Source organism: Melozone crissalis, unplaced genomic scaffold (genome assembly GCF_028551555.1).
Source record: "Melozone crissalis strain CALT ecotype California unplaced genomic scaffold, PUWL_Pcris_2 ptg000064l_1, whole genome shotgun sequence".
Classification (NCBI taxonomy): domain Eukaryota; kingdom Metazoa; phylum Chordata; class Aves; order Passeriformes; family Passerellidae; genus Melozone; species Melozone crissalis.
The window spans coordinates 444,996-582,923 of NW_026535842.1; the positions used below are offsets into that span (position 1 = coordinate 444,996).

Below are 137,928 nucleotides of genomic sequence, written 5' to 3' on the forward strand. Positions count from 1 at the left end.
CCCGGGGCGGCGGGGCCGGGCCCTGCCGCTGGCGGAGGCGCGGGGGCGGCGCTCCCGACGGCAGCCGGGACTTCCTGTGACGGCCCATTTCCTGGTCGGATGGGGCCGGCGGGGGGCGGCGGCGGCGGGGTCGGTCCCTGTCCGTGTCCCTGACGCGCTCGGTGGTCGCCGGTGACGCCGCCAGGCAGCGATGCGGGCCCCGGGCCCTGCCGGCAGGCGGCCCCCGCCGTGACCCGCCGGGGCTGCGCAGGCCGGCCCCGCGGGGCGCATGGAGGCTCCCGCCGCCCTCTGCGAGGTACCGGGCAGGGTCGCTGCGGGCCGGGCTCGCGGCGGGGCCCGCGGGGGTGACGCCGCAGGCCCGTTATCCGCGCTGCTTTTGCAGGTGTGATCCCCGGGGGACAGCGCGGCTCGGCCCCGCCAGGCCGGCCCCCCTCGGCCGCGGCAGGAGCCGCAGGGCTCGGCACCGACACCGGCATCGCCCCGCGGCCCCGCCGCCGCCTCCTGAGACATGAAGAAGTTCTTCGACTCTCGCCGCGAGCAGGGCGGCTCCGGGCCCGGGGCGGGCAGCAGCGGCGGCGGCGGCGGCAGCAGCGGCCCCGGCAGCGGCTACATCGGCCGGGTCTTCAGCATCGGCCGGCACCAGGTCACCGTGGACGAGGTGCTGGCGGAAGGTGAGGTTCCGGTGCCGTTCCGAGCGCTCCGTGGATGCGGCTTTCCCCTCCCCAGGCTGGGAGGCCTTGGGCTGTCCCGGGCAGCCAGCCCGCTCCTTGACCCCCAGATTGCTGAATGTTTCATTGTCCTTGGCAGAATTGCGGTCCTGTGGTGTCTGCAGGCTGATGTGTCTGGTGTTCCCATCTGTAAATCCAGTGTGGGTTTGCTAGATTTGGCGCTTTTTTTAATGCTTTAGGAATTGGGGGATTTTCAGAAGTTAATTGTTTCTCACTTCTCCTAAAGTGGGAATTAATAAAACCAAAAGAAACACCCAAACCAAAATTGTCATATATTTTGGTGCAGAACAAGGTGCTGGAAATAAAGAAAGCAGCGTCCTCTGCTCTTAAACTTTCTTCAGCTGTTACCTCCTTTGCCACCTCGAGCAGAGAGGATTAAAACACTGGAGTAAATTCCTTGTTATGCACATAGGTAGGCTGAGCAGGACTGGCTGTGACCTGGGATGAGGGATTTCTCTGTGTGTGGGATGTCTGCAACGCGAAGCGGTGATCCCAATTGCCTTTTTTTCTTTTTTTTTTTTCCCCCAAATAAAACAGAGACCTAAAAATGAATCCTGGGGGTTACAGAACTCATGACGTGTGCAGGCCTTGCAGTGCAGTAAGCTGCTGGTGGCATTTGTTTAATTGTAACCAGCTCTGCTGCTCCAACTATCATTTTACATTTCATTTGTTGGGGCTGCAAGGAGCCTCCTGAACGGCTCTGCCTGGTAACCTTAGCCTCGACCTTCAGGGAGGTGTTGGCCTCTTTAGACCTGCTCCTGGTGCCTCCTGCGCAGCATCCTGGGCAGATTTAGTCCAAGCAGTGTTTTGTTTTGATGGCGAGGGAGAGCAGAGCTGCTGGGAGAGAGCTGAGTGGGAGGACCTGTGTTGGCTTTTACAGAAAGAGCCCTAAAATGGAAAAGGGACTCTGTGTACGCTGCCTGTGTTCAGATTTGTAAGAATTCACCGCGGTGTGCAGGAAAATAGGTCTGTGGCTGTTCTTCAGACTTGGTTTCTGGTGTGTTCTGCTGAGAGGAGCACTGAAGCCAGGCTTTTACCTAGCAACTATAGTGATTTTTTCTCCTTTGAAATTTGCACTATAGGTTTGCCTGGGCTGGTATTTCCAAGGCCCTTTTGGCCCTGGGAGCTGAGGACCCACATGAACTCAACTTGGGAAGCTGTCAGTCTCCCTTTAATGCAGGATGGCCTCATCCTGGTAGCAGGGAAAGGCAGAGGCTTTTTTTGCTGATGAGTAATGTGCTGGCAGGTTCTGCCCCGGGAAGAGGAGCCGTGTGTGTGTCACTGGGCTCTGCTGCTGCTGCAGAGGTGGAGGTGGGAGCGCAGATTGCCTGGGGGGGAAGAGCCTCCCTTCCCTGCCTGCCTGTCCTGGGGGAGCTGCTGCTTCTGGGGGCTCTTCCCTGCACCTCCTGGTTCCTGCCTGTGGGATGCAGCTCTGGGTTCATGCGTGCAGGCTGAGCGCTGTGAGACTGTGAGGCAGAGGGAGCTCTGGTGGAAGGTGCTGCCCAGGTACCTCCCTCCCGGTGAGACGGTGTGAAATCCTTCTGTGTGCAGAGCAGAGCCTCCAAGGGGCACCAGCAGGGCGGTGTGTGCTGGTCTGCAGGTTGTCTTGCTGGTTTTTGTGCTGGGGAGCAGCGTGGCTCAGGAGCGCTGCAGCTCTGGGTGTGCTGGTGAACAGCCTTTTCTCCCTGACTCAGCTGGAGACCTGGGGAGCTCGTGGGCAGCCCAGTCCCTGCACTCCTGACGCCTGGAGAACCTCTCTGTAGCTGCAGTGGTGCTTCAGCAGTGCTGAAGAGGCAACTCCTGGCTATTTGTGCTGAAAGGAAAAGTCCGCTGGGAAGCGCTCTGGAGGAGGAGTATCCTGTCTGGGGAGGAAGGACCTCTCATCCCAGTTGCTTTAGGAGGGAGTGGGGAGGGCTGAGTTTGGGTGCAGCCTGTGAAACATGAAAAATACGAGATGTAAAAGAGAGAAGCGATGAAGTGATGAATGGTGTTGGAGCAGAAGTTTTGGAATGGAAGCGCTGGGGTTTGGCTGTGCCTGGTCACCCTGAATTCTGCTGAGCAACCCTGCTGCTGATGGGGAGCGTGCCCTGGCTGCAGCACTGCCTGTGCCAGGTGCCAAATGGCTCCACGTGCCTCTGGGCTCTTGTGTAGATCCCCAAAATACCTGCTGCTGGTGAACCTGCGTGGTTTAACTCCCCTGAAAAAGAGTTCTGCCCGGATACTTGCCTGCCTGGCAGGGAGGAACATCCCCTCCTTTTGGAAGGAAGGAGGTGGAAATAATGCAGAAGGAATTTGAGGGGTTGGTTGTGGTGTTGGGATATGGTGAATCAGTGGGGTTTTACAAACAGGGTGTTGCAGTAGTTGGTTCCTGGTTGGGTCCTTGTAGCTCTCCTGCTCTAATCCATATAAAAGCACAAATAAGCTCTTGGACAATTGCCCCCAAAGTTTGCACAGGGATTATCTGTGGTGGGAGGGCAGTGCTGCTGGCCCTGGGGCTCTCCAGGGCCAGGTTTAGTTACACAGTGCCCCAGAATTGGCTCAGGGGTGTTGTGGCTGGTTTTGGGGTGAATGGTGTCTCACAGAGCTGAAATGAATGCCCAGGAGCTCTTGCAGTGTGGGGCTGAGTCAGGCTGCTGTCTTGCTGTTTTCTTTCTGAAAATAAACCAAAACAGCGTTGGACCAAATCAGATACTGCTGTTTGTTTCTGCCTGTGTGTAGGGGAAAAACCAAAACAACAGAACCCCATCCCAGAGCCCCATGCTGGAGCTCTGGGGAGGTTGGTGTCCCTCTGATGGGGATCCAAGCAGCAGGAACACTGAGAAGGATGTTGCCATAAATGAGGAGTTTGGGAGAGCTGTGTGTGTGGCAAAGTCCCACAAGGCACGGGTGAGCTAAACCAGGTCGGGGATTGCCCCAGTGTCCCATTTTTGGGGGCCTCTGTGTTTTGTGTGACTCTGTGCTCAGTGTTGTGAGAGTGCTGAGCTGAGCCGAGGTGTGTAAACATCCATGGGGCACGTGTTTGAGCAGGGTTTTGTTTGTCTTGCTCTGCTTCTAGCAAAAAGTACAGGCTGAGTTTCTGCAGCTCTGTGAAAAGTTGCTTTTAAAACTGTACTTTTTTGAAGGTCTTTTCCCCTTCAAGTAAGTTGAAGTCCAAGTAAGGGATTTGGGTTTAATAATTGTTGGATATCTCACTGGAGTTTTTCAGGCACGTGCCTGTGTGCTGTAACTAATGTTGATTTGAAAGCATTTAATGGTTGGTATTACAAACCAGTCCAAAGTCACAGAATCATCCTACATTTGCCAGCTGTATTTTCCCTCTGTTTTGAAAAGAGGGACATTGTGGGATCCATCCTGACTTTCCTTAGAGCTGCAGGGCAGTGCATGTGGGAAGCAGCTGGGAGAGCCCTGCGTGCCCAGCCCGTGCCCTGAGGTGCCCAGGGCAGAGGCTTTCTGCTGACCCCTGCCCTCCCTTGGCACCTCCTCCCCTGCAGCACCATAACCTGAAGCCACTGGAAACACACGTGAGCTTCTTCTGAAATGATCTCACTTTAAAGCAAACCCCGTCTGAGGAACGCTTTGCAGATTTATGTGATCCTCAACCCAGTTCCAGTGTGGTTGGGTTCAGGACATTGCTTTGAAGTGTATTTTGTGAGTTACTGCTTTCCAGCTTCAGCCAAGGGCCAGCTGCTAATCAGCTGACCAGGGACATTTGGATTAGGAATTAAACTGTTTCTCCTCTCGGAATGGGACACGTGATTCTTATTTTTTAATTTTTTCCCTGTTTCTTGTGGGGCAGAACATGTACTCTGCACTCTGCTCTGCCAGGTAGGATGTTTGATTCCAGCAGTCTGTTTTTCTGAGAGTAGAACCAGGGGAACTTGTGAAGGATCCCAGGGGAGTTCTTTGCTAAATGCTGAGGTATCCCAAGTGTTTTGGTGCTTTTAGCAGCTCAGCTTTTGCTGGGACAGTGTGTGCTGTGTCCTGAGATGTAATCAGGGAGGAAAAGCAGGTGTTAGTGCATTTAAGTGTGTAAGAAGTTGTGTGGGCCAGAGACTGACCTGGCCCATGAGCTTTGTGCAGGCTGTCACAGAAGGGGTCTGGTTCCTTATGGAGCAGCTGTGGCAGCTAAAAGCTGCTTTAAAGGCAGCGTTGGCCCAGCCAGTCACCATCCCAAGGCAGTGCTAGCCCAGCCAGTCACCATCCCAGGAAGGAACTTCCCTGTGAAACCAGCAGAGTTCCTGTTTCAGCACTCCTGCCATGAAGCTGTCAGTGTAATAAAGCCGAGTTTTGGGATTCTGCCTGGGGGTAATGCATGGTTTAACTCCAGCTGGGGTCTTGCAGAAGTGTTCTAGTAGTTTTAAAGGCTGCTAACCTCTGGTTGCACATGCATAGTGTTTTTATTGTGGCACGGGCCCTCTCCCCTTTGTGCAGGAGCTTGTCAGCAGCTCGAGGAGAGCAGGTGGGAAGTTACAAATGTGCTGAAGACAAGCTGGAATCCACTCTGGATTTAGCACCTCTTGCCTTCCAGGCTGACCCACTGCATTAATCATGGCTAATGAGGGGTCAGCACTGGCTGGGTGCTGCACCCTTGGGCAGGGGCTGGCAGCTGCTTCCCTTGAAGGTGACTTTATTCAGGGTAGGTGTTCTGGGCAGGCTGAGGCTGTGCCCGTGGGGAAGGCAGCGTGCCAGCTGCAGGGCTGGTGCTGCTGCTCTGGAAAGTCACAACCAATTTGCCTGCTCTTGTGCTAAGTGTTTACTTGTGTTCTACATGTGGAAGGAGACAGGGAGTCTCTGAGGAGAACATGCCATGAGCAGAATTGGTTTATGGAGGAGTTATCTTTGATAACAAGAGGTAACTGAGTAAGTTTCCCAGGAAGGGGTGCTGCCTTCCTTGGATGGGGACAGCACAGGATGTCCTTGTGGTGGTGTCATGCTGGAAACAAACCTCCTTGGATCAGATACTGGCTGCTGTGCTTCTTGAGAGCAGGAACAATACTGACAGTGATTTACAAGCACAAGGAGAAGATTTGGAAAGGCTTAAGTGAGGCACTGCAAGGTAATTCTCATTTGTGGCTTTTTGTCATTATGGAAACTTTCTCCTTTTGTAGGAGGTCCAGGAATTGCCACTAAATGAAATGAAGGTTATTGTCAGCTGCCCTGAGTGTGATGCAGCAGAGTGAAACAGAGGGGAGCTGCTGCAGCTCCGCTAATGCCAGCAGCCCTCACTCCCCAGAGTATCTGAGCCCTGGCACAGCCTGTGGATGTGCCCTTCCACCCTTTTAGGGCTGCTGGGAGCTCAGATAGGAGGTGAAGCAATGCAGAGCACGTGTGGCCAAGTCAGGAACTGATCTCTGCCCTTCCAGACTGGGTGCTCTAATTGCAGTCTGTGTTTCCTCTCGAGCGCTGCCTCGCTGTGATTTCAGTGAAGCTCTTGGCACTTGTGTGCTTTGGGTGTAAATTCACACTTGCTCTGTGGCAGAAGCCCTGCTGACACCAGGACCCTGGGCCATGTGTTGCAGGATTGCATTAAAGACATTTTTGGAACAAGATGCTCATAGCATCTGCTTTGCTTCATGATTTTGCAGAAAGAAATTACGTACCAGTGACGGGTGATCTCATAGATTAAAAATAAAAAAAGCCATCAGCAGCTGAGTTCCCTGAGCTGGGATTTGCGTGTGCATCCCCTCACAGCTGAGCTGGAAGCTGCCTGTGCTGTGATGAGGGCAGGTAGAGCTGATCTCCATTCACTGTCAGGCACACAGCAGTTTCCCTTCCCAAAGGCCTGTGGTAGGGGCCCCAAAATGTGCCAGTGTGAGCTTAGAGCAACCTGACAAGCTGTTCTCGAGGGTGTGAGAGCAAAATGCAGGATCTGAGGCTGCCTAATTGCACAGCTGTTGTTCAGCTATCATCTTAGCTTGTGTCTCCTTCTGCAAGCAAAGTGATGCTTGCAGGGCTGATGTGTGCTTGTGCTGCACAAATGGCAGCAGTGGAATAAACCCAGGCTTGTCTCAAAGATGTGCAGAGTGCTCCGTGAGGACATGATGTGCCTGGTTCCTGTGCTGTCACTGAGCATCAGGCTCTCTCCAAGGCACCAGGTTTGGTGTGCTATACATGTTTTTGTGATTTCCCCATCCCAGGTTCTATAGGGGTGCTATTCAAATGTTCATGAGGGTGATATGGACTTCCAAAGTGGTTTGAAATTCTTAAAAGGAACACAGGAAATCAGTGCTGATGCGAGAAGCACGGAAATGGAAACCTTTTGCCTTCTGTGCCTTCTCTGCATGACCTCCCTGCTAATTCAGTGTTAGCTGAGTTACCTGTTGTGACCCTCTGAAGGATTAATGGCTTCTGACCTGGGCCATAAAGACCTCTCTGGCACTGAGCTGCTGCTTGTGAGAGGGAGCTGGATCGATGGGAAATGCTCCCTGATGGCCACAGGAAGGTTCTTTGTGGCTGCTGCTGGCCCTGGGCTCTGCTCTAATGGCTCTTCATGACCTTTGGCTAGGGGTGTGTAACCCCAGGGGTATGCAGATGGCTGTGGCATGAACAATACCCTGGGATTGTGAAAGAAAACCCTCTCTGGGGTTGGAAGGGTCTGTGACAGCCCCTGTGTGTGTGCAGGGACTCAGGTGCTGAGATCCTGCTGGTTCCTGTGGCTGTGTTTGTAAGGAAATGAAGAAATGCATCACAGGGCCCTGATGTGTGGGGTGGCAAGTGCTGGAGGAGGGACAGTGTGGGAGAGAGGGCAGGACGGGCAGGTCACACTGTCCTGTCATCCCTGGGGACATTTCTGGCAAGAGCAAACCTGCTGAACGTCAGAGCCTTTCTTTCAGCCTCTACCTGTTGCTTCTGAGTCAGCAGATGTACTTGGATATGTGCACATGAGTTACCCTGCTGTTTCTGGGCTGCATTTCCAGCTGCAGTTTGAAGTGCTGAGGTGTTGTGCAGAACACAAAGGCTCTGGGTGTGAGGTGTGCCACAACCTGTGCCTCTGTGCCACAGCCTGTGCCCGTCCCCTCTCTGCAGAGCAGACACACAGATGGTGCCAGGGAAGGTTTGTCAAATTATTTCACAAATGAGAAGCTGAAGCCCACGAAGATGAAGCCATTTGATAAGGGCCGTGTAGCAGAGCAGGGACAGTCTTGTATTAAATGCAAATATGACTCCTTGCCTGGTGTTTTAATCACAGGGTCATTAATATTCATGTCACCATAGCACCCAGGAACTTTTATCATGGGCCAGGGCCCTGTGTCACATAATGCAAACACAGAACAAAGCCTGGCCCTGCTCCTTGGGGATCCCTGGCCGTTCCCTGGTGCCAGAGCACGCTGGTGTGCTGCTGCCTCTCTGCCTGTTCTGAGGCTGTGAGGAACAGGCAGTGATGGTTGGTACAGCTCACCGTGCTGTGAGAGCTGACACACAGCATCTTCTGGAGATCTGCTGTTCTTCAGGGGCCACAGAAACACACAGACTCAGCCTTGCTCACCCAGCTCTCAGCAGCACATGCGACAGGAGTAAATGTACTGGATTTTTAAAAAATTAAAATGATGCTAGTTCTGGAGGGGGACAGGTGGTTGTTTTCTACCTTTTGCTTTTGTTTTAAACTTAACGTAAGAAGACCTTTGAAAGTTTTTCTGCAACTGATGCATTTAGTGGTATATTTATTATTTAAGTTGGGATATAAGTAAGTAAAGCAATTACTTAAGTTCATTTGAGCTGATGAATTCAATCCCCAGTGGTTGCAGGGTAACAGTCACAAGACTGCAGGTTCTGGACCCCTAAACTTTTCCTGTTCCTAGACATCTGACAAATGAGCAGACAAATAGTTCATGCCTCTCCCTCTTCACCTGTGCATGTCTGGAGAGCTCAAAGCCCTGTTTCATGTAGAGCTGATATTTTTTCCTGTTAAATGCTGAATGGAACATGTGGAGTTCTGCTTCTGCTGCCGTGCTCAGGAGCATGTCTGGGTGCTGCCCTAGGAACCAGAATTCCCGAATGCTGGAACCAGAATTCCCGAATGCTGGAACCAGAATTCCCGAATGCTGGAACCAGAATTCCTGCATGCCTGACTTGTCTGTTGCTGTGAGCTGTCCCAGGGTCCTTGCATAATTGCTTCCCCAATGGAGTGTGCTGTTTCCATGACATTTCTCCACGGCCTGCTCTGCCTTGCAGCCAGCCCAGCTCGTCCCAGCCTGGCCTTCATCCTGCCTTCTCCCTCCTCTTCACCTCCAGCTCCAGCCTGCTCCCTGCTCGACTGGTTCTGCTTTTTTCTGATGTGGTTCACGGCTCCCTGGCCTTTCCAGGGAAGCTCTTGAGCTGCCTGCAGTTGCTGCAGCTTCTTGCTGGCTTTGCATTTCCAGCCGTGTTCACTCAGCCCGTCATGCTCCACAGCATGTTGATGCCAGTGCTAATTTCACTTGGAGATGAACAAGGGCTCAGATGCTATTAGCAGCTGCTGGGAATAATAGCAGCTGAAATGTGCTTTTTAAAGGGCTGACTGATAACTAAACAAATGATTCTTTTAAATTTTTTTTAAGCCCCGAGTTATTCATGACCCATTAATTTTTATTTTTTTTTCGGGCTTACGGTGGAAGTTCAGGGACTAAAATTGTTACAATAGAGAGGGACTGAGCCTGCCTTGCCAAGTGATCTGTTTGGAGGCAGCGTGTCTTGCTGCACAGCAATAAAACACCGTTCTGTCAGCGTTGGTTCTGCCAGTCTGCCCGTTGGGGAGAAACGGAGTGGATGCACAGGGCTGTGCAGCAGAGCACATGCCCAGCAAATCCCCCCACGTGAACACCTCAGCGTGCTTCCTGCTGAGGCAGCCAGAGCCCCCAGTGAGCTGCTGCTGGTTATGAAATTGCTGTCACAAATACTGCAAATGCTGCGAGGCTCTGATGCCCCTGGCTTGGGGTGCCTGGGCTGCCCTCAGCCCCTGCTGCCCTTGGACTGCAGCTTCTGACCAGAGAGGGCCTTTAATGCACAGCCCGGATCTGGCCCAGTGATTATTTTAGGCTTCTGAAATGCTGCTGCATGGCAGAGATTCATTTCCTTCCCCTCCTTTCTCTGCTGTGTTGTGATTTACAGCTTCCTGTTTGTCCTTCTCCATGGGCCTGCCTGGGAGCTGCAGGATTGATTGTGTGGGGAGTGAGGTCTGTCATGAGTTGGGGTCCTGAAACATGCAAAGAAATGAAGCTGCATGGCTTTAAAGCAGCCCCAGAGAAGTGACAAGAGGCAGTTATGCTTTCCCATGCTGTCCATGCAGTGAAAATGCCTCTGACTGTATAATTATTTTGTGTCTGTGTGTTGTTGTGAGCATCACAGCTGTTAGACTGAGTGTTCACTCCCAAAACTGCCACAGTCCCTAGACAACCAGTCTTGCTCTGCTCAAATCAGGAGAGGCAGAGGCTGTGCTGGTGCTGTGGGGGGTTCCTGGCTGCATCATTTTGCACAGTTCAGGCACTCCTGGCTGGGGCTGCCACACCAACATTGGCCATGGTGACGTCCTGCCTATTTACCAGGAGAGGGTGGAGCTTGTAAATCTAAATCTGTCCTGTCATGGCCTAGATATTGCAGCAGTGACATTAAGCAAGGGCCCTGTAATTATGTTGGTAATATTGGATAATCACATTAGGATTCTCAGCTGTGGTAAAGCTGTGTGGGGCTGAGTGTGGCCCTGCTTTCCCCTGGCTGAGAGTCTGGCCCATGAACTCTGTGTGAGCTGAGGCCTTTGTTTTACCTGGAGAGGAGTCCTTTGCTGAGATGTGCTGGGTGTTCTGTTCAGGTTTTCCTGGTGGTATTTAAAGCCCAAAGCCCTAGCAGTGCTGGGGCTGGAAGGGCTGGAGTGAGCAGGGTTTGTGATCAGCAGGGCTTTGCCTGGGCTGTTCTGCTCTCGTGGCATCAGACCTTTGCCCTGGTGATGGGCTCTGGAGGTGTCTTTGAAGCTGGTTCTTTGGTTTTTTTCCCTTTTTCTCCCCGCCTCCCACCGAGTCCCGGTTGCATTTTGTGTGGGCAGGTGCTGGGCTCTCCGTGCCTGGGGAGCTCACGCAGCCCGAGGCTGGCTCAGGGGTTTCTGCTGGCCAGCCTGAGCCTGCTCTGCTTGCTGTTCTGTGCAGGTAAAAGCCTTCCCAGCTCCAGTGTGAGCTGTGTGGGGAGTTTCTGGCTGCCTGCAATGGTGATTATTGCAAGGACAGTGCCCAGCTCTGGGAGCTGTGGGGCTGACAGGTATTTCTCTGCATGCACTATGAAGCAGTGAGTTGTTCCTGCCCTGTCAGAGCTGCTGCTGTTGTGGATATGGGCTGGGTGAGCACAGAATCCCCCTCAGTTTCCCAGTTTCTCAGTTTCCTCTGCTCTGGCAGCAGGATGAAGGCTGGGAAGCCCCAGCATTTGCTGGGAGATAACAAGCTGAGCACATTGCTCTGCAGGCAGGGAAGGGGAGCTGGGGATTTACCCAGCAAAGCTTGAATATTCTTCAAGAGTTTGTCCTAGGCCAGGAGGATTCTGCCCTTGGCTGGCTTGACACACAACCTGTATCTGTCCCTTGTGTTTCTTCCACTAAAGTATCACTAGAAACACTCAGAAAATAGTTGTATGTCCTGTATGTTCACTTTAGCTCTGAGCTCTCCTGACTTTTTACGGTTGTAACTGTTGCAGTCTTCTTTAGAGTATGCTCACTATTAAATTCCTGATCTTGTTGCAAAAATGCCTTTTTAGCTAATTTTCCATCTGGGGAGATGCAGGATTCAGCTGATTCTCCTGGTACTGTGCACGTTTCAGGTTTCCTGTCATGAAATACTAGATGTCCTCTCTGCTTTATCTGGGTGCCATCTACTTTCCCTGCACTTCTGGGGCTCTGATTGCCTCCTACAGCCAATTAAAATGGTCAGAACGGGGCTGAAATTTGAGTTACTGTGACCATTGCTCCTTTCAGCTGGAGTTAGTGGTGTGCCCTTTCTTTTTTGCCCTCAAGATAAAACTTAAATGTTCAGACTATTTAATTGCGGTTGATGTTTCGAGATCTGATGTGATAAGTTTCCCAGAGCAGTTCTATCTGCACTCCAGGGTGAAACCTTTTAAAGTGCTGTTTAGGGGCATGGAAGCAGCCCAGAGGAGCAGATGGAGCCCCAGCTGAAAGCTCAGTGAGCCACCCAGGTTTTTGTTTGCTCTTGGTGTGTTTAACTCCCTGCTCAGGTGAGTGTGGTGGGGTCAGGCACTGAGAGCTCCTTGAAATTCTGCCCTGGGAGATGCTGGGATAGGCCTGAAGCAGCCCCTTCACCTCGGCACTGTTGTGCTTAAATAATTCAAGGAACTTAATACAACAAAAAACAACTAAGTAAAGCTTGTTATTTCCTTTGAGGTAGAAAGTCTGGGCTGAGAGAGGCCCTGTTTAATTTAGTGTTATTATCTGCTCTTCTCAGCTGGGCAGGACACGAGGGTTTGCTTTGTTCTCATTCAGAAACTGGACCCTGGTTTGTAACACACATGTACACAAACACATGCACTGTTTACAGACATTTGGGTGTAGTAAGAGATCCACATTCAGGCCCTCCTGGAGCAGAGCCTGCTGCTGTTATTTGTGTGTGTGGTGTGTCCTGAGTGTCCCCTCTGTCCCCACTGCCACCTCCAGACACTTGTGCAGGTCCCCTGACCCCTGTGGCTGACACACCCTGTCGGTGCTCTGTGCTTCAGCCTGCTTCAGCCTGGTGACCCCAGGTGCAGAAAATCTGGATTTTTAGCCTGGGTTATGGTTTTATCTTTATTTTATCTTTATTTTATCTTTATTTTATCTGTGTACTCCTGAGAGGTGATGCAAGCCTGTGCCTTGGGACAGACCGTGTGTTTTGTGTGCCTGCAGCTTGAGGGTGAATAATCCTCACTTACATGGCTCTAAAATGGCATGGAAATACCCCACTGTAGGCAGAGGATTATGGAGTTGGGTGGGAGAGTGAGTCACAGGCACTAATTAAATCCCAAACCCCGAGTGTCGTGTCTCTCCAGCATGTAGTACTAAAACAACAAAATGCAAACACAAAGGAGGACGTTAGTACAAGCACACTGCTGTGAGTCCCTCCAGCCTTGTGGTGCTGCATCATTGGGAAAGAGTGCAGAGCATCGTTCCAGGGGGAAAGATGGGTTACAGCTGCACTGGCATGTAGGGGAGGAACTTGGGGTTGGAATCCAGGGGAGATTTTCATGGTATTTGGTATTTTCATGATCTTGGATGTTACAGCCCTAATGCAAAGTCTGCCTCATTACTGTGCCTTCTGAATTACGCCTCAAATGACTTTCTAAACAAAATGAGGCGGTTGTATTTGTCTGTAAAGATGTTAGTGCTGACACACTGTGACTTTGAAGGTGTTGCAGATGCTTCACAAAGCAGAAAAAGCAATGTGCAGTGATCCTGTTCATTCCAGCCCCTCGTTATGTATCACACAGAACACTTCCCAGTGCTGCCTCTGGTTTGTGGGCACATCTAGTAATAACAGGGAATAATGCTGGAACAGAAAGCTTAATTTGGAGTGAAATATCCTGTCCTGGAAACAAAGAGCTCAGAAGTGGCACAAAAACGGGGGAGAATGGGATTTGAAATGGTGTGTTTGCAGCAGGTATGTGCAGCAATACCCTCCTGCTGGGCAATGGAAGGGTGGAATAAAGGCAGCAGAAATAATACATTGGTGCAGATTAATAGCCACAAAAATAGCACTGTAATCCTAATGCAAATCACGGGGAGCTATTATTGAAATAAAAAGCCCATATTAAAATCCAGCAGCAAATATTTACTTGTTGGAGGGTCGGAGCAGAGCGTGGCGCGAGGCAGGAGCAGTGGGGCTGTTTCCCTTGGCTCTGCTCCCTGGCACTGCTGGCTTGGTGGGACTGTGGTGATGTTTTAAGGGCTGCTGGGGTCCCAGTGCCACTTCCAGCAGTCACAGGAAGGTTTTTGGGGTCTCTGCAGCCCCGGCTGCTCAGGGGATCCCAGGGCACCTGGGCCTCTAGAAAGGTGCCCAAAACCATTGGTGCTTTAGGATCAAGAATCACATCACAGAATGGTTTGGGTTGAGAGGAGTGACTATTGTATGTACACAACTCGGGGAAAACTTTTTTCTTTTCTTTTTTTGAATGACTGTGTGTTGCTCCAGTTAGAGCAGCCAGAGGTGCAGGATGGCTTCCCAGCACAGCAGCAGAGAGAATGGTTCTGGTGCTGCCAGGTGGTGCTGTCCAGTGATGGGTGACGTGCAGTGTCTGTGTGACAGCTGCTGGGGGCTGTGGCTGGGGCAAAACCACATTACTGAGTGTTTTAGTGAAGCTTTGGGAATGGTGAGCTGGAAACACCCCGTGCAGGGGAGTCACTGTGGCTTTCCTGCAGCTGGATCACAGCGTCCTGACTGGGGGAAAACAAACCCTGAGCGAGCCTGCCCTTGTGCTTGGGAAGGTAAGAGCTGAGGAAGTTCTTGTGGCTGGTGAGATAAGGCAAAATATGACATAATTCTGGATGGATAAGGATCAGTGAGTATTGGAATTGTGCAAATGGAGTGGCTTTGTGCCTGGTTCAGCAGAGCACTTAAAATTAAGTGCCTGCTGATACAGCTGCAGCTTAAAATGCCCGGCTGGCTGTCCCTGGAGGCTGAGTGTTCCTGGGGCAGCTCTGGGGAGATCTGAGCAGTGCAGGGGCTGCACTGGTGCCCTGCAGCAGCAGTGCTGTGCTGTGTGCATGCAGAGCACTGAGGGGGATCAGCTGCAGCAGCAGTGCTGGGCTGTGTGCATGCAGAGCATTGAGGGGGATCAGGCAGGGGCTGCACTGGTGCCCTGCAGCAGCAGTGCTGTGCCTGGCTGGCATTGCTGGCATGGCTGCAGGACCATTCCATCTCCAGCCCACCACGAATCCCTGGAGCTCAGCACAGCTCTCTCCTCACCTGCAGCTCAGCACAGCTCTCCCCTCACCTGGAGCTCAGCACAGCTCTCCCCTCACCTGGAGCTCAGCACAGCTCTCCCCTCACCTGGAGCTCAGCACAGCTCTCCCCTCACCTGGAGCTCAGCACAGCTCTCCCCTCACCTGGAGCTCAGCACAGCTCTCTCCTCACCTGCAGCTCAGCACAGCTCTCTCCTCACCTGGAGCTCAGCACAGCTCTCTCCTCACCTGGAGCTCAGCACAGCTCTCTCCTCACCTGGAGCTCAGCACAGCTCTCCCCTCACCTGGAGCTCAGCACAGCTCTCCCCTCACCTGCAGCTCAGCACAGCTCTCTCCTCACCTGGAGCTCAGCACAGCTCTCCCCTCACCTGGAGCTCAGCACAGCTCTCCCCTCACCTGGAGCTCAGCACAGCTCTCCCCTCACCTGGAGCTCAGCACAGCTCTCCCCTCACCTGCAGCTCAGCACAGCTCTCTCCTCACCTGGAGCTCAGCACAGCTCTCCCCTCACCTGGAGCTCAGCACAGCTCTCCCCTCACCTGGAGCTCAGCACAGCTCTCCCCTCACCTGCAGCTCAGCACAGCTCTCCCCTCACCTGCAGCTCAGCACAGCTCTCCCCTCACCTGGAGCTCAGCACAGCTCTCCCCTCACCTGGAGCTCAGCACAGCTCTCCCCTCACCTGGAGCTCAGCACAGCTCTCCCCTCACCTGGAGCTCAGCACAGCTCTCTCCTCACCTGCAGCTCAGCACAGCTCTCCCCTCACCTGGAGCTCAGCACAGCTCTCTCCTCACCTGCAGCTCAGCACAGCTCTCTCCTCACCTGGAGCTCAGCACAGCTCTCCCCTCACCTGGAGCTCAGCACAGCTCTCTCCTCACCTGGAGCTCAGCACAGCTCTCCCCTCACCTGGAGCTCAGCACAGCTCTCTCCTCACCTGGAGCTCAGCACAGCTCTCCCCTCACCTGGAGCTCAGCACAGCTCTCCCCTCACCTGGAGCTCAGCACAGCTCTCTCCTCACCTGCAGCTCAGCACAGCTCTCTCCTCACCTGCAGCTCAGCACAGCTCTCTCCTCACCTGCAGCTCAGCACAGCTCTCTCCTCACCTGCAGCTCAGCACAGCTCTCCCCTCACCTGGAGCTCAGCACAGCTCTCTCCTCACCTGCAGCTCAGCACAGCTCTCCCCTCACCTGGAACTCAGCACAGCTCTCCCCTCACCTGCAGCTCAGCACAGCTCTCCCCTCACCTGGAGCTCAGCACAGCTCTCCCCTCACCTGGAACTCAGCACAGCTCTCCCCTCACCTGGAGCTCAGCACAGCTCTCCCCTCACCTGGAGCTCAGCACAGCTCTCCCCTCACCTGGAGCTCAGCACAGCTCTCCCCTCACCTGGAGCTCAGCACAGCTCTCCCCTCACCTGGAACTCAGCACAGCTCTCCCCTCACCTGGAGCTCAGCACAGCTCTCTCCTCACCTGGAGCTCAGCACAGCTCTCCCCTCACCTGCAGCTGCTCTCCCCTGGTTCAGCAGTGCCTGCCTGGCTGTGAGGAGCTGTGCGTCCTGCTGAAATTACAGAAGGGCTGAAAACACAACTGGCAGCTGGCCAGTGCCCTGACTCAAACCTGCACGGAAAATTGCTCTGGCATCTGTATTGACTGGAGATAATTGGAACTTCCCAGTATTTTTTCAGCTTATCCTGAAACCCTTTAGCAAGAACAGCAGTCAGGCAGCAGTGTGTGGCTTGATAACTGTGTTCCCATGCAGTTCAGGCAGGCCTAAAGCACCAAAGAGACACCAAAAAAACTTCCCCAGAGAGAGCCCTGTAGCTGGTGGTGGCTCTGAGCTGATGGTGACCCAGTGCTGCCTGTGTGCTGCCTGCTCAACAGTATTCACATGTCTTCAGGGTGAACACAGAAATGACTTCCCACATTTTAGAATGGGTATTTCAGTTTTTGCTGGCTGCTGGGGGAAGAGAGTTGAATTTCCCTCAGAACCTTAGAGCAGAGGCACATGTGCAGGGGAGAGCTGTCCTCTGAGGTGACTCAGGCTCAGCTCTTGCTCCTGGATTTATTGAAGCCTGCGCCAGTCCCGTGCCTTTGCTTTCCCCACGTGCCCTGGCAAAGAGGCTTTGCCAGCAGAGAGATGGGCACGTTCCTGGTGCCTGGAGCACTCTAAGCTGTGCCTGAGTGTGGCACAGGCTCCCGAGCTGACCTTGGCTCTCACATCCCAGGATCATCATCTCTGTGTGCCCGCTGCTGTCTTGCTGCTCCCTGAGAAGAGGAGTAAATGGTCCTGTAATGTGCATCTGGCAGGGCTCCATCATAATTGCCTGTAAATTTGTCTTTGATCCGTTTCCTTTCAACTTAACCAGGACTAAGCCAAGTTGCGGGCTGGACTGGGATAATGAGGGAGACATTGGTTGTGGTCTGGAGCTCTGGAGGCTGAGGAGGTGCTGGTGGTGGTGTGGAGGAAGGGTTAGGCAGCTGTCAGCAGTTAAAAGATAAGGCAAATGTATTTTTGATGTGTTTTTGCTGCTCAGCTCGTGTTTCTTTCTGCTGAGCACAGCACTGTAAACGGAGATGCCCTGTCCTGCTGGCCAGGGCTGGGAAAAGGGAGCTGAGCCCTGGGGTGGAGCTGCTCACTTTGGGGGCAGGGAAACCCAAAAGTGTTGTTATTACCAAAACCAAAACTGGGACTGTAATAAACTTTGAAAAAACAATTATTGGGGTTTTTGTGGTATTTTTGGGGGGTTTTTTTATTTTCTTTTTTTTTTCCCTCTAGTATTTTTTTGAGATCCATGGAAATACTGTACAGAAATTTTAAAAAAAGGATCCCAAACCTGATCTCTCCAATGATTCTGAAAAATACAGGCTGTTAGCAAAGTAGGGTTTGGGGAAATTGTGTTGGTTGTGGTCCCTTATTTCTTGCTGGCTCCATTGTGGGGTATAAGAGGGGGAAGAAAAGTCAGTGCAGTGCTGTGTTGCTCTTTTCCACAGGCACCCTTTGGGCTGAAGATTCACAGCGGGATGTGCAGCTTTGCTCTCCAGAAACGAGACAAACGTGGCTGGGGAGAACAATGAGGCTGCTGCTGTGGGTTCAGAAGCCCTTAAAAATGAGTTGTAATTTGAGATGCTCAACTTGCAGCAGCTTCGGGGAGAGTCAGGGTTATTTTTGGGTCTGAATCGAGCGCTGTGCACAGAGGCCCCTCCGGAGCTGGAGGGGGCTGGAGCAGCTGTGGCTGCTGCATCCCAGGGCCATGGCACACTTCTCTCACTTGGAGTGCCCATTCTGCAGCCTGGCTGCAGTTTCCAGACATTTAATTGAAGGCTTGATGATGCTTATATTTCTTGTGGGGGGGGAAAGGGAGGAGAAGGCATTTTTGTTTTGTTTCTTCTTTCTGTCCCATCTTCGTGGGGCTGCCGCTGGAAGTCAGTGGGGTTTCCTGGGAAAGCCTGCCCTGGTGCTGTGGCTGTGCTGTGTAAAACTGGGCTTGGGCTGCCAGGAGAGGTTCCTGCTGAGCCCCGTGCTGGCAGTGAGGTACCTGTGTGTGTAACCCCTGTGTCGAGGTGTAATGTCATAAAAACCATTGAAAACGACCAGGGAGAATTGTACATTACACACAGCAGTGTTGTCTGGTTATTTGCTCTTTTTCATTCTTTCCTTGTCAGTAAATCTCACCCAAGTGTGGCATTATGGGATGGGGGCAGCCCATGCAAGCGCTGAATAACCATGAGCACAAACCCATCCATGGAACTGTGTGAAAGGCCTTCATCTGAAACAAGTCCATTTATCCTGGGAATCCTGACTTCACTAATAGCAATGACCACAGAATGAATTGTGGGTTTTTCCCTTGTTCTTCTGTCCTGATTTAAAAGCATTAACATCAAACTGCATGTGGGAGATGTTTCTTTTGCTTCTTGCACAAATCAGCTTTGTAATGTAACTTAGATGCTTCAGAGTTGCAGAGCCTTTTAAGTTCAGGCCTTTGGTGGTTCAGTGGGTGATCTGTAGCTCTGATTTCTGTCCAAGGCAGCGTTGCTGTCCTTCAGCTTTCTTCTTCATAATGGGAATTAATGGAGCAATGAGGGACTGTCTGGCAGGACCAGGAACTGGTGTAATTGCTTGTTTTTATGGAGATGCTGGGTGTTAACTTCGTGGCCATTAATTGAAGATTGCCCCCTTGGATCCCTGTGAGTTCCTGGAGAAAAGAGCTGGGAGAGGGGCAGGGAAGGAGCATTTCCACAGTGGGAGCTGCTCAGTGTCCCCCTGTCCCCTGGCAGGGACAGGGCTGGGAACAAAGGGGTTTTTGGTTAACGAGCAGGTGATTTTGTGTCCCCCACAGGTGGCTTTGCAATCGTGTTCCTGGTGAGGACGAGCAATGGGGTGAAGTGTGCCCTGAAGAGGATGTATGTCAATAATGAGTACGACCTGCAGGTCTGCAAGAGGGAGATCCAGATCATGGTGAGTGCCTGCTCTGGGCTGGGCAGCTTCTGCTCATGACCCTGCCTTTTCCTAGCAAAAACGGCTTTTATGCGGGAAATCCTGGCCTCTGGAGTGTGTGAAAATCTGGTACTGAACTATTTCTAAAGTTCCTGTTCAGGGGACAAGATAAGCCTGAAAAAGCCAGGGAATTGCAGAAAAGGAGGGGAGAGCTGCATGGCTTAATGGGAAAAGGAAGGGCAGAAGATGTGAGCATGGCTGGGGATGTTGGAATCCAGTCTCACAATCTTCAGTTGGGATCTCAAGACTTCAGCCTTTTAAACCTGATGAGAAAAGGCTGATGATTCTGATATCCCTGAACTGCAATCAGTGCATGAATGGCAGACCTCCATCCTGAGATAAATCTGTATCACAGCATCTTCTAATCCTGGGTTGGGATGAAGGTTATCTCTGCATCACTGAGGTTGGTAGATTAAAACTGTATTTGTGGGGTAGCTGCTGCCAGGGCTGTTGAAATGTAAAGTATTTGTAATAAGCTCTGGGATATTTCTCCAGATTATTGGGCCCAAGGATTTATATGATGGGATAGCTATTTTTAATAGCTGTTTCAAACTTAGCTTCCCTAAACAAAGACAAAATGGAGATGATCCAAATAGATTTGCCTAATCTTGTTTGCAGCGTGGTAGACGTGGAAGTGCCACTTTTGAAGTTGTATTCAAAGATACTGATGGGCATTTAGAGCAGCTGCCAGGTGGGGAGGGAAATATAAAATCCTCATTTTGTGAGTTTACCACTCGAGGTGCAGGTTTGGGGTGGATGTCAGAAACTCCTACCTGTAGCAATTCTGTGTGTGATTCCTGCAGTAGCTTTAAATGAGGTTAATACCTTTTAAGTGAGCTGCTGTAGTTTGGGATAGTGCAGGGAAGCTCTGGGCTGTGTGGGGAAATGTGAGATTAGATCTCACATCAAAGCTTGTTTACTGGGGTTTCATTGCTGCTGCTTTCTCTTGTCTTTGGTGCCTTTGGAATGGTGGCTGGTGGAAAGTGAGGATGAGGAGGGTCCATGGTGTGGATGGGGCTGGTCCATGGTGTGGATTTAGCTGGTCCTGATTGTGGCTGGTCCATAGTGGGATTTTGGTTGGTCCATGCTGTGATCTTGGCTGGTCCATGGTGTGGATGGGGCTGGTCCATGGTGTGGATGGGGCTGGTCCTGAATGTGGCTGGTCCATGGTGGGATTTTGGCTGTTCCACGTGTGATTTTGGCTGGTCCATGTGTGGATGGGGCTGGTCCTGAATGTGGCTGTTCCTTGTGTAAATTTGGCTGTTCCATGTGTGATTTTGGCTGGTCCCTGTGTACATTTGGCTGTTCCACGTGTGGATTTGTCTGTCTTGCAGCGGGATCTGTCTGGCCACAAGAACATCGTGGGCTACATCGACTCCAGCATCAACTCAGTCAGCAGTGGGGACGTGTGGGAGGTGCTGATCCTCATGGACTTCTGCCGGGGTGAGTGGGGCTGGGCACGGGGTGGGGTTTGTCCTTCTGTGCCTGCAGGGACCTTGCACATCTTCCTTTGGAGCAAGAGCTGTCCCTGAGCTGTTCTGAGCTGAGCAAACCAGGTCTAGGACTGACAGTGGGATTGGTGCCATCTTTGCTGCTGCCCAGGGTGGTCCTGTACCCCTCTGCTGTGAAGGAGAACCCTTAAATGCATCTTGCTGTTGTCTTTAGGATGCTCCACACAAGAGGTGGCTCCTCTTAAGCAGCCAGGAGTGTAATTTTTCTTCACTTTAATCTCATTGCAAGCTTTGTTCCACATCAGCCTGGCTAGGATTGTTCTGGAAGAAGCAGGACATGGATAATGGGCGGCCAAAAAGCATTCCTCTTACCTCTGACCTTTTTGCTTGGCTGTCTGTAGCCAGACAGGCTGTTCCATCTGTCCCAAGGCTTTGATCTTTGTGGCTGGATGTGGTGTTTGGAACATGATGCATGTGCTGGGCTCAAATTCTGTCTTCTCACAGAAGAGCGTTCAGCAAAAATAATGTTTTGGCCAGGTGACTTCAGGAGCCTGTGGCTGGTTTGGGTGGTGGCAGCTGATGGAAATGGGTATTTTTGGGCCTGTCTGGCTTTGAACTCAAGAGCATGGTAGCATTTTCACACATATAGATGTGTGTGAGCAGGCCCAGTGCAGGCTGCGGTTCTGCCACGTCCTCTTTGCTGCTTTGTTTGCTGGTGAGAGGAGGAACTTTTGGGGCAGTTTTGCTAAAGGAATCACCCACAATATCTCTTCAAGCTTCAGGCTGGTGTTAGCACAGGCCTGGCAGTGCTGGCACATCCCTGCTCAGCCCCATGTGCAGAGCCCACCGTGAGGGAGGTCCAAACCTGAGCTCTCCACAGACCCACCAGTGCAGCACCCACATTTTGGGCTGATGAGTTAAACCCATCTCTGTGAGGAGTTTCCTCCCATCTGCAGGGAGGTGGCTTTTCTCACGTGGCTCTTGCCAGATGCTCTGCCTGCAGCCCTCCCCTGCAATGCTCGTTACTCTCTGATTTTCCCTTGTTACTTTCCTTTTGTGGCCGGCAGTTTCCAAACCAAATCAGTGCCTTTGTGTGCAGAACTGCATTCATTTTGGGTGTAAAATGTTCACAGCTGTAGTATTCATTAAACTGAGCTTTTCTTTCCTACCACGAAAGTTTTCCAGCCTTGTGATGTGGAATGATGCAGTCCTGCTTCACCAGAGCCTCAGAAAGGAGATTTTCTCTGTCTGTCTGGGGCATTTAGAGGAGGAAAAACCCTCAGGATTGTTTTGGAAAGGCCTTGACAGCAACAAAACCCCAAAGCTGAGACAAATCCAGGACTCGTTCCTGAAAACTTGCTTTTGTTTGTGCAGAGTTTCCCTTGTTACAGATGGATTTTTAATTCTTTGCAGTCAACAGCTTCAGCCAAGCCACTTACCGTGTGGGTTTTCTGTGTGTCTCCCTTGCTCCCTGCTCTTGCTTACGTGAGGCAGACTAATCCATGGACTGTGGGTGCCCCAAATCCAGCCTTTTATTCCTCTGGTCAGACAAAAGAAGTCCTATTTGGAAGAAAAATAAGAAAATGAGTCCCGAGCTCGGTGTCACTGCTGTGACTGGGGACTCCGAATCTCAGTGTCCTGCTGTGGTTTGGGATGGTCAGAGCTCGGTGTCCTGTTGTGGTTTGGGATGGTCAGAGCTGTGTCCTGCTGTGGTTTGGGATGGTCAGAGCTGTGTCCTGCTGTGGTTTGGGATGGTCAGAGCTGTGTCCCTGCTGTGACTGGGGATGGTCAGAGCTGTGTCCCTGCTGTGGTTTGGGATGGTCAGAGCTGTGTCCCTGCTGTTACTGGGGATGGTCAGAGCTCAGTGTCCTGCTGTGGTTTGGGATGGTCAGAGCTCACTGTCCCTGCTGTGACTGGGGATGGTCAGAGCTGTGTCCTGCTGTGGTTTGGGATGGTCAGAGCTGTGTCCTGCTGTGGTTTGGGATGGTCAGAGCTGTGTCCCTGCTGTGACTGGGGATGGTCAGAGCTCACTGTCCCTGCTGTGGTTTGGGATGGTCAGAGCTCACTGTCCCTGCTGTGACTGGGGATGGTCAGAGCTCACTGTCCCTGCTGTGGTTTGGGATGGTCAGAGCTGTGTCCTGCTGTGGTTTGGGATGATCAGAGCTGTGTCCCTCCTGTGGTTTGGGATGGTCAGAGCTCAGTGTCCTGCTGTGGTTTGGGATGGTCAGAGCTGTGTCCCTGCTGTGACTGGGGATGGTCAGAGCTCGGTGTCCTGCTGTGGTTTGGGATGGTCAGAGCTGTGTCCCTGCTGTGACTGGGGATGGTCAGAGCTCACTGTCCCTGCTGTGGTTTGGGATGGTCAGAGCTGTGTCCCTCCTGTGGTTTGGGATGGTCAGAGCTCAGTGTCCTGCTGTGGTTTGGGATGATCAGAGCTGTGTCCTGCTGTGGTTTGGGATGATCAGAGCTGTGTCCCTCCTGTGGTTTGGGATGGTCAGAGCTGTGTCCCTGCTGTGATTGGGGATGATCAGAGCTCAGTGTCCTGCTGTGGTTTGGGATGGTCAGAGCTGTGTCCCTGCTGTGGTTTGGGATGGTCAGAGCTGTGTCCCTCCTGTGGTTTGGGATGGTCAGAGCTGTGTCCCTGCTGTGGTTTGGGATGGTCAGAGCTCAGTGTCCTGCTGTGGTTTGGGATGGTCAGAGCTGTGTCCCTCCTGTGGTTTGGGATGGTCAGAGCTGTGTCCCTGCTGTGATTGGGGACCCCATATCTCACTGTCCTGCTGTGATTTGTCACCCCACCCCTCCCTGTGTGTCCTGCAGGGGGGCAGGTGGTGAACCTGATGAACCAGCGCCTGCAGAGCGGCTTCACCGAGAGCGAGGTCCTGCAGATCTTCTGCGACACCTGCGAGGCCGTGGCCAGGCTGCACCAGTGCAAGACCCCCATCATCCACAGGGACCTGAAGGTGAGCTCTGCCCCGGGGCTGCAGCGGGGAGCTGCTGGCACCCTCCTGCCCGTCTGCCAGCTGCCCACGCCGTGCTTCTGCTGCCGGTAATGAGGGGAAGTGGGCACAAGCACACCTCTCTGCTGGGAGATAAAAACAGAAACGAGCCTCTCGCTGCTGCCTACCATATGTTTGCCATCTATAGATCTGCTTAAACACAAATGTTTGTGAATAATTGTGGCTTGCACACGTGCCAGGCTGTACCTGATGAATTATTCACAGTGGCCTGAAACGCTGCTTTATTTAAGGTAGCTCACAGAATTGTTTCCAGATTAAAAGGAGCTCTTCAGAAGTGTTGGCCTTGGGGCAGGAATCCTTAGGAGCTTTTGAAAGTGGCCTCTGGAGCTCTGACCAGGAAAGTGTGTTGTAAAACTCTGTGTGCTTAGCTGGGAGCAGAGCTGGGCCAGCTTGGGGAAAATCCCCCACCTGTAACCCAGCAAACAGAAAGATGTTCCCTTTGCTCTCAGGGAGCTGGGATGAAACACCCAGCCAGGAAGGAGGCTGCTGTGTGCATTTGAAATTCAGATGTGCTCTGTGGGGCAGGTTCTATTTTCAGAGCCCTCACAGATGTTTGTTTGTGCCACTGGCCATTGTTTTACATGCCACGTGTAGGAAGGAGAGCCAGGTAGAGCAGGGGAAAACATCCCCGGGGTTTGGTGTGCTGTGGCATGTCTGAAATGACAGTGATGCCACTCTGAGTCACTTTGGATGCAGGAGCAGCTCTGTGTCTGTTCCCAGGGGTGATCTCTTGCCATCAGTCCTGGATTTAAGGCTGTAAAGTTTGTGTAGGTCAGGAAAGCAAGGTGAGGACCAGGAGCACCCCAGCTGACATTAACCCTGCCCTTACCTTTCTGGTGAGCCCCTGGGGGTTCATACAGAACAAACTCAGGGTGTTATAGGGGGGTAAATCTGGGACAGCTGTGCTGCATTAGTGAGTGGATCTGTGGTGTTGCTTTTCCCTGAGTTGCTCTTGGTGTCCAGCCCACCGGGTTTTGTAAGCTGTGCCCAGGGTCAGGCTTGGCTCTTCTCTGCTTGGAGACGTGTTTTCTGCTTGAGCAGTGTCTTGTTTGTGTCATGGTGACCTCTGGGGATCTAAGCACTAACACAGAATTAATATCTGTGTATATTTTGACTTTATTTGTGTAAAAGTGGAACACTGTCAAGGGGCAGTTGCAAAGCCAGGAGAGATGAAGGGCCAGAGAAGTTCAGTACAAGTTCTGGGTGTCAGGAAGAACACGTAGGTGTTTTCTTGGGGTGAATATCACCCTGCTGAAGAGGGGCAGATGTTGGCTTGCAGGCAGCTGGCCCTGGAGCCCTTTTTTGCCTTGCAGCTCTTTGATGCTGCCCTGGAGCTGGAGGTTGCTGCCAGCAGCAGGGAGGCTGTGAATGAGCTCCCAGCCATTCACACAAGTGCAGCTGGAGCAGTTTCCCTGCCCCTGGCTCTGACTGTGAATTGACCCAGAGCAGAGCAGCCTCCTGTTGGCACAGGCCCCAGCTGGTGGAGGTGACCAGCAGCTGGGGACAGCAGCACCTTCACCCAGCATTTCGGGAGTGAGGATCCTGTGTCACCCCTGGCTGTGCTCAGGGCTGCAGCTTCCTGAGTGTTTCACAAGAATAAGACACCTTCATACTCCTTTTGAAGCCACTTTTCTCTGGCCTGGCAGTGGTGGCAGTGATTCCTTTTGCTGTGTTTATTTTTTTTCTTTCTCCTGGCGTCTGCTGATCGCACCTGGTTGCTGGATGGTCCCGTGCTGATGTGTGACAAACCTGAGTGAGGAATCAGCCTGCTCAGGCAGAGACAGGGGGAGGGCTCCTGGGGAAGTGTTGGAGGAGTGCTTGCAGGGAATAGCAGGGAATAAGAGGGCCAGTGTTGCTGTGCTGGGGAGAACATCTGTGTGCAGGCTTTATTCAGAGCAGATGGATGGCACAGGGGAAGGGGCGTGTTTAACCCTTGGGTTCCAGCCAGCCTTCTCCCCCCCAGCTGCTCTAATTTGGCTGCATTTTCCGATGCTTAAAACGCTGACTCCTTCTTTTTCTTTCCTTCTTGTAAAGACCATCCTTGATGGGGAGCTCTGCTTCCAAAAGGTTTTGTTAGCAAACGCTTATGTGGTGATTTTTTATTTATTTTGAGCTCTATGAGCAGCATGTTTTATCTCGTTGTTGTATCTGAGCGTTTGACACTGATTGAAGATAAAGACATGAAAAATGGTGTGTTCCCTCCAGAGAACATGCTGTTAGTGCTGCTGCACAGATGAGGAGCTGGAACACAGGGATGCTCTGCCAAAGCCAAGATCTGAGCACAGGGTTTCACACATTTACAGTCAGTGTTGGAACAGGCAATTTCCTTAGGTGGGTGCAAGGTAGAGTTTTGTTAATGCACAGGGGAAGGTTTCTGCTGATTTTATTGGTTTCTGTTGCCTGATTGAAGGTACCAAATAATGTTTGAAAGAAAGGGGTCTCAGCCCCTGTTCAGGGACTGTGGGCACCCAGCAGACTCTGAGAACAAGCCAATAAATGTGAGCATGAGCTGAGGTTTGTTTTGAATGGGACCCTCAGGGTCAGGTGAGATGCAGGCAAAGACCTGGAGATGTGTTTTAATTTCATAAACATGGAAGTGTGTGTTGTTTGCCTGCCCCGTGGACTGTGAGGAGTTACAGCCTCTGTAAATCTGGGGCAGTTTGGATTTCCTGTCCCCAGTTCAGGTGCCAGACCAGGGCCACAGTAGCTCAGGAGCCTTCAGCTCCGAAGGCACTGGGACACTGAAGCCTTACAGAGGCAGGGAGATGGGTTTGCAGGAGGAGAAGGGAGGGGTGGCAGCATGGAAGGCAGTGTTACAGCTGTGCCTCCATGATTTGATGTCTATTTTAGGAGATGTGACAGTTTTGATGCCTGTTTTCTTTGCTGTCACTTTTAGACTTCAGTGTCAGAGATGTCTGATATGTCTTCAGGCACTTAAAACCTTGACTCATCTGAAAAAAAAAGCCAAACCGTGAATATTCTTTTGTCTGAGTGATTCTGTGTCTGTCTGTGATGCTCCAGGTTGAAAACATCCTGCTGCATGACCGTGGCCACTACGTCCTGTGTGACTTTGGGAGTGCTACCAACAAATTCCAGAACCCTCAGACAGAGGGGGTGAATGCAGTGGAGGAGGAGATCAAGAAGTAAGTGTGCTGTGCCTGTCCAGCCCGGTGTTTGTGTTTTCAGGGTGATTTCCCTCGTGCTGGGGCTGGCTTTGCTCAGCCTGGTGCAGCAGATTGGCTGTGCTGCATGGCAGTGTCTGCTGCAGGTGAGTGAGTGCCCGGGGGAAGGTGAAACAATAAATGTAATTGCTTTGGAGCTGGGATTAATGCAGAGCAGCAGCCCCTCCTCCAGGCAGTGACCTGCTGTGTCCTGGGCAGGGTCAGGCTGTCTGTCCTTCATCCCCTTGGCTCCTCTGAGCCCCAGGCTGGGCTGGCACAGTCCCACCCTGTGGGATCTGGGCTGCTCAGGGCAGTGCCAGCTCCTCCTCCTGCCCCAGCACTGCCAGCTGTCCTGGCAGCATCTCTGGTGCCCCTTTGGAAAAGGGGTTCACCTGCAGCTCAGGAGCCCTGGGCCAGGGGTGGAGCGCACTCCAGCTCCTTGGCCCTGCTGTAGTTCTAACATCCCTGCTGCAGACTGGCCACTGCTGCTAATCCAGTTAAAAATGGGTACAGGTGTCTCTTTTTTGCTGGGATTCAGCTACACCTCCTGGATTTCCTGGGTTTGTTTGAGTGGAGTTCTGAGAGTGCTCCTAATCCAGCATTGCAGTGCCCTGGAGTGCCCTGCTTGCACACCTAAGCCTACAAAACCTTTGCCTTTGGCAATGCTTTCCTGTGCTCAGGTGAGCAGCAGGAGCAATGACAGACCTGCTGGCAGGAAATCTCATCAAAGAGGAGCCTCATCATCTGTGGAGCAGTTTGCAGCTTTCCTGTTTTTGTGATCTGCTAAGATGAGGCAGATTCTCACTGTGGTTTGAGGCACACAGTGACCCATCCCTTCCACAGTGGCTCTGAGCAGGACTCCTGGTTGGAAATCTCATTTTTGGGAGCCACGTATCCAGTTGCAATCTCTGTGATACAGCTGGGCACAGCCTTGCAGTGAGGGCATTGCAGAGGACATTTGGTTACTGACCTTGTTAATGCTTTGAATCCTTGGATGGTTCTGTTCTTGAAATGACTGCACATTTTGTGGTGAATTCTGTGCTTTAGAGAGGATTGTGGTTGTTATTTAATTCTGTGCTGTAGAGAGGACTGTGGTTACTGTTCTGGCTGCCCAGGGCACTTTGAGGGGTGTTTTTCACTGTTTGAGGTGTGTAGCAGGGGATGCTCTTAGAGCATTTTTCCAGTAGATAATCTTTAGCATCTCTTTCCTTGAAATGAATAGGGGAAAAGTGAATTTTGGGTTGTTTGGGAATGTGACAAACCTGCTGTCCCCCTTTGAACCCCCGACCCTCCTTTCCCTGCAGGTACACGACGTTGTCCTACAGAGCCCCCGAGATGGTGAACCTGTACAGTGGCAAACTCATCACTACAAAAGCAGACATTTGGGTGAGTATGGAAGCCCTGGGCATCCTTGCACTGCCAGGGCAGGGAAACAGGGCTGGCCTGCTTTTCTGGGGGCCTGGGCAGTTCCTGAATGCAGAATTCCTCTGGTGGTGTGTGTACTGAGCTCCTGCTGCATACAGACATGTGTGCTCCTCCTGTGTGCTTTGAGTTGAGAGATGGATCAAACTCCAGGGCTCAGTGGGGCAAACCTGATTTTGTATCTCAAATCAGACAATTCAGGGTGTTGTGGCACCAGGTTGTTGGTGTGTGGAATCAAAGTTCTGCTCAGAATTGAGTGGGAGCCTGATGAAATGGCCCTGCCCCAGCAGCTGCGGTGTGCTGATCTGTGTCACTCAGGGCTGAGGTGCCAGACTGGCCAGAGGCCAAACTCTGCACTGTCTCTGGTGATCAGGGCAGTCCTGCCGTGCTCCTTCTTCATGGTGGGAACAGGATCCAGCTGTGGTGGAATCCATTCCTGGCTCTCCTGCTCTCCTTTGGTGAGAAACAGTCTGTGCTGTTTGGAGTGGCAGTTCAGCACGTGTTTAAAGGTGTTTAAAATGCTAACTGGGAGCATTTTTGTGTTTTTTGGAGCCCTGAGCTAGGGGGTAACATGGTAGAAGCAGAAAAACAGAGTTTTGATCTATGTTCAGTGGTTCTGCATCTACAAGAGGGAGAATTGCTGAATTGCCCTCAGTGAGCAGCTCCTGTGGTGGGAGCAGCTGGAGCCAGGGGTGTGTGGGGTCAGCCCTGCCCTGGGCAGTGCCAGGGGAAAGGACAGGGCCCCAGGGCAGCCAGAGCAGGACCAGGACCTGCACTCCCTCCTGGGGCCGGGGGGAAAGGGGAGATCCAAAGGCTCTGCTGTTCCTGGCATGGCAGGAGCTGGGTTCCATGGCACTTGGAGCACGTCCAGAGCAGTGTTTGGTGGTGGGGCCTCAGCTTCCAGGCCTGTTCCAGTGCTTGTCCTGCTGGGAGCCTCCCTTCCCCTGAGATGCTGGCCAGGTTGTTTAAGCCAGCCTGCAGTTTCATTGTGAAATCCTGTGACAAGAGAGATGAGCTGATGAGGAGATTCTCAGGATTAGGAAATGTTTCCTGCTCCCCGCTCTGAGGTGGGGGGAGTGTTTCATAATTAGCCCTTTGTGCAAAAACGGTTTGCTTTTGCAATAGGTGGTGGCTCTTGGTGCCAAAAGCAGCGTGGCAGTGGAGGGAAGGGTGGCAGAACCTGGCAGCCTGCAGAATGAGCTGTACTTCCCTGGCATTTATTTATAGCAGCTGAAAGGTTGTTTGGGCTTAATCTTGGAAGCAGTTTGGGTTTCTCGTTGTCACAATGGGCTCATTAATGATGATGGTTGCCATTTGTTTGTGCTGTTGCTTTGCTCTTTCCTCCCAGAGCGTGGCAGAGAGGCTTTGCCTGTTCAGTGGCACTCAGGGCCGTGTGATGATGATGATGATGATGACCAGTCCCCCAGAGCAGAGCCTGATGGGGGAGAGCTCTGCCTGTTGGTGTTCCCTGCAGCTGGGGCTGTGCCAGGTCCCTCACAGGGTGCTGGGGCGGGCCTGGCACCAGCAGGAGCCCAGATCCACCGTGCCCAGTGTTGATCCCTGCCCTGTTCTCTCTCTGCAGGCCCTGGGCTGCTTGCTGTACAAGCTGTGCTACTTCACCTTGCCCTTTGGGGAGAGCCAGGTGGCCATTTGTGATGGCAACTTCACCATCCCAGACAACTCGAGGCACTCGCAGGACATGCACTGCCTCATCCGTGAGTGCCTGCAGGGCTCTGCCCCAGACCAGGGGCTCTGTCCTTCCCAGGGCTTCCCTGCACACTGGGGGGTTAAAGGGACCTTGGGCTGCTTTGGGAGTGATCATGACAGAGATTTCAGTCTGGCCAGGCTGGAGGGAGCCAGTGGAAGGGCAGGAGCACACACAGCTGTTTGCTGTGGGCCCTGCACAATCAGCCCATTTATGCAGAAACGTATTTCTGCTGTAATAAATCTGTTTGGATAAGGAACTGAAAAGACCACAGTGACTTAGGCTAGTGATAAGAATTCATCTCCTGTGAACTGGGAAACAGAACTGAAATGATTTATAAATATCCCACTGACTGGAGTGAATGTGTAATTAAGTGTACAATGCACTACTCTTGGCAAAGCTGGGGCAGCTCTCTTGTCTGCAGCACAGCTTTTGATTTTTTCCCTCTCCCTAGCCACAGCCTTGACTCACACAGAGCTGGGTGTGTTTGCAGAGCAGGCTGGTGTTTTCCTGGCTGCTGTGGGCTGCCTGCAGTGGCTGCCCTGTCTCCCTGCCCTGCTGGCACTCCAGGGCACATTAACCCTTTTCCTGTGCTTGCCCTGGAAGTGCCCAGTCCCACCCAGAGCTGTTCCTGTTCCCTGGCCAGGCAGCGTTTCCCCCCCCTGCCCCAGAGCCTTGGGGGTCCCAGCTCTGGGGGGAGATGTGTCCTGGTCCATGCTGGGTGTGCTGCCCTGTTCTGAAGGAGGCAGGGCTCTGTTAGCTCCTGGTTGTACCAAATGTGGAGTTGGGTGGGTTGGAGGGAGCTCAAAGCCCACCCAGTGTCACCCTGCAATGAGGGGACACCTTCCACTGTCCCAGGTTATTCCAGCCTGGCCTTGGGCACTGCCAGGGCTCCAGGGGCAGGCACAGCAAACCTGGGCACCTGTGCCAGGGCTGCCCATCCTCAGCACAGAAGATTCCTGTGTGGTATCAATGATGTGCTGCCCTCTGTGTGTGTGCTGCTGCTCTGATCTCTGCATCTCCGTCTCTTGCAGGGTACATGCTTGAGCCAGACCCTGATAAGAGACCTGACATTTATCAGGTCTCCTACTTTGCATTCAAGCTGGCCAAGAAGGAGTGCCCAGTGCAGAACGTCCAGGTGGGCAGGGGGAGGCCTGAGGGGGCTCTGGGAGGGGCTGGGGGCAGCTGATGGACACTGAGCACTTTGCTCTGTCCTCTGGGTTGGTCCCCAGTCCTGTCATCAGGAGGGTCCTGTTTGTAACAGCACGGTTTGGGTTGGATTTTTGGGTCAGAAATCAGGGTTTCTCATTCTCTTTGTCCCTGATTTACCTCCTCACCCAGTCACCAGCGTGAGGCCAAGCAAGAGATCTTGTGCATGTGAACATGGAAAATTAGGCCATGCTTGGGAAAGCAGTTTGATTTCCAGGCACTCTGATCATAGCCTGTGTAATTTGGCCTGCACTTGGGTTTGAGCAGCAGTTCTGGGACTTGGCATTTGGACTCCATCTGCCCCTTCTTGCTGTGTCTTCAGGGACTTCAGCTGGGAAATTGAGTGGGCAATTATTTTCTTACATTGTTATGGGCACTGTGACAGACATTTTATTTTGTTGTTTTTTCATAAAGAGAAATTAGGGTTTTTCCCCTATGCTCAGGTGCTTATTTGTGGTCTTTATGAATAAGAGGTAGTTTGGGTTCTATTGTGCCTGTGGTTTTATAGCATCATTAATAAATTTTGTCACTGCTGTCGTCTGACAGTCTTTTAGAAATGTCTTAAAAATGACATGTCTTTTAAAAATTTGTGCTGTGGAGCTTTATGTTCATATTCCATGTTCAGTGGTCAAAAAGCTGAGCCCTCTTTTGTTCCCTTGTAAAGACTCCCCCAAGCTCATGTCTCCCCATGACATGAACCTTTTGTGGTGGTGTTTGTTGTGTGTCCACATGAGGAGTAATTGCTTTGGGAGTCCCCAGTTCTCTCTGTTTTATTGTGATGTTTTTGCACATTATTTCTGACTCTGTTTTCTGCCCTCGAAATACTGAACTGGGCATTTTTGGGTTCTGCAGAACTCTCCAATCCCTGCTAAACTCCCAGACCCAGTTAAAGCAAGTGAAGCTGCTGCAAAGAAGAGTCAACCAAAGGCCAGGTAACCCCACCTGCTTTTTACTCCCTCTTTTGCTGCCTGTTGTCTCTGCTGGTTATTAGCAAAGGTGGATTCAGCTTCCTTGGGGACTTCAGTTGCTCAGTTACTCTCCCTGACTCAGAAACAATCTGATATCAGGTTCATTGGCTATCAGTTTGGTATCTCCAAACCACAGAGGGCTGGGGGCACGGCTGCTCCTCTCTCTTGCTGTGCATTTTTGGAGCTCGGTGAACCCTGAGCAGAGATCAGGAGGGTTCAGTGGTTCTGGGCTGGATGTACCAAAGTTAAAGTGCACCCAAAGATGGCAGTTCAGACAGCTCTGCCCAAAGGTACCAGCTGCTCATGAGCTGATCTGTGTCCTTCATGTGCTCATTCAGAAGTCTGGGTGGTTTCAAGCAATATGTTGTAGGAAATGGTTGGATATAAGCTGAGTGGTTTTGACAAGTCCCAGCTGTCCACCAGCGGAGGATGCCACGAGTGGCAGAGAAGTCAGAGGGACAGTGTTGGGTTAATTGTGGTGAATGCATGCAGGAGTTTCGCTGTGCCTGGGTGCCCATGAGGGTTTCACCTGTGTCACTCCCACCCAGCTGAGGTGTGGGTGAGTGTTTGCCCCTGCTGTGTGTTCTGTGTCTCTGTGCTCACTGCCCTTCCCTCTCCTCCTCCCTGTGCAGGCTCACAGACCCCATCCCCACGACAGAAACGTCCATAGCGCCCCGGCAGAGGCCTAAGGCAGGACAGACCCAGCCCAACCCTGGCATCCTGCCCATCCAGCCAGCCCTGACGCCCAGGAAGAGAGCCACAGCCCAGGCAGCCCTTCAGCCCCAGGGTGAGCGCTGTGTCCGTGTGCCGCCTGCCCCGTGTGCCTCGGGCACTGCCCTAACCCTGCCCTTGGTTCTGTGCCAGCTGCAGGCCCGGCTGCCCTGGGCAGTGCCCAGCCCTCCAGCACGCCCCAGGCTAAAGCAGCGCCCCAGCAGCCTCCAGCCCAGCCCCAGGCCAAGCCAGCAGCAGCAGCAGCGCCCCAGGCACAGCCCCAGGTGCCCTCCACACAGCCCCAGGCCACCCCTCAGCATCAGCAGCAGCAGCTTTTCCTGAAGCAGCAGCTCCTGCAGCAGCAGCAGCAGCAGCAGCAGCAGGCTGCCTTCTTCCAGCAGCAGCAGCAGCAGCCACAGATGATGCAGGCTCAGCAGGTGGGTGGTGCAGCAGGTTTGTCACATCTGTGTCTGCAGGGCTGTAGCTCTGTGTTTCCTGCTCTTTTGGGGGGACTGGGTGCAGCTTTTGGGCATTTCCCCAGTCCTCTAGCAGGGTTTGCTCTAGGTCCTTCACACCTGCAGCCTCTCAAGCTGCAATTGTTCCCCAGTTCCCAGTGATGCAGCAAGGAGCGCCCGCGCAGCAGCAGCAGCTGATGCAGAACTACTACCAGCAGCAGCAGCAGCAGCAGCTGCTGGCCCAGCAGGCAGCTATGCAGCAGAAGACCACAGCAGCAGCAGCAGCAGCTCAGCAGAAGCAGCAGCCCCAGGCCCAGCCTGGCTCAGCACCCCCAGCACAGCCACAGGAGCAGGGGGTGAGACCTTGGGGCCCTGGGACTTGGCTACAGCTGCTCCCCTGCCAGCTCCTGAGTGCTGCTCTGAGCCTTTCCACCTCTGCTCTGGGGCTCAGCCTCTCTACCCTGAGCAGGCTTGAGCCCAGCCAGCCTTTGCCAGGCCCTAATGGAGGTTTTACCTCCAGAGCTGCACCACAGAAAGGGGAGAGACTCTGCCTGTGCAGTAATCCTGCAACACTGCAGAGCAGCAAATCCCTTTGTTTGTCTGGTTTTTCCTCTCCAGACCATCCCCAGTCCATGGCTGGCATGCTGGGTGCTGTTTTCTCCCCAGTCCATGATTGGGACACTGGGTGCTGTTTCTCCCCAGTCCATGATTGGGACACTGGGTGCTGTTTCTCCCCAGTCCATGGCTGGGACACTGGGTGCTGTTTTCTCCCCAGTCCATGGCTGGGACACTGGGTGCTGTTTCTCCCCAGTCCATGATTGGGACACTGGGTGCTGTTTCTCCCCAGTCCATGGCTGGGACACTGGGTGCTGTTTCTCCCCAGTCCATGGCTGGGACACTGGGTGCTGTTTCTCCCCAGTCCATGATTGGGACACTGGGTGCTGTTTCTCCCCAGTCCATGGCTGGGACACTGGGTGCTGTTTTCTCCCCAGTCCATGGCTGGGACACTGGGTGCTGTTTTCTCCCCAGTCCATGGCTGGGACACTGGGTGCTGTTTCTCCCCAGTCCATGGCTGGGACACTGGGTGCTGTTTCTCCCCAGTCCATGGCTGGGACACTGGGTGCTGTTTCTCCCCAGTCCATGATTGGGACACTGGGTGCTGTTTCTCCCCAGTCCATGGCTGGGACACTGGGTGCTGTTTTCTCCCCAGTCCATGACTGGGACGCTGGGTGCTGTTTCTCCCCAGTCCATGCCTGGCACACCGTGTGCTCCCCCAGGAGCTGTTTTCTCTGCTGGCTGCAGTTCTAAGCGAGGTCGCTGTGCTTTCCTCCCCCGGCAGGCGCAGGCGCAGGCTCAGAGGCAGCAGCAGCAGCAGCAGGCCCAGGGGCAGGGGCAGAAGCCGGGCTCCCTGACGCCGCCCTCGTCGCCCAAGGCGCAGCGCGCGGGGCACCGCCGCATCCTCAGCGACGTCACCCACAGCGCCGTGTTCGGCGTGCCCGCCAGCAAATCCACCCAGCTGCTGCAGGCCGCGGCCGCTGAGGCCAGCCTCAACAAGTCCAAGTACGTGCCAGGGCCTGGGGGTCAGCCTCAGCACGTCTGAGTACGTGCCAGGGCTTTTGGGGCTCAGCTCTTGGTTGCAGGTGGGTTAATGGCTCTTGTTTGGGGTGACCCCATCCAGATCCGCTTCCACCACGCCCTCGGGCTCGCCAAGGACCTCGCAGCAGAACGTCTACAACCCCCCTGACGTGTCCACGTGGAACCCCTTTGATGATGACAACTTCTCCAAGCTGACAGCTGAGGAGCTGCTGAACAAGGACTTTGCCAAGCTGGGGGATGGTGGGTGCCCAGGGTGCTGTGACACCTGCTTGCTCTGGAAGGGAAGGTGCCATGGGGTGGGGATGGTTTGGGCAGGGAATGCTCAGGGACTGGGGATGGTTTGGGCAGGGAATGCTCAGGGACTGGGGATGGTTTGGGCAGGGAATGCTCAGGGACTGGGGATGGTTTTGGGCAGAGGATTAGGGATGGTTTTGGGCAGGGGATTGGGGATGGTTTTGGGCAGGGAATGCTCAGGGATTGGGAATGGTTTTGGGAACGCTCAGGGATTGGGAATGGTTTTGGGAACGCTCAGGGATTTGGGATGGTTTTGGGAATGCTCAGGGATTTGGGATGGTTTTGGGCAGGCACTGCTTGGGTGCCCCATATTGTTACAACCCTCTGGCTAAATCCTTCTAGGTGCTTTGTGTTTGCAGTTCTGTGTGCCTCCAAGGTAGGGGTACCAGCTGCTTTGACCGGTACTCAGGTGCCTGTGGGAGCTGCAGTTTAAACTCTGCTTCCTCTGCAAGTTGGGATTTGCAGCAAGGGCCTCGAGTGGAACAGTGTCCTGGAAGTACAGATGAGCAGCCTGCTGTCAGAATTGAATAGAAGTTCCAGAATCGAGGTTTCCCCCTAACTGTGGGTGTGCTTTGCAGGGAAGGCTCCAGAAAAGGCAGGCAGCTCCACAGAGAACCTGCTGCCAGGGTTCCAGCCCGCAGCCCCCACGGATGCCTTCGGTGGCTCCTCCTTCCCTGCTGGGCCAGGTGAGTCTGGGAGCATGGGCAGCTCCTGGCCAGAACCCTTGAAAGGGAAGGAAAATGCTGCAGACAGAGTGTGTGGGCACTGAGAGCTGCAGGGAACGGGGCTGGCACTTGAGGGGAGGGGGCAATGTCACAGCTGGGTGGACACTGTTTGGAGACAGAGGTGACGCTTGTGGTGAGGGAAGAAACTGAGCTCTGAGTTCCCAAGGAAGCTCCGTAGTGTGTGGAGGTTCCACGGGGCTCCTAACAAGGAGTAGAACCTGCTGTGTGCAGTGAGGGAGCTGGCTGGGAGCTGCTGCTCTGCGTGGAGGAGCAGAGACACAAAGATAACACCTCTGCTGCAGAGTGAGAGGAGAGCACAGCCCCATAACTGACATGGGCAGCGATGGAGGCAGTGATTTCTGCCCTGGCTGGGCTGTGTGGCTCCGCCTTGGCTGCTCTGAGGAGTTTCTCTGCCTGTGGGGCCTTGTCTGGCTCTCCTTTGGTCCTTGTGTCCCGGGGTTTTGCTGTGAGCAGGCCTTGTATGCCAGACACCCCTGGTGAGTGCTGCTGCTCATTTCCACTCCTTCAGCACCAGCCCTCCCTGGGGGCAGCTCAGACCTGCCAGGCACAGGTGGGAAGCTGCTTCCAGGAGCTCCAGGAGCCAGGGATCCTCCCCTGGTGACAGGGCTCCTCCTGGCTGGTGCCTCCCCACTGAGACAAAACAGCTCCTGGTGAGAGGAGTCTGGGCTGAAGAACCCTTTGTGGGGCAAGGAGTGACAAATCCATTTGTGCTTATTTCTATTTATAAAAGGAGATTTAGGGGAGCTTATAACTGAGCCTGGTGTGTTGGTTCTTACCAGAGAATGAAGGAGTTGGAGTCCCTGACACAGGAGTGCTCCTGGGGAGTTCCTTTCTGGGTTTGTCCACCTGTGAGCAGTTTCTGCTGTTCCATCAGCCTGTGTGGGTGATGCTGAGCAGCAGCAGCTCCACGTTGAGCTGTAAAATACCTTCTGCAAAGCCTGAGGAGCATCTGTGTGCTCTGTGGTTGCTGTACCATGGTCAGTTCTGCAGTGTCTGTGTTCCGACTGTGCCCCTTGGCTTCCCAGTGCTGGGCTTGGCATGGGAAGGAGCCTTGGGAATCTGGGCTGGGCACTTGAGCCCTTCTCTCTTTGCCCAGAGACAGGAGCCTGTCCCAGCCTGGCTGCTGGGATAGATTCTATTGCACACTGTGTGTCCTCTGTGAAACCTTTCACCTTTTGTGCTGCTGTGGAGGCAGATAACAGTTCCTCCCTGCCAGGAAATGTTCTGAGATCTGTGGGTCAAACTGTGTTGGAGAGCTGCATGGTAACAGTGGTTTTGTTTGGGTTTTTATTGTTTCCAGTGGCACACTTGGTCAGAGTGTGCCTGTGTGTGGCTGTGCCTGTGCTGGGGGTTTGTTCTGTGCTTTCTCCTTTTCGCTGTTCACTCTGCCTTTTCTTTTCCTTTCCTTTCCTTTCCTCTTCTCTACCAGCTGAAAAAACGAAAGACATTCTGAGCTTGGACTCCAGCCCTGCTCTGCTGACTGTGCCTGATCCTTTCACTCCTCTCCCGCTATCTGACACCCCAGGTAACCCGAGCCGGGGGAGGAGGGGACAGTCCTGCCCTTTGTTCTCTGGATCTCCTGCCTCTGTGCGGGCACACCTGAAGTGCCGGGCACTGCCGGGCACTGCCGGGCTCTGCCGGGCACTGCCGGGCACTGCCGGGCTCTGCCAAGCTCTGCCGGGCACTGCCAAGCTCTGCCGGGCTCTGCCTGGCTCTGCCGGCTCTGCCGGGCTCTGCCGGGCACTGCCGGGCTCTGCCGGCACTGCCGGGCTCTGCCGGGCACTGCCGGGCACTGCCGGGCTCTGCCGGGCTCTGCCGGGCTCTGCCGGGCACTGCCAGCACTGCCGGGCACTGCCGGGCTCTGCCGGGCACTGCCGGGCACTGCCGGCACTGCCGGGCACTGCCGGGCTCTGCCGGGCACTGCCGGGCTCTGCCGGGCTCTGCCGGGCACTGCCGGGCACTGCCGGGCACTGCCGGGCTCTGCCGGGCTCTGCCGGGCACTGCCGGGCTCTGCCGGGCACTGCCGGGCACTGCCGGGCTCTGCCGGGCTCTGCCGGGCACTGCCAGCACTGCCGGGCTCTGCCGGGCACTGCCGGGCACTGCCGGCTCTGCCGGGCTCTGCCGGGCTCTGCCGGGCTCTGCCGGGCACTGCCAGCACTGCCGGGCTCTGCCGGGCACTGCCGGGCTCTGCCGGCTCTGCCGGGCTCTGCCGGGCTCTGCCGGGCTCTGCCGGGCACTGCCGGGCACTGGGGCTGGTTTCCATGGCAGGGCTGGGTGTCCTTAGGGCTCAGCATCCCCAAAGGGATGGCAGGGCTGGAGCAATGTCCTGGAGGGAGAGCTGGGAGCTGGAGTTGTTCAGTCTGGAGCAGAGCAGGCTCCAGGGACACCTCAGAGCCCAAAGGGAGCTGGGGACAAGGGATGGAGGGGCAGGACCCAGGGAACGGCTCCCATTGCAGAGGGCAGGGATGGATGGATGTTGGGAATTGGGAATTGTTCCCTGAGGGTGCCCACCCTGGATCCCTGGCAGTGCCCAAGGCCAGGCTGGGCACTGGGGCTGGAGCAGCTGGGACAGTGAGAGGTGTCTGTGCCAAGGCAGGGGTGGGATGGAATGATGATTTAAGGTCCTTCCCAACACAAACCATTCCAGGATCCTGTGAGAAATAATCCCCAGGTGATTAATTACCTGCTTCTGGCTTGAGCTGTTTTCAAATGGCTCCCAACCATGAAATTGTAGGTTTTATTACTGTTAATCTTTCTTTCCTCCAAGAGTCAGTGTTTCTTTGGCTTCCAAAGTCTGTTGCAAATGTGAGCATCTTGAGAAGCACAAGTTCCATGTGACCTTTTCTGATTTGGCAAGGTTTTGCAGTGCAGTTGGTGCTATTTCATTTACTTTGCAGTGCTGCTTCTGAGCCTTTTCTGTGCACATTTCTGACTGCAGCAGCCAACACTTTTTAGCACAGATTATGTAAGTGCTTAGGAGCTCATTTGCAAATCGGTGGGATTTGGAATGTGGGGATGTTTTTATCCTGCAGCCTCTCTCTGTGAAGGTGTGAGCAGGTCCCAGTGTGAGCCCCAGAGCACAACTGCAGCTCCCATCCTCATCCTCAGCCCAGCTCTGGGTCACTGCTGCTTTGGAGCACCCAAAAAAGACAATTTCATGTGTTTGTTCTTGAATATTTCCAAGGCCTGGGGCTGCAGAGTTTCCTTGGCTTGGAAACGGAGAGGGTCTGTTTGTAAATTCAGCAGAAAGGATCAAACTCCTGGATTGCAGCTCAGGTTCTCACCTGGCTAAAGCTCAGCTCAGGCACAAACCACCTCCCCTTGGCACCTGGAGGTGCAGGTGGCATCACCTGAGTGCCTGCCACACCTTGCAGGGCACAGGGGCAGGGCTGCTGTCACTGTGTCCCTCCTCCTCCTCCCTGTGTAATGGCTGCAGTTAAAGGAATTGTAACGAGGAAGAGGAGCTGGCAAGAGGGATGTAAAAATATGGCAAAACATCTGTTAAAACAAGGGAGAATTAAATATTCATGCTGAAAACATATTTCCTTGTGTATGGGCAGGAAAATGAGCCAAGTTGTTCTTAATGAGCTTATTTCAGGCTTCAGCACTGCCTGATCTGGGCTGTTGGTCAGGGGAGCTCCTGTGGGTCACTGGCTGATGCAGGGAGGGTATTTCATTTTTTTGGGAGCAGAACACTGGATGAGATGTTTTTAATCACCATAACTCTACTCCAGCCCATAAATTCTGAGGAGATAACTGAGTGCCCAGCTCTGCCTGGGTGTTGAGAACAGCTGCAATAAACAACTGTATTGCTGCTGAGGATTTATTTGCACCAAGATGACACGTTGAGATAAAGTAATTGCACATGCTCAATTAGGCATGCACAGCAGCTGTGGGTGTGCACTAATGATCTGAGCGTGCATCTTGAGTTGGGGAGATGCAAAAGGGCAGCTGCTCATGTGGGAACTGATGGAATTATTGCTGTGTTTACCGGGAGGACAAGGTGGGGGTGTGATGATTTAAGGCAGCAAATCCAGCAGACCACGAGAATCCAACTAGATGAGTGTAAAGAGCATCCAGTTCTCCTGCCTGGGCTTTCAGTTTGAGCTTAGGGGAGAATTTACTGCTTTACAAATATTTGAGGTCTTGAACGTGAGCCTGAAATTGCTTGGTTTTGCTCTCTTAAGGAGCCACTGTTTGTCACTGTTTAAAAAGAAATGACACAGAGTTATCAGAGGCCGAGTGGCCCAAGGGCCTCAGGGTGCACTGAGCTGCTCCTTTTGCACACTGGCCTGATACAGGTGGGCCTGAGCGGTCATTTACTCAATGCATTGCACCTGAAAGAATAATTATCAATATGATTGGTCCTTTACTCAATGCATTTCACCTGAAAGAATAATTATCAATATGATTGGTCCTTTACTCAATGCATTTCACCTGAAAGAATAATTAATGAGATGATTGGTAATTTACTCAATGCATTTCACCTGAAAGAATAATTATCAATGTGATTGGTCATTTACTCAATACATTTCACCTGAAAGAATAATTATCAATGTGATTGGTCATTTACTGAATGCATTCACCTGAAAGAATAATTATCAATATGATTGGTCATTTACTCAATGCATTTCACCTGAAAGAATAATTATCAATATGATTGGTCATTTACTCAATACATTTCACCTGAAAGAATAATTAACAAGATGCCCATTTGTAAACAATCTTGGAGAATAACAAGAAAACAGATATCAGGAAAACAACACTTGCAGGCTGTTTATTATAATTGGCTGTCATAGTTTATCTCCAGCTCCCTGAAGTCTCCCAGGCCAGTTGTGGGAGAGCTTTTTGAGCATTCTCTCTCTGAGCAGGGTGCCACATGCACAGCTGCTGGGTGTTGTCCCGTTAGCTCTGTGGTGTTTGCAGAGCCCCGATTCCCTTTCCCTGTGTTCCCCTTCTCTCCCTGCCCGTGCTGTGTGAGACCCAGCCCCGTTTCCCCAGCCCAGAGGGGTGCAGAGCCTTCCCTGGGCTGGTGCCTGGGCTGAGCACCAGGCAGGGCTGCTGTGCCTGCTCAGACTCCATTAGCCCTGGCAGAGCATTTCCCTGGGCTGAGCACCAGGCAGGGCTGCTGTGCCTGCTCAGACTCCATCAGCCCATGGCAGAGCATTTCCCTGGGCTGAGCACCAGGCAGGGCTGCTGTGCCTGCTCAGACTCCATCGGCCCTGGCAGAGCATTTCCCTGGGCTGAGCACCAGGCAGGGCTGCTGTGCCTGCTCAGACTCCATCGGCCCTGGCAGAGCATTTCCCTGGGCTGAGCACCAGGCAGGGCTGCTGTGCCTGCTCAGACTCCATCGGCCCTGGCAGAGCATTTCCCTGGGCTGAGCACCAGGCAGGGCTGCTGTGCCTGCTCAGACTCCATCGGCCCTGGCAGAGCATTTCCCTGGGCTGAGCACCTGGCAGGGCTGCTGTGCCTGCTCAGACTCCATCGGCCCTGGCAGAGCATTTCCCTGGGCTGAGCACCAGGCAGGGCTGCTGTGCCTGCTCAGACTCCATCGGCCCTGGCAGAGCATTTCCCTGGGCTGAGCACCAGGCAGGGCTGCTGTGCCTGCTCAGACTCCATCGGCCCTGGCAGAGCATTTCCCTGGGCTGAGCACCAGGCAGGGCTGCTGTGCCTGCTCAGAACTCCATCGGCCCTGGCAGAGCATTTCCCTGGGCTGAGCACCAGGCAGGGCTGCTGTGCCTGCTCAGACTCCATCGGCCCTGGCAGAGCATTTCCCTGGGCTGAGCACCTGGCAGGGCTGCTGTGCCTGCTCAGACTCCATCGGCCCTGGCAGAGCCCCGGGCAGTGCCAGACCCCTGCCCACCCCTGCCCTGGCAGGGTGTTCACAGCTGTGTTCTCTCTCCCAGCTGCCCCCCAGAGGAAAGGACTCTGCTGTGTGCTCTGCTGAGCTGGGTGTGCTGCCCAGGGCAGCCCTGCAGTGGGTGCCAGCCCTGCAGTGAGTACCAGCCCTGTGTGTGCCCCTGTGCCTGCTGGGCACCGTGTCCTCGCCCTGGCACACAGCTCTGCCCTCCGCTCCCTTTTAACTCGCAACGTTTCAGGAGTTCTTTCTAATAGCCTGCTCTAACCCCAAGCCCCTTTGCCTCTCTCATCTCTTGGTTGGTATTTTTGATGTGGATATTATTGATACTACCTTGGTTGGTGTTTTCTCCTAACTCTGGTGTTCCCTAAACTGCTTTCTGAGTGTTTGTGGCTGGAGGGGTGTGTGGGCAGCAGTGAAAGCAGCATGGCAGTGGAGGCTGCAGGTGCAAAGCCTGAGCAAACTGACTGTAAACCCATCAGGTGTGTGCAGGGTGCTGGGAAAGGGTCTGAGCTGGTGGAGGTGGTGTTTGGGATAAAGAGAGCTTTGCAGTGAACCAGGTGAGGGCCTGGCATAGAGAGCGATCCCTGGCACTGCCCAAGGCCAGGCTGGGCTTGTGGCTCGAGGGAGGTGTCCCTGCCAGGGCAGGGGTGGCTGAGCTCTGAGAGCTGTGATTCTGCAGCTCAGGGCTCTGTTCAGAGCTCTCACAGCTCCCCTGCAGCCCAGGGCTCTGTTCTGAGCTCTGACTCTGCAGCCCAGGGCACTCAGGGCTCTGTGCTGCAGCCATTTCGCACCCGTGGTGCAGGTGGGGCTCACACACAGCACAGCCAGCCCTCATTAACGGTGTCTTCTCCTTTCTTCTGCTTTTCTCACTGTTGCCTCCTTTCCTCCTTCTTCCTGCTTGCCCCAGAAAAACTGATCGAGGGCCTCAAATCTCCCGAGCCTGCGCTGCTGCTGCCCGAGCTGCTGCCCCTGGCTGACCCCTTCGGCAGCACGGCAGAGCCTGCCAATGGTAACTGCCCCCCCGTGCCCCCCGTGCCCCCCGTGCCCCCTGCATGCTCCCAGAGCAGCCCTGCGTGGTGCTGAGCCTGAGCTGCCCTCTCCCTCCGGGGTGGGCACCGAGCAGGGGCACTCGTGGCTGCTCTGCTCTGCTGTTCCTTGGGGGCTCTCTTGGGAATTCCCTCAATTGCCGATTGAGGGTGGCAGAAATGCCTTTATTTGTGTCAGCAGTTGGTGTTGGAGCGTGCCCCAGGCACTGAGCTGGCTGTGCCCATGGTTCCCAGCAGGAGGAGGAGGAAGGGGAGGGTTCCTGAGCTGGGAGTGCTGGGGATGAAGGTGGGCAGGCAGGTCGGGGCTCTGGGGGGCTGCAGAATTGGGGTTTTACGTGCCAGGTGCCCGGCAGACAGGGAGGGCAGGCTGCAGTTGTGCCATCAGCTGCTGCTGTGGGCTGGCTGTGACCTGTGGCTCTGACAGAGAGGAAGGACAGGACTCCTGTAACAGTGAAACTTGTTCTGCTTTGGCAGTTTCTGACAGTTGTCTGAATTGTAATGATCTGAATGCAAGGGGACTCCCGTGGTCACTGCTTTCCTTTTGCTGGACAAGGATCTTGTGGATATTTCCTTCCTGTTCAGCTGCAGGGCAGGTGTTAGCAACCTGCTGTTCCACCCTCTGGGTATTTCAAATTGGGCTTGTACAAATTAAACAAAAGCCGAAACCAGGCTTCAAAGCCAACCAAACCCTCGAGCTGACAGTGCAGGTCAGTGAAGGATTCAGACAACTCCTGCCTCAGCTTCCTCCTTGTGCTTTTCCTTGCAAACCAACCTGTGTGTGCTGTGCCCGTGGGAAGGCCAAGCTGCCGTGGCTGTGGAGAGCCTGATCCCGGGGCTGGAGGCGCCCCTGGCCCAGCGCCTCGTGTCCCACAGCGACTCCGTGGCCTCCAACAGGACAGGTTGGTCAGGCCCGGGGCTGGGGGAGCCCCTCAGGGGCTGGGGGTGCCCCTCTGGGGCTGGGGGTGCCACTGCTGTCCCCTAGGAGCTGGGGGTGTCATGGCTGTCCCCTAGGAGCTGGGGGTGCCACTGCTGTCCCCTAGGAGCTGCCCCCTCTGGGGCTGGGGGTGCCACTGCTGTCCCCTCAGGAGCTGGGGGTGCCACTGCTGTCCCCTCAGGAGCTGGGGGTGTCATGGCTGTCCCCTAGGAGCTGGGGGTGCCACTGCTGTACCCTAGGAGCTGGGGGTGCCACTGCTGTCCCCTAGGAGCTGGGGGTGCCACTGCTGTCCCCTAGGAGCTGGGGGTGCCACTGCTGTCCCCTAGGAGCTGGGGGTGCCACGGCTGTCCCCTAGGAGCTGGGGGTGCCACTGCTGTCCCCTAGGAGCTGGGGGTGCCACTGCTGTCCCCTAGGAGCTGCCCCCTCAGGGGCTGGGGGTGCTCCCTCAGGGGCTGGGCCTGCAGCTCCTCTCTGTGCCCCTCTCCCTGGGCCTGCAGCTCCTCTCTGTGCCCCTCTCCCTGGGCCTGCAGCTCCTCTCTGTGCCCTGGGCCTGCAGCTCCTCTCTGTGCCCCTCTCCCTGGGCCTGCAGCTCCTCTCTGTGCCCCTCTCCCTGGGCCTGCAGCTCCTCTCTGTGCCCCTCTCCCTGGGCCTGCAGCTCCTCTCTGCCCTTACCTGGCCCTGTGGGATTCCCTGCTCAGCCCAGAGGCACACAGAGCCCTGCTGAGGTGTTGGGGCTCCGTGCCCTCACTGTGAGCAGCAGGATGCCCCCATCACAAGCAGGGCAGTTTCTGTGCTGGCTCTGCAGCAAAGCTGTGCTCCCAGCCTGCCTGTGGGTGAGGGGATGTGGCAGCAACAAGAGTTTAACGCTGTTTGTGTCCTGTGCAATGCCTCCCTGGGATGCTCACCTGGATCCAGACTCTCTCACTGGGGAAGACTCTCTGCTTGACTGTTCTCTGCTCTCTAACCCTGCTGCTGACCTCCTGGATGAGTTTGCTCCTGTAGCTTTCTCAGCTCAGCCTCACAAAGGTAAACTGGCCCTCCTGCTTCACAGGGACAGCTGCTCTGACCTGTTCTGGGGCTTCACTGCCCCCAAGCCACTGCTCTGTTTTCTTCCCAAGCTGCTCAAACTTGGAATGTGCACTGATGTACTAAGGGAGGGGGAAAGTCAATTATTCAGCTTGACTGTACAGACAGAGGTTGTGCAAAGTGGTGTTGTTTTCCATGGGGTGGGCTCAGTGTGCAGCCCTTCCTCACCGAATGCACTCTGGGTTTGCTTTTTGCACGTGGCATTTGAGACTGGTGGGTTTTTCTGCATTATTCATTCCAGAAGGGAGCCCGATAATCATCTGCCATAAGGGTTTGGAACAAAAGGAGTTTTTTGTGGTTTTTGGAGTTAGCATCCCAGGCAGATGAGCTCTTGCAGCTCCAGGGAACATTGTCCTTATCAGGAGAAGTTCTTGAGTCCAGCTGTGGTGTCACAGCAAACTGAATGGGAGCCCAAGGGCAAGGGCAGAGGGTTCCCTCAGGGTTGTTTTGCCTGGGTCTGATCCCCCAGAGCACAGAGCAGCTCCACAGGTGCTTTCTTGCCTCACCTCTCCCCAAGCCCGTTCAGTCTTGGTCAGCTTTAGGTGGAAATCTTTAATTCCCAGCAGGAGTCAGACAGGAATGTTGTGTTCATGGAAACTGTTGGGTTGATGTGTCCTTGCTGGGCTTTCAGGAACATTTCATGCAGGAGATTTGGGAGGGTATTTGAGGTGTCTGAAGGAACAAGGAGTGATGCCCAGGGAGTGTCAGAGGCTCTGAAAACACATAATTGCCTGATGAGGTGGATAAATCATCTCCTCTCTGGAGATGGTTGGCAGTGCCTCTCCCACGTGTTGAGCTGCAGCTGATGTGGTTTGAAGTGATGGAATTATCTCCCAGAACTGCCCTGGGGGCCTCTGGAGAGCCTCTCACAGCATCTGGGCACTCTCCAGGCAGGTGAACCCCTTGCAGATCTGCCTTCGTGTTGTTTCATTGCTCGGGGGTTTGTCTCAGGTGGATGACTGGAGTTTCCTCTGTGGTTTGTTTTGTTCCCCAGCCCTTTTCCTGTCCCTGTGCATGAGAGCCAGCCTGAGCCCTCACACCAGGAGCCCCTCCAGCCCCTGGGAGCTCCCCCAGGCTCTGCTCACCTTGCAGCTGAGCCCTCAGAGTGCTCAGGCTCTGTTCTGGGTCCTGCTTGCTTTGGTTTGATCCCCTCCACTCCTGTGTTTCATTGCCTCTCTTCTTTCCTGCCCACACTTACCAGCTTCATTTCACCTTTTAAATTGAACTCCTGCTTCTAAGCGCTGTCTCTGAAAACATTAAACAGAAACATGTTCTAACACTCCTGCAATTCTAACCAGCCTCTCTGCTGTCTTTGCTTCTTTGCCCTTATTTCTCTCTATGCTGCAGAAGATACTAACCTGATATCAGGCTTTGATGCTCCTGAGGGCTCTGAAAAAGTGACAGAAGATGAGTTTGACCCAATTCCAGTGTTGATATCCAAAAATTCACAAGGTAAGCCAGGATGTGGGAGCGAAAAGGGGAAGGAAGAAAGGCAGGCAGTGGATCTGTAAATGAGTTTTGGGGCAGTGGTGCTGCAGCACAGGGTTCCAGTCTGTGAGATGGGAGCGTGGTCCCTGTCCCAGCTCCCTGAGGAGCTCTGGGCAGGCGGAGCCAGGGGGCAGCTGCTGATTTCAGCGTGCTGGCCCCGATCCCCTGGAGATCCCAGCACTGCTGGGGCACCAGAGAGCTGTGCTGAGGCTCTCATTGCCCAGGGAAGGGTCACTGAGCTGGGTCCCCTCTCTGCAGTCTCCCCTCTGCAAGGGTTTTGTGATTACTTGGGGAGGTGTAAAGACAAATCCAGAACCTTTTTTGTGTGTTTTGGGGGGTTTTTAAAGGCTTTTTTTGCCTTTTTTTTCAGTTAGGTCACAGAACCTTTTGGCTTCCCTAACTGCCATTTTTGGTCTCAGCAGGAATGTGCTGAACCCTGCTCTGCACCAGTCGTGGCTTTCAGAGGCTGACACTGGTTAGGAACAGTTCAGACATTACAGACTCCTCTGGAAGTCAGGGATTTCTCCCAAGGCTGGGCCAAGACAGGGCTTGGAACCAGATGGACTTTGAGGTCCTTTCCAACCCAAACCATTCCCTGGGTCTCTGCTTTAGTACCCAAGTCCCAGTCCCACGATAGCCCAGTTCTCCTGGACGCAGCTCAGAGCACCCAAAGGTGCTCCTAAAATAGATTTCAAGATTTAAAATTCTGGCCTGTCCTTTCTGTGGGCTGTGGGAGTATTGAATTTGTGTTAGAGATCCCTTAGCAAGGACAGGCTTCTGGATAAGCTTTGTGGAAGGAATGGGTTTGTAGGGATTTGCTGTGCTGGTTTGGTTTGGGGGCAGAGGGTGAACAGCAGGCAGGGGATTCATTGCTGTGCTGAAACAAATAACGAGAAGAGCTTGAGCAAATTCTCTGTTTTGCTTTGACTTTTTTCTTTCTTTCTTGATCTTGAACTTCTGAAACTGTCGTGTGTGCGTGTGTCCTGCTCAATACTGAATTCCTATCTCTCACACTTTCAGGTGGGCATTCTAGAAACAACAGTGGAAGCTCTGAGTCCAGTCTTCCCAACATAGCCAGGTCTCTGCTGCTGGTGGATCAGCTCATAGACCTGTAGCAGTGACACAGTAGCAGTTTGTGTAACTACCCACACCTCCGGTTTCCCTGCCAGAAGAGTTTCCTTCCTTGTGCTTCTTTGGGGCTTTTTTTTTTTTCTTTTTCTTTTCTTTTTTCTCCTTTGATTAAGAGAAAAACCTGCCAACAGGAGACAGTCACCCACCTCTCTCCCTGCCCCCCTTGGCCTGGGGAAGGTTTGGCTCAGCTCTGCAGCAGCCTGGTGTGTCTCAGGCTGGTGGAGCCCTGCTCGGGGAGCTGGGGCTGCTCTGGGACCCTGCCCCAGGCTCCTGTCCCCGAGCAGGGCGTGAGCAGTGCAGCCCCAGCTGTGCTTTGGGCTCTGGGCTCTGGGTCTGTTCCCCACGGGGCAGGGCACAGTGGCAGGGACACCCCTGAGCTGCAGGACACGGGGCAGCAGAGCTGGGGGCTCTGAACTGCTTCAGAGCAGGGGGAAGCCCCAGGTTCCTCCCGGCCATACTCTGGTGATGGTGCGCATGAAGAGTTTTCCAGCTGCCCCCAGCTCTTGGTTTGCTGTTTGACAATCCTGCTGGGAGCTAACTGCTCTTCCTGGGGGAGGGAAAACAGAGAAAAGGAAAAAAAAGAGAAAAGGAAAAAGAAAAAAAACAGATTGTTAAAGCTGCAGAAATGACCCTAAGTGAAGCGTGACAAGGTTTTGAACCAAATCCATGTGAGTATGGCTGTGACCAGTGTTTCACTGACCTTTTTTGGGGTGAAAAGGGCGCTGTGGCAGCAGCAGATGTATTTTCTGTGACTTCTTTTCTGTGTTTGACTGGAAAAAAAGAAACTCCCCTCAACCTACTGTAAATGGTGTATGAAACAAATTGTCCTCCGGCTGTTTGTCTATTTTTAATCCTGGTTTTAGTCGAGCATCTGGTATCTGTTCTGGGTTCTCCATTTTCTCTTGTAACTGCTATAGTGCACCCCAGTTCAGTATGGAGCCATTGTTTCAGTAGACAAAGATTCCTGTGGGCCTCTCTGCACCCCAGTCTCTGTGACCACGCATGCCCTGGGTTCAGGTGGTTTGAAATCAGTGCTGCTACAACTCGATGGGTTCTCCCTTTTCCTCGCCCCTCGCTTGGTTTGTCCGTAGCTGGATCCGCTCAGCTCGTTCTCCTTGGCTTCCCACCGAGCCTGGAATCTCTCTCTCGTGTTTGAAAGCCCTCTCTGAGCAGAAGGACTCTTCCTCTGTAGTGGAACTCCCCCCAGCTTCCTGCTCCCCGTGTTTGTGTTTGTAGCTGTATTAGTGGCGGTGCAGTTCCCCCGTGCGAAAGTGCGAGCGACTGAATGTGTCTGTGCTGACCTCGCTGGGAAGGGAAGAACCCCACGTTCGTGACTCCTCCTCTCCTCTCTCCATCTCCTCCCCAGCCCCACACTTAGTTTAACAAATTCTGTACATAGAGCTCCCATCGGTTGTGTCTCTACATTACTCTTCTTTTAAAACCTACACTTACTAATAAAAGTATTGCTTACGTGTGTTGTATCATTACATGTGTATACTGCACTTTCCAAGAGAAGCTTTACATGAGAACTATGGAAATGACCTTAGTAAAATTGTGGATAGAACTTTATTATTTTTTTGTTTTATATTCCTAAAGCACAGGCGAGCTGGACTGGAAAACACGAAGATGCTATAGATAGAAAGTTATTGTATAGTCAGATACTGAGATTATATGAAAAGAGAATGGATTTTAAAAAAGTAACCATCTACTGTATATTAGAAACAAAGATTTCTGTGAATTAAAGTACTTTTAAAGAATGTTTAAGATTTTAAATCTAATGGCGCTTGTTCAAGGGTTCTGGAAAAAATGACAAATGCACTGGGTTGTTAATAATGCTATTAAATAAGCAGATGTGAATGTTTATTTTATTGCTTTTTCAAGTAGCTGTTCCTGGGTGTGGGTGGAAATCTGATATTCTAGAGACTGTTCTTAGACCTCCTTCATGAGAAAATACTCACCATGTGCTTGCAGAGCGAATGGGATTGAGAGATGAGTGGAGATTGGGGATTCATTTTAAACTCCAGAAACTGTGAGTGTGCCACGGCTCTGGGCTGGTGCTGGTGCTGCTCAGAGCCGAGGGGTTTGTGTGAGAGCCTCACGCTGTGTCCCAGGGCTCTGGGCTGGTGCTGGTGCTCAGAGCTGAGGGGTTTGTGTGGGAGCCTCACGCTGTGTCCCAGGGCTCTGGGCTGGTGCTGGTGCTGCTCAGAGCCGAGGGGTTTGTGTGAGAGCCTCACGCTGTGTCCCAGGGCTCTGGGCTGGTGCTGGTGCTGCTCAGGGCCGAGGGGTTTGTGTGGGAGCCTCACGCTGTGTCCCAGGGCTCTGGGCTGGTGCTGGTGCTCAGGGCCGAGGGGTTTGTGTGAGAGCCTCACGCTGTGTCCCAGGGCTCTGGGCTGGTGCTGCTCAGGGCTGAGGGGTTTGTGTGAGAGCCTCACGCTGTGTCCCAGGGCTCTGGGCTGGTGCTGCTCCTGCTCAGGGCCGAGGGGTTTGTGTGAGAGCCTCACGCTGTGTCCCAGGGCTCTGGGCTGGTGCTGGTGCTGCTCAGGGCCGAGGGGTTTGTGTGAGAGCCTCACGCTGTGTCCCAGGGCTCTGGGCTGGTGCTCAGAGCCGAGGGGTTTGTGTGAGAGCCTCACGCTGTGTCCCAGGGCTCTGGGCTGGTGCTCAGAGCCGAGGGGTTTGTGTGAGAGCCTCACGCTGTGTCCCAGGGCTCTGGGCTGGTGCTGGTGCTGCTCAGAGCCGAGGGGTTTGTGTGAGAGCCTCACCCTGTGTCCCAGGGCTCTGGGCTGGTGCTCAGGGCCGAGGGGTTTGTGTGAGAGCCTCACCCTGTGTCCCAGGGCTCTGGGCTGGTGCTGCTCAGGGCCGAGGGGTTTGTGTGGGAGCCTCACGCTGTGTCCCAGGGCTCTGGGCTGGTGCTGCTCAGAGCCGAGGGGTTTGTGTGGGAGCCTCACCCTGTGTCCCATGGGACGCGTTTGGTGTCCCTGTGGGGCAGGATCAGTGCTGTGGCTTGGCTGGAGCCAGGGGAGGTGTCCTGGCCCCTCTGAAGGGCTCAGGAGGGGTTCAGGCCCCCCCAGCAGGGCTGTTCTGCTCTGCCCTCGGGGCTGGAGCTGGCAGGGACTGTTCTGGTGATCTCCTGTCAGGGCCAGACACAGCCACAGCACCTGGAGCAATCCCCCTTCACCCCAGGGTCTGCTCTGGCTTTGGGTGGCACAGGTTCCAGGGAACGGTTGGAATGTTGGTGTTGGTTACTCTGAGGGGCTCAGGCTGGGCAGGGCCCCTGCCCTTGGAACCCTCGTGTTCATCTTTAACCAGATGAGTTCAGTCAGCCTCCCCGTTTCTGACACACCCACTGTGCTGGGAGCATCTGTCCCGAAACAGGAGCTGCAGCTCCCTGGCTCTGGACTGTCCAGGTCCTGTCAGGATCCTCTGGGACCTCCTTGGCCAGGGCTTCAGGTGCTGTGCAGCCTGCTGGGACAGTGGGTGGGAGAACCCTGGCTTTGTGAGAGATCTTCATCCTCCTCCAGCCTCCTCATCACAGCCCAGGGCAGCTTGAGCCAGTCTGTGTGGAGCAAAGTCATTTTTAGAGGGAGCTTCTTGTAAAGAAGCCATAATGGTGTTCTTTGGCCTAAAAGCTGTGCAAAACCACCTTATTTAAAAAATCCACTCACTGTGCTGGCCCTGGGGAGCCAGGAGGGGCTGTTGGCTGGGCTTGTGCTGGGGACAGCTCTGCTCTGGGGCTGGGTTTCTTCTGGGGACATCCCTGTGCTGGGGACATCCCTGTGCTGGGGACATCCCTGTGCTGGGGACAGCTCTGCTCTGGGGCTGGGTTTCTTCTGGGGACATCCCTGTGCTGGGGACATCCCTGTGCTGGGGACAGCTCTGCTCTGGGGACATCCTTGTTCTGGGGATATCCTTGTTCTGGGCACATCCCTGTGCTGGGGACATCCCTGTGCTGGGGACAGCTCTGCTCTGGGGACATCCTTGTTCTGGGGACATCCCTGTGCTGGGGACATCCCTGTTCTGGGGACATCCCTGTGCTGGGGACATCCCTGTGCTGGGGACAGCTCTGCTCTGGGGACATCCCTGCTCTGGGGACATCCCTGTGCTGGGGACAGCTCTGCTCTGGGGACATCCTTGTTCTGGGGACATCCCTGTGCTGGGGACATCCCTGTTCTGGGGACATCCCTGTGCTGGGGACATCCCTGTGCTGGGGACAGCTCTGCTCTGGGGACATCCTTGTTCTGGGGACATCCTTGTTCTGGGCACATCCCTGTGCTGGGGACATCCCTGTGCTGGGGACATCCCTGTGCTGGGGACATCCTTGTTCTGGGGACATCCTTGTTCTGGGCACATCCCTGCTCTGGGGACATCCCTGCTCTGGGGACATCCCTGCTCTGGGGATATGTCCCAGAATGAGGCTGCTCCTGGCGTGCAGGGCTCAGGCAGTTCATCCCTGCTGGGATGTGAGGTGTGGGTTGGTGTGCCAGAACTGCAGCATTAAATTCCTCATCCTCTGGAGCTGAAGGCTCTGGATCTGCCTCCAGGTGTCCCTCTGTGAGTGGCTTTGAGCAAACACGTAATCCTGCAGATTGTGCAGTGCCACAGGTGTCCCTGACCTCTGGGGCTGTGCTGTTCCTCCTTGCTGGCAGTGCTGGGTGGGGATAGTTCTGGTTTCTTGTTTCATGGGCTTGCTTCTAGAAACTGGAACAGAGGAATTGGAGTTCAAGGAAAACCTGCCCAGTGCAGGAATGAAGGAGTGATAAGCCTTTGACCCCTGTAAAGTTCCAAACTAGTAATCCTGCTCACTGTGCTGGTCTTTAGCTGCCTGTTCCTGGATGCTGAGTCCTGCCTGGCTCTGGCTTGATGAAATCAGGAGTTTCCTGCTGGAAGGGGAGCTTTAGACTCCAGGAGTTTCTCTGTCTCCCCTGACCTTTCTTTTGGGCTCTGCTCCAGAAGTGAGATCCTCACCATTGTGGTGACTGCTCTGCCTCTTGCTAACAGGGAGTAAATCTTTTCTGGTCTTCCTCTTGGTTATTCCAGTGCTCTGCCACGTCAGGGCACTGTTTTCCTTGGGAGCTGGGGAAACTGCAGGTGCCAGGGCTGTCACCTGGGGTAAAGCTCTGAATACCTGCACAGTGTGTTCCCGGGGTGCTGAGTGTTCAGGGGGGTTTAAAGGTTCTCCCTCTTGAAAAGGAGCCTGGGTGTAGTTTGGAACCTTCTTTAGTGTGTATAGCTGACCCTGGAATCAAATACTACACACGCTGGTGTTGTGCAGGAGACAACTGCTGCTGAGCTTTTGGTGCCCTTTTCACATGAATGGGCAGAGAGAAGATCAGAAAAAGGAATTTTTCCCAGAACAAGGCATTCTGCTTCCTGTGCAGCGTCCCCACATTGAGAGCTGTGTGCTGCTCAGCAGATGGGTTCAGATGCTGTCCTCCCTCTGTCCCAAATGGCTTGTTGGGCACGAGTTAGACAGAAGATTGCAGGCAGCTGTGCTGTCCTGGTGCAGAGCGGGCCCTTGGTGCCCCTGCTCTCCATGCTGCATGCCTGAATGCCTTTCCCCTGCACCAGGGACAGCTGGTCCTGCTCTGGCTCAGAATGTCCCAGTGTCCCCTGGCCAGGGTGGCACCTGCAGCCTGCTGGCAGCTGTGCTGCTCCTGGCATCTGAGTGGCCCCTGAGGGAAAACCAGAGTGGAGAGCAGGGCTGCAGGAGGCAGAGAGGGGATTTCTGGGGAGTGGCTGCTCCAGTGTGCTCATACCTGCGCTTTGTTAGCCGTGTGCTGTACCCAGGTGAAGATTCCCAATAAATGCTGGTTCTGATGCCTCACGAATGGGTCTGTGTCTTTCCTTGTGAGCAGTGATGGACGAGGGGATGTTCTGTGTCTCTGGTGCCCCAGGGCTGTCATGGGTGTGTAAACATGAACAGTTAACCTGGGCAGTTGTCCCTGGGTGAGGTTCTGGCACTGCAGGGTGTGTGGGTTGGTGCCTTGCTGACCCTGGGTACCACCCAGCCTCCTCACCCTCCTCGTTCTTCCTGCAATTCCTGCTGTTTTGGTTTTCTTGTGATTTTCTCCTATGCTCTTGCTAACGAGTCCAATGACACTTCTAAGCTGCCAGTAGTTCTGTGAAGGTAAGAGATCTTCTGTTTTGTCTGTGTGAGTCCTAAGGCAAACCCGGCCTCCTGGTGGCTCCTGGCTGGAGAAGGGCAGGACAGCCTCTCCCTGCACTGCCTGGTCGTGCCAACGCAGAAACCAGCCAGGTCTTTGGAGCTCTGAGCCTTGAGCTGGAGTCAGGCTATGGAGTGGTTAACAACCATTTGTCTGGCAGTGGTTAAAAGGAATAGCTGCTACCAAAACAGCTGCTACCTAGGATTCACTGAAAGCTGTAAGCTGACCTTCAGTCAATGGGCCTGTTCTTTTGGCAGTTTTGGGGCATCCCCACAAGCAATTCCACACATCTGTGGGCTGCCCCACAGGAAGAGAGGCCAGGCCAAGCAGTAGATGTGCTTGGAGAGCAGCAGTGCAGGATGGAAGGACAGAACCTGTCTGTCTGCTGGAGCTTCCCTCGGGCAGCAGCGTTGGGAAGGGAAACTCTCTGTGCTGGTGGTGGTGTCAGGGGTGGGAGGGAGAGGAACGTGGTGGGACGGTGCTGAGGGTGCTGTGTGTGCCCATGCGTGTGTCAGACATCTCCCATCCTCTCAGCAGTGGTACCCGTGTTGCCAACGCTTCCTGGCATTGTGTTTTCATTGATTTGCCCTCCCTCTCCTGCCCATTCTCCATGCATGGTGGTGGTTTCCATCTGAGCAGCGTGACATTCCTTGCAGTGTGCCGTGCTGTGCCTGCTGAGCTGGCTCAGTAACTCCCTTCTCTTGTGTTTGTAGGTGTGCAGAGGGATCCAGGCCGGTTCCCAGAGCTCTGCAAAGGAGATCCTGGCGCTGATGGACTCACCTTGTACAAGGGCCAGCCCGAGATGCTGCAGGTGAAACAGCTCAACTCAGAGTCAGAGTACCTGGCCAGAGATGGTCCTTCAAGCAACAGCTCCTTCTACAGCAGCGAGGGAGAGGGGACAGACCACGAGGGAGACATCCTGGACTGCAGCGGCTCCAGGCCCTTACTGATGGACTCGGAGGAGGAGGAGGAGACGGGCAAGCCGTGCCCAGGGTTCCTGCAGCCCGTGCCCAGGCACGAGGCCTCCAGAGAGGATGCCCGGCCCCAGGCCAGGGCAGGGGAGCCGCTGTTCCCGGCCTTCCAGTCGCACAGCGGGGAGGTGTTCAACGAACCCGACGTGTTTGCCACGGCTCCCTTCCGCAGCTCCAGGAAGGTCCCCGACGAGGTGGATGTCTTTACCAAAGCTCCTTTTACCTGTAAGGGCAGCGCAGCTCTGCGGCACCCAGAGGAGGCAGACGTGTTTCTGAGGGCCCCTTTCACCAAGAAGAGGAGCGTGGAAGAGCCGGCCGCCCACAAGGAGCCGTTCTCAGCGCCGCTTTTCCTGGGCGCCGGGGGCGACGGCCGAGCTCAGCCCGCGTTCCCAGGCCCGGACCCGGCAGCGCACGGCCCCGTGGGCTCGCTGAGAGCTGCCCAGGCTCCTGCTGCCTTTGCTCAGCCGGGCGGCGTGCAGCCCTGCCCCGTCAGGGCCGGGGAGGCCCGGGAGGGCGGCCCGGCCAAGGCGGCGCTGCCGGAGCAGGGCGATGCCCTGGGCCCCGCGGCCAGCAAGCCCTTCCGTCCGCAGGCCCTGTCCAAGTACTCCCGGCACTACGGCCCCGAGGACGGGCCGGGGCTGGAGGCCCAGCCCATAGCCGCCTACAAGGTGGTGTCTCAGACCAACAGGCAGGCCATAGCGGGCTCCGTGCCCCTCGTCCCTCTGTCTGCCAGGACTACGGAGCTGCCCGGCGCCGATCCCTTCGCCTCGGCGCCCTTCCCTTCCAAAGCAGCCAAGCAGAAGCCTTGACGTGCTGGGGGCTGTGCTGCCTGCAGGAGCGCCTCGTGAGGGCCTCCCACCTCTTAGCTGGACTGAATGACATAGCAATATATACATATATATATATAAAGTAATTATTATTTTTGGTCAGAACTCTATTTGCAGTGATATATAGCTGAAGCATTTAAGTTATGTTTGTCCGAATGCCTGGCTCTCAGGATCCTCGTATCCTTTCCAGTTGCTTCTCACCTTCCTCCTCTCACTGTCTTCCCTCCATTTATTTCTTTTTTTTAGATGCTTTTCTCAAACCAGCAGTATTCCATATTTTCTGGTCCTGGGTGGAGAAATGCACTACTAGATGAATCGAAAGGTTTATTAATTACAGAGCGAGTCAAGCAGGACTTGCTAATGCTCTGGAAAGGACATGATTTCACAGGTGAAAGGGTTTTTGTGACTTTTGCTCTCAGAGACATTCCTGGTGCCCAGCTCTGGCTGTGCAGGTGGGCGCTGTGCCCACAGAGCCAGAGCCGTGCTGGGGTGTCTGGTGCCAGTCTGGCAGTGCTGGTGGAGCAGAGCCAGGGCAGGGCACAGCTTTGCTCCCCCAGCATGGGAACACCAGGCACTGCTGCTGCCATGGAAGGTGTCCTGAAGCCAGTGAAGCAATCAGGCTGTTTCTGTTGCTGGAAAATCAAAGGGTCGTGCAAACAATCAGGCAGAGCTTTCACTTTTACACTTGTATTTCCTGTCTGGTCTATACCAAAGTGTAGGACCTGGAAATCTGCTTATGGTGAAGGAGAAATGTGTATTTACAGTATTAAAAGTAGACCTTACGGGACATTTGTGATGTAAACAGCTCCATAACTGTCCTGATGTATGTACCTCACGTGGTGTGACTCAGCAGAGGCCACAGCCCCCTTAGACTGGTTTATACTGGCAGAGAGCTCTGCTCAAAGTCACTTCTGCCTATTGCTTTCCTGTTGGTTAAGGATGAACCTCAGCAGAATCCGTTTGCTCTCCTTCTGAAGGGTTGTTTTCTATCCCGTTCCCAAGAGCAGAACTGTGGTGACTGAGCATGGACTCAGCCTGGCACAGAAACTGAGGCGTTTATTAGGAAAGGCAAACTCATTTTTGTACCCTTCCACGAGACACAGTATTTCCTTAGATGGTAACTCTCACTGTGACACACATTGCCACTTCTGTCAGACCAAATCAGCTGTCAAAGGACTGGATGACTGTCGTGGTGTTGGTGCATAGTGGTGGCTGTGGGGCTCTCTGCCCTCCATCCCCACCTCCTGAAAACAGAAGTACTGTAGAGAACTTTCTGGGTTTCCCTTGAGATGTTACTTCAGCAAAGCTGACGCTTTTACTCTGTTTTGTTGTTAAGTTTTCTGTTTAAATATACACCCGAAAGGTGGTTTTAGTTTGAATTATGTGTTCCCCCAGGCCGGTTGTTGCTGGAATCAGTGAGAGACACAGAGAATGACTGTGACAGCAAACTGTGAATTCAAGGGCAGTGAGTGTGAGGGTCACGGGCACACTGAGCCAGGAGCTGCCCTTGAGCTCTGGGATGTGCTCAGAAGCTGCTGAAGGGAGGCCAGGCCTTGGTGCTGTGGGAGATGCTTTGCTCCTGTGGGAGCCACGGGGGTTCAAGGTGTTACCTCTGCTCGCTGGAGCTTCTCCTTCCTTCTCTTCATTTTTACTTGAAAAATTGCCTCTGAATAATTCAGTGCGGCTTCTGTCAGCGCCACGAGCTGATGCTGGGGAGCCTCAGCCTGTCCCTTCGTGCTGGGAAAGGGAAGGTGCACGGGGCTGGGCGGGCTCCTCTCCAGCCCTGCTGGGCCAGGGCAGGCTCCGTTTCCAGCTGGCATTTTGGCAGCTCCTCGCTCCTGCAGGCACTTTACACGAAGAGCAGGCTGTGACTGTGCCCCAGAGCTCACCATCCTGCCAGACACATCCAGGCCTTAAACGGTTTGAAATCTCTTCTGGGGCTGGAGGCAGCTCGTTTGTATCTCTGCATGTGGCTCATAAGGTAATGGGGCTTCTGGTTATGGCCAGAAAACTCCATTTCAATGCCTCTTACTCTAATACCGTTCTCATTTCCAGCCTGTGTTCCTCCTCATCCTGCACTACCACTGCTGCAGCCTCAGCGTGATGAGTTGTAAGTGGAAATTTAATTTCCATAGCATCTGAAGCTCACTGTTTTAATGAATGTGGAAGGATCATGCTAATTATTTGCCACACAATCAGTGATCTTAATGAAGTGAGACTTATACAGACTCAATGGGGTGTTTTGAATCAGTTTTATGAAAAGAACCACTGGTTTCTGTGTGTAACACTGTAGTAAAAGGTGTTCACTGCCCTGGGTCCTCTGGTTATCACGCCCCTGTGACAATCCCGGATTCCTGCTGGGAGAGGGATGGCTCCTGGCTCTCACCCACCGAATGCACTAGAGTCTCTGTTCAAAGTGATTAATCAGAGTTTCTGCATGAGTAAAGCGAGCAGCTGGCTCTGTGCTCGCTGCCCTGACTGCTGCAGGACTCTGGGGGCTGTCCCTGTGTCCCTCTCTGCTGTCACCCCGTGTGACACAGCACACAGCAGCAAAACCGGGTGAGATCTCCTTGATTGCTGAACTCAATCACTCCAAAGTGCTAATCGGTTACTTTAACTCAGCTTCCACCAAAGACTCTTGTGTTGGGGAGTTGAATTTTTGTGGGTTTTTGTTCCTTTCCTCACAGTGTTAAATCAATGCCTTGGAGCACACTGACAGACCCCAAAGCACTTTTACAGTAGTACCATGACACTGAAACCCTGCTCCAGTTCTGAAACACATTCCTGAAACCTGATCAGCTGCATTAGCATTCCTAGAAATAACCCCTAGCCTGTGGTTTCTGCTGTGGGTGGGCGAATACCCTCACACACACCCAGAAATCCCCGTGTGCAGTCAGAGGGATAAATAAGGCTGATCAGCGTTCCTGATCCCTCGCCTCCAAAGGGACGGGCTGGGAGGGCAGGGGGCTCGCTCTGGTGTGGGATGCAGCTGGTGGAGCATCCCGAACACCGAGTCTGGCTTTGGGAAAACTCCTCTGTGCCCAGGAGGAGCTGGGGGTGTCCGTGGTCCCCACAGTGACCCACAGTGAGACACTCGTGTCCCCCAGTCCCCTCTGTTCCCCCCATGCCTGGCAGATCCCCGGGCTCAAGTTTTGCACTCCGGTTGGGATCGTCTGTTCCTGGTAATCATGAAGAAATGTTCCACTTGTAAACTTATGTACATTTTATTAAAACTATATCTATGACAAGCACCGTCTCCATTGTGCCTTCCTTCTCCCCTCCCCTTGGAAAATATTTCTGCTGGACACAGGGAATCTGGGTTTTAATGAGTTCTTCCTACCTAAGTGCTGAACTGGGTTTGGATGTTTAATCTGGCAGCTCTGAAGTCAAGCTGATCTTGCTGCTTTAAGCAGAGGATATTTCAGTTTATATTCCAGAGAGAACGCTTCCTATGCAGGGCAGGACAAGGCCCTGAGCCCTCACAGTGTGCTGGTAAAACTTGTTTTTCAGTATCATTCAGCTGCCAAGACTCTCTTAAGTGCAAAATATTAATTGGGCTTTGCTGCACTTGTTAATTTAATTTCTCTCTTGATGTAAATGTCCACTGAGAGAGATTTTGTGCTGTGTTCTGGCTCTGCACAGCTCCTGGCAGGAGGGGACAGGAGAGGGAACGGGTTCAGGCTGGGCCAGAGAGGCTCAGGCTGGAAATCGGGAAAATTCCTTCCTGGAAATCAGGAAAATTCCTTCCTGGAAAGGGCTGCCCACCCTGGCACAGGCTGCCCCGCGCAGTGCTGCAGTCGCCATGCCCCACCTGGGGGGATTTAAGAGCCCTGTGTGTGTGGCACTCGGGCACAGCGTCCGTGGCAGCCCCGGCCGTGCCGGGAGCGGCGCTCGGTGGTGCCGGCAGTCCCGGTCGGAGCCCGTTCCCTCACGCTCGCCGCCGCCACGGCCGCTGTCCGTGGCAGCCCCGGCCGTGCCGGGAGCGGCGCTCGGTGGTCCCGGCAGTCCCGGTCGGAGCCCGTTCCCTCACGCTCGCCGCCGCCACGGCCGCTGTCTCCCTCAGGCGCAGCCGCCAGGGGGCGCCGCGGTGCCCGCGCGGCCGCGGGGAGCGCCAAGATGGCGGCGGCGCGGCGGCTCTGCGCGGCGGCCGGGCTGGGCGGGCGGTAGGTCACCGCGGGGCCCGCGGCTGCCGCTGCCCCGGCGCGGCTTTTTCCCGGAGGGAGCTCGGTTTATTCCCGGAGGGGACCCCTCTCGCCCCTTCCCCACGCGACTGAAAAGGGCCCGCGTCGCAGTTAGCGGCGCTGCGACCTCCAGGGCCGCCCCGGGTGCTCCTTGCTCTTCCCCTTCCTTTCTCCACCGCGGACGGGGGTGACGCTTCTTCCTGGCAGGCAGCGAGAGGCTGGTTTTCGTTCTCAGCCTTTTGCAGCCGCGAGCTGGTAGTTCTGCAGCTCTTGGGTGCTCGGCCTGTACACCCGGGGAGAACCGTGAGGGGAAATTCCCCTCGCACCCGCCCAGGATCCTGCACTGAGGGGTAATTCCACACTCACATCCTGCACCGAGGGGTAATTCCACACACACACGGCTCAGGATCCTGCTCTGAGGGGTAATTCCACACTCACATCCTGCACCGAGGGGTAATTCCACACACACCCGGCTCAGGATCCTGCTCTGATGGGTAATTCCCCTCACACCCGCTCAGAACCCTGCTCCGAGGGCCAATTTCCCCCACACATCCTGCACCGAGGGGTAATTCCACACACATACGGCTCAGGATCCTGCTCTGAGGGGTAATTCCCCTCACACCCGCTCAGAACCCTGCTCCGAGAGCCAATTTCCCCCACACATCCTGCACCGAGGGGTAATTCCCCTCACACTCGGGACACTGCAGCCGGCTGTAATTCCCCTCACACTCGGGACACTGCAGCCGGCTGCAATTCCCCTCACACTCGGGACACTGCAGCCGGCTGCAATTCCCCTCACATGTGCTCAGGGTGCTGCAATGAGCGATAATTCTGCACCCCACGTGTGCACAGGATCAGGCAATGAGGAGCTGTTACACCCTTCCCGCTCCTGTATGTTCAGGGTTGTGAAATAAGAGGAAATTCCTCCCCTACAGTTGGCTCAAGATCAAGCAGTGAGGGGGGATTTGGAGGACCCTGGGCACTATAAAATGGGATATAATCATCATTAGCTAAAGGGAGTTTCCAGGGCACCTTCCTTATACATCCTGTTGTGGTTTCTGCCTGCTCCCAAGCCCACAAAAAAAGCAAATAATGCAGCTTAGACCTTTTCTGTGTTCCTGTGTTCTGCACTCACAGTAGGGATGTTCATTTCATGAGACAGAGCTTCTTTGGGACAGTGGAAATGTGGAATTTGGAAATTGTTAGTAAAGGTATTTTTCTCTAGGTTCTGTCACATGCTGTTAAAAGGTCATAATCTGACAACTCGCCAGCCTTTCCACCAACTCCTGCAGAAGAAACCATCTCTTCCATCTGCAGCATGGCATCGTGCAGGTAAATACCAGTTAAATATGAACAGATGAGCACATTGTGTGGTTTTATGTCCCGTGGTAATGCTGAAAGTTTGCTTTTTAGTAAATAAACGTTAGCAAAAGAAGCTGGGCCAAGGTTCCTTTATTCCTGCTGTCTCCTGTGAGATGATGTGCCCGTGTTCAGCAGTGCTCCCATGGGCTGGGATCACCCTGGGCTGGCTGAGTAATCAGGACTTGACTTCCATTTAAGCCCCTTAGGTTTCATTATGTTACTTTTCGTATTTGTTTTTGTCTTTGCAGTGAGAGGCATGTTTATTCAAACCCAGGACACACCAAATCCAAACAGCTTGAAGTTTATTCCAGGAAGGGAAGTGCTGGGGTCGAGGACTATGGAGTTTTCCACACCAGCTGCAGCCTATTGCTCACCTTTAGCAAGGTATTATTATTCCCTTTTAAACAGGAACCATGTTGTTAATTGTTAAAATTAAAGCTCAGTTTGTAAATCTGGGACAAACATTTTTGCCCTTTCCCCCCCCCCCCCCTTGTGTCCTTAACAGACAGTTATTCCGGATTGAAGGAGTGAAAAGTGTTTTCTTTGGGCCAGACTTCATCACAATCACCAAGGTAAGCAGAGCAGGGATTCAGCTGAGATGAGCTGTGTGGAGTGGCCACAGAGCAGATCCAGACAGGCACAGTGGAGCTCCAGAGGAGTGTCCATGAGTGCCTTTAATATAAAACAAAATAAGTTCAGGGAATGATAAATTGGTTAGTTGACAATCTTGAGTCTCTGAAAGAGTTGATAAAAATATCTGTCAAATAATAACATATTTTGGAGAGTTTCATACCTTCTTAGCTAATACTTTAAAAGCACTTGCTTAGTTTGCAGACAAGGAGAGCCTTCTTTGGCTGTCACAGTCTGAGTCTGACTAAACGTCTGTGGCAAAGCTGGACTTGAGAGAACATAAATCCAGTGTGTGCATCAGCTGGGAGAGTCCATGGTGGCATTTTTAGTGTGAGAATCTCTGGGAATGCAGCAGCAGCAGGCACGTTCTCCTCTTCATTCTTTTTCTGGTTCTCACAGGAGAGTGAAGACCTGGATTGGAACTTACTGAAACCAGATATTTATGCAACCATAATGGATTTCTTTGCCTCTGGCTTGCCTGTAGTCACTGATGAGGCACCCAGGACAGACACAGGTAAATCAAATCTTCAGGGGGAAGCCGAGTCTGCCTTTGGGTTCAGCTGTTGTGACATCCGGGAGAGCCTCCACTTCTCCCTCAGAAAAGCGAGCAGGAGAATTTAAATTTAAAACCTGTTAAAGTGACTGCAGGCAGGAATTTGCAGCCTGGAATTCTCTCAGTGTTCTGACTTGCACATTTTTCTTTTCCCAAGCTGCTTCAGAAGAAGATGATGAAGTTGTGCTGATGATTAAGGAGCTGCTGGATACAAGAATCAGGTACTTTATACTCCAAAGGAAAATCCTGGCCCTCAGTGGATTTTGGCCTTGCGCTCTGCTGTGATTTCATTGGTGCTTTAACACAGCTTGAATTCAGAAGCTGGTGCTGGCTAATGAAGTCTCAAGAGTGACTGTGGATCCTGTTGTTTACCTGAGGAGTATTTTGGTGCTCATTAATTGCCTGCCAAAGCAAACTGAAAGCAAAAGCAACTTGACATTTGAGGTGCAGGGAAGATGTCTATGTGTCTGTGATATCTGATGGTGACATCTTCCCTGGCTCACAAACTGCAGCAACCAGAAACTTAACTTTTTTTTTTTCCCCCCTATCTTTTTTTTTTTTTTTTAGCAGCTGCATAAACTGATATCACCGAATTTAAAAAATTGTTTATCTCAGAGCAGACACACAGTGCTGGTAAATTTTCCTGACAAAGCAAGAAAAGTAGAAATAAGCTGGAACATCTTTCCCAAACATTTGCACTAAGTGTTGAAACCAGAAGCTTTCTAGCAGGGTATTCTCAGAAATTATCCATCAACCAGGCTACACATAGAGCATTTATTGTCCAGCAGATCAAAACTAAATGCAGAAGAGCTGTCAGAAGGTGCAGGATGGGGGGGAATGTACATCTGAAAGGTCCTGTAGCGTGTCAAAAAGTTAATTCAAGTAAGAAAAATGGAATTTTACATCACGATCTTTGGCTTTCTGGAATGGAGATAATTTGCTGTGGTGAGTTTATAAATGTGTCAGGCTCACAGATTTTTCTGTGAGGACTGTAGCTCTCAGAGAGTTATTTTGGAAATCAGTATAAAGAGCTTCTGTTAGAGTAACTTGATGGTTTTTAACTTGGTCTGGAAAAATGTTGCTATGGGGACAGAGCTACAATGCTGGGCATTTGTGGCTGGCAGAGGGGGAGCAGGGCTGCAGAAATGCTCGTGGCTCTGGGGTGAGCTTATCAGGAGCTGCTTCCTTCACCCTGGGCAGGGTTAACCTTTTGGAGTCGGGCTGTTTTCTGTCCTGAATAAATTGTGGAGAACTGCATGTTTACTTATGGAAGCAGGGCTTCTTGTCACAGGTGACAGCTGTGCTGCACCCTGGGGGGACACACCCTGAGGTGTTTATTGGCAGCACCTGGGGCAGCCATTGCCTCCAGGTGTTCCTCTATACCCTGAAATCTCCAGGCAAGGCTGAGCTCTGCCCCAGGGTGTTCCCTCTATACCCTAAAATCCCAATGCCTACAGAAAAGGTTTCTGTGTTAGATAGTCCAGCCCAGCAGTTGTTGTTGGCAGTGTGAACCAAGTGGTTGTAGAGAAATAGTGACTGAACCCCTCTGTCTCCACCGTTACTGTGAATATTAAATATTGCTTTCCTGAGGGGTTCTGGCAGGACCCCTGTTTCAGCTCTGAGTTGAAGGTGAGTGCTGTGTTCCCTCAGGCCCACGGTGCAGGAGGATGGTGGGGATGTCATTTACAAGGGCTTTGAGGATGGCATTGTGCAGCTGAAGCTGCAGGGCTCCTGCACCAGCTGCCCCAGCTCCATCATCACCCTCAAGAGCGGGATACAGAACATGCTGCAGTTCTACATCCCCGAGGTGGAAGGCGTTGAGCAGGTGGGTTGGGAGACATCACTGAGGTTTTCTTTTCAGTGAAAAATGAGCTCTTTGTCCCTTTCCAGCAAGGGTAAAGAGCTCCTTTTAGGGAAAACCAGGCGTGTGTGATGCAGGTTTTCCAAGCCAGCTGGAGAGCCCAGAGCTGGACACACTTGCTGACACCTTTCTGCTTTGGTGACTTGATGTGATAAAAAGCAAGGAGCTTTGTCCCCTGAAATGCAGATTCTTTGGGTTTCTCATGAAATATCTGATCTCTGGAGCCATTGTTTCGTGGCCTTTGTGGTAGCTTGACCAGCTCCTGTAATTAAAGCTCATTTCCTCCTGGCATTTTGGATTGCCAGTTTTCCTTACCTTCCTCCTGAGCCCGATGTTCAGTGGTGTGGAATAACTGCTGTTCTCCTTGGGCCCAGCAGGGATTTAATGTAATAAATCCTGCAGGACTGAGAGCTTAACCTGTTTATCTAAAGCATTGCTGGGTTTGATTTCAGGTTTTTGACGACGATGATGACGTGGAGAAAGAAGCAAATTCTACTTGAGCTTCGTCACCTGTGGCCAAATAAACATTTACCTCCTGCTGTACGTAAAGCATCTTTGTGCTGAGGAGCAACCAGATCTGCCTTGTCAGAAAAACAGTTGTAGCTACTGTGAGAGTGCACCATCAGTTCAAGCAGTTCACCCACTAATTTATTAAATGCCCTGGATTACAAAAAGATTCTTCTGCTATGTCTTTAGAAAGAAATGGTGGGCTCAGAAAACAGTGATGTGGTTTTTTTTGTTTTTTCACACAGAAACTTCAGTACTGAAAGAAAGAGAAGGCAGAAGATCCTTGGCTTTTTTTGTGCAGTAGCAATATTAAATGTTTATTCCCCCAACTTGTGGGACTGACAGGACTGGCTGCCCTTACTCTGTAAATGGGAGCTTCAGGAATGTTCATTTTATCAAGTCTTGTTAAAAAGCTGCTGATTCCTATCAAACTTTTTTTGTGTGAAAGATAACCTGTAATATCAGCTGTTCATTTTGGGGGCTGTAACACTGCCATGGCTTTGTGAAGTTACCTCCTTGCTCATTACCACTGTGCAAAACCCTAGCAACAGAAACAAAAAAGGTTTGTTATAAAAATCATACCTTCTAAAGCAAATGTTAGAAAAGAATGATCCTTATCAGCTTCAGCAGGAAGACTAATGAGCTCGTTTAGCAGTAAAATCGTTCAGCCAGCGTGCAGCAGCTGATTCCCCAGCACGGGGGAAGGAGGGCCCGTGTTTGTGCTGCTCCTGCCACATCCTGTTTGTCCTGGACGTGGCAGAGCAGGCTCCTGCAGTCCTGCACACGTGGCAGGGCAGTGTTTGCTGTTCTGACGTTGGAACACATCAGTGGGGCTGTGCAAGGAGCTCTGTTTGCTCTGTGTGTGGGGGAATGGTTTGTTCCTGGTGCCTGGCTCTGTGACCAGGAACTCTGGTCCTCCTCTGTGCTGCCACCACTGCTGAGGTTGTGCTCCTCGTTTGGCTTAGGATTGCCTTGAGAGCCTCTGGTGTGTTCTCCTCCTTCCTCCCTTCCCAGGGTAATTATTCCACTGATAAATCCCTAAACAGGATCAGTTCAGCTGGTGGAGAATCTCCTCTAGAGCACCGCATCAGCATGTGGTAACTGTAAACTACCTATTGCTTGGGAGAGATTTGAAAATAAATATTTTAGCTAAATAAGCCAAATATTTCCTCAGCTTTCAGTAATCACCCGCAGTTGTTTGACTCTGGCAATCGGTGTGAAATGACCATGTTTTCTTTGAGTCTCTGGTGAACTGCTCGGGGGTATTGGTGACAGAATTCCCTGCTGCAGGGCAGGGAAGGTGGACTGCTTTGAAGCGCCAGGCTTCTCATGTTCCTGAGACCTTCTCCTGTGCTCTGTGCCCAGCCAGGTTCTGGCAGCAAGCTCAAAGTACCGTTCTTTTATGTGTCCTGATGTTGTGGGTTGTTTTCTGTGCTTTTGAAGGAAATAGTTCTTTATTGAAACTCTAGTGCAATATAAAGCAGAATGAATGGCATTTCTCTTAAGGCATTGCTCTCTTTTGTAACCTTAGGCTTTTAATAAGTTTCCAAGCAGGGTTTGGTGGGGGTGGCTGCGGACAGACAGACAGACAGACAGATCTCTCTATCTGCACAGATGTCACGCCTTGGTCAGCTACGCCTGTCCCAGTTTGCTTTGCAGATTCGTCTTAATGGTTTCTTTCTGTGGCCTGTGAATGGGAGCTGTTGTGGAGCAGGGCTGGCGAAGGAAGGAAGGAAGGAAGGATGCCGCCCGTGTGACGGGCTCGGGGAGCCTGCGGGGCCGCTCCTTCCCTGCAGCAGCCTCGGTTGGCGTCCCGTGATCTCCGGACACCGAGTGCAGCGGGAGCGCCCGGGGTGCTCCGTGGGTGCCGCTCCTGCCCGGCGCCAGTGGGAAGTACCGGGGGGAACGGCTCCCGTCCGCTGTCCGGGGCTGGGAAACACCGGCAAGGGACTGGGAAAGGGGGTACCCCGCTCTGGGATCGGGAATTACCGGGGCGCTCAGAGAACGGGCCCATCCTCTCCAGTGTCTGGGAATTTCGGATAGGGGTCAGGGAACGAGCATCCCCGGTGTGGGGCTGGGAGTTACCGGGAGGGATCCGGGAACGAGCATCCCCGGTGTGGGGCTGGGAGTTACCGGGAGGGATCCGGGAACGAGCATCCCCGGTGTGGGGCTGGGAGTTACCGGGAAGGCTCCGGGAGCGCTCTCCCCCCCGGTCAGGGGGCTGGGGATCACCGTGTCTCTCGGGGCGCGGGCCCACCCCGTGTGCCGGCGCTGTTCCCACCCCCGGCCCCGCTCGGCCCGCCCGGCCCCCGCGGCGGACGCGGCCCCGGCTGCGGCTGCCACGTCCCGGGGCGGGCGGGCGGCGCGGCCAATGGCGGGCGCGGCCGGGGCGGGGCGGGCCGGGGCCTGCGCCGGGCCTGGCGCGAGGGGCGCGGCCCCGGCGGCACAGACAGCGCGGCTGCGGACCGGGACGCACCATGTGCGGTGAGCACCGGCCCGGGGGCGCCGCGGGGCCCGGCCCGGCCCCGGCCCGGCGGGAGGAGCCGCCGGGGCGGGCGCGGTGAGGCCGCGGCCGGGCGGGGACGCGGGCACGGCCGGCCCGGCTGAGGGGAGCGCGGCCCGGCCCCGTTATCCCGAGTGCGGCGGGCGGCTCGCTCCCTGCCGGGGGTTTAAAGGGCCGATTGCCGGCGGAGCGTGGGGACAAAGGGCCGCTGTGCCCGGGGACACGGGGGGATCCCGGCGGGCAGGGCAGGGCCGGGGAAGGGGCGCTCCGGGGCCGCTCCAGCCGCGGCTCCGCTGCTGTCGGGGGCGCCGCTCCCACCCGGTGCCGGGGGTGGTTTTAGGCGTTGCTGCTCCGGTAATTTGCGCTCCGCAGGCCGGTCCGGGCTGGCCCGGCGTGGCACGGAGGGGTCCGGCCTGGCCCGGCTGTGCCGGACCGTGCCCGAGCTCGGCCCGAGCCGGAGCCGGTCTGGTCCTGGTCCTGGTCCTGGTCCTGGTCCTGGTTCTCCTCTCCTTCCACTCCGCTCCCCATGGCAGTGCAGCCACCCTGCCCATCCTTCACGCACAGGAATGTCATTTATCCTTCTCTTGTCTCTTCCTGGTTTTCCATGGAAATTTATGCAACAGCACTCTCTTGGATTTTCCCTATTTTCTTTCCACTCTACCTTCTTTTTTCTTTTTTCCTTTCCCTGTATCTTTGTGTGCAAAATTACGCTCTCAGCGGGACTGTGCGTTTTACACTTAATGTGCAAGTTGCCATTTCTCTCATTGTTTTTGTGGGATGGAACCGGCGTTGCCTTCAAGCTGTCAGGCTGTGGAGAATCAGTCAGGGACTCATACCTCAGCTCACACTTAACACCGTGTTAATTCGTGTTTGAAAGTACAAAGCGGAGCAAAGCTAAGAATAGAAAGGATAATTATTATTATAAATAGTCTACTGCAAGAATAGGGGTGGTTTTGGTGCCTCGTGCTTGCTGTATTTGGGGTTTGGCCTTTGAAATGTGCAATATTTACATTCTGCTCTTTGTCTTTTCTGCCGTGAAACGCCGGGCTGTGCTCAGGATTTGAGGCGTTTCCCCACTTTTGGATACAAGTGAAATTCTTCCTGGATATTGATACATTTTATGGGAAGAGTGAGAAAAGCACCGGGGATTATTGTCTCTGAGGGTTGCTCTGGGTTGTATCCTGAATCCTGATTCCCCAGGCAGCTGCAGAGCCTCAAGCACAGCATTTCTGTCATGGAGTTGTGGCTGGGGATGGACAAACCTGGCTCTATCCTGCCTTCAGAGTTTTATCCCATTCACACAGAAAGGTTAAGATGGGTTTTAAAAGAGATAAATGTGACAATGGTGCTGTTGTTACCTGAGTTCTCAGGCACCTCAGTCTGTGACACTGAAGGGATTCCAGCCTCCAGACTGGAATTATCAACACAGTGTTTTCAGCCTCACGTTCAGGTTTGTGACCTTAAAAATATGATGGGCTGGTGCTGCTGGACAGGCGAAGGAAAGGAGCCTCCAAGTGCCTGCTGTGGGCACTGTTTGGGTGTGCTGGGGTTTGTTTCTAACAGAGAAAAGCTGGCTTTGTCCTTGGCTGTGTGTCACACACCTGCAGTGTGAGCACCTGGCCAGGTGTGAGCTGGGTGTGCTTTGCTCTGAGAGTTCAATGGCATCTGAGAGACACTTCAGGAAACTGGTTTTTCCAGGGCTGTTCTGTAAATCAGTAAGCCTGTCATCTGCCACGGCTGGATTTAATGAGCAAAGGGGACGGCAGAGTTCAGGTCTGGGTCTGGGGTGGCAGAATTCGGGTCAGGAGTGGCAGAAAAAGGGCAGAAAAAGGGATGTTCTGGGCCTCCAGGAGCTCCTCCAGCAGGGCTGAGCTGCAGTTTTGGGATGAAGGATCCCTTGGAATTGCCTGGTGGATGTACTGATAACAAGGTCCATGGAAATGAGTGAACAGTAATAGGAAAAGGAATTTGGGAGTCAAGCCAGCCTGAGGGCATTTCTGCTCTTGTAGGGAAAGGATTGCAAGAAGCAATTCCTTCAAGTATCTCAGTCATTTACCTGCGAGGGGTAAAGGCATTTCATTGGCCTGGGAATGTGAAATTAAGGAACCTGAGCTCCAAAAAAGTTCACGAGGAAGATAAAGTTCTCAGAAGAAGTATTGTGGCTGTCAGCTGTAGAAATCAATAATGCCCATTTGTTGGGAATGTTATTCTGTTAAAATGACCTACTCTTTATAGGGAATTCTTTACATAGGATTTGTGCCTGAGTGTTAAAAATCAGTGAGAGACCTGAGTGTCAGAACAGCTGAATGCCTGTTCTGGTGGTTCCCCAGGTGAGGTGTTCAAGGCAAACCAGCAAGAAAGGAAATGCTTTACATTCTAAATTATATTGTTCAAGGGATTTCACTGGAGAGAACTTATTTCTGTGCATCTCAGTGTGATTCAAGAGCTGCCTGATGAGCTGACATGCTTTGGGCTGCTCTTTCCAGTCCACACATTTAAAGTCCTGTGTGCCCCATGCCCAGTTCCAGAGGTGTGCCAGTGCCCCTTTCCCTATTCCAGAGCTGTCCCAGTGCCCGTTTCCCATTTCAGAGCTGTCCCAGTGCCCGTTTCCCAGTTCCAGAGGTGTCCCAGTGCTCCTTTCCCAGTTCCAGAGCTGTCCCAGTGCTCCTTTCCCAGTTCCAGGGGTGTCCCAGTGCTCCTTTCCCAGTTCCAGAGTTGTCCCAGTGCCCGTTTCCCAGTTCCAGGGGTGTCCCAGTGCCCGTTTCCCAGTTCCAGAGGTGTCCCAGTGCCCGTTTCCCAGTTCCAGGGGTGTCCCAGTGCTCCTTTCCCAGTTCCAGAGGTGTGCCAGTGCTCCTTTCCCAGTTCCAGAGGTGTGCCAGTGCTCCTTTCCCAGTTCCAGGGGTGTCCCAGTGCTCCTTTCCCAGTTCCAGGGGTGTCCCAGTGCTCCTTTCCCAGTTCCAGGGGTGTCCCAGTGCTCCTTTCCCAGTTCCAGAGCTGTCCCAGTGCCCCTTTCCCAGTTCCAGAGGTGTCCCAGTGCCCGTTTCCCAGTTCCAGAGGTGTCCCCGTGCTCCTTTCCCAGTTCCAGAGGTGTCCCAGTGCTCCTTTCCCAGTTCCAGAGCTGTCCCACTGCCCCTTTCCCAGTTCCAGAGCTGTCCCAGTGCCCGTTTCCCAGTTCCAGAGCTGTCCCAGTGCTCCTTTCCCAGTTCCAGGGGTGTCCCAGTGCCCCTTTCCCAGTTCCAGAGGTGTCCCAGTGCCCGTTTCCCAGTTCCAGAGCTGTCCCAGTGCCCCTTTCCCAGTTCCAGAGCTGTCCCAGTGCTCCTTTCCCAGTTCCAGGGGTGTCCCAGTGCTCCTTTCCCAGTTCCAGGGGTGTCCCAGTGCTCCTTTCCCAGTTCCAGAGGTGTCCCAGTGCTCCTTTCCCAGTTCCAGAGTTGTCCCAGTGCCCGTTTCCCAGTTCCAGGGGTGTCCCAGTGCCCGTTTCCCAGTTCCAGAGGTGTCCCAGTGCCCGTTTCCCAGTTCCAGGGGTGTCCCAGTGCTCCTTTCCCAGTTCCAGAGGTGTGCCAGTGCTCCTTTCCCAGTTCCAGAGCTGTCCCAGTGCTCCTTTCCCAGTTCCAGGGGTGTCCCAGTGCTCCTTTCCCAGTTCCAGAGGTGTCCCAGTGCTCCTTTCCCAGTTCCAGAGCTGTCCCAGTGCCCCTTTCCCAGTTCCAGGGGTGTCCCAGTGCCCGTTTCCCAGTTCCAGAGGTGTCCCCGTGCTCCTTTCCCAGTTCCAGAGGTGTCCCAGTGCTCCTTTCCCAGTTCCAGAGCTGTCCCACTGCCCCTTTCCCAGTTCCAGAGCTGTCCCAGTGCCCGTTTCCCAGTTCCAGAGCTGTCCCAGTGCTCCTTTCCCAGTTCCAGGGGTGTCCCAGTGCCCCTTTCCCAGTTCCAGAGGTGTGCCAGTGCTCCTTTCCCAGTTCCAGAGGTGTCCCAGTGCCCCTTTCCCAGTTCCAGAGCTGTCCCAGTGCCCGTTTCCCAGTTCCAGAGCTGTCCCAGTGCTCCTTTCCCAGTTCCAGAGCTGTCCCAGTGCTCCTTTCCCAGTTCCAGAGGTGTCCCAGTGCTCCTTTCCCAGTTCCAGAGGTGTGCCAGTGCCCGTTTCCCAGTTCCAGAGCTGTCCCAGTGCCCGTTTCCCAGTTCCAGAGCTGTCCCAGTGCCCGTTTCCCAGTTCCAGAGGTGTCCCAGTGCTCCTTTCCCAGTTCCAGAGGTGTGCCAGGGATGGGACTGGTGCTTACCTGAGCTGCTGGGGTGGCACTGGTGCCCATGGGGTGGCACTGGTGCCCATGGGGTGGCACTGGTGCCCACCTGAGCTGGTTCTGGTGGCACTGACCCTCCTCTCCCCCCCAGGCATCTTTGCTTACCTGAACTACCATGTGCCCCGGACCAGGAGGGAGATCCTGGAGACGCTCATCAAGGGGCTGCAGCGCCTGGAGTACCGGGGCTACGACTCTGCAGGTACCCCTGGGCTCTGCTGGGGCTTCTGGGGGGCTCTGGGGGCTCTTCCTGGGGTGCTGGGAGTGCTTTCTGCCACCCTCTGCTGCTGAGGAAAGCTGGGGCACAAACTGGATGTGCCCGTGGTCAGAGGTTTGGATTAACTTCAATATACAGATTTCTGTAAGCATTCTTGATGTTTATGTTTGGGGTTTTTTTGTCTGTTTGGGTTGGTTTTTTTTTTCTTTTGTTTCCCAATGGTTTTAAAAGTACTGACGTGATGCAAAGCGAAAGCTTAGTTCTAATCTAATCTTAGTTCTAATCTAAGTTCTAGTTCTTGCCTTTATGTGGCAGGCCGGCTCTTGAAAGAAGGGCTCAGGAAGAATCAAAAAGGGCGGAATTTTTTGTCAGAAAATACTGAAAAACCTGAAAATACAAAAACCTCTGCACTCTTTCTCCATGTGCAGAAGTTATTGCAGTATTAATAATACTGTAATATTATTACAGTAATCATGTTAGAGTATTATTAATACTGTGCTAACTCTTTCTCCGTGTCCCACGGCGGGCTTCAGGTGTGGGACTGGACGGAGGAAATGACAAAGACTGGGAGGCCAATGCTGGCAAAATCCACATTATCAAGCAGACGGGGAAGGTGAAGGCTCTGGATGAAGAGGTTCACAGTAAGTGTCTCCCTTTCCTCCTTTCCCTTGTTTTTGGTTTGAATATCCCCTGTTTTAGCCACAAACACGAATTTCCAGAGGTGTCAATGCTCAGGGCTGAGCTGTGAAGAGCCTGGTGATCCTCTGGCTGTTGGTGTGAAGTCACAGAGAAATCCTGGTTTTTCCAAGATAAATGAGTTGCAACCCACTAAAGTAAAATAAACCTGAAATCCATCGTGGGAAACAGGAAAAACTCCAAAACAACCACAAAGCTCCTTGAGCTGGGGATAGAGGAATTAGCAGGAGATAATTATCCACACCTGGAGCTTGGGCAGAAGGAGAAACCTGTAGCAACCTCCCCCTGTTCCCTGTAGGAATCTCTTTCTGCCCTTTATTTAAACCTTAATTCATTAAACCTGAGCTCAGTGCAGAGATGCACGAAGGTGTTGGGAGGGGAATAGAGGCTGTCTGAGGGTGGGGGGATCTTTTCTTTGCAGCTTCACATTCAGAAGCTGCTGTGTTGGTGAAATTGGAGTCTTTTTAACCCATTCTTGTGTTCACCTGGGGCACAGGGTGCTGAGTGTCCCGGGGGGAGGTGAGTCAGTGTAAAGTCATTGTAATCTCAGTGTAAAATCAGTGTAAAATCAGTGTAAACCAGGAGCCAGAAAGCCCAAATGTTTTGGTGTGTGGTACAGAAGCAGGGGATGGACAGAGCATTCCTGAAGGGAGGTTTGAAAAGAAAGCATGAAAGAAAACATCAGGATGCACAGTTTAAAAGAGATTGTGGAAACACTCGTGGAGTAAGAGGAGTACTTTTCCCAAAGAAATAATTTTTCCCAAAGAAATAATTTTTCCCAAAGAAACATTGATGCTCATGGTAGCTTTGGAGAGACAGGGGTTATTTAGGGATGCCTGAATAACCATGGGGGTGTGCAGGTGACAGGAGGGCAAGGAGCAGCCCAGGCTGCTTTTTGATTTGGCACAGTGAGGAATGCAAGGAATGTTTTCTGTGTGTGTCCCTCTAACCCCCTGAGGTTTTGGCTGGTGTTTGATGATCCCAAAGGCCTTTTCCATCCTGATTTGTGTCCTGTGGGGTTTGCTGGCCCTGCCAGCGTTGCTGTCCCGCATCCCCCGGGCCCTGCTGAGGCTCCCAGGGCACGGACAGCCCCTCAGGATGAACCTTTGTTGTGCAGAGCAGCAGGACATGGACCTGGACATCGAGTTTGACGTGCACCTGGGCATCGCCCACACGCGCTGGGCCACGCACGGGGAGCCCAAACCGGTGAACAGCCACCCGCAGCGCTCCGACAGGAACAACGGTCTGGGGCTGCTCCTGGGGGGCTGCTGGGGGAGCTGGGGGGCTGCTGGGGGTTCTGGGGTCCTGGGATCCTCTGCAGCTCCTCCTGGGCTCGCTGCTGGCCCTGGGGGTCCCAGGAGAGCTGCTGGCAGGCTGGGGCTGAGCAGAGCCTTTCCTGTGCCCCCAGAGTTCATTGTCATCCACAACGGCATCATCACCAACTACAAGGACCTGCAGAAGTTCCTGGTGAGTGACCCCAGGGAAAGGGAAGGGAGAAGGAAAGAGGAAGGAAAGGAAAGGGAGAAGGGAAGGAAAAGGAGAGGTGAGGGAGGAAGGCAGGAGCAGAGAAGTGGAAAAGCGTGAGAAAAAAGGAAGAAGAAGTTAAAGGCGAGGTGAAGGGCAGGGAGTAGTGAGAGCAAAGCAAGGGAAGGAGGGGAGGCAGGGTCTGCAGAGCCACAGGAGCTGTCCCTGCAGGAGAGCAAGGGCTACGAGTTCGAGTCGGAGACGGACACGGAGAGCATCGTCAAGCTGGTCAAGTACATGTACGACAACCGCGACAGCGACGACATCAGCTTCTCCACGCTGGTGGAGAGGGTCATCCAGCAGCTGGTAACTAACACTGGGGGCACCCGGGGGGGCACGGGGGCATGCAGCCCAGAAACACCCCCTGCACCCCGGGGCTGCTGCTGCAGCATGAACCCCAACCTGGGACAGTCTGTGCTGCTTCCAATCCTTCCCAAAACCCCAACCTGGGACAGTCTGTGCTGCTTCCAATCCTTCCCAAAACCCCAACCTGGGACAGTCTGTGCTGCTTCCAATCCTTCCCAAAACCCCAACCTGGGACAGTCTGTGCTGCTTCCAATCCTTCCCAACACCCCAACCTGGGACAGTCTGTGCTGCTTCCAATCCTTCCCAAAACCCCAACCTGGGACAGTCTGTGCTGCTTCCAATCCTTCCCAACACCCCAACCTGGGACAGTCTGTGCTGCTTCCAATCCTTCCCAAAACTCCAACCTGGGACAGTCTGTGCTGCTTCCAATCCTTCCCAACACCCCAACCTGGGACAGTCTGTGCTGCCCCTAGTCCTTCCCAAAACCCCAACCTGGGACAGTCTGTGCTGCTTCCAATCCTTCCCAAAACCCCAACCTGGGACAGTCTGTGCTGCTTCCAATCCTTCCCAAAACCCCAACCTGGGACAGTCTGTGCTGCTTCCAATCCTTCCCAACACCCCAACCTGGGACAGTCTGTGCTGCCCCCAGTCCTTCCCAAAACCCCAACCTGGGACAGTCTGTGGTGCTCCTGGTCCTTCCCAACACCCCAACCTGGGACAGTCTGTGCTGCCCCCAGTCCTTCCCAAAACCCCAACCTGGGACAGTCTGTGCTGCTCCCAGTCCTTCCCAACACCCCAACCTGGGACAGTCTGTGCTGCCCCCAGTCCTTCCCAGAGCTCCAGAAATCCTGGGACAGTCTGTGGTGCTCCCGGTCCTTGCCAAGCTCCAGCAGCCCAGGGTTGCTGCTGGCCCCTGCTGGGAGCTGCTCTGCCTCCCTCCCTGCCTGTGTGCAGGAGCAGGACCCAGCACAGTTCCCCCCGGGTTACCTGCCGGGAACTCGCGTTGCTGGGGGGTTGTGGCACCTCCTTTCTGGTGCTGCTTCTGGCAGATCTTTGCCTCTGCAGGTCCCCTGACTGCACCCTGAGCTAGAGCACGAGCCCCTGGGGTAGCCAGGGCAGTCTGAGGCTCCTTCAGTGGCTGAGGATGCACTGCCAGGCTCAGGGGAGGGAAATCCTTCCAGCATGGGGGGGCTGGAGCTGCAGGCAGTGCTGGAAACGTCTCTGAAACCTCTTGGGTGTGTCCACAGAGACACAGGAGCAGTTTCTGTGCTGGGAACACTGAAACCTCAGCTGAAGTTTGTTTTTCTTGTTGCAGGAAGGGGCTTTTGCCCTTGTGTTCAAGAGTGTTCATTACCCTGGGCAAGCAGTCGGTACCAGGTGAGTGTGCCATGGGAAGGAACATTCTTGCCCCCTGCCTGGTGCTTGTTTCTGTACCCCCAAGTTAGAGTGGAGATCATTCTCATCACACTGTATGTGCTGGGGAGAGGGTGCTTGTTGTTTTTCATTTCCTTTCTCTTGTTTTCCATCTGCAATAACAGGAAGCTCCCAGAAATGTTTTGGAAATGCCTTAGTGACCAGCTGTAGCACACCTGCTCTGGAGCAGGTATCCTCTGGGGACGATCTGAAAGGAGATGGTTTTACCTTTTCCTTCGTGCTTGCCCCTGTGGCAGCACTTGGACAATTCCTCCTCTTGGCCTGGAACATGGGCCAGCCTCGTGTGCAGGGGTTCCGTCCCACTTTTCAACAGCAGTGCCAAAAGCTGTGTGTGGTGTGTGCAGTGAGGGCAGTCCCTGCTCAGGGGGACCCTGGGGGGTGCTCAGGGGTGCAGTGAGGGCAGTCCCTGTTTGAGGCTGCACTGACTCTGGGGGAGTTTCTCCATCCCTGACCCAGGTTCCTCCCATCCTCGTGTTCTTCCTCCCGGGATGGTTTCAGTGTTTGCAGCAGCTGCTCTGGGGGCTCTGGCTGTGCCCCCCTGCAGCTGAGGGGGGCACAAGGCCTGGGGGGGCCGTGGGGGTGTCCCCAGGGCTGAGCTGTCCCTGTGTCCCTGCAGGAGAGGCAGCCCCCTGCTCATCGGCGTGCGCAGCGAGCACAAGCTGTCCACAGACCACATCCCCATCCTGTACAGGACAGGTGAGTGGGACAGCCCCAAATCTGACCCTAAACCTGACCCTAAACCCCAACCCTATACCCCAATCCACAGAGCACATCCCCATCCTCTACAGGACAGGTGAGTGGGAACAGTTAAACCCCAGACCTGACCCTAAACCCCAACCCTAACCCAAATCCACAGAGCACATCCCCATCTTCTACAGGACAGGTAAGTGGGGACAGCTGAACCCCAAACCTGACCTTAAATCCCAACCCTAACCCTAATCCTAACCCACATCCCCATCCTATACAGGACAGGTGAGTGGAGTAGCCCTAAATCTGACCCTAAACCTAACCCTAAACCCTAACCCTAACCCCAATCCACAGAGCACATCCCCAGGACCTGCTCCTGTCCTGCTGCAAGAGCCAGTCCCAGCAGCTCTGCCTTTGGGCTGATTAGCAGTAACATTCATGTATTTGTGTAACACTGTGGTTTTTTACTGAATAGCTCAAATTTGGTTTGTTTGTTGTTTTTTTTTTTTCCCAATTGCACTTCCAGCTGTACAATCTATGGATCATTCTTTTGATGGAATATCCATAAAAATGGAGGAAGGTGCCCACCAGAGAAAAAAGCTAACACTTAAAATTTCAGACAAATCCTCCAGCTCCTTAGGAAAGGAATCATAAATATGCATTGTCTTTTTAATATGTGGCTGTTGCTTTCCATGCAGTGACACATGTGGGAAAATCAAAATTCCTTCTTGATCAGAAACACCACGAGCAGCACGCAGGAAAATCCACCCATCCCACTTCCAGCATTGGGACATAATGCTCAGCATATGTGCAAAAACTGATGACAGGGCAGCTTGTCCTGAGTGTTCCTGCAGCTCTGGCTGCAGAAGGAAACAGTGAATTACCTTAAAAACAAACCCCACTGAAGCAGGAGGCTGCTGCAAGCACTGCCCAAAATTCCTGGTGTGGTTTGGGTGCTCAGAGCCCTGTCCTGCCCCTGGGCATGGTGAGAGTCTGAGCTGGGCCTGCCTTCCCTGTGCATTTATCTATCAAGGGAACCATCTGTCGCTGTCCTGAAGGGCTTCAAAGCCATCCCAGCTCACATCTGAGGCAGGAGAGCCTTTTCTGGCAGGGGGAGGATGTGCCTGCACCTGCAGAATCCCTCGTGCAGGAAAGCAGTGCCACATAAGGAAGGCAATGCAGGAAATGCTCTATTTTGAGAACCCAAATTTGCATGTTCTGATCAGGTCTGGGTGTTTCTGGTGGGGAGTGGCCACTGGCAGCTCTGCTCTGTCCCTTCTCAGCACCAAATCAGCCTGTCCTGCCTCAGCTCAGCAGCAAAGGCGCTGTTCTCCTCATTTACTGACTTGATAACTGAGCTGGGAGGCTCTGAGTGGTTCTTCCTCACTGAGTAGCAACATGAAAGCAGTATTTTTCCCTCACATTTTCACCTGCAGAAGTGGGAGCCAGAGCACCACGAGCTCTGCTTGCATCACTGAATCAGATCAGTGTCTGGTAGGTGAAGCAGCACCAGGGTTGTGCAATAAATATGGAACGGAGGAACTCCAGTGGTGCTGCTCTTCAGCAATGGCCCCATTTTGGGAGATAAGCTGATTAATCCACCCCCTCCCTCCCATACCCTGCACCATGACTGGCAAATAATTCTGCTGGAGGCTGGTGCTGAGCAGTAGGTGTTGGGTGCCTCATCTGCATCCCTGATGAGCTTCAGCACCGAGCAGCAGCGAGGAGGAGGAGGAGGAGGAAGAGTTGGGAATTTCCAGAGTACTCCAGGAAGCGTCCCTGGTGAAAGGCTGAACTTTGGGCACAGCTTTTTCCCGAGCTGGCTCTCAGTCCTGTGTGCCCTGAGGAGCACAGGGGTGGTTTCCTGAGCAGGGTGAGGTGCCTGTGTTTGCTGGTGCAGGAGCAAGGCCGAGCTCCTCATCCTGGATTTCCTGAGCTGTGTCTCACACTGAGCTCAGGCAGGCAGAAATGGGTTTGGGTTCCACCCGTGGTGCTCAGGGTGGGCACACAAAGAGTTCCCCCAGTGCTGAGGGTAACAAAGGAAGAGCAGTGCTGCTCCATTCCAGAGAGGAAATTTAAAATGATAACAGGGCAGGTTTAATGGGGAAATGTGGCTGCTCATAAAGCACCTTGAATTCTCTGCCCGTGGAGCCACACAAAACATTAATTTGGATTTTCTCCTGATGTTTTCATCTACATTTCAGACACACTAGTAACACACTTGCAGACTTATTAAAAAGCAATCAAACTCTTGCAAGCCAGCTGAGGATGGGCCCAAGTGCTGCTGCCCCTTTTGCTGTGCAGGCATGAAAATAGTGCTTCATGTTGGTACCGTGCTTCGGGGGCTCTGCTGGTGTCACCTGCGCCCAGGGCTGTCACCTGGGCAGCCCCTGAGCCTCCTGTCTCCTAGGGAAGGACAAGAAGGGGAGCTGCAACCTGTCCCGAGTGGACAGCACCACCTGCCTGTTCCCCGTGGAGGAGAAAGCTGTGGAGTATTACTTTGCTTCTGATGCCAGGTAGGGTTTTCCTGCTCCCCTGGTGTGGGTGGGAATGTCCTGTTTAAAGGAGCAAGGGATGGGGAGGCTGGGGTTTTCTTTGTGAATTAATTTACAAGTTACTTTACAAATACTAATCAAAACAGAGCTGCTGTTAAAATAATGAGCACTGGCCTTGGAACAGAGCGTTGCCATTCTTCAGGCTCATTTGTGATTAAGATTTCCCAGCGATGGGAAACCTGAGGGAGCCCTGACCTAAATCAGCAGGCCAGGTGCTAATTATGAGGAGAATTGTGTTGATTCTCCAGGGATCTCTGCACCATCATCAATATACTATTATAATATAGTATAAAATATATCTTAATAGTGTAGTATAATAGAGTATATATAATATATAGTATAATAGATATCTTAATAGTATAGCATATTATATATACTATATAATATAGTATAATAATATCTTAATATCTTAGAGTATATATTATACTTTATTATAGTATAATATGAGTATATATTATATACTATATAATATAGTATAATATATTATATATCTGAATAGTATAGTATAATTATCTATAAAATTCTTTCTCCTGTCCAGCCGAGGTCCATTCAGCAGGACAAACAGAGGCACTCTGCCTGCCCCTGGGGCGGTGTTATCTTTTTATACTAAAAACTATGTGTACAATATTTACAATTACTTCACAATACCCATCACCTCTGTCAGACAGTGAGCTTCTACTCCAAACCAATGTAAAAGTGCCACCATCACAGCAGGAGATGGAGGCCAAGAACAAGAAGGAGAAAGGCTGGACATGCCCAGATTGCTCTGTTTTGCCTCCTGAATTCCCATTCTAAAAACCCCCCAAATTCTATTTTTCACCCCGTGATAAATTCACTGTCATTCTACTTAAACTGTCGTGGTTGTAATCCTTCCCGTAAGGTTGGTAATTTTTACCATGGGTTAAAATCAAAGTCACGGGCTCTGTGCCAGGCTCTCTGAGCCCCTGGCAGGGTTTGGGCAGCCCCAGAGGGATGTGCTGAGCCCAGCCGTGGTGTCCCCGTGTCCCCACAGCGCCGTCATCGAGCACACCAACCGCGTCATCTTCCTGGAGGACGACGACGTGGCGGCCGTGGTGGACGGCCGTCTGTCCATCCACCGCGTCAAGCGCACGGCCGGCGACCACCCGGGCCGGGCCGTGCAGACCCTGCAGATGGAGCTGCAGCAGATCATGAAGGGTGAGAGCCGCTCCCTGCCTCCCTGCCTGCCTGACTGGGGCTGCAGTCACCCTGGGCCACCCCTGCCCCGAGCGGGGACAGAATCCTGGAGCATCTCCAAGGACTGAGGTGCCACAGCCTGGTCTGGTGCTGGAGAAAAAAATCCTCACATGTCGTGGGACTTCCCCTCTAGTCTAGAGTTGTGGGGCTAAGGATTTTGCTTTTTTCCTGCTTGGAGCCTTCTGGTTTTTAACCCAGACTGATCCCTCACCAAGTTGCCAGTCTGGATCTGCCCTTCGCTGACACCTTCCAGAAGCTTGAATCAAGCTCTCACCGTGAGCTGGTGTTTTGGCAGAAAATCAGTTTAATAATCTTTAGCTGGTCCAAGCTTTTCTCTACGTACACAGGAAAAATGGCAACTAGCAGGAAGTAATTTAAAATTCGAGTTACCAGGAGGTAAAGTGTTGTAATTTGTTTTCTATCTTTCTTCATAGGTAACTTCAGCTCGTTCATGCAGAAGGAAATATTTGAGCAGCCAGAATCTGTTGTTAATACCATGAGAGGAAGGGTCAACTTTGATGACTACACAGGTAATTGAGCTGGAGCCTCCTTCACTGAGTGTCCACAGTGGCTGCAGGGAGGGAGGGGTGGAAACCTTGCTGGGATGGGATGAAATCTGTGTCCAGTGCCTCCAGAATTCCATGTGAAATGAAATCTGTGGCACAGTGCCTCCAGAATTCCATGTGAAATGAAATCTGTGGCACAGTGCCTCCAGAATTCCATGTGAAATAAAATCTGTGGCACAGTGCCTCCAGAATCCCATGTGAAATAAAATCTGTGGCACAGTGCCTCCAGAATCCCATGTGAAATTAAATCTGTGTCCAGTGCCTGCAGAATTCCATGTGGAATGAAATCTGTGGCACAGTGCCTCCAGAATTCCATGTGGAATGAAATCTGTGTCACAGTACCTCCAGAGTTGCATGTGCTGCTGGCAGGGTCCCATTTCTGATGGTTTTTTGCACATTTGGTGATGGAGATGGTGGCACTCTGTTATCACCAGTGGTTTTGGGAGCCTCTCCTCCCTGCTCACCCTGACTGGGCTCTCTGCTCTTGCCCACAGTGAACCTGGGGGGGCTCAAGGATCACATCAAGGAGATCCAGAGGTGTCGGCGCCTGATCCTCATCGCCTGTGGCACCAGCTACCACGCAGGAGTGGCAGTGAGTGCGGGGCTGCGTGGGGTCCAGCAGGGCCTGGCTGTAGGTGGGGGTTTGGGTTCTTCAGGCTGGGACACACTCAGGACACCCAGCATTGCATAATTTGTGTGCAGGGTTATGTAACCAGTGAGACTTACCTAGAGAAATCTCCATTTGAGGGAGGAGTTGGCCCCACAGGCCAATGAGTTTTCCCCCCATACCTCCCTGCCCAGGTGAATTTTTATTAAATATAAAGCTGGTGGTGGTGCCAAGGCAAGGTTGCTTCTCCCAGGGGTTGGTGGTGACTGCAGTGTGGGCAATATGAGTAATTAAAGTCTGGTCCAGCACTAATTGTCACATGGAGTTTAGCAGTAATATTTTCCAGCGTGTGTGGCAGCTAGAAGGCTTTTTTGTGCTTTTATAAGCCTGATGTAATGACCCCTGCCTTGCTGCGCCTCCGTGCAGACCCGGCAGGTGCTGGAGGAGCTGACGGAGCTGCCTGTCATGGTGGAGCTGGCCAGTGACTTCCTGGACAGGAACACGCCGGTGTTCAGGGACGATGTCTGCTTCTTCCTCAGCCAGTCAGGTACCCCTGGGCCCCTGCCCTGCCCTGCCCTGCCCGGCTCGGGGGGAGGCGCAGGGCACACTTTGGTGCCTCCCTGGGGGACTGGGCGGGTGCTGGTGGTGCCTTGGCAAGGTGACCCAGAGCTGAGTTCCAGAATAAAGGAGGGATTTATTGAAAGGCATCCGTGTCCCCCTCGTGTCCCAGGGGAGACTGCAGACACGCTGATGTGCCTGAGGTACTGCAAGGAGAGGGGAGCCCTGACCGTGGGCATCACCAACACCGTGGGCAGCTCCATCTCGCGCGAGACCGACTGCGGGGTGCACATCAACGCGGGCCCCGAGATCGGCGTGGCCAGCACCAAGGTGGGGAGCCCCACGGCCTGGGCTGCGTTTGGCTTGTTTATTTTATTATTTTATTTTATTTTATTTTATTTTATTTTATTTTATATCATTATTTTATTTTATTTTATATCATTCTCTTATTTTATATCATTATCTTATTTTATATCATTTTCTTCTTTTATATAATTATCTTATTTTAAATTTTTATTTTATTTTAATATTTTTATTTTAAAATTATTTTATTATTTTTATTTGATTTTATTTTCATTTTTATTTTTATTTGACCTTATTTTTATCTTTATTTGAGTTTATTTTAATTTGTTTTATTTAATTCTATTTTTATTTTTTATTTTAATATTTTATTTTATATTTTATTTTTAAATTGTTTTATTTTATTTTTTATTTTTATTCGATTTGATTTTAATTTGTTTTATTTCATTCTATTTTTTATTTTTATTTTTATTTAAAATTTATTTTATATATTTTAAAATTATTTTATTTTATTTATTTTATTTTTTATTTTTAGTTGTTTTATTTTTGTTTGGTTTTGTTTTACTTTTAATTTTTATTATATTTTATATTTTATTTTAGTTTAGCTTCTTTTATTTTTCTTTTTATTTTTTAAAATTTTTTTAGATAAGATAAAGGAAACTTTGTCTGCATGTAGCTCCCTCACTGGCTGTGCTTTTCCAAAGAAAATGGGATATTAAAACTGTCCCTTTAACAAATGGGGAAATGTTTTTTACAGAACCCCAGTGTTTGTGTCCAGCTAACAGGATTGTTCTGGCTGGGGGAGAGGCAGCATGAGAGAGCTCACTTTGCTGCCTTTCGTTTGGGTGAAGTGCTCCTGCATGCTGAAATCTGCTTTGGCTCAGTTAAATTTAGAGGCGAGATGATGTCAATCTGTTACATAAATACAGCCAAAAACCACATTTGAGTTTAACAGTTCATGGGGGAATTTGATCATGGAAAATTCATGAGTCTCTTACAAGAAACTCTTGAAGGAGCTGTTTGTCCTGTTGTTTTCAGCTTGGAGAGAAATGGCGTTTTTCATTTTTCCTCTGGCCATGCGGGGAGGCACCAAAGCTGTGCACAGAGGAAATCACAACCTGCGAAGTTTCTGCCCTGAGGTGGCCCAGAACTTCCTTTGGAGAATATTCTGAGCTGCCCAGGCCTGTTGGGTGCTGTGCCAGCAGAGAGCTCCAGTCCCCAGCAGGCAGAGCAAATGCAGATTTTCTGGGCTCCTTCAGAGCCATTCCAGCCTCCAGAGCTTCTCTGGTTCCTTCAGAGCCATCCCAGCCTCCAGAGCTGGTCATAAAGCAGGGCTTGGCAGTCAGCAAGGGATATGGGATATAAAATCAGGGGATGTGGGATAGAAAATCAGGGGATATGGAATAGAAAACCTTGTTTGTTGTGTCCGAATCCCCTGGGGTGTGAGGGGATCACTGATGAGCCCTGCCTGGTGAGCCCAGGTCCATTTCTGGGAGCCAAAGCTGCCACTTGGAGAGCAGAATCTGGGCCGAGATCTGCCGTGTTTGGCGCAGCAGTGACCTCCCGTGTCCCCTGCAGGCCTACACCAGCCAGTTCGTGTCCCTGGTGATGTTTGCCCTGATGATGTGTGACGACAGGATCTCCATGCAGGAGCGGCGCAAGGAGATCATGAGGGGGCTCAAGGGGCTGCCAGGTAGGGCCTGGAGCAGGGGGAGCCCAGCTGGGCTGGGTTTGGGCAGGGGGAACCCATTCTGGGCTGGGTTTGGGGCAGGAGGAACCCATTCTGGGCTGGGTCTGGGCAAAGGGAGGGTGGCAGAGCTGTCACAATTCCTCGTGGCCACCTCCCCTCAGGTGTCCCCAGCTGTCCAGTCCAGCTCTGAGCCCGGGGTTTTACAGTCCCTGCAGGCTCTGGGGGTCACTGGGGTGTGAGCACACTCAGGCTGGGCTTTCCCTCCCCTGCAGACCTGATCAAGGAGGTGCTGAGCATGGATGATGAGATCCAGAAGCTGGCCACGGAGCTGTACCACCAGAAGTCTGTGCTCATCATGGGACGGGGCTACCACTATGCCACGTGTCTGGAGGGAGCCTTGGTAAGGTTCTGGGATTAAATAATCCACAGAGCCACGTTTCAGACCTCTGTGCACCGCACCTGGCTCCAGGTGCAGCTGGGGAGGGAGCCTTGGTGAGGTTCTGGGATTAAAGAGTTCACAGAGGTGTTTCAAAGTGTAATGAATCCTTTCCCCCCCTGCAGAAAATCAAAGAAATCACCTACATGCACTCGGAGGGGATCCTGGCTGGGGAGCTGAAGCACGGGCCCCTGGCCCTGGTGGACAAGCTGATGCCTGTGATCATGATCATCATGAGAGACCACACCTATGCCAAGTGCCAGAACGCCCTGCAGCAGGTCATTGCACGGCAGGTGAGGGCTGGGAGGGGTCTGCAGGGCTCCAGAGGGGCTGCTCCTGGCAGGAAAGGCGTTCACAGACACCCAGACTGCTCACCTGGGTGTCTGCAGGGCTCCAGAGGGGCTGCTTTTAACAGAAAGTCACTCTCAGACACCCATTCTGCTCACCTGCGCGTCCCTGCCCACCTGTGAGCTCAGGGAATACTCTGGGCATCTCACAGCAGCCCTTGCAGCAGTTGCAGAAGCCTGGCATTGTCTGTTTAACCCTTAGATACCCCCCAGGACACGTGGAGCTGTTTGGTTCTCAATTAAGTCCAATTGGTTCTAAATTTGGTTCAGTGTGAAGCTGTTTGGTTCTCAATTAAGCAGCAGATTTTGCCGCTGGCAGTGAAGAGCCCTCCAGATGTGCTTCCCTTGGGGTAGAACCCTCCAGATGTGCTTCCCTTCAGGGTAGAACCCCCCAGATGTGCTTCCCTTCAGGGTAGAACCCTCCAGATGTGCTTCCCTTTGGGGAAACCCTCCAGATGTGCTTCCCTTGGGGTAGAACGCTCCAGATGTGCTTCCCTTGGGGTAGAACCCCCCAGATGTGCTCCCCCCCAGCCCCTGCCCTGTGTTGCAGGGCCGGCCCGTGGTGATCTGCGACAAGGAGGACATCGAGACCATCAAGAACAACAAGAGGACGATCAAAGTGCCGCACTCGGTGGATTGCCTGCAGGGCATCCTGAGCGTCATCCCCCTGCAGCTGCTGGCCTTCCACCTGGCCGTGCTGCGCGGCTACGACGTGAGTGCTGCACCCTTCCCGGGGGCTGCAGGGGGGCTGCAAGGCTGCTGCAGGGCTGCTGCAGGGCTGCTGCGGGGCTGGGGATGCTGCAGGGCTGCAGGGGGGCTGCAAGGCTGCTGCAGGGCTGCTGCGGGGCTGGGGATGCTGCAGGGCTGCAGGGGGGCTGCAAGGCTGCTGCAGGGCTGCTGCGGGGCTGGGGATGCTGCAGGGCTGCTGCGGGGCTGGGGGTGCTGCACGGCTGCTGCAGGGCTGGCTGTGACCACGTTCACAGGAGTCCCAGGACGAGGGAAGAGATGAGAATGTTGACTCCATGTTTCAGAAGTGATATATATTATCATTAAAATATAAATAGTATGTATAATAATATAATATATATAATAATTATGATGTATAATATATATCACAAAATAGTATGTATTTTATTATAATATATATTATATTATATTATATTATATATTAATTATATATTATATTATATATTACTATATATTATATCTTATTAATAGTATTATAATTTATTATATATTTTATTATATAATTTATTATATATTTTATTATAACATATAATATATATTTTATTATATAATATATATTTTATGATATATATTATATTAAAATTATACTAAAAGAATAAAAGAAAGGATCTCATCAGAAGGCTAGCTAAGAATAGAAAAAGAAAGAAAGAATGATAACAAAGGTTTGTGGCTCAGACTCTCTGTCTGAGCCAGCTGACTGTGATTGGCCATTAATTAGAAACAACCACATGAGCCCAATCACAGACGCACCTGTTGCATCCCACAGCAGCAGATAATCATTGTTTACATTTTGTTCCTGAGGCCTCTCAGCTTCTCAGGAGGAAAAATCCTAAGGAAAGGGTTTTTCATAAAACCTGTCTGTGACAGCTGGGGCTGCTGCAGGGCTGGGTGTGACCATGTTCAGTTCTGGCCCAGGGGCTGCAGCAATCAGGGCTGTGGAGTTTTGTTCCCTGCACTGATTGGTGGGAAATGAAGGTGAAAATGTGTTGGGTTGTTTTCGGTTGGAAGGCAGACGTTCCACAGGTTACAGAGCTCTGCACAAACAAACAAACAAAGCAAGTGTGTAAATTCTCACCAGCCTGTTCTTTCTCCTCCCTCTCTGCAGGTTGATTTTCCAAGAAATCTGGCCAAGTCCGTAACTGTAGAGTGAAAGATCATCTGACTCATAGGGGCAAAGGGGAATTAAATGAAAAGACTTTTTTTGGTACCAAAATAACTCGATTTTAAAGCCCCCTAGGTAAATCTTATTTTGGTAAATCGCTGTTTGTGTACAAGATCACCACAATTCCATTGCATTAGTGATTGTCCAGTTGATTCCACGTGCTCCATCAATAGCTCTGGGGTTGGTTTTTTTTATTTTGATCAATAGGCTTCCATGAAGGATGTTCAATGGTTTTCCTAAAGATTGCTGGGTGCTGTAGGTGAGGGGTTGCTCTGGCTGAGCCCAGGCACTGCTGGGAGAGCTCTGCAGGGATCCTCAGTGTCCAGGACAGCAGGATACACAGCTGGAACAGGAATTGCACCAGGGCAGGCAAACCTTGGGCTGAGCTCTGCCCCCGGAGCAGGAGGGGATTCAGCACAGCCTGGGCAAGGCCCTGCTGCTCCAGAGGGGTTCAATCCAGGCCAGACCCAGGGCAGGTGACAATCCTGTGGCCAGGGGGACCCAGCAGGGCCAGGGCTGGGGGCACAGGGGTGGCAGGGCTGGCTCTGAGCTGCTGCTGCTGCTGCTGCTTGGGGCTGTTAAAGCAAGGGGAGCTTGTGCTGTGCTGAGGGTTTCCCCTGGATGTGACACCTGGATGTGACACACCTGAGTGTGACACACCTGGGTGTGACAGATCTGAGTGTGACAGACCTGAATGTGACACACCTGGATGTGGCAAACCTGGGTGACCCAGCTCAGTGACACACCTGGATGTGACAGTTCTGAGTGTCCCAGCTGTGTGAGCACACCTGGGTGTGACACCTGGATGTGACAGATCTGAGTGTGACACACCTGGGTGTGACACACCTGGGGTGACCCAACTCTGTAACTTCAACACACCTGAAGGGCATAAAAAGGCTCCATAAACACGACAAATATCCTTTGAAAATTGCCTTGGTCATTAAGGAATTACCTAAAGAAATTACCTTGGTAATATATCCGTGACAGGCTTGAAGGGAATCGAAAATGCCACAGAAAATAATACCCAAAATGCCACAGAAAAAAATACTCAGAATGGCACGACAAATACCCCTTCAGGACTGAAAACCTGACTTTCCAGAGTCACCAAAGGGCAGTTATTGTGTGTTTCCTCATGTGCAAAGGTGAATTTCCTCCCCCTTTGCTGGGATTTGAATTGGCTCTCCACAGGCACTGTCAGACCGTGCCACAAGGTGTAAAACAGTGCTGGGGGATATTCCAGGTGATTTACTGCCCTGAGAAATGGCTTCAGCAAATGGGGAGTGCCCAGTTCCCCTGGCACAGGGGCTGTTCCCAAAGATTCTCTGGAATTCTGTGTTTTATAAACTCTTCAGTTCAGTTCAGTGCCAGCTCAAGGCCCAGATGAATTTAAATTGATGAAATGAAATGCTGAGTGCCTGCAAAAGCCCCTCAGAGCCAGAGCCTGTGTTTATTAACCTGTCCCACTGTTGGTTTGTGAGCACACGGTGCTGCCAGCGTCTGCTTGAGAGCAAAGAGTGGAAATTGCTGCATTTTGGGTCAGCAAAAGCTCCGTGTGTGTGAGGCCCTGCCACAGCTGTGCCCTTCAGTGCAGGGGAAAACAAATTGTGCAGCGCTCACAGTGGCAGAGAGCTCCCCATCTTCCTCCTCCTCTTCCTCCTCTTCCTCCTCCTGTTCCTCCTCTTCCTCCTCCTCTTCCTCCTCCCAAAGCCCTGCAGGGCTGGGTCCAGGCTGGGTTGCCCCTGGCCCAGGGATGTGCAGTGCCCCACCCTTTGCTCTCAGAACAGCGCCTCTTAATTAATATTAATTAGATATTAATATTAATTAATAAACACTCGTCAAAACCCCCACGAGGGGACGATGGGGGGCCCTTTTCTGTCCCCCTGGCACAGAGCATTGGGGCAGTGAGCCCTGGGAGTTCCAGTGCAGGGGTTTCGGTGCAGGAGTTTGAGTGCAGGAGTTTGAGTGCAGGGGTTTCGGTGCAGGAGTTTCGGTGCAGGAGTTTGGGTGCAGGAGTTTGGGTGCAGGAGTTTGGGTGCAGGAGTTTGAGTGCAGGGGTTTCGGTGCAGGGGTTTCGGTGCAGGAGTTTCAGTGCAGAAGTTTCAGTGCAGGGGTTTGGGTGCAGGAGTTTGAGTGCAGGAGTTTGAGTGCAGGAGTTTCGGTGCAGGAGTTTCGGTGCAGGAGTTTCAGTGCAGGAGTTTCGGTGCAGGAGTTTCGGTGCAGGAGTTTCGGTGCAGGGGTTTCAGTGCAGGAGTTTCAGTGCAGGAGTTGCAGTGCAGGGGTTTGAGTGCAGGGGTTTCGGTGCAGGGGTTTCGGTGCAGGAGTTTGGGTGCAGGGGTTTGAGTGCAGGGGTTTCGGTGCAGGGGTTTCGGTGCAGGAGTTTCAGTGCAGGGGTTTCAGTGCAGGGGTTTCGGTGCAGGGGTTGCAGTGCAGGAGTTGCAGTGCAGGGGTTTGAGTGCAGGAGTTTGAGTGTAGGGGTTGCAGTGCAGGGGTTGCAGTGCAGGAGTTGCAGTGCAGGAGTTTCAGTGCAGGGGTTTCAGTGCAGGAGTTGCAGTGCAGGGGTTTCAGTGCAGGGGTTGCAGTGCAGGGGTTGCAGTGCAGGGGTTTCGGTGCAGGGGTTTGAGTGCAGGAGTTTGAGTGCAGGAGTTGCAGTGCAGGGGTTGCAGTGCAGGAGTTGCAGTGCAGGGGTTGCAGTGCAGGAGTTGCAGTGCAGGAGTTTCAGTGCAGGGGTTTCAGTGCAGGAGTTGCAGTGCAGGGGTTTCGGTGCAGGAGTTGCAGTGCAGGAGTTGCAGTGCAGGCTGTGGCACCTTGGGGAGAGCCAAGGGGACCAAAGATCCGAGCTGGGAGTGTCCAGCGTGGTCGTGCTGAGCTCCCTGAGGGATTTCCCTGTCACACCCCGTCGTTGTTGCTGCTGTTGGTGCAGTGGGAATGCACCAAGGACTCTCCCTGCCTTTCCTTACCTCATTCTGCCCCCCTGTTGCATCTCTGAACGGATGATGCTCCTCTTCCCCTTAGGAAAAGACTTGTAGGATGTCTCGTGGTATTTATTGACAGCCAGTCAGCCTTCTGCTCTCCCAAATGAATGTTTTGCTTACTGAGCCAGTGAAATCCTCTCCTGCCTCGCTGAGGGGTTGAAACGTTCGGTAGTCCTGTCTCTAAAATCGAGCCACAGGTAAACACCAACCTCCAGAGCCCTTTGCTGTCGCAGATTGTTCTGGTGTGAGGAGGTTTTAATTCCCCAAAGCTCAGCCCACCTTTCTGCCCAGCAGTTCTCACCCCGATTCCACACTCCAGTTAAGCTGCACATGGAATTTGCTGCAGCCAGAAGGGTGTTTTTGGGTATTTTTCCCCCCTGGCTGTGATGCAGAAGGGCTCTGGGCAGTTTTTCTTCCCCCAGATTTTCTGTGCAGAGCCCATCAGTGCCTGGGGCATCTCCTGCTGCCCCTAAAGCTGCCGAGAGAGCCAGAACAGCAGAGGAATGACAGAAATGCAGACTCTGGTGAGGAAGGCTCCTCCCCAGCCTCCCTTTTAAATGAAATCTGCCCTCTGCAGTCACCCCTGCCTCTCTAGGAAGGCAATAAAAATCCAGTTTCTCTGCACTTGAGCAGCCAGTTTGATCCTGCTTTTGGATTCCAAACATTCAGTTTCCAAGCCACCGAGGTCTCATGCAAGTGAAGATTATAATTTTATTTAAGCAACGAGACAAAGGGCAGGGAGTTTTAGTGCAGTAAAATCATTAATGATGGGATAATTTTGACACCAGCTGGGCTGATTTGGGAGCTCTGCTCTGCTCATTGCACTGCCAGGGATCCACAGTTGGGTGGATGGAGGGAGAGGATGAGATTAAATAGCTCAAGGAGCAGGTCAGTGTTTAGCTGTGGCTGATTTTAGATCCTGCCTGAATGTACCAAATTGCCTCAAAGCATGGAGTCCCTCCTCTTCACCAGGACGGGAAGAAGAAGAAACAGAAGTATTTGGGTTGGCCAAAAAAAAAAAAAGGAAAAAAAAGGAAAAAAAAGGAAAGAAAACTTTATTTGCCTTCAATTCAGTTTCTGTAAATAGAGATTTGAGTGGCAAACCCACGTTTGTCCCTTGTAGATTCTGTGCTGTACATATCCAGCTGGCTGGGGCTGTGGGACCAGACTGTGTTTGTCGTGTGCTCTAGGAGATGTCTTTTATTCTGTCTGTAGTGTTTATTATCATTTGGGTTTTGTCTCTTTGCTTACTGTTTTTGTATCTCACCCTTTGAATAAAATCAAGTGCCCTACATTAACCCAATGGAACTGCTGGTCTTTAGTTGAATGCACTGAGGACAGAGGTGACCCCTGGGGCGTTCAGGGCTGGGGGGACAGAGCAGAAAAGCTCAGGGCTGAACAGTGGGGCTGTTGTGGGGCAGGTTCAGCATTTCGTTTCTCACGTTTCACCTACAGGAAAGCCTGAGGTCCCCCTGAGGCAGCTCCTGTACCGTAATTCTCACTGAATTATTATTTAATGATCACTGGGACAGCAGAGCCCGTCCCTGGCCGTGCCCAGTGAGCGTCACCCACATCCCACAGCTCCGGGCTGGGTGAGGCTGGGCTGGAGCCCGAGGGGCAGGGCAGGGGCTCAGGGCTGAAACACACCCGGGTGCCGGGGTCAGGGAATGGCAGGGTGGCAGAGCCGCGGAGTTCCACCCCTGCATTTCCATCTCTGGATTTCCACCCCTGGATTTCCATCTCTGGAATTCCACCCCTGGATTTCCATCTCTGGAATTCCACCCCTGGATTTCCAGCCCTGGAGTTCCACCCCTGGATTTCCATCTCTGGAGTTCCACCCCTGGATTTCCATCTCTGGATTTCCACCCCTGGAAGTCCACCCCTTTCCTCATGGGTTCATTTCTGCAGGGTGACAGGATTTCCAGCCCTGGAAGGTGGAGCTGTTGTTTTCAGGGCCCCCTGTCCCTTTAGCAGGTGGATTTAGTGTTTCGTGGTCCCTTTTGCAGGTGGATCTGTTGTTTTCAGGGCCCCCTGTCCCTTTAGCAGGTGGATTTAGTGTTTCGTGGTCCCTTTTGCAGGTGGATCTGTTGTTTTCAGGGCCCCCTGTCCCTGTAGCAGGTGGATTGAGTGTTTCAAGGTCCCTTTGTGGGTGCAGTTGGTGTCTCACGGTCCCTTTTGCAGGTGGATCGCATCGCTGCCTCCCGAGACTGAGCCCGGAGCTGCTGAGGAGAGAGAGCAGAGCCGGGGGTGAGCGGGCTCTGCTCTGATGGGACACTGCCTGGGGGTGGCACCAGCCCCGATGTGACACCATCCCAGGGGTGACATTGGCACCGAGGTGATGCCACCCCAAATGGTGGCACTATCCCAAAGGTGACACCATCCTAATGGTGACATTGGCACCGAGGTGATGCCATCCCACGGGTGACACCATCCCAGCCCCCCCCCCGAGCCCCCAGTCTCTGCTCCCCAGCCCCCGAAATGTGAGTGCTGAGCACTGAACAAAGCCCAGAGCCACCCTGGGGAGGTGACACAAATTGGAGGTGACACCCCCAGAGGTCACTGCTCGCTGCTGTGTTTGCACTGGAGTTCTCCTCCTGTCTGTGGTTTTTAAGCAATAAAAATCTGCAGGGATTCCCTTGGTTTGCAGAGCCCAAAAAAGGGGAGTGTTTTACCCAAAAGGGGAGTGTTTTACCCAAAAGGGGAGTGTTTTACCCAAAGGGGAGTGTTTTGCCCAAAATGGGGAGTGTTTTACCCAAAAGGGGAGTGTTTTACCCAAAGGGGAGTGTTTTACCCAAAAGGGGGAGTGTTTTACCCAAAGGGGAGTGTTTTACCCAAAAAAGGGAGTGTTCAACCCAAAAAGGGGGGTGTTTTACCCAAAAGGGGAGTGTTTTACCCAAAAAGGGAGTGTTTTACCCAAAAAGGGGAGTGTTTTACCCAAAGGGGAGTGTTTTACCCAAAGGGGAGTGTTTTACCCAAAAAAGGGCAGTGTTTTACCCAAAAAGGGGAGTGTTTTACCCAAAGGGGAGTGTTTTACCCAAAGGGGAGTGTTTTACCCAAAAATCTCTGGGTTTTGGGAGGAAAACCTCCAAGTGTGAGTCCCCAGCACAATGAAAAACCAGTCTGTGAAAATCAGGGAAAATTTCCTTTTTTTTTTTTCCTGGAGATTTTCTGAAAATTGCAAGGAACGGCTCAGAGCCCACGGGAGGTTTGTGTATTCTTTAATAATAATAATTATAATAACATCGAGGCCAGCAATCAAGAGTAATGACTGGGTTTAACAAAGGACACGTTGAACATGCAACACACAGAGGGGTGAAACGTCCCTGCACAGCCCTGACACCAACCAACAGCAAACCATAATGGAGACACCAGACCTGCCCCTATCTGCACCCCAAAACCACCCAAAACCGTCCCAAAAATCACCTCAAAGCTTCCCAAAAAATCACCCCAATACTGTCCCAAAAATCACCCAAAACCTGTCCCCAAAACCACCCAAAACCGTCCCAAAAATCACCCCAAAACTGTCCCAAAAATCACCCAAAACCTGTCCCAAAAATCACCTCAAACCTGCCAGAGCCCCTCTCCAAAACCAGGGCAGCAGAGGGAGCATCCACAGAGCTCATGTGGGCGAGGAAAATGAAATAAAATAAACTAAAATAAACCAAAATAAAACCAAAATAAAACAGAATAAATCAAAATAAACCAGAATAAAGCAGAGGCTGAGCCTTATTCAAAGGCTGGGCAGGGAAAAGTCACCCAGGGTACAGAGGGCACCACGGAGGTGCCCCAGCTCTTCGACCTCATTTACATGGCATTAATTGGCATTAATTGGCATTCATTAGCAGCCCATCCTCTGCAGAATTTTGGGTTTTTTCCACCCAGATTTGGTGCAGAAATGGACTCTGATTTTTGTGGGTCACCAAAGCCCATCCTCTGCAGAATTTTGGGGTTTTTTCCACCCAGATTTGGTGCAGAAATGGGCTGTGATTTTTGTGGGTCACCAAAGCCCATCCTCTGCAGAATTTGGGTTTTTTCCACCCAGATTTGGTGCAGAATTGGGCTGTGCAGCCTGGAGCTGCCCCAGTTAATGCCATGTAAAACAGGTGCTCGTCACTACAGGAAATATTTGTACATTTATATATATATATATATAAAAAAGCAATACAACCATAAAGAAAAAAAATACAACAAGCACAGCTTGATACGATAACATGCCATGAAATGTCATTGGCTTTATAATAATTTACTACAACTTGAAAAATGTTCTTTTATCCACAAGGGATAGGAAATGCTTCCATCTAACATATGGTAAGCATGCAGCAACAATATGTACAACAAAAATTCGGAGCTTGTTTTTTATTATTTTAAATGGATGATTATAAAGGGAGCATTTGAAAATTCTGATTTTTTTTCCTAACCTGATCTAGGCTCCATTTTGCTTCTTTAAATCTGCAGGGTTGGGGTTTTTTTCCTTATTTGGGGAGAATGAGAATTTCTATGTACATCTGCAAAATGCCATGGAGAATACACAGCTTTTACATTTCCCCCCGGCAGGAGGTTTATTGGTTAATTAACCAATTAATTAACCACCTCATTGGCTAACCAACACTATAAAAATAAAATTCTCGACGCTGCCTTGTGGGAAATCAATTTCCTCCCCAGACATTTGTGAAATGCTGAGGATCTGTGGGGGACAGGGATCCTGTGTTACACTGTCCCAGGGTTCACACCGTGCGTGGTGGGGACAAACCAGAGCAAACCAGAGCAAACCAGAGCAATCCAAACCAAACCAGAGCAAACCAGAGCAAACCAGAGCAAACCAGAGCAAACCAGAGCAATCCAAACCAAACCAGAGCAAACCAGAGCAAACCAGAGCAAACCAGACTAATCCAAACCAAACCAGAGCAAACCAGAGCAAACCAGAGCAAACCAGAGCAAACCAGACTAATCCAAACCAAACCAGAGCAAACCAGAGCAAACCAGAGCAAACCAGAGCAACCCAGAGCAATCCAAACCAAACCAGAGCAAACCAGAGCAAACCAGAGCAAACCAGAACAAACCAGAGCAATCCAAACCAAACCAGAGCAAACCAGAGCAAACCAGAGCAAACCAGAGCAAACCAGAGCAAACCAGAGCAATCCAAACCAAACCAGAGCAAACCAGAGCAAACCAGAGCAAACCAGAACAATCCAAACCAAACCAGAGCAAACCAGAGCAAACCAGAGCAAACCAGACTAATCCAAACCAAACCAGAGCAAACCAGAGCAAACCAGAGCAAACCAGAGCAAACCAGAGCAATCCAAACCAAACCAGAGCAAACCAGAGCAAACCAGAGCAAACCAGAACAATCCAAACCAAACCAAACCAGACCAAACCAAAGCAAAACAACGAAAACAAACCAACCAAACCAGACCAGACCAACCACACCAATCACATCCAATCCAACCTAACCAATCCAATCTAAACCAAACCCAACCGAACAAAATCAAACCATTCTAATCCAATCCAAACCAAACCAAATCCAACCAAGCCAACCAAACCCAACCAGCCAAACTAAACCCAACCAACCCAACCAGACCATACCATACCAAATCAACCAATCCAATCCAATCCAAACAAAATCCAACCAAACCAAACCCAACCCAACAAAACCCAACCCAACCAAATCAATCCAATCCAATCCAAACCAAACCAACCATACCAAACCAAACACAAACCAACCAAACCAAACCAACCAAACCAAACCGAACCAAACCCATCGTACCAAACCAAACCAACCAGACCAACCCAGACCAGACCAGGCCAAGCCAAGCCAGGAGCTCTTTGCCTGACCCGACCCCGTCCATCCAAGGGATCCCACCCCAGCTGCAGCGGGCGCTCCGAGCTTCCCCTGCCCCTGGCAGTGCCCTGGGGGGGCAGGAGCTGGGACAGAGGGGTGGGCGAGCAGCACAGGGGGCTGGGGGCTGCTCCGTGCTGCCTGCACACAGAACAGGGGGTCGGGGGGCACACACAGAGCAGGGATTGGGGGGCACAGACAGAATGGGGGATCAGGGGGCACACACAGAACAGGGATTGGGGGGCACAGACAGAATGGGGGATCAGGGGGCACACACAGAACAGGGGGTCAGGGGGCACACACAGAACAGGGGGTCAGGGGGCACACACAGAGCAGGGGGTCGGGGGGCACAGACAGAACAGGGGGTCGGGGGGCACAGACAGAACAGGGGGTCGGGGGCACACACAGAACGGGGGGTCGGGGGCACACACAGAACGGGGGATCAGGGGGCACACACAGAACAGGGGGTCGGGGGGCACAGACAGAACAGGGGGTCGGGAGGCACACACAGAGCAGGAATCGGGGGGCACACACAGAGCAGGGGGTCGGGGGGCACACACAGAACAGGGATCGGGGGCACACACAGAACAGGGGGTCGGGGGGCACACACAGAACAGGGGGTCGGGGGGCACAGACAGAACGGGGGATCAGGGGGCACACACAGAACAGGGATTGGGGGGCACAGACAGAACAGGGGGTCGGGAGGCACACACAGAGCAGGGATTGGGGGGCACAGACAGAACGGGGGATCAGGGGGCACACACAGAGCAGGGATTGGGGGGCACACACAGAGCAGGGGGTCAGGGGGCACACACAGAACAGGGGGTCGGGGGGCACACACAGAGCAGGGATCGGGGGGCACACACAGAGCAGGGATCGGGGGCACACACAGAACAGGGATCGGGGGCACACACAGAACAGGGATTGGGGGGCACACACAGAACAGGGGATCAGGGGGCACACACAGAGCAGGGGGTCAGGGGGCACAGACAGAACAGGGGATCAGGGGGCACACACAGAACAGGGATCGGGGGCACACACAGAACAGGGGGTCAGGGGGCACACACAGAACGCGGGGTCAGGGGGCACACACAGAACAGGGGGTCAGGGGGCACACACAGAGCAGGGATTGGGGGGCACAGACAGAACAGGGGCCCAAAGGGAGCCCAGCCTCGGCTGCTGCAGCCCCAGCTCCTCAGCACTCGAAGGTCTGTCCCACCTCACCTGGCACAGGGACGGAGGCACCGGAGCCTCTGCCAGGGGTTCCCTGCTCTCCTTGCCCAAAGGGCCAGGCCAGGTCCCCACTGAGTCTCTTTCCTCCATTCCCTTTCCTCCTTGAGAGGTTTTTTTTTTTTTTCCTTTTTATCCCCCCTTGTTTTGCTAGAAAAGCTAGAACTGGTATTTCCAAAAGCATTTCTGTATCTGGTAAAAAACGAGATGAGAACCTTTGCTATCGGCAGAGCTGCGGCTACAAAGGCGATTTCTGTCCTGGGAGATTTCCAGAGGGAGTTTTGTGAGGACTGGAGGGGCTGGGGGGGGGTGCCCTGGGCTGCAGGACGCAGGGGATGCGCTGGGCAGAGCAGGGGCAGCAGAAATGCAGCAGAAATGCAGCAGAAATGCAGCCAGTGCATTTCTTGGCAGCCTGGCTCCCACCTGGCCTGGGCCAGGGCTGCTCTCAGGTGGGAGTGAGGATGATGAGGGATGAGCAGGGTGAGGGACACCCAGAGCTGGGCACGCAGCTGCTAGTTGTACAGGAAAGGAAAATAAAGCAAAAATGCCCAAAACCCCCCAAAAAAACCAGGTGTCCAGGTGTGGCCAGGTGAGCACAGGTGTGCCCAGGTGCTCAGGTGTGCCAGGTATGCCAGGTGCCCAGGTGAGCCCAGATGTCCCAGGTGTCCAGGTGTGGCCAGGTGTCCCAGGTGAGCCCAGATGTGGCAGGTGTGTCCAGGTGCCCAGGTGTCCCAGGTCTCCAGGTGTGCCAGGTGTGCCCAAGCATGCCCAGGTGTGCGAGATGTCCAGGTAAGCCAGGTCTGCCAGGTGTCCCAGGTGCCCAGGTGTGCCCAGATATGGCAGGTGTGTCCAGGTGCCCAGGTGAGCCAGGTGTGTCCAGGTGAGCCAGGTGTGTCCAGATGCACCCAGGTGTGCCAGGTATGCCCAGGTGTGCTCAGGTCTCCAGGTGCATCCAGGTGCATCCAGGTATGCCAGGTGTGCCCAGGTGTGCCCAGGTGTGCTCAGGTGCATCCAGGTGTGCCCAGGTGTGCCTTCCTGCAGAGGGCCCCGTGGTGGCACAGGGGACCCAGAGGTGGGGGTGCAGAGGGGAGAAGGTTCCAGAAGGTTCCAGAAGGGGGCAGGGGGGCGTGGCTGCTGTGCTGTCCCGGGGGGGGGGGGGGTACAGTACCGAGAGAGCCCCGGGGGGAGCGCGGGGACCCCCCAGGACCCCTCAGGCCGTGGGGCGGGGCGGGGGCCGGGACGGGGGCGGGGCCCGGGCGGGGGGCGGGGCCTGGGGCGGGGGGGGCAGCGGGGGCAGCGTGGAGGAGGGGGAGGGGGCGTGGGGGGGCGGGGCGGTGTAGGTGGGGGCGGGGCCGGGGGGCGTGTACACGGGCGCGGGGGGCGGGGCGCAGGGGCAGGCGTTGTTCAGGGGGTACTTGGGGGGCGCCCCCGCGTTCTTCACCCGCGTGAAGGTGATGCAGCGGCCCTGGAGCGGAGGGGAGAGGGGGAGTTACGGGGAGGGGAACTGGGAGCTCAGAGACCGCCCCCGACCACCCCTGGTACCACCATGGAGCTCACAGACCCTCCCATCCCAGCCCTGGTACCACCATGGAGCTCAGAGACCACCTGTCCCACCCCTGGCCACCACCAAGGCATGGGATGGAGCTCTCAGACCACCTGTGGCCACCATCCTGGCATGGGATGGACCCCCACAGACCCCCCTGTCCTACCCCTGGTACCCCCATGGCACAGCTGGGACCTCTCAGACCTTCCCATCCCACCCTGTCCCCCCACCCTGGCATGGATGGAGCTCTCAGACCCTCCCACCCCTCTCCTTCAGCAGGCCAGAGGTTTCTTTAGCTCAGCTGGGCCATTTCCCTGCTCAGGGCAGTTCCTGAAATGCATCCCCTCGCCATCGGGGTGTCCCCGAACCCCAGCGCTCCTCGGGATCCAACAAACCCCTGTTCCTGCTCCTCGGTGCTAAGCTACGGTTTGTTGTACGGCTCCAAACAAAACCTTTGCCCTCTGAGCCGTCATTTTCCCCTTTTCTCCCTCACGGGTTCCACCTGCGAGAGATCCCACTGTAAATGCTCGGGTGTCAGGATCAGCATTACTGTATCGTGGGCTCATTCCTTTGGATATGAAATCATCCCCGAAGGCACCAGAGCATTTCTGGGGCCTTTCTTTGCTTTTGGCCCGCTGAGCGTTTTCTGTTTTACTCTTTCCTCTCCCAAAGTAAATGTTTTTCCTGGTGGAATAAAAAAGAGCCCAAATGGAGCAGATTTTTGGGGGATTTCTGCAGGTTTTGAACGCCCTCCCTGCAGTGCCCAGGCTGGGCACAGGGAGGAGGATGAGGAGGGATGAAGGGTTCAGAGGAGCTGCTGTGGAGGGCACACAGAGAGCCCCAGACAGCTGTGCATGGGGGGGAAACATCTGCCTGGGAGGGAAAAGGGCTCCAAAAAGCCCAAAATCTGAGATTTCACAGAGCCTTAAACAGCCCAAAGTCTGAGATTTCACAGTGCCCTGAACAGCCCAAAATCTGAGATTTCACAGAGCTTTGAACAGCCCAAAACCAGAATGAGTCCCACAGTGTTTGGTCAGGAATAATTCCTACACCTTTTGGTCAGGAATAATATATAACATATAACAAATAACATATAACATATAACATATATAATTGGCAGAGGTGACAGAGGTGACAGAGCAGGTGACAGAGGTTGTGATAGGGGTGACAGAGGAGGTGACAGGACGTGACAGGAGGTGACAGAGGAGGTGACAGGAGGTGACAGGAGGTGACAGCCATCGCTGCCCGGCTCTGCAGTCCATACCTTGTCCCCGGGCTGCGGGCGCATCACGGACACGCGGTCGTAGCCCTTCCTCAGCAGCACCCAGAGCGCGTCCAGCTTTCCCTGGGGGGACACAAACGGGGGTTTGTCCTGCCCAGCACTCAGGTGTGACAGATAACAGCACTGAGGTGTGTTAGATCTGTCAGGTGTGACAGATAATAGCACTCAGGTGTGAGATAACAGCACTCAGGTGTGTTAGGTCTGTCAGGTGTGACAGATAACAGCACTCAGGTGTGTTAGGTCTGTCAGGTGTGACAGATAATAGCACTCAGGTGTGAGATAACAGCACTCAGGTGTGTTAGATCTGTCAGGTGTGACAGATAACAGCACTCAGGTGTGTTAGGTCTGTCAGGTGTGACAGATAACAGCACTCAGATGTGAGATAACAGCACTCAGGTGTGTTAGGTCTGTCAGGTGTGGCAGATAACAGCACTCAGGTGTGTTAGGTCTGTCAGGTGTGACAGATAACAGCACTCAGATGTGAGATAACAGCACTCAGGTGTGTTAGGTCTGTCAGGTGTGACAGATAACAGCACTCAGATGTGAGATAACAGCACTCAGGTGTGTTAGATCTGTCAGGTGTGACAGATAACAGCACTCAGGTGTGTTAGGTCTGTCAGGTGTGACAGATAACAGCACTGAGGTGTGTTAGGTCTGTCAGGTGTGACAGATAACAGCACTCAGGTGTGTTAGGTCTGTCAGGTGTGACAGATAACAGCACTCAGATGTGAGATAACAGCACTCAGGTGTGTTAGATCTGTCAGGTGTGACAGATAACAGCACTGAGGTGTGTTAGGTCTGTCAGGTGTGACAGATAACAGCACTCAGGTGTGTTAGGTCAGTCAGGTGTGGCAGGTAACGTCACTCCCCACTGCAAATGGGGATGACAAACCCCAGCGAGGGCAGCAATGTCCGTGTGAGTGCCTGGGACCCCTGAGGGTGGGAAGGTGAGCTGGGCGTGTCAGAGGAGCTGGGGAAGGGCTCAGTGTCCCCCCCCCTGAGCTGACTCTGCTGCTCTGGGTGCCAGCCCCAGGCCTGGGAGCGGCACAGCTCACGTTTGGGGGTTTGGGGGCTCCTCTGTGGTCCCAGGTGTGGCACCCACACTCCCTTTCATGGGGCAGAGCCCTTCTGTTCCCGTTCCAGGGATCCCGAATCCCCTCTGGGGTCTGCATGGTGCCGCTGGGGTGGAGCAGGCACGAGAAATGACTGCATGGAACTCGTTTGAAAGGATGTGGGGGGAAAACTTCCCGAGGTGAGAGCCAGGAAAGTCTGGGATGCTCAGAGGGAGAGGCCAGAAACCTCCGTGTCAGATTCTCCTGCGTTTGGGCCCAGAGCTGAGGGAAACCACCCCTTGTGCTCCAACCCCTTGTGCTCCAAATCCTTCTGCTCCAAATCCTTCTGCTCCAAATCCTTCTGCTCCAAATCCTTCTGCTCCAAGCCCTCTCCCCTCTGCAGCAGAGCTGCTGCGAGCCCTTGATCTCCTGTCCACCCTGACAGCTCCAGAAGTGAGCACCTTCTCCTTCCATTTCTCCGTCAGGAAACCAGAGGCAAAGCGACAACTTTCCATGGAACACGTTTAAAAATTTAAAAAAAAAAAAAAATCCTTTTTTTACTCTGCAGTCCCAGTTTCTGCCATGGTTTTTGGGGAAAGCCAAGAGCTCCATCCCTGGGAGCCTGTGAGACATCTGGGTGGGAGGGAGGGAGCGTCTGCATCATGGAAAGGATGATGGCTGGAGACAGGGGATGGCAGAGCTCGCTCCTGGCAGCAGAAAGCCTCCTGTGCTCCCCATGCATGGAGCTCCTCCACAGCTCCAGCACGAGGTCACTTGGAGGAATAAAAAACAAAAATATGCAAGGTCTGAAGGCAAACAAAGCCTCGAGTCCTGCTGGATCTGGAGCCCACAGAGAAGAAGCACTCGGGGCAGATGACAAATGAAGGAGTGCACGGCTCCAGCCCTGGAATTTCCTCTGGATTCGTGGTGAACTCAGCCCTGCACTGACCCTGGGTCACCTCAGGGCTCCTGGGACCTGCTGGGGTCAGGCACAGGCACCTTGGAGCTGCCTGTGAGCCCAGGTGGCCACAGCAGCTTTGGGGACTGAGACAGGGGGGACAGGGGCTGGGGAAGGGACAGGGACACACGGCCAGGCAGTGCTGGGGGGCTGGGATCCACCTGGGATCCACCTGGGATCCACCTGGCAGTGCTGGGATCTACCTGGGATCCACCTGGGATTTACCCAGCAGTGCTGGGGTGGCTGGAAAATGACATTTTAAATGTAATTTCAACAGAAGGATCTGCTGGTGCCATCCTGGAACTGAGGACACACCACAACACCTGGAACTGAGGACAGAGCACAACAGCTGGCAGCGGGCACACCCCACAACAGCTGGCAGCGGGCACACCCCACAACAGCTGGATGTGAGCACACCCCCCAGCAGAAGCACCTGGTGCCCCGGGCTCACCTTGATGGGCGAGTACCACCTGTGTGGGGCCGAGGCGCGGCGGGCGCCGCTGCCCAGGCTCCGGGGCTCGGGGAACTCGAACTCCTGCTCGGGCATCTTCACCCGCGCGTTCTTGGCCTTCTCCAGCTTGGCGCCTTCCTCCGTGGAGCCCTTCTCGCCCCAGCGCACCTGGAACGGCCAGCGGGGCAGGGGGGGGATCAGGGATGGGTCAGGATCAGGGGCAGGGATGGGATCAGGGTCAGGGATGGGACTGGGATTGGGATTAGGGTCAGGGTCAGGATCAGGGATGGGATCAGGATCAGGGGCAGGGATCAGAACCAGCATCAGGGGCAGGATTAGGGGCAGGATCAGGATTAGGATTAGGGGAAGGATTGGGGTCAGGATCAGGACTGGAATTGGGATCAGGATCAGGGTCAGGATCAGATTCGGGGTCAGGGTCGGGATCACGATCAAGGTCAGGACCAGGGTCAGGATTGGAATTGGGATCAGGGTCAGGATCAGAACCAGGGTCAGGATCAGGATTAGGGTCAGGGTTAGGGTCAGGATCAGGGTCAGGATCAGGGTCAGGATTGGAATTGGGATCAGGGTCAGGATCAGGATTAGGGCCAGGATCAGGATCATGGTCAGATCAGTGTCAGGATCACGGTCAGGGTCAGAACCAGGGTCAGGATCAAGATCAGGGCCAGGATCAGGGTCAGATCAGTGTCAGGATCAGGGTCAGGGTCAGAACCAGGATCAGAGCCAGGATCAGGTTCAGGGTCAGGCTGTGCCACCCCTGCTCCATGAACAGCCCTGCCCCTGGGTGTCCCCAGCTGAACAGCAATGCTCAGCCCGGCAGGTTTGTTTCTGGACTGCAGCCCAAATTTTCAGCCTGTCCTTCGTGGTGGTTTATGAGAAACGCGGCAGCGGGGGAGCTTTTCAGGAGAACTGAAACCATCTCCTGGTAATCTGTGTGGCAGTGTCCCAGGCACGGACCAGGACGTTACTAAACTCCATAAATCTGTGTTTGCCTCCCCAATATTCCCATAAAAAATGATCTGGACTCCTGAAAACCCCAGGAAGGTTGTGCCTGCCCTGATGGGTGCCCTGCCTGGGGTCTCCTCACCTCCATCCGTTTGATGCCGCCCACTCCTCGCCCTCCGTAGTAGGAGGCGTCCACTGTGGGCCACTTCTTCTTGGGCAGCCCATCATCATCCTCCTCCTGCAAAACACAGCAGGGCTGCAGCTGCCAGGGATGGAAAAGGATGGGAAGGGATGGGAGGGATGGGAAGGGATGGACAGGGATGGAAAGGATGGAAAGGAATGGGAAGGGATGAGCAAGGATAGAAATGGATAGAAAGGAATGAGTAGGGATGGAAGGGATGAACAGGGATGGGAAGGGATGAGAGGGATGGAAAGGGACGGGAAGGATGGAAAAGGATGGGAAGGAACAAGCAGGGATGGAAGGGAATGAGCAGGGATGGGAAGGGATGGAAGGGATGGAAAGGATGGAAAGGATGGAAAAGAATGAGCAGAGTTTGAAAGGAATGAGCAGGAATAGAAAGGAATGGAAAGGGATGAACAGGGATGGGAAGGAATGAGCAGGGGTGGAAAGGTATGGAAAGGGATGGGAAGGGATGGACAGGAATGGGAAGGAATGGAAGGGATAGGAAGGAATGAGCAGGGATGGAAGGGAATGAGCAGGCTTTGAAAGGAATGAGATTTTGGGATGGGAAGGAATGAGCAGGGATGGAATGGGATGAGCAGGGGTAGAAAGGGATGGGAAGGAATGGACAGGGATGGAAATGGCTGAGCAGGAATGGAAGGAATGGGCAGGGATAGAAAGGAACAAGCAGGGATGGGAATGGGTGAGGAAGGATGGGAAGAAACAAGCAGGGATGGGAAGGGATGGAAGGGATGAGAAGGGATGAGCAGTCCCAGGCTGCCTTGTCCTTGCCTAATGATAAATTATTATCATTGTTTGAAATGAGCCTGCCAAAGCCCCAGTGAAATTCAAGGTGTTTTAAATTCCCTGCCAGGTCAGAGTGTGCACTGACAGCGCCTTTTCCTTTAATTCCTACAGCTCAGGCTGTGAACTGGCAAAGCAGAAAAGCAGAGTTCATCAAAAACGTGAAGTATTTCCTGTGAAAAACGTGGAGAGAAAAGAATAATGGTTCCTCTCTCTTTTTGCTTCTCCTTTCTTTAATTTTTCACAGGGATTTGGCTGAACTCCAAAACTCAGGAGCTTTCCAAAACTGGAAAAGCCAAAAATACTTTGAAATTGAAACTCCCCATCAGGAAAACTGAAAAACTGGGTGGCGGTGGGAGGGGGGGAAGAAAAAAAAAATCCAAGAAAAACTCCGGTTTTCACGGCAACCAAAAGCATTTCAGTTTATCAAAACACAGAAACCGGGCTGCAAAACGTGGCCTGAGCCAAGGCAAGGGTGAACAACTGGTCACAAGCACCAGGCTCTTCTCCTCAGGGCTGCTGAGGCTCTTTGCTGCAATCCAAAAAACTCAATATCTCTGCGTGAAGCTTGCCAGGAGGATTTTTCTTTGTTAAAAAAAAAAAAAAAAAGAAAAAAAGGAAAAAAAAGGAAAAAAAAAGAAAGAAAGGAAAAAAAAAAGAAAAAAGGAAAACAAAAGGAAAAAAAAAGGAAGAAAAAAAAGAAAAAAGGAAGAAAAAAAAGGAATAAAAAAGAAAAAAGGAAAAAAAGGAAGAAAAAAAGAACAAAAAAGTAAAAAAGGAAGAAAAAAAAGGAATAAAAAAGAAAAAAAGGAAGAAAAGAAAAAAAAGAAAAAAGGAAAGAAAAAAGGAAAAAGGAAAAAGGAAAAAAGGAAAAGGAAAAAAAAGAAAAAAGAAAAAAGGAAAAAAGAAAAAAAAGTAAAAAAAGTAAAGGAAAAAACAAAAAAACAAAAAGAAAAAGAAAAAAAGAAAAGAAAAAAAAAAGGAAAGAAAGAAAAGAAAGAAAAATAAAAAAAAAAAAAGAGAAAAAAGTGGAAGCGAAGCCATGGAAATATTTTCCTTCAGCATTTCTCTTTTCTCTCCCTTCAGCCCAGCACAGTCTGGACTCCTCACAACAGGAAATTCCAAGGTTTAGGAAATTTTCCCCACAAGCCCCGCGAGCCCGGGGCGCAGCAGCGCAGCCACAAACAAAGGAGCCCCAGGTTTGCTGCATCTCTCTTCGCATCTCTGCCAGGGCACGGGAGGTTCTGACCCCCAAAAATGCCCCCAGAGCCCCAAAAATGCCCCCCTGGGGGAGCTGGGAATGGCTGGGAGAGGCAGGAGCAGGGAAAACACCCAAATTCCACCTCCAGCACCCCAATTTGGGATGACCCTCACCCCCTGCCTGCCCCAGCTCTGCTCTCCTCCGCCTGGGGTTGGTACCCGAGGAGCTCCAGCTCCAAAATCAGCCCCAGGAGCGTTTGAGGATGCTGGGCATGGGCTGTGCAGAGCCTGGCGCCCTCCCAGCGCCACAATCTGCTTTAGATGGAGCTCGGGTTTCTTTTCAGGGCTGCGCTGCACAGTCAGGGCAGCGCTGGGTTGCAGAAAACAAAGAAGTGTGTTTATCTCAGGGGCCAGGCTGGGCTCTGGGCGCCGTGACCCTGACCTGAGGGAACCTCGTCCGTGGGTAACGCGAGGATAATTCAGGCTCCAGAGGGACAGCTGAACCGCTCGGGGTAAGAACTCAAATTTGGCCAGATATTAAAAAAAAAAAAAATTAAAAAAAAAAAAATTGGACAACTCACCCCTCTCCCCACCCTTATAATTACTTTCGCAGTTGTCCCTGCAGTGCCTGAATTTTGTCAGAATTCAGCATTTCTGGAGAGCTCTGCCCGCACCGAGGGCTGAGCCACGGCGCCGCAATCGCTGCTCTGCGTGAGAGATTCCTCATTGAATTTTAGTGTGGGATTTAGTTCAGGACTCCTTCCTGCCACCCCTGGAGCCATTCCAAACCCCATGGCCACCCCCTGGTGACACTTTGGGGACACCCTGGTGTTCCCAGGCAGCTGGGGAAGGTTTTGGTGCCTCTAAAGGGTCCCAGAACCTTCTCCTCTGCAGCCTGGACAACTCCAGCTTCATCTGAGCTCATCCTCGAGACACAAACGCGAAACTGAAATTTGGTTGTGAAGCCGAAAATTGGTTATGAAGCTGAAATTTGGCTGTGAAACTGAAATTTGGCTGTGAAACTGAAATTTGGCTATGAAACTGAAGATATTTTCAGCTGTGAAGCTGAAATTTGGCCGTGAAACTGAAATTTGGCCATGGCACTGAAATTCATTTCAAATTCATTTGGCTCTGAAGCTGAAATTTGGCTATGAAGGTGAAATCTGGCTGTGAAATGGAAATTTGCTATGGAACTGAAATTTGGCTATGAAACTGAAATTTGGCCATGACACTAAAATCTGGCTATGACACTGAAATTTGGCCATGAAGCTGAAAATTGTCTATGAAGCTGAAATTTGGCTGTGAAAATGAAATTTGCCATGAAACTGAAATCTGGCCATGAAGCTGAAATCTGGCCATGAAGCTGAAATTTGGCCATGAAGCTGAAATTTGGACGAGAAAATTAAAATCGGCTGTGAAACAGAAAATTGGCCATGAAGCTGAAAATTGGTCGTGAAACTGAAATTTGGCTGTGAAACTGAAATTTGTTATGAAGCTGAAATTTGGCCGTGAAACTGAAATTTGGCCATGACACCGAAATCTGGCTACGAAACTGAAAATTTGCCATGAAGCAGAGTTCAGTGAAACCTCTGAGAGCAGAGCTGCTTCCCCTCCTTGTATGCAATGCATTCTCCTTCCTCCTGTGGCCTTCAGCTCCCAAACTGCTGATGCAAGAATTCCTTTTTTGGTTTTATTTTTTTTTTTTTTTGTTTTTTTCTTCTTTTATGGCCAAGGATTTCGTGAGAAGGAAAGAATCCAACTGTAATCCAAGTGTAACCCTGCTGCTGCAGGGAAGGGGGATGTCTGCGAGCTGAAAAATGGATTGTAGGAAATCAACCCCATCTTCTATTTGTTTGGAGCAAAACAGAAAATCCTGAGTCAAGATTTTAGCCAAGCCAGAGTTAAACACGGGCTCAGGGGCTGTGTGTGTGAATCACACCTGCGTGCTCGGGCCAGGTGAGGAGGGATGGTCTGAGCTCTCCTTTCCTACCTGGGAACCCACAGGTTTAATCAGCTTTTCTGGGGTGATTTGATCACCTTTTCTGGGGTGCTTTAATCACCTTTTCTGGGGTGCTTTGATCACCTTTTCTGGGGTGCTTTAATCACCTTTTCTGGAGTGCTTTGATCACCTTTTCTGGGGTGATTTAATCACTTTTTCTGGGGTGATTTGATCACCTTTTCTGAGGTGATGTGATCACCTTTTCTGAGTGATTTGATCACTTTTTTCTGGGGTGATTTGGTCACCTTTTCTGAGGTCATTGAATCACCTTTTCTGGGGTGATTTGATCACTTTTTTCTGAGGGCACTGACCAAAACCTTGCTCCCCAAGGGTCACTCACCTCGCTGTCCTCTGCAGGAGGAGGGGGAGGCTCCTTGATGATCTGGAAGATTAAAGAGAAAGAGAACCATAAATTCCTGTTTTGTTCCTCAAACGCACAGGGGAAAGCAGCAGGATGTGCTGCTCTAGCCCTCTGTGGGAGCACAGGGTGCTCAGGGGGTGCCCCAAAGCCACAGGGACATCCCCAGTGGCTACGACATTTTTCTGAAAAAACCTTTCTTTATTTATATAAACATAAAATTAAAATAAACCTAAAACTATAAATATAGAAATACAAAATATTAAATATATAAATATAAAAAAAATAAAATAAACATAACCATAGAGATATAATATAAATATATAAATATAAATATATTTATATAGATATATGTCAACATATAGATATATATGTATATCTATTTACATATATATCTATTTACATCCCCAGTGACAGCCTGTGGCTATGATATTTTCTGAAAAATCCTTTCTTTTATCTATATAAAAATAAAATTAAAATAAACCTAAAATTATAAATATAGAAATAAAAAATATTAAATATAAAAATATTTTTATAAATATAAAATTAAAATAAACCTAATAATAGAGATATAATATAAATATATAAATATATTTATATGGATATATGTAAATATATAGATATATATGTATATCTATTTACATATATATCTATTTACATCATACATTATAGATATATTTACATATATATATTTACATCCCCAGTGACAGCCTGTAGCTATGATATTTTCTAAAAAAAAATCCTTTCTTTATCTATATAAATATAAAATTTAAAAAACCCATAAACCCATAAATATAAATATAGAAATACAAAATATTAAACGTATAAATATTTATATAAATATAAAATAAACCAAAACAGATAGATAGAATATAAATATATAAATATATAAACAGATGAATAAATATTTATATTTATATCTATATTTATGTATATGTATATTTACATTTATGTATTATTATATTATATTATATATGTATATAAATGCATATTTATATTTTTATATTCATAAATATATATTCATATATTCATATATTTATGAATATAAATATATAAATATAATATAAATATATAAATAGAATATTAAATATAAATATAAGTGTAAATATAACCATATAAATACAATATAAATATATAAATATAAATATAAGCACATAGATCTATGGCTGACTGAGGTTTCCACTGGAGCAGGGAGAGGCTCCAGGATTTCTCCATAGGAACCAGCCCAGGGCTGAGGGTGTGAGCCCATTATTTCATGCAGAAACTTTGCATGCAGGGCTTGGCAGCAGCTGCAGCCAGCGGAGCCTCCAAGAGCAACAGAGACTTTCCAAGGGGAGGGCAGGGACAATCATGAAAACCATTGAAACTACCAAAAAAACCCTGTGAAAATGACCCAAAATGATCAAAACTGCCCCAATGACCAAAAATGACAAAGACCATGACAATGACCAAAAACGATGAAGGCTATGAAAATGACCCAAACCAACAAAAACTGTGAAAATTACTCAGAATGGTACGGAGTTAAAAATCAGAATAACCCCTCCAGTTTTGGTCCAGCTGAGCATCCAAGCACAATTCCTGAGCCAGCAGCAGTGCAGATTACACACTTGGAATTGGATGGAATTGGAATGGCTCGTTTCCATACATTTGCATTCCTCCCCATGGGCACACACGCACACACAAAGTGGCTGATTTCTGCAAACAGATCAAGTGTTTGCTGTCACAGGCCAAAAGGGGGGGAAAAAAAGGACATTCCTGCCATTTTTGGGTGCTCTGCACTTCTCAGAGTGAATTGGCAGCAGGGGTTGGTGAATTTGGACAAGGATGGAGATGTGGGAGTTCAGTCTTCTGTGCCTTTGAGCTGTGTGACCTTTCAAAGTTCAAATTTTGCAAAAAATTCTCATTTCTGACTCGCTGAAGTTCAAATCTTACCAAGAAAAATCTCATTTCTGACTCGCTGCCCAGGCCTTCAAACAGCACAAAGCTTTTCCTTCTCCCCTTTGGGTTCTGACAGCTCCAGCTCCGGGGACATGAAATCATCATTTTGGGGCACTGAGAACCTCATTTTGGGATAGTGACACCCTCATTTTGGGGCTCAGAAACCCTCTCTTTGGGGCACTTGAGACCCTCATTTTGGGACACTGAGGCCCTCGTTTTGTGGTACCAAGATCCTCATTTTGGGGCTCTGAAATCTTCATTTTGGGGTACCAAGACCCTCGTTTTGGGGCTCACACTGAAACCTTCATTTAGGGGCACTGAGACCCTCATTTTGGGGCTCAGAAACCCACATTTTGGGACACTGAAATCTTCATTTTGGGGCTCATACTGAGCTCATCGTTTTGGGGCTCTGAGGTCCTCATTTTGGGGCACTGATACCCTAATTTTGGGACAGTGAGACTCTCATTTTTGGGGCTCGGAAATCCTCATTCTGGGGCACCTGAGACCCTCATTTTGGGACAGTGACACCCTCATTTTGGGGCACTGAGATCCTAATTTTGTGACATCAAAACCCCTCATTTTGGGGCATTCAGACCCTCATTTTGGCCCATTCAGACCCTCATTTTGGGCCCACACTGAGATGGATAACCCCATGGCAGAGCACAGCAATGCCACCACCCACCTCCAGGCAGGTCTCAAACATTGGGAATGATGAATTTCCTGCTGCCCTGGGATTTCTGCGGCCGTTCAGGCACAGCAGAGGCTGAGCCCAGAATTTGCAGAGCCCAGGAATGTATCTGGGGTGTTTTCTGTGCTCTCTGAGTGTCCCTGGGGTTTCACATGATAAATGGGGCAATGTGGTTCTTGTCAGCGGAGATGTCTGCTCCAGGATGGGACAGATCATCATTTAAATCCAAGCAAACAGCACAAAATAAGAAATAAAGGACTTTGCCTCCAATTAGGACTGGAGCTTGGAAGCGTGCTGTTAACTGGGCAGATTATTTTTGTCCTTAATTCCCTTCACTCCTCTGGAAAACACCGAATACATATTCTTGCTGTCTCAATAAACAAGGATTTTTAATGGCATTAACCACGATCCATCTGACTAATTTCCTTATTTTTTTCCCCCCTTGCATATTTATAGTTTTGACCTCTCGGTCCTGTGACTGCTTCATATTTGAGGTATGAGCTGGGGAAAGGAACATTTCCTTTTTATTTCTGTCCTATCTGCTGTGTCTTCTCCTTGGAGATCTGCTGCTCCACACTTCAAAGCTAAAGCAAGCCTGTCCCAATTTCTTCAGCTGCAGTAAAGCACAATCTTCTCCTTAGAGACAGAAATGAAATTTTAGAGGGATGAAAATTTGGAGAAATGGAAATTTTGGAGAAATGGAATTTTGGAGAAATGGAATTTTGGAGAAATGGAAATTTTGGAGAAATGGAAATTTTTGGAGAAATTCCCATCCCAGTACAGGGAGAGAGCATCCCAGTAAAGGGAGAGACCATCCTGCACAGGTATCCAGGGAATCCTCCCATTTTCTGTAACATCCTGCACAGGTTTCAGGGGAATTCTCCCATATTTTTATAACATCCTGCATAGGTATCCAGGGAATTCTCCCCATATTTCTGTAACATCCTGCACAGGTTTCAGGGGAATTCTCCCATATTTTTGTAACATCCTGCACAGGTATCCAGGGGAATCGTGCCTGTGCATTGCACCAGGCACAGCCAAGAGCTGTTGTTGTTCTGACCTGCTAAGCAACAATTGCCTCTACTGTAAACTGGATTCCAGCCTCATCCCAGAGCCCCTGTGAGGCCAATAAAGCTGGATGCATTTGGAAAGAGCATTCCTCCATGGCCGAGGGCCAGGGGACGCTGGGCTCCAGATAAACCCCAGGGTGAGGGTTTATTATATTGTTGATGCAGCCCCTTCACTCCAGGGATGGAGCTGGCTCGGGCTCTTTCCTGGAGAACTGCTGCACACCGATGACTCCTCTCCAATCAAAGAGCGTGCCAAGAGCAATTGCAGCCCTCAGAAATGTGCTTGTCGCTCAGAAACAGATTTATCCTCGGCGAGGGAAGAGGCTGGTGTGTTTTTTTTCCCTTTTTTCCCCTGACACATCCCCAATTATCCCGGAGCCGTCCCCGGGCTGGGATCCAGGGCCATGTCTGTGGTTTGGTGACTCGGGGTTGCAGCTCTGGGCTGTTGTGCAAGGCAGCTCCCGTGCCCTCAGCTCACTCCTGAGAGCCCTGCATTGCTCCCTGTTCCATCCTCATCACCCTTTATCTCTCATTTCACAGAGTTTTGGGGTGAGCAGAGCACAGGGAGCCATCCCGGCTGCTGACCCTCAGGACGCCCTCCCAGAGAGGTGAAAATAAAGAAGAGAAAGCTCTGAGAAATCCTCCCCCCGACTGCATTTGCTGAAGTGGTGCTGGTGATTTGGTGCCACTTACCACGGTGCAGCAGAGGGGCCAGAACCACCAGAGCAGGGCCAGGGCCAGCAGCAGGAACAGGATCAGCAAGGCAATGGCCAGGATGGTGCCATCAGACTGGGGGGAACACAGAGAGCACAGAGTGAGACGCCTGTGACACCCCTGACACGCCTGTGACACCCCTGACACGCCTGTGACACCCCTGACACGCCTGACACACCTGTGACACCTGTGACACCCCTGACACGCCTGTGACACCCCTGACACGCCTGACACGCCTGTGACACCCTGACACGCCTGTGACACCTGTGACACCCCTGACACGCCTGTGACACCCCTGACACACCTGTGACACCTGTGACACCCCTGACACACCTGTGACACCCCTGACACGCCTGACACGCCTGTGACACCCCTGACACGCCTGTGACACCTCTGACACGCCTGTGACACCCCTGACACGCCTGTGACACCCCTGACACGCCTGACACGCCTGTGACACCCCTGACACACCTGTGACACCTGTGACACCCCTGACACACCTGACACGCCTGTGACACCCCTGACACGCCTGTGACACCCCTGACACACCTGACACACCTGTGACACCTGTGACACCCCTGACACACCTGTGACACCCCTGACACGCCTGACACGCCTGTGACACCTCTGACACGCCTGTGACACCCCTGACACGCCTGTGACACCCCTGACACGCCTGACACGCCTGTGACACCCCTGACACACCTGTGACACCTGTGACACCCCTGACACGCCTGTGACACCCCTGACACGCCTGACACGCCTGTGACACCCCTGACACACCTGTGACACCTGTGACACCCCTGACACGCCTGTGACACCCCTGACACGCCTGTGACACGCCTGACACGCCTGTGACACCCCTGACACGCCTGACACGCCTGTGACACCCCTGACACGCCTGTGACACCTGTGACACCCCTGACACGCCTGTGACACCCCTGACACGCCTGTGACACATCTGGCATCTGCTGGTGCAGAAGGAATTTCTGGAGCACTTGGACAAAGGCAGCCTGATCTTTGCCCAGGAGCACAAACAACGTGGAATGAAGAGGGAAAAACGAGGATGGGACTTGATAATAACCTAAAGCTGGAATTGGGCAATGAACTCCAAGATGTAAATGGAGCAGAATTATAAAAGCGACAGAGCCTGTGACCTGTCGGGAATTTGGGCCCATTTTGGTTCATCTTGGGTCCATTTTGGGCCCATTTTGGTTCATCTTGGGTCCATTTTGTGCCCATTTTGGTTCATCTTGGGTTCATTTTGTGCCCATTTTGTGGCACCTTGGGTTCATTTTGTGCCCATTTTTGATTCACCTTGGGTGCAGCCCTGGCTGGGCTCTTGTGCTGCCCAAGGTGGACCCACAGATAATAAATATTAATAAATCCCTGCTTTATTCTGTAACTCTGCTCTAGGTCAGCCTCCCCAAGCCTGTCCCAGCCCAGACCTGGAGCCTGAAAGGCTTGGCCACCTCGTGGCACACAAGACACCCAAAATGTCACATTGCCACACGTTCCAAGCCCCCTTTGCACCCCCAGGAGCATTTCAGGGACCCCAACTCACACAGTGCGTGCTGGAGATGATGACAGAGCTGGAGATGAAGCTCAGCCCATCGTTCATGCTCACTTGCAGAGCTGCTTCCCTGGAAAAAACCAGAAACAGGTCAGGGCAGCTCCTGTCTGGTGCCCTGGGTGCTCAGAAATCCTCGTGTGCAGACAATTGCCACTGCTGCAGGGCACAGCTGGCACTGAGCACGGGAGGATGGCAGCTTGGGGTCAAATAAGAGAAAAACAGAGCACAGGGAGCAGACCCAGCCCCATCTCCCCATGGGCAGGTGAATTTTGGGGCAGCAAAAACCTACATGCCAACTTCCCTGAGCACAGGTGCTGGGCACAGCAGGTAGGTGTCCTCCACCACGAAAGGCTTCTCGTCTGCAGAGGGGGAACAGGGGGGTTAGTGCCACATCGCCCGCACAGGCCTCAAAGAGAAAGTTTAAATGAGGGATTTCCTTGCCATTGGTGCATAAATGAGATGGGGGGTGAGGACATTGGGATGTCTGTACATTACAGAAATTAGGATATAGGTGAATCAGGATATCGGTAAATCAGGATATCTGTACATTACAGAAATCAAGATATAGGTAAATTAGGATATCTTTACATTACAGAAATTAGGATATAGGTAAATGAGGATATAGGTAAATTAGGATATCTGTACCTTACAGAAATTAGGATATCTCTATATTAGGATATCTGTACCTTACAGAAATTAGGATATAGGTACTTTAGCATATAGGTGAATTAGGATATAGGTAAATTAGGCTATCTCTACATTACAGAAATTAGGATATAGATACATTAGGATATCTGTACAATATAGAAGTTAGGATATAGGTACATTGGGATATCTGTACATTACAGAAATTAGTATATAGGTAAATTAGGATATAGGTACATTGGGATATCTGTACATTACAGAAATCAGGATATTTGTACCTTAGGATATCTGTACATTACAGAAGTTACGACATAGGGATATTTGGATATTAGGGATATTAGGATATAGGTACATTTGGATATCTGTACATTACAGAAGATAGGATAACTGTACATTAGGATATCCGTACATTATGGAAAATGCTGCATTTTAAGGCAGAAGCCTCTGACCCTCAGCTAAACCTTCCAGCCTGAACCTCACTGCTTTAAAAGTGATGGGAGAAACTCCCCAGAGCCTGAGGAGCCCTGGGTGATGCTCCTGCTCTGCAGCCTGGAGCCAGGGCTCTGTGACACTGGGGACAATGGGGACAATGGGGACACTGGGGCTGCCCACCCCTTTCCCAGCCCTCTGGGCGAGCTGGGCTCTCCTCACCCTGAGTTATGAGCAGATCATGAATTTATCACGTTGTCTCGGCACGCACACACGCCAAGAAAACGCAGATCAGCGCCTTGTTTTCCCTTTGCTGAGGAGAGGAGGCCAAACCTGCTCCGTGCCAGCACCCACACAACAAAAGCTGCTTCGTGCTGCCAGGCCTTTCACTCGGCTCTCTCAGGTTTTCGTTTCTGTTTCTGCCCCTCCGGAAGCTTTGCCGAGCCGCAGGCACAGATCAGATTGTGTGGAGGATGCTTTGTGCTCGGCCACAAAAACGAGCTGTGCTCCAAACAAAGGAGCATCCACTTGGTTTGCATAACTCTGCCTGCAAGCTCACCCAGGGACAGCAAACAGAGCAGGATTCTCATCCCCTGCTCTGCTGCAGGACAGGTTCCTGCACCCCAGAGAGGGGCTGGCTGTAAAACCCCCCCAAAATGACCCAAACTGGCCAGTCTTGGGTCAAACCTCCCCAAAAAAGCCAATTCTGGGCTCTGTGGGTGCCCCTCCAAGCAGGTACCTGGCACTCCTGCAATCCTATCCCAGTGCTCCTGCACCTGAGCAGCTCAGGGCAGCCTGCAAAACCCATCACTCCCAGCAAGAGAAAATCATTCCTTGCGCCATTAGCAGGGGTGGGACCTTCTGGCAAGGCAGGACCTGGAATATTTCCTGACCATCATAATAGTAATAAAAAAAAAAAAAATAAAGCTTCGATGTATGCAGGATGCTTTGAGAGCAAGCCTCAAATGAAAGAGCAAGCTTCAAAAAAAAAAACCCCAAAAACAACGGCAAAAACAAAACAAAAGGGGGGAAAAGGGGGAAAGGAAAGGGATGGGGAAAAAGGGGGGAAAGGAAAGGGAAGGGAAGGGGAAGGGGAAAAAAGGGAGAAAAGGAAAGGGAAGGGAAGGGGAAAAAGGGAGAAAAGGAAAGGGAAGGGGAAAAAAGGGGGAAAAGGAAAGGAAAGGGAAGGGGAAAAGGAAAGGAAAGGGAAGGGGAAAAGGGGGCAAAAGGAAAAGGGGACACCCTGCTGCTGAACACTGCTCTGATCACTGCTCTGCTCAGCCAAATACCCCTCATGCTTTCTGCAGATGTTCCTTTTATTTTACCCTGAACGTTCCGAGTCTCTGCCCCCTCACCTGCCCCCTTTCCCTGCCAATAATCCCAATAAAACCCCATTAGCTCATGCCTTTAACCTCAGCACGTCCCGGCCCTGCTCGCTGCGCCTCATCTGGGATAATTTAAGGTTTCAGGAACTGTTGGCTTAGTGTTATCTTTAGAAATACCTCCCTCCCTGATGCAATCAGAGGCAAACAAAGGCAGCTGAGCTTTCCAGCCTCCAGGAGGTTTCCATAAAATCCTGGTTCAGCTCTCTCAGGGAGAGGGTTTGGGTTGTGTCACCTCAGATGAGCCAGAACGCCTCCCTCATTCCCTGCCCCACCCACCAGGGAACAGCTAAATGAAAGGAAAAGTTATAAATCTATTTTAAAAATCTATTAAATTATTATTATTATTATTATTAAATTATTATTATAAGCCTATTACAAATTCTATCAAAGTGAGACATAAACTTTAAGGAATTTAGGGATTTTAGAGGAGCTAAGGTTTCAGCCAGAGATAAGCTTTATTGGACTTAATTAAAATAAATGGGTAGGCCTTGATGAAGTTAAGAGTTAGTAGTTAACTAATAATTGATTGCTTGTCAGCACAATGTTTGGCTAGCTGGGTTTATAATACAGAATTATAAGAATATATTCTTATAGAAGAATATAGGAATTGATAAATGGCTTCTAGGAACATAAGGCAATTGTTTTTTAGGAACATAAGGCAATTGTTTTTTAGGAACGTAAGACAATTGTTTTTAGGAACATCAGACAATTGTGGCCTCCTCTGTTCTGAAACCAACTGAAAACGGGGAATGGGAGTTCTACCAAGGGTTCATTTGTCATATTTGCATTGAAAAGGTGGAAAGGTCAGAATGAGGAAGATTTCATTTACTTCCTCATTTTGGGACCCCTCCCCATGAAAGGGACCCATTTCAAGGGACAAACTACTCATGCTTAATGGCTTTTGAACTAATTACAATATGGAGCAGGGGATGGGATGTACCAAAGCCATGAACATGTATTTGTATTTTGGGTATTCAATATTTGTATAGATAAAAGGGCTCTGTAACCACCTGTAAATTGGGTGTGTATTTGAGAGTTATCCCACAATAAACATCCACTTTCTAACTCTAAACTGTTAGAGAGTTTGGATATTGGTACCAGATCAATATCCTTATTGGGAATGGGATGTACCAAAGTCATGAATATGTATTTTTATTTTGGGTATTCAGTACTTGCATAGATAAAAGGGCTCTGTAATCACCTGTAAATTGCAGTCTGTATTTGGGAGCTATCCCACAATAAACACACACTTTCTAACTTTCAGCTGTCAGAGAGTTCTTGCCCGTCACAGCTGGGTACCAGTACTAGACATCCACACCAATATCCATATTTTTTTAACAAATCAGGAGAGTTTCAGCGCTCCTTACTGAGGGTGAGGGTGTCGTTGATCCTGAAGCTGCACAGCACCCTGTCCACGTTGCGGGCGTGCCGGAACCCGTTCCCCCTGACCACCACCTGGAAGGACTCTGCCAAAAACATCCAGCGTCAGCAAAACCACCCACAAACACCAGGGGTTTGTGTCCAAAAAGGAGACAGAGGAGCCCTCTGATTTATTCCAATACAGGCAGAGCCCATGGGGCATCCTCTGGGGTCCCTCTGATTTTTGGAGGATGCAGCCTCCCTTTTATCCCAATTTCCAGCCACATTTCCCTTCTCTCTTTCCCCGTTTCTGAGGTACCTGAGAGGTTCAGACTTCCTGGAACACCTGATTCCAAAGATTGCCCTCTAATGCACAACCCTCCCCTTTAATTTTTAATTCTTACTGAATTTAGGGTTTTTTCCCCCATTTCTGAGGTACCTGAGAGGTTCAGACCTCCCCAAACACCTGATCCCAAAGATTCCCCTCTAATGTATAACCTTCCCTTTTAATTTTTAATTCTTACGGAATTTAGGGGGTTTTATTCCCCACTGCTTCTTCCATCTTTAACGTCCCATTTCATTTATCAGCAAACCCAAACTTTATTTGTAAAAGCAAATATTCTTTTTCCATTCACCAATCGGTGGAATCCTTCCCATTATTCCTTTCATTTCTCAATGCTGGTTTTATCTACCACAGTTTGTAAAGACAGACCCCTCACTCCTCTCAGGCAGGAATTCAGGCCTTTTCTGTAAGAAAATCCCATTTGACACCTCTTGGCAGAAGTGGGGCAGTGCAGACTGCCCTGAAAGAGAAATCCACCCCAAAATAAAGGTGAAATTTGGTAATCGGTGAATGTGGCGCTCTCCAGCAGTTAGAGATGGACTGAACATTGCATTTTGGGCAACAAGGAGAACATGGGCAGGTTCAGACTCACCCCCTGCACAGATGCTGGAGGGCTCTGCTGCCAGGATCTCGATGCAGGACTTCTTCAGAATCTGAGAGAGACAAAACGTGAACTCCTCAGCCTGGCCTCCACGGAGACAGAGATGGAAACAGAGATGTGGAAGCAAGCCCTGAACCCAGCAGAGCAATCTGCACTGGGGCACAACTCCAGCCCTGGGTTTCCCACCCTGAACCCCCCAAACGGGTCCCAGTGCCCCCCTGGGCTGTGCCAGGGTGAGGGTGCCAGGGTGAGGGTGCCAGGCTCGCCCCTGCCCCTTTGTGCCCCATTTTCTGCAATAACTCTGAAATCATTGCTGATTGTCTGCAGCCCCCCAGGGCTGTGCGGGCATCACTCAAGTTTGGGCTCAAACCAGACTCAAACATCTCCAGTTTAAGCTGAACTGCTCAGCCAGAGAGTCCTTGGGAGCGCTGGCCCTGGTTTTAGGCACTTTATTGCAGTGATTGGCTTGGCTCAGGCTTGGCTCTCAGGGCAGAGACATTATTTATTATTTATTAATTTTTATTTATTATGTATTTATTTATATGATAAATTATTATTAACTATTATTTATTATCTATGTTATTATTTATATTTACCATTTATTATTCATTTTTATGAGGTTTTATTTATTTATTATTTCTTATCTATGTTACCACTTATTTATATTATTTATTATTTATTTTATTATTTAGTTTTTAGGTATTTATTATTTATTTTATCATGTTATGATTTACTTTTTATTTATTATTCATTTATTATCATCTATGTTATTTATTTGTATTATTTATTATTTTTATTATTAAGTTTTTAGTTATTTTATTATGTTATTATTTTAAATATTATTTATTATTTATTCAATTATTTATTTTTATTATCTATTATTATAACTATTATTCATTATTTATTATCTATGTTATTATTTATATTTACTATTTGTTATTTTTTTATTATTGAGGTTTTATTTATTATGTATTTAATTATATATATGTTATTATTATTACTATTACTATTATTATTATTATTATTATTATTATTATTATTATTATTATTACTGGGGGTGCTCAGCCAAGCCCAGCTCAGCTCCCAGAGCCCAGCAAACACCAGCCAAGCATTGTTGGGTGACACAAACCCAGCACCAAAACTATTTTCCCAACTTTAAACTGAAACATCTGCGAGGGAAGAACAGCAACCAATGCAACAAACCCTGTAAGGAAAAGAGAATTTTTGGGTTTTGTTTGTACCTAATTGCAAAAGCCGCTCCTAGAGCCAGGCTTTGCTTCTTGGAACATTTAGACAGGAATTTGAAGGTTTAGAACATTGAGACAGAAGTTTTACTGAGAAAGTAGAGCTGAAAGTACCCAGGGGCTGGAGGATGCTCTGAGCTGGTGCAGCCTGACAGGTGAGGAGAGAGGAGATTTGCAGCAACAAGATTGTACAGGAACTGTCGAGTGGGGAAAAAGAGAAAGTCAGCAGCTGAGAACGGAACTGGAGAATTCAAACCAGGAGAATTTAAAATAGAAGAATTTAAAATAGAAGAATTTAAAATATGAGAATTTAAAATAGAATAAGGAAAACCACAGAGAATGTAAAACACAATCAGCACTTTTCAAAATGAAGTAAAGCCCACATGATTAAAATTGAGATGAATGACCTCTGCCCAGCCATTCACAACCATTCCTGCTGGCTCAGAGGGGGGAATTGCAGGTGTCTCATTTGGATGATGCAGATCTCCCAAGTCCAGTCTAACCCCTTTACATGACCATAAAACCTGCCCCTAAACACTTCCACGGTGCCAATTGCAATATTTATTTTGATTTAGATTAAGTTTCCAAGCACACACCCAAACTCAAAGTGCAGAATTAGTGCAAAAGGACCAAAATTACAATTGCAGCACAGGGCTCCTTTTGGCAAGGGAAGAGGGAGCTGATTTTCCAGGAATCCAGAGACTGTCTGTTATTCTCTGGGGTAATCAGTGCCCTCCTTGCCATTCCTTTCACCCACAAAACAGGGATCCATCCCTGTGCCCTTCCCTCCTTCCCAAAATGGGAATTTTCCCTCCCCTCTCAGCTGGAGCAGCTCCTGGAGGTTGAAAAATCACAACTGGAAGGGGAGGCAGAGCTGGGATTCATTAAAAACAGCTGCGGAGGGAATGCAGGGCTGGGGAGCCAAGCATTGCTGTGCTGCTGTTGTTGTTGTTGTGCTGCTCTCTGAAATAAATGAAATAAATGAAATGCAGCACCTGATTGTCCCAGAGAGCTCAGGCAGTGCCAGGGAAAAGCAACAAAGCAGGGCTGGGGTCCATGTGCATGTGAGAGCACTGGGAAAACGGGGGGGAAAAAATAAAAATATGGGGAAAAAAATATGGGGGGGGAAAAAGCTCTCTTCACAGGGTAGGGAGATAAAACAATTCCTTCTCCAGCAGGGGATTTAGGACAACCACCCAAATCTCAGGCCCAAGAGCACAAACAATGTGAATTGAAGAGGGGAAAAACAAGAAGGATGGGACTGCATAAGCTAAATCTGTAATTAAGAAATTAACTCCAATATGCAAATGAAGCAGAGCTTATAAAAGTGACAGACCTCATGAGCAGTTGTCCCTTTTGTGACCATTTTGGTTCATCTTGGGTTTGTTTTGTGACCATTTTGGTTTGTCTTGGGTTTGTTTTGCGCCCATTTTGGTTCATCCTGGGTCCATTTTGGTTCATCTTGGGTTCATTTTGTTCCCATTTTGGTTCATCCTGGGTCCATTTTGTGCCCATTTTGGTTCATCCTGGGTCCATTTTGTGCCCATTTTGGTTCACCTTGGGTTCATTTTGTGCCCATTTTGGTTCATCCTGGATTCATTTTGTGCCCATTTTGGTTCATTCTGGGCGCAGCCCTGGCTGGGCTCTGGTGCTGCCCAAGGTGGATCCATGCAGGAGATCCTTTTAATCAATCCCTGCTTTATTCTGTAACTCTGCTCTAGCCCAGCCTCCCCCAGGCGCCACAGGAATGGGGAAACTGGGCCCTATTGACAAATTCCACCCCAAAGCAGCATTTGAGCGCAGACCAAGGCTGCTCCCCTTGGCCTGAGTGATGCAGTGAATTATTTTCCAGCGGGCTCTGGTGATCACAGGCAAACCCAAGCTCAGGAGTGCAACCGGGGGTGACAATACTCACAGAGTCGATGATGCCCTGCAGGGCCTCAAAGCCATCGTTGACAGGGAACACATGGTCTCTGCTGTCAGCAATCCGGGCCAGCTGCCACAGGGGGACAAACGGAACAGAAATGCAGAGGGGACATCAATTAGCCTGCAGGCAGGTAATTAACGCTTCCCCAGATTGCAAATAAAACCCTCCAATGCTCAGCTGCCCTCTCTGGGGTACCCCTGTGAGGCAACACAGGGAATAAACCACAGGTGGTTTATTGGGCAGGAAAATGTTTGTCCTGTTAGCCTGGTTGGTTTGTAAATCAGGGATTTCTCAGATCAGGGATCAGAAAGGATTTGGAGACGAGACACAACGTGGTTTTCACTGGTGCCCGGGGGCTAATGATCTTTAGGGCAAACCCAAAACAGGTTGGACTCCATAATCATGGAGGCATTTTCTAACCTTAACTCTTCCAAAATTCCTTGAAATTGGCCTGATCCAGCTCTCCTGTCAGGACAGGGATTTTTTACTGGGCCTGTGTTCAGAGGGGACTCAGGCAGACACCAGGGGATGTTTTGTGGAGGTTGGAAGGGCTCAGAGGAGCATTGAGAACCTCTGTGGTGATGAGGAGGAGCCTCCTGCAGGCTGCCAGGGCTGGGTCCTCACCTGGGTCTCGTTGAAGTCCTTCACCCCCACGCAGTACACAGTGGCCCCCAGGTCCCTGGAGCGGTTGGCCTGCAGGGGACAGGGGCACAGCAGGGTCACCAACGGTGGGGAACCCTTAAAATCACAGAAAAGCTGCAAAGCCAGGCCTCAGAGACAGCACAACTGTGATTAGAGCTAAGCAGGAGCCGTGAGGTTGGTCAGCAGAAAAGTTCTGTGAGATGTACAAAGTAAGGACAAATGCTGGCTTTACTCTACAAACCCAATTATTGTTGTTGTTGTTGTTGTTGGATTTAATGCTGCACTTTGGACAGACTGAGAAGGAAAACTCTGTCCATAGCAAACCCATGCAGAAATTCCCTCTGCCAAGTTTAGGTCACCCTGGTTTGACTGGCAAGGGCCAATTGCTCATCTCCGCAGGGAGAATATCCAAAGGAACATTGGGGACGCTGAGAACGTGTGCTTGAACCCCAGGGATGTTTGTGGCAATGCCAGGCTGGCTGATCTGAAGGAGTTTCTGATGTGGCAGAAGCCACCACCCTCCCCCTGCAGTCCTGACTTTGTGTGAGGGGGGAAAAGCAAAGTGAAAGTGAGAATATTCAGCATTTCCCAGAGCAATCCAGTAAACACTGAGAGTTTTCAGCTGTGAACAATTCCTCCTCCTGTGTTTATTTTGAACTGGAGGTTTTATCCCCTCTCCTTCCCCCTGAGCAGTCTCAGCTGGGGTGGCTCAGGGGCTTGTCCTTTGGATTCCTGTCTGCAGAGCTCCAAAGTGGAGATTTCTCACTGGGAAAAAGCTTTTCCTCATCCTCTGCATTCCCAGCAGCGAGCCCAGGCGTTCCCCTGCCTCCCTGGCCATGAAATAAAGCCACTTACCTCCCTCTCAGAGTAGAAAAACAGATCCTCGTGGAGCTCCCCATCTGTCAGGGCAATGATGACACTGGCAGTCCTGTAACCTGAACACACAAACCTCCTTAGTGCTGGCTCTGCTAAACCACCTCAGAAAGCATCCTTGGGTTTGCTAAACCACCTCAGAAAGCATCTTTTGGTTTGCTAAACCACCTCAGAAAGCATCCTTGGGTTTGCTAAACCACCTCAGAAAGCATCTTTTGGTTTGCTAAACCACCTCAGAAAGCATCCTTGGGTTTGCTAAACCACCTCAGAAAGCATCTTTTGGTTTGCTAAACCATCTCAGAAAGCATCCTTGGGTTTGCTAAACCACCTCAAGAACATCCTGATGGCAATTCCAGGCCAGGGAATGAGGCTGCAGTCACCAAAGTCACAATTTGCTCCCAGTTAGCACCTGGTTTTACTCCTGCTCTCAGTTCCAGAAGTCCAGAGAAGGCTTTTCCAGCTGGTGACAAAAAGCTCAATTGGGATTTAAACAAAGATAGTGGGGAAAGGGCCTAAAAATCTTCAAGATTCCTGAGCAACATCTCAGGAACACCATTAAACCTTTGCAGCCTTCCCTTCCAAACCAGAAAGTTTTTACATCCATTACAGGGAAGGAAAGGACATTTTCCCAGTTGTCTGCACCAGTCCCTGCAAGAACAGGAGCCACCCCCACCCTTCCCACAGCAAAGCTGAATTTTATTTTTTTTTAGATCTGTTGAAGTTATCAATCAAAAAGAAAGAGAAAAAAAACCATTCAATGGATCAAGAAGGGGCTCTCACCGTGAACATTCTCGTGGTAAATCTGCTCACTGGCCTGAAATCAGATCAGAGGATTATCAGTAATAAATCAATAATTGGTTTGTTCATCCATCAGCCAAAGCAGCCCCAGAGCTGTGTCCCACTGCTCTCCTCTCTGAAAACGCCATCCCCTTTCACTCCTGAGAAACAGCCCAGGCTAATATTCCTAAATAAATATTCCTAAATAAATATTCCTAAATATTCCTGAATAAAGATTCCTAAATATTCCTGAATAAAGATTCCTAAAGAAATACTCCTAAAGAAATACTCCTAAAGAAATACTCCTAAAGAAATACTCCTAAATATTCCTAAATAAGAATTCTTAAATATTCCTAAATAAATATTCCTAAACATCAGTGGTAAATATTCCTCAGCAGCCCCAGATCAGCTATTCCAGCTGCGAATAAACCAACAGCTCAGCCTGTGCACTCCCATTTCAGGGATGGGGCAGCACTTGAACAGTTCAAACCCTTCCCAAATCCTCACGTGGGAGGCAGTGCAAGAGCTCAGCTTTAGAGAAAGCCCTGAGCTGGTAAAAATATGTAAAAATGTCAAAACCTGAGCTTGTGAAAATACGTAAAAAATGTCAGAACCATGCCCAGGAGGAGAAGGCAATAATGTCTGCTGTTCTTTGGGCACCCCAGGTGGGAGCTGTGGCCTCAGCCCACCCAGCCCAGGCGGGACTGACCCCTTCCCACCCTGCTGGACACAGACACTCAGTGCCACTGCCTTCCCCAGGCAGAAAAAGCAGAAATAAAGGAATGAGCAGGGTTTGCAGCCCCAGCCCTGCAGAGGGACAGGGTCCCTCTCCCCCAGCAGGAATTCCCAAGGGTTGTGCAGCCCCCGGGGAGCAGAGACAGCCCCTGGCCCCGTTACCCTCTCAAATCCTTCGTGCATGTACGTGTCCCCTCCTGGCAGCACCTTCTGCAGCTCCTCCAGGCCCTGCCGGATCTGCTCCCTGCGAGGAAGGCAGGGCTGTGAGAGACACCCAGCAGAACACCACCAGGGTGTCCTGGTGGCACTGTGACACCCAGGGGGAAAGCCACCAAGGTGTCCTGGTGGCACTGCGACACCCAGGGGGAAAGGACCAGGGTGTCCTGGCAGGCAAAGCCACCAGGGTGTCCTGGCACCCAGCAGAGGTGGGTGATGGACACAGCATGTCCTGGTGGCACTGTGTGACACCCAATAGCAAAGCCACCAGGATGTCCTGGCAGGTAATGCCACCAGGGTGTCCTGGCACCCAGCAGAGGTGGGTGATGGACCCAGGGTGTCCTGGTGGCACTGTGTGACACCCAATAGCAAAGCCACCAGGATGTCCTGGTAGAAAATGCCACCAGGGTGTCCTGGCACCCAGCAGAGGCGGGTGATGGACACAGCATGTCCTGGTGGCACTGTCACACCCAGGAGAAAGCCACCAGCATGTCCTGGCACGCAGCAGAAGTGAGTGATGGACCCAGGGTGTCCTGGCAGCACTGTTAGAGCCAGGAGAAAGCCACCAGGATGTCCTGGCCGGCACTGTGACACCCAGGAGAAAGCCACCAAGGTGCCCTGGCACCCAGCACAGGTGGGTGATGCCCCCAGGCTGTCCTGGCATGCAGGGCACAGAGATTTGGAACCAGAGTCACCCAGTGCCTCCCCAGGCTGTTCATCCTCCCAGCCCTGTCCTGCAGGAGATGCCCAGGCCGGTTCAGGCACATTTCCAGGCTGCAGTGAGGGTGCACTGCTCTGCAGGAAGGCAGCCAGCTCCCTCCCCTCTGGAATGTGATCCCAGCCCTCCGAGATGTAAAACACATGCTGGCTTACACACCCCACACATGTGGAACATATATTCCTGCTCCACGTGGCAGTGGAGTGAACAGAGGAAGCGAGAGAGATTTAGGGACCTCATCCAGCTCCCCTTGCAAGGCAGAATAATTAAAATAAAATAAAAATAAAATAAAAGGCAGAATAATTAAAATAAAAAATAAATTTAAATAAAATAAAAATAAAATAAAAATAAAATAAAAATAAATTAAAATTAAATTAAAATTAAATTAAAATAACCTATTTAAAAAATAAAGAATGAAAATATAAAAAGAAAAAATTGAAAAAAATGAAAATTTAAAAAGAAAAAATAATTAAAAATAAAATAAATGGAAAATAAAATAAAATATAAAATAGAATAAAATAAAATAATCCATCCCATAGATTTTTCTGGGATTAACATGGGGCTCTGTAAGGGGGTGGCAGGGACACTCTTCACGAACAAGGCAATCTGGTATTGCCACAAAACCCACCCCAAACTCTCTTTGGCTGTGCCACACCTTCAGGCCCTGAGGAAATCTCATTTTTCCCCAGCCAGGGGTGTGGGTGGCACCTCTGCCTTCCAAGCTGCTTTTATGGGAAGGGATTTTCATCCCTGAGGATGTTCCACAGGCACTGAGCCTCTGCCCCTCTGACAAAAGGACACAGCAGCTGCTGTGGAATTTAAACCTCTCCTTACCTGTCTTCTGTTAACCTCATCAGAATCGTCCCTCTGGTTGAAAAGACAATGAAGGACATCCTCAGCTGAGGGCTGGGGGGGAGAGAAAAAAGGGAATTAACGTGACACAATCACAGCCAGCCCAGCAGGATGGAAATGTGTTCAGCCCTGGGCTTTGCTAGCCCAGGGAAACCTCGGGGAATCCTTGTGAAACCTGGGATTGTTAACACCAGAAAGGCTTCAATGCACCCTGGGACAAGGGAGGGCTCAATGTGGGTCACGTTTGTCACAGCACATCCCATCCCCTGTGCCCAGGGATTCCTCACCCAGGGCCTGGAGGCTCTGAGCCAGGGAAGGCAGGCAGGAATAAATGGAATTGTTTTATCTCCCACAGGTCTGAGCCAGGGAAGGCAGGCAGGAATAAATGGAATTGTTTTATCTCCCACAGGTCTGAGCCAGGGAAGGCAGGCAGGAATACATGGGATTGTTTTATCTCCCACAGGTCTGAGCCAGGGAAGGCAGGCAGGAATACATGGGATTGTTTTATCTCCCACAGGTCTGAGCCAGGGAAGGCAGGCAGGAATACATGGGATTGTTTTATCTCCCACAGGTCTGAGCCAGGGAAGGCAGGCAGGAATACATGGGATTGTTTTATCTCCCACAGGTCTGAGCCAGGGAAGGCAGGCAGGAATAAATGGGATTGTTTTATCTCCCACAGGTCTGAGCCAGGGAAGGCAGGCAGGAATAAATGGAATTGTTTTATCTCCCACAGGTCTGAGCCAGGGAAGGCAGGCAGGAATACATGGGATTGTTTTATCTCCCACAGGTCTGAGCCAGGGAAGGCAGGCAGGAATACATGGGATTGTTTTATCTCCCCCTGGCCCACAGAACAGGAACGTGGGGAGGAGCAGTGAATGGAGGGTGGGAGGGAAGCATCAAGAGCCCTTTGTGCACCACATTTCCCCATGGGGCAGCACATGAGGGGCTGGGCTGGCACCCCCAGATTTCCCTAGGGATTTCAGAACTTTCCTTACCTGATGAACTTCCTGGCCAGGTGCTCCACAAAGTGATAGATCTCGTTCCAGTGGTGCAGGACACTGCCTGACCTGGGGACACAGGGGTGACAGACAGACACGTCAGGGTCACTGCTCTGCCCCACACTGCTCAGGGAGGCATCTCCTCTGTTCAGCATTCACTGCTCTTCATCCAGAGACATCAAGCTGGGACTGACATTTCCTACTCAACTTAAAATCAAAATAATTCCCACTCCTGTGGCGGTGCTCACAGGGGTCCCAGGATGAGGGAAGAGATGAGAATGTTGACTCCATGTTTCAGGAGGCTTGACTTATTATCTTAACATATAATTATTATTAATAATTTATTATAATTTTATAATTCTATAATAATAAATTTATAATATTTTATAAATATTAATATTCTATAAATAGTATAAATAATTGTAAATTGTAAAATTATATTTTTATTATATTATGACATTATATTTTATAAAATATTGTTAATATTTTATAATAGTATATATTTTGTTTTACTATATAATTATTATATATAAGATGATTTATTGTTTTAATATTTAATTAATATATAATATATATTAAAACTATACTAAAAGAATAGAAGAAAGGATTTCACCAGAAGGCTAGCTAAGCTAAGAATAGAAAAAGATCGATAACAAAGGTTTGTGGCTCGGACAGAGTCTGATCCAGCTCACTGTGATTGGCCATTAATTAGAAACAACCACATGAGACCAATCCCAGATGCACCTGTCGCATTCCACAGCAGCAGATAATCAATGTTTACATTTTGTTCCTGAGGCCTCCCAGCTTCTCAGGAGGAAAAATCCTAAGGAAAGGGTTTTTCAGAAAATATCACGGCTGCACACTCCATCGAGGGTTTGGGGCTGCCCTTGGCACTTAGGCTGGGCTTTAACACAGCCTGAACCAAACAAATAAACCCTGTGAGAGTGAGGAGCTGCCTCTGCACAATGTTTTAGATTAATTCCACCCACTCACCTCCAAACCATTACACAGAGCTTGCAGCCCAAGTGTGTTCTGAGAATTACATGCACTTGGAGGAACAGATTATTGAACTCCTCCAGAGTTTCCACTGTGCCAGAGCCCATGAGGAGTAAAACACCTCAGTCCACATCTCAGCTGCTCTGGTTAATCCTTCCACACCTCAGCTAAAGACAAAACAAACTCATTCTGCTCCTCAGGAGAATAAACCACAGGATGTAATGGGGTTGGATTATTCTTCTTTATGTTGTAAGAACGAGGAAAAAATTAGGTTAATCAGAATCTTTCAGCACAAAATGCCCCTTCTGGCATAAACACTTCTGTGAACACTGGAATATTAATATTGGGAAAAAAAATTCTTTCCTGGAGTTGGAAAATAAATGTGTCATCACTTACTCAATTCCTTGAGTACAATTAGAAATATTTACAGAGGAAATAACCATTCCAGCTCCAACAGAAATTCATTGGTCTGCAGCCTAAAGGTGAAGGTTTGAGATGGTTTTTCACTTCCCAGGAAGAAAAGGCAAAGGAGCTGTCCTGGCTCAGCTCTGGGAGTGCCAGGCAGAGGCAGAGCAGGTCCTCAGGCTGTTCAGAAATAAACCACAGGATGTAAAGCTGTGGTTTATTGCTATTTATTATTATTTATTTAATGCCAGCGGAGAGGCAGAGCAGGTCCTCAGACTGCTCAGGGAATAAACCATAGGATGTAAATCTGTGGTTTATTGCTATTTATTATTATTTATTTAATGCCAGGGGACAGGCAGAGCAGGTCCTCAGACTGCTCAGGGAATAAACCATAGGATGTAAAGCTGTGGTTTATTGCTATTTATTATTATTTATTTAATGCCAATGGAGAGGCAGAGCAAGTCCCCAGCCTGGCTGCTCAGAGAATAAACCACAGGATGTAAAGCTGTGGTTTATTGCTGTTTATTATTATTTATTTAATGCCAGTGGAGAGGCAGAGCAGGCAGGACCCTCAGCAAATGCTCTCAGTGCTGAATTCTTCATTTCTTTCTTTCCTCAGGACATGGCACAAGGGCCCCTTCCCCACACAAATGTTTGTTAAAAAGGAACAAAGGAACACCAATAGCCAAGCTCTCGATAAACCAATTAAACCACAGGCAGTGGGAAAATTGGAATCATAAGAGGTGAGGGGTGACAACATCAGGGCTTGCTCTCAGACAGGAAACTCAACCCCCAAATTGATAGAACAGACACATAGGGCTCAGCCCCAGGTGCAAATTCCCCCTGGATGGATGGGATAACTCGGAGAGCTTGAATTCCACAGGCACTCCAGGCCCAGATCATTTCCTACAACTGGCCTGGAAAAGAAGTTTTTATTGTCTTTAGGTGGTGAGGCATAAAAACCACCTGAATTTATAGCAAGGGTCACATCAGTCCCCACAAGGCTTGGGGAGGCAAGGTTCGTTAATCAGAAACCAATTAGTGCTTGCTATAATTACTTTAGACCAAAAATTCCCCTGCCAAAAGCACCTCAGGGGAGATTCCCACATTTCCTGACCCAGCTGGTGGCAGGCACGAGGAGCTGGGAGCAGCAGCCCCTGCCCAAATGCAATTTCTGAATCGCACTTGAGACTTCTCATGTTCTTCACTCGGCGTAAAATGGACAAACCCAACAAAAACCACAAAAATGGACAAACCCAACAGAACCAACAAAAATGGGCAAACCCAACAGAACCAACAAAAATGGGCAAACCCAATAAAAACAATAAAAATGGACAAACCCAACAGAACCATCAAAAATTGGCAAACCCAAGCCAACCAACAAAAATGGACAAACCCAAGCCAACCAACAAGATGGACAAACCCAAAACAACCAACAAAAATGGGCAAACCCAAAACAACCAACAAAAATGGGCAAACCAAACACAACCAACAAAAATGGACCAACCCAACACAACCAGGATTTCTGCAGCCAGAGCAAAGCTCACAAAAGCAGCATCAGCTCGCAGTGCCCACCTCCCTGAGCTGTGTCATTCAGCAGCCACACTGTAAATGACACTCCCTTTGCACAGGGAGCCAGGCCAAGAGCTCTGAGCAGGATGAGCGTTTCTAGAGTCCAACTGTAAGATAAGAAAAGCCAATTTTCAAATAGTTCTCTCCTCATATTCCCCAAAGAGCCGAGATGAGCGGCGAGCCAAGGCTTTGCAGCTGAATGGCTGATGCTGTGAACTTGCAATTGAAGAAAAGGCTCGTCCTGAGGATGCCAAAATCTCTTCTGGAGGAGGGCCCAATAGATGGAAATTAAACCCTGTGACTGTGTTCCCAGGGGTCTGAGGATGGGGAAGAGACGAGGATCTGACTCCATGTTTCAGAAGGCTGATTTATTATTTTATGATATATATTATATTAAAACTATACTAAAAGAATAGAAGAAAGGATTTCACCAGAAAGCTAGCTAAGAATAGAAAAACAAGAATGATAACAAAGGCTCGTGACTGACCAGAGAGTCTGAGACAGCTGGGCTGTGACTGGCCATTAATTAGAAACAACCACACAAGACCAATCACAGATGCACCTGTTGCATCCCACAGCAGCAGATAATCATTGTTTACATTTTGTTCCTGAGGCCTCTCAGCTTCTCAGGAGGAAAAATCCCAAGGAAAGGATTTTTCAGAAAAAATCATGGCTACAAAACCCACGTAAACCGTTCTCTTCAGCAGGAGAGTGAGACCTTCTGTGGCCACCTGCTCTGGCCTTTTGTACCTGCCAGGTGTGGAGAGAGACCCTGCAGTGGCTCCTTCAGCAGTGCCCTCCTCCTCCTCACTGGGACAGGGTGCTCCAGAACCCAAAGCTGCACTTGAAGCTGCTCAAGCCTCCCTAGACTTGGTCCTTCCTGCACTTTTTAGACTCCGCTTTTCCATTTCTGCACCTGTGGCTTTATCCAGTCACAATCCAGGAGGGATTGCACAGAATCCAGCCCAAACTCTGACACCAAGGCCTCATGTGAGTGAAGGGCTCTGCAGCTGGCAGGAGGACATGGAGACACTTGGTTCAGAGGCTGGTGTGGATCCAAAAATCTCCTTAAGCCTGCATGGGTTTGGGCAAACTCCCAGAAGTCTCAGAGATGCCATTTACCTAAGTTGTGCAGCACCTCTTTACTGAGCTCCTCAAAAACAACATAAATGAGCCCAAAATTATCCTCTGCCTTCCCAAATCATTCAGGAGCAATTCTGAGAGCCCTCCAGAGCATAGAGGCTGGTGTAGATCCAAAAATCTCCTTAAGCTTGCCTCGGTTTGGGCCAGAAGTCTCAGAGATGCCATTTACCTAAGAAGCTGCGCAGCATCCCCTTATTGAGCTCTTCAAAAACAACACCAACGAGCCCAAAATTATCCTCTGCCTTCCCAAATCATTCAGAAGCAATTGTGAAAGGCCTCCAGAGCACAGAGGCTGGTGTAGATCCAAAAATCTCCTTAAGCTTGCCTCGGTTTGGGCCAGAAGTCTCAGAGATGCCATTTACCTAAGAAGCTGCGCAGCATCCCCTTATTGAGCTCTTCAAAAACAACATAAATGAGCCCAAAAGCATCCTCTGCCTTCCCAAATCATTCAGGAGCAATTGTGAAAGGCCTCCAGAGCTCGGAGGCTCTGAGGGGTGATGCAATCCTTGGAGGAAATGCTGATATCTCGTGCCACAGCACACAGCTCGCTGCCAGCACAGATCCACGGGGCTCAGGTCAGAGCAGGACAAACCCCTCAGGACATTCCTCTCCTCCTGGCTGGCAGGGGGTGTGCAGGAAAACAACTGACAAACAAGCAGCCGTGCCTTAATTTCCATTAATCAGCAGATAAGCAGCCGTGCCTTAATTTCCATTAATCAGCAGACAGAGCACAGAGCGCTGCAGGCACTCACTGGGTCCCGGCTGGAAGGGAGCTCCTGCCCATTCCTTCCACCAGGAATGCTCATCTGAGAAATGCAAAGCTGTGTTTCGTGTCAATTGTGTGTGTATTTGTGATTGCCATATGTGTGGAGAGTGACAGTGGGATAGCTGCAAATTCTAACAATAACTGAGGAAAATAAACCATGGAAAAAGCCTATGAACCTATCTTTTGTTTGCAATTAACCCTTGTTGATTTAGGAGCATTGGAATTAGAGCGTTAAGGATGTTGCTCTTTACTTGCATTTAATCCATAAAAAGCTCTGCAATAATAACCTTTTGAAGTATAATTTTAGAGTATTGCTTGTATCCTTGAAACTATAGAATTCGAATATATATAAAGGAAATATGCTTATCTCACGCCTTAATAAAACAGAGAAAAGCAGCTTGAGAAAGGAAGGTGAACATCACCTCAAGGATTTATGGTTTCGACCAAGGGAAGCTGGACATCACTGTTATGAGATTTATAGTCCTTGCAATTAAAAGGTGGAGCATCAGGAGCACTGGCACTCTGGAGCAGCGCTGGGTTTTGCCCAGCATTTTGTAATAAAGGGTTATGTAATTCCAAGTCATTTCTGCTGATGGAATGTGGGAGCTACTGCAAAACACTCCAGAGGATCAGGCAGAAACTTCGTCTGGGAGCGCTTCTGGCAGCGTGCAAACACTTTCCTGCCTCTGCAATTTATGGTTATTAATGTCAGTGCCATGGCTCTGGCAGGCAGCACCTCCACCATCTCCAAGCCTTTGCTTCAAAAGAACTGTTCTTGATGGAGAAAATCAGGACACCCATTTCAGCTAGGATTTTTTTAAGGTTTTTTCCTTTCTTTTTTTTTAAATTGCTGTATTGCTTTAGGAAGGAGCTTTCCAAAGCTCAGCACAAAACGATTCCACATTGCTGCATCCCCATCTGCAAAAAGCAGCGCTGGTGCAGTGCCAAGGAGGTGACACTGCCACAGTTAGTGATGAAAAAGCGAGGCAGGAAGTTATCTGCAGCACAAACGGCTAAACAGGCAAAACATGTGTTTGATTAACAGAAGAAACAAAGAAAGTGTGACTCAGCTCGGGCAAATCAAGCTCTTTAAATGGGCTGCTCTCCATCCCAGCAGCTGAATTCAGCCCTCTCTGAGGGGAGCAGCCCCTCTCTGGGAGCTGTGGGCATGGGCAGAACCCCCTGCGATATCCCAGACTGGAATTGGTGCTGCAGGGCCAGTTCTGCACTCCCTTCACATCCCAGCCCTGGAATTTTTGTCTGAAGGAACAATTCTGCACTCCCTGCATGTTCCCAGCCCTGGAATTGGTCTCCCTAGGGCAAATTCTGCACTCCCTGCATGTTCCCAGCCCTGGAATCAGTGTCTGCAGGAACAATTCTGCACTCCCTTCACATCCCAGCCTGGAATTGGTCTCTCCAGGGCCAATTCTGCACTCCCTGAATGTTCCCAGCCCTGGAATTGGCGCTGCAGGAACAATTCTGCACTCCCTGCATGTTCCCAGCACTGGATGGTGCCTGCAGGAACAATTCTGGACTCCCTGCAGGAGCAATTCTGCACTCCCTGCACATCCCAGCCTGGAACTGGTGTCTGAAGGAACAATTCTGCACTCCCTGCATGTTCCCAGCCCTGGAATCAGTGTCTGCAGGAACAATTCCACATTCCCTGCACATCCCAGCCCTGGAATTGGTCTCCCTAGGGCCAATTCTGGACTCCCTGCAGGAACAATTCTGCATTCCCTGCATGCTCCCAGCCCTGGATGGTGCCTGCAGGAACAATTCTGCACTCCCTGCACATCCCAGCCCTGGAATTGGTCTCTCCAGGGCCAATTCTGCACTCCTTAGGCACTGCTTTAACCAACACACTCGAGCTCAGCGCACACAGAGCTCCCGCCCTGTAAAACCCATAACGATGCCATCACGGAGCACAAAGGGATTTAGGCACCGGAGCCACCACAGCAGTAACAGAGCAAGCAGCGGGAGCCGCGAGGTGCCCTGGGGACACAGGGACTCCCACAAACCCCAAACCCAAAGGGAACCAGCCCAGAGCCCGGCGGAACGAACAAGGCAGGCGGGACTCACTTGTCCAGGATGAAATACAGATCAAAGCCCCCGTAGCAGGCAGGACCTGGGGACACAGGGACTCCCACAAACCCCAAACCCAAAGGGAACCAGCCCAGAGCCCGGCGGAACGAACAAGGCAGGCGGGACTCACTTGTCCAGGATGAAATACAGATCAAAGCCCCCGTAGCAGGCAGGACCTCCGTGCTCTCTCCGCCCGCCGTGCCCGTCGCAGGTGAGGGTGCAAACGGCGAGCAAGGCGCACTGCAAACCAAACCTCCAGATGCTCTGCTTTGCAGTGGCCATTATATCCACAGAGGAGGAGAAAAAAGAAAAAAAAATCTCTTCTTCTTCCGAGGCCGCTTTATTTCCCAGGTTTCTCCACAAAAGCCATCCAGCGACCCCCGGAAGGTTTCGGTGTGTGTTGTATTCCTGAAAGCTCCGCTCGCAACAGCTGTCGGCAGGAATTGCCAGGCTTTCCTTCCCCCTTGTTTCCCTCGCGCCGCTGTTTCTCGGTTTCGGATTTCAAGATGCACAATACTGTATTTCACTTTTTTTCTTTTTAAAGGGACTCGACCCTCAGCGTCCCCGGCAGCTCTGGGGGAGCAGCACCATTGTTTGCCAGGAGCAGGAACAGCCTCCTCCTCTTCCTCACAGACCTCGCTTTGTCACGGGCCTCAGCAAACGCAGGGAGGGTTTGTGGCTTCCCCCCCTTCCCTTTAATTATTATTGTTATTATTGAAAACGGCAAGCTCTGCTTTTCCTTGGCGAGAGAAGCTCGGAGAATGCCATCTCGTGGCCACAACAGCTGCGGCACGGAACGGAATCCCAGCCCGGGCTGGGTTAGGACCGACCTAAAGCCCCAAAGCCCAGCCCAGCTCTGGCAGGGACAATTTCACTGCCCCAGGGTGCTCCAAACCCCGTCCAGCCTGGCCTTGGCACTGCCAGGGACCCGCAGCTGCTCTGGGAATCCCATCCCAGCCCCTCTCCCAATATTTCTCCCCAAAATCCCAGGGAATCCTGGAATGGTTTGGGTTGGAGGAGACCTCAAAGCCCACCCAGCCCCACCATGGGTCCCGCACCTCCCCGTGTCCCAGGTGGCTCCAGCCTGGCCTGGGGCACTTCCAGGGATTTCAGCTGCTCTGGGAATTCCATCCCACCCTCACAGGGAGGAATTCCTTCCCAAAACCCAAAACCCCACCTAACCCTGCCCCCAAGGCCGTTCCCTCCATCCTGTCGCTTCAAATGTGCTCCCCACACAGAGAGATGTGCAGGGACATCTTTATTTCCACACAGACAGAAGAGATGTGCAGGGACATTTTTATTTCCATAGACAGAAGAGATGTGCAGGGATATCTTTGCTCCCCACGCAAAGAGATGTGCAGAGACGTTTTTATTTCCGTAGACAGAAGAGATGTGCAGAGAAATCTTTGTTCCCCATACAGACAAAAGAGATGTGCAGGGACATCTTTATTTGTGCAGGGACATCTTTGCTCCCCACACAGGCAAAATCTGGATTTAAAGCCCTTTAAAACCTTGGGGCAGCTTCTCAGGAGTGAAGAGCCGGGCCAGGCTTCCTGCCCTGCCTTTTCTCACTCCTGAGCAGTGCCCAGCAGTTCCTGTGCTCACCAAAGCCCCAGATCCCCGAACTCCAAAGCCTGACCTGCCCCTGTTCCAAGGAAACCCATGGAGAATATAAATCAATGTACACTCACCTCTCCTTGCACAAACAGGGCTGCAGAGCAGGCAGGAGAGCTCACAGCGAGCACCAGCCCCGCTGAGGGAGCCCCTGGTGCCTCCAGCCGAGCTTTTATTGCTGCAGGGATCCCAAATTCCCCTCGGGGCGCACCAACAGCCCCAATGCCCTAAATGCCAACACCTGGTGAGCTCGGAGGGGCTGCCAGGGGATGCAATGCTCTGTGCCTGGCTTTCCAGCTGTGCAACTCGAGGCTGACACTCAGTGGCCAAGAGGATTTCTTCCTTCCCTGGGCCGCTGTAATTGTTCAGAGATCTGAGCGACAAGAATCCCAGCCTTGCCTTGTGTCAGGGACAGAACAACTCTGTAAATCCCACAAAGGAGACTCCCCTTCCCCTAAAAATGATAAATTAATTGTTTTTCACTTCTTCCTATCTGCCTTTTGTGCCCCCTAGGTTTTTAATGAGCAGCATCTTTCCCCAGGCAGGGAAGGAAGGTCCAAACTGTGAATTCCCTGTTTGTACCACACACACCCTGGGGCCTGCCCAGCTCTCTGGCTCTGCTGGGATGAAAAGAGCAGTGAAAGGGCAAAAATGGGGCAAAATATTTTCATGGAGGTGCTCTGAGATGAAAAAGGGTGGAGTGATGACAAACAGGCAGGAGTTATTCCATGATGAAGGAATTTAATTGCTAGCTCTGCTCACCAACTGATCTGTTCCAGCACCCAATGCTCAGGAAGGAATCTCTTGGAAGAAGAGATGCCAGGGAATGATTCCAGCAGGGCTGGGTTTGGGCAGCAGCTCAGGAAAGGCAGGATTTACACAAAGTTATCGTTGTGGCAGTAGGTGAGCGCCAAATATTGGAGGACATCGAGCTTGAGGCACGATCCAAGATTGAATTGGGGTCCTACAAACACAGGGAAAGAAACCAATTACCATGAGACAGAGATGCTGTTAGGTGCTCTGGGTCAAGCCCAGACAGAGGCGCTTACAAACACCCTTTTTATTGCCTGGGCATTTCAGGGGGCCCAAAACACTCTGAGCCCAAAATTAAGCCCCATTAAGCTGTAAGGGTTTGGTTTGGGTCATTTTTGGGGGCTGTGACCCCACCCTGGTCCAGTCCTGATTGCAGAGATGTCAAACCCTTTGTACAAGTGCTGAAGCCCCTGGGTGCTGTGGGTTCTGAGGTGCAAGAGCAGCAATTGGGCATTGAACAAATGTTCAGAGACACAATTCCTCTGCTTGCACTCACCCTGAACTTCATAGGCCACATAAGTTGAGAGCCCTGTGCACGTGGAGAAGATGTCTGGTCCATAAGATTCCAGGTCGCGGATGGCTCTCCTGATGAGGGTGAATGTGATCTCCTTGCTAGGGGGTCTTGGGTGCCTCTGGTTCTAAAGAGCAAACACCAGCACTCAGCAAGATCAGTGCCCTGCTCTGCTTAACCCCAGGCATGCTCCTCGTTTTAGTTGTTATAAACAATAGATATCATTATTACTACTACTACTACTATTATTATTAATATTATTATTATTACTGATATTAATATTGGTTTTATATTATATTATATTATATTATTATTATAATATTAATAATAATAATAATAGTAGTAGTAGTAGTAAACAATGTGATAAGAATAATCTAACTGAGCTACAACACTGGCCAAACACGTAAACCCTCCACTGGAAGCACCTGAACAAGGGTATTCCAATTTTCAAGAGGTGAAAGTTACATTGTTGTAAAATCTCATTGAAATTGATAAAACTATCTAATTAACGGTGTGACAAATCTGGTCTTTAAAGTATGTGTTACTTTTGGAAATAGCAAGGTTTGACTTTGCATTAAGTACAACTTTCCAATAACTGTTCCTTTTCAATCTCACCCTGAGGTCTGCAGCCAGCTGGGGAAGTGCATCAAAGCTGGGCATCTCTGTTCTGTTCATTATGGAAATGTAGCAAGCTCTCTCTGGCAGCACTTTGGTGGCCATAAAGCCCTGTAAAATAAAATTATTGACCACGTGGAATTTAATCATTAATATTGGAATTTCATATCTATTAAAAAGCAGTTTTTACTGAATGTTTGAGCTGCTCTGAACAAGCCCCTCCCTGCACTCACTGTGTCATAGTTCCAGATGGTTTTCCAGTACTCATGGTTGGTCTTCTGCTCAATACTTGCCACCAGCCATTTCCTATTGATGGTCATAATTTGGTAGCCTCCACTAATGGAGATTTTCTTGCTTATTTCAGTCTGCTGGTGCTAGAAAAACAAATGAAAGAGCACTTGGGCTTTCAAGTGATTATCTCCCCAAGGCTTTAGAAAAATGAAAGGTTCAAGGAGATCTCTGAAGCAGGGAAGAGAGAAAGAGCAGCATTGTGGAATCGTTCATTTGTACTCACATTATCAGCAAGGGCTGGATTCAGGACGAGTCCTAGAAGGACTGCAGTCCAAATCTGAAAT

The 137,928-nt window shown here is 51.5% G+C and overlaps 5 protein-coding genes across 8 annotated transcripts in view; 3 read left to right on the forward strand and 2 right to left on the reverse strand.

Annotated features, from left to right (window-relative positions):
• Positions 1-461: 461 nt before the first annotated feature.
• AAK1 (AP2 associated kinase 1) lies at positions 462-58,149 on the forward strand. 2 transcript variants are annotated; one of them, XM_054289132.1, is made up of 21 exons: positions 494-671; positions 18,963-19,081; positions 20,455-20,563; positions 23,386-23,528; positions 26,607-26,728; positions 28,051-28,132; positions 29,751-29,883; positions 30,908-31,011; positions 31,935-32,014; positions 32,683-32,837; positions 32,915-33,198; positions 33,369-33,572; positions 34,556-34,776; positions 34,895-35,052; positions 35,685-35,792; positions 37,282-37,377; positions 42,620-42,721; positions 43,556-43,657; positions 44,608-44,718; positions 46,126-46,230; positions 47,287-47,622. In XM_054289132.1, the coding sequence occupies exons 1-21, from the start codon at positions 509-511 to the stop codon at positions 47,379-47,381; spliced, it is 2,796 nt and encodes a 931-aa protein (XP_054145107.1). In that variant the 5' UTR covers positions 494-508; the 3' UTR covers positions 47,382-47,622. The 2 variants fall into 2 exon arrangements, with proteins under 2 accessions (XP_054145108.1, XP_054145107.1); XM_054289133.1 differs by lacking the exons at positions 42,620-42,721; positions 43,556-43,657; positions 44,608-44,718; positions 46,126-46,230; positions 47,287-47,622 and adding an exon at positions 54,272-58,149 and having other exon boundaries at positions 462-671.
• Positions 58,150-59,455: 1,306 nt separating this feature from the next.
• On the forward strand, positions 59,456-65,939 carry NFU1 (NFU1 iron-sulfur cluster scaffold). 3 transcript variants are annotated; one of them, XM_054289141.1, is made up of 9 exons: positions 59,456-59,519; positions 60,763-60,869; positions 61,148-61,283; positions 61,405-61,471; positions 61,929-62,043; positions 62,240-62,303; positions 63,733-63,907; positions 64,396-64,483; positions 64,696-65,939. In XM_054289141.1, exons 1-8 carry the CDS (start codon positions 59,473-59,475, stop codon positions 64,441-64,443), a joined length of 759 nt encoding a protein of 252 aa, XP_054145116.1. In that variant the 5' UTR covers positions 59,456-59,472; the 3' UTR covers positions 64,444-64,483; positions 64,696-65,939. The 3 variants fall into 3 exon arrangements, with proteins under 3 accessions (XP_054145116.1, XP_054145115.1, XP_054145117.1); XM_054289140.1 differs by having other exon boundaries at positions 64,396-65,939; XM_054289142.1 differs by lacking the exon at positions 59,456-59,519 and adding an exon at positions 59,575-59,887 and having other exon boundaries at positions 64,396-65,939.
• A 915-nt stretch (positions 65,940-66,854) lies between these two features.
• GFPT1 (glutamine--fructose-6-phosphate transaminase 1) lies at positions 66,855-86,598 on the forward strand. Its single transcript, XM_054289134.1, has 19 exons — positions 66,855-66,934; positions 71,328-71,435; positions 71,984-72,091; positions 73,264-73,389; positions 73,555-73,613; positions 73,842-73,976; positions 75,292-75,353; positions 76,027-76,106; positions 78,508-78,613; positions 79,665-79,828; positions 80,302-80,397; positions 80,928-81,025; positions 81,467-81,587; positions 81,771-81,928; positions 83,477-83,591; positions 83,861-83,988; positions 84,150-84,317; positions 84,922-85,083; positions 86,224-86,598. The coding sequence occupies exons 1-19, from the start codon at positions 66,928-66,930 to the stop codon at positions 86,266-86,268; spliced, it is 2,046 nt and encodes a 681-aa protein (XP_054145109.1). The 5' UTR covers positions 66,855-66,927; the 3' UTR covers positions 86,269-86,598.
• Positions 86,599-97,528: 10,930 nt separating this feature from the next.
• On the reverse strand, positions 97,529-134,261 carry ANTXR1 (ANTXR cell adhesion molecule 1). The gene is made up of 18 exons (XM_054289143.1): positions 133,931-134,261; positions 126,834-126,905; positions 125,821-125,892; positions 124,215-124,296; positions 123,321-123,354; positions 122,523-122,602; positions 121,650-121,718; positions 121,014-121,094; positions 117,846-117,906; positions 116,919-117,017; positions 113,382-113,451; positions 113,084-113,162; positions 111,499-111,594; positions 107,092-107,133; positions 102,710-102,805; positions 101,605-101,772; positions 99,126-99,206; positions 97,529-97,783 (listed from the first exon to the last, which is right to left on the reverse strand). Exons 1-18 carry the CDS (start codon positions 134,080-134,082, stop codon positions 97,529-97,531), a joined length of 1,689 nt encoding a protein of 562 aa, XP_054145118.1. The 5' UTR covers positions 134,083-134,261.
• Positions 134,262-136,289: 2,028 nt separating this feature from the next.
• The window catches only part of LOC128945403 (gastrokine-1-like), a 6,423-nt gene continuing 4,784 nt past the window's right edge, over positions 136,290-137,928 (reverse strand). The window contains exons 5-9 of the mRNA XM_054289154.1: positions 137,868-137,921; positions 137,587-137,727; positions 137,354-137,464; positions 136,724-136,859; positions 136,290-136,378 (exon numbers count right to left, since the gene is read on the reverse strand). Coding sequence (XP_054145129.1) covers positions 136,290-136,378; positions 136,724-136,859; positions 137,354-137,464; positions 137,587-137,727; positions 137,868-137,921 — 531 coding nt within the window. The remainder of the gene's footprint in view (positions 136,379-136,723; positions 136,860-137,353; positions 137,465-137,586; positions 137,728-137,867; positions 137,922-137,928) is intronic.

Bases quoted from the DNA above. Each gene is read 5' to 3' on its own strand.
- AAK1 (XM_054289133.1), top strand. From the start codon at position 509: ATGAAGAAGTTCTTCGACTCTCGCCGCGAGCAGGGCGGCTCCGGGCCC. The intron at 672-18,962 runs GTGAGGTTCCGG...TGTCCCCCACAG, and splicing joins GGACGAGGTGCTGGCGGAAG to GTGGCTTTGCAATCGTGTTC. The intron at 37,378-54,271 runs GTAACCCGAGCC...TTGTGTTTGTAG, and splicing joins CCCGCTATCTGACACCCCAG to GTGTGCAGAGGGATCCAGGC.
- NFU1 (XM_054289140.1), top strand. From the start codon at position 59,473: ATGGCGGCGGCGCGGCGGCTCTGCGCGGCGGCCGGGCTGGGCGGGCG. The intron at 59,520-60,762 runs GTAGGTCACCGC...ATTTTTCTCTAG, and splicing joins GCGGCCGGGCTGGGCGGGCG to GTTCTGTCACATGCTGTTAA. The intron at 60,870-61,147 runs GTAAATACCAGT...TTGTCTTTGCAG, and splicing joins TGCAGCATGGCATCGTGCAG to TGAGAGGCATGTTTATTCAA.
- GFPT1 (XM_054289134.1), top strand. The intron at 75,354-76,026 runs GTGAGTGTGCCA...GTGTCCCTGCAG, and splicing joins GGGCAAGCAGTCGGTACCAG to GAGAGGCAGCCCCCTGCTCA. The intron at 83,592-83,860 runs GTAGGGCCTGGA...CCTCCCCTGCAG, and splicing joins GGGGCTCAAGGGGCTGCCAG to ACCTGATCAAGGAGGTGCTG.
- ANTXR1 (XM_054289143.1), bottom strand. From the start codon at position 134,082: ATGGCCACTGCAAAGCAGAGCATCTGGAGGTTTGGTTTGCAGTGCGCC. The intron at 125,893-126,833 runs GTAAGGAAAGTT...TCTCCCCCCCAG, and splicing joins CTGGCCAGGAAGTTCATCAG to CCCTCAGCTGAGGATGTCCT. The intron at 121,095-121,649 runs GTGAGGACCCAG...CCCCTGTGGCAG, and splicing joins AGGACTTCAACGAGACCCAG to CTGGCCCGGATTGCTGACAG.